This window comes from Mustela erminea, chromosome 8 (genome assembly GCF_009829155.1).
Source record: "Mustela erminea isolate mMusErm1 chromosome 8, mMusErm1.Pri, whole genome shotgun sequence".
Lineage (NCBI taxonomy): Eukaryota > Metazoa > Chordata > Mammalia > Carnivora > Mustelidae > Mustela > Mustela erminea.
The window spans coordinates 110,250,486-110,372,381 of record NC_045621.1 but is presented as its reverse complement, the minus strand read 5'-3'; the positions used below and the strand labels follow the sequence as shown (position 1 = coordinate 110,372,381).

The following is a 121,896-nucleotide window of genomic DNA, read 5'->3' as shown; positions in this document are numbered from 1 at the left end:
ATCATGGGGTAAGTGCAGGGAATAGAAGAGCTTGTCTTTATGGGGGGTCAGAGCCTAGGGTACTGGGAACCTCTATGCTCAGAGGCCTTTCCTCTTCCACGTATCTGCTCAGTGAGTGTTGTGGGGCAAGAGGTGCTGCAACAAGCAGGCAGGGGCTGTCATACACTTCATAGCAAGGGACATGTTTCCCTTGGTTTCCCTCTGTGTCCATGTCAAACATCTTCCTGGTCGCTTGAGTTGACCTCAGTTAGTTTCTGTTATTTGAATCCCAGACGAGTGGTTTTGGTTCCAGGGAGCAGTGATCTGCCCACATTCTTATAGACTGAGGAGGGGTTCACTGTGGATCCCCAGCAGCTCTGCTCTGGGGTTGGGCACCCCAGAGCTCTGCTTGTTTCCTGTGATGTCACTATAGCTCCTGCCTCTCCTGTGACTGCTGTAGGTCCAGCTCCAAATCCCTCCAACTGGGGCCAGTGGTCAGAGTTGGGGCCTGGGCATGCCGGGGTCCTTGGCACTGCTCCTGCTTCCCTTCTCCTCCCCTTTCCTTTCTTCCCTCTCCCCACCACCTCCCTCCTCCCTCCTCCTCTCAGCACCCTTCTATCCATCTACCCCGCACTGAAGGAGCTTCTCCAGGTTCCCAGTTCAAAGAAGAAGACATCTGGGGGGTGGAGGTCTGAGAAAGTTTCTGGTTGATTTGGCTCCTGTCTTTGGTTGCTGCCTGTTCTTGGACTGATTGCCCTATGTGGGTCAGGTGTCAGTTCTAAGTACTGGGTGATCTTGAGCAAATTCCTTCACCTCTCTGAGCTTCCATTTATCCAATCTGCCAAATGGGACAATGATATTTATCTTACAGGATTATGTGAAGAATGCAAATATAATCCAGGTGCTGGGAATTCCTTGAGACCAGGGGCAATGTCTTATTTATGTCTGAATCCTTAGATTCAGGTTCATGTAAGTGCTCAATACTTGGCTGTTGAATTAACTTGTTTCTAGGTGGTATATATGTATATATCAGTTAAGAATACTTTCTGGGGTTGGGGGAAGGGCAAAATAGGATAAGCGAATTAAAAGACACAAACTTCCTGTTATAACATAGATTAGATTTGGGAATACAAAGCACAGCATAGAGGATGTAGTTGATAATATGTAACAACTTCATATGGTGACAGATGGCAGCTAGATTTATCATGGTAATCACTTGACAATGTATATAAAATGTTGAATCACTATGTTGCACACCTGAAACTAGTATAATATTTTATTCAATACAATTCAAAATTAAAAAGTAAATAGATAAAAATAAGACATAAAAAGATATTCTGATCAAAATGATAATATTTAAATATATTTATCAATTGTGATTCATATAAGTAATCATTGTAACTTGTGCTTTCTGCGTAAAATATTCAAACACACACACACACACACACACACACACACACACGAATACTTTTTGCTACAAGAAATGGAAAATGCTCTCTGTAGAGCCCTAGTCACATAAAAAGATTCTTCAAATCATGCAACTGCTTGCATTGGTTCTGTAACTCACAGCATCAGTATAAGCTTATGTGCAAATCTCTTGCTTGTTGTCTTGTGATAACAAAATAACTGCTGGTGCTCCAGACATTTCATTGTGTTCAAAGGCAGCAGGAAGGAGGAAGAGCTGCAATTTCCTTTTATTTATTTCTTATTTTTTTAGAAGATTTTATTTATTTGTTTAACAGATAGAAATCACAGGTAGGCAGAGAGGCAGGCAGAGAGAGAGAGAGGAAGGGAAGCAGGCTCCCTGCTGAGCAGACAGCCCAATTCGGGGCTCCATCCCAGAACTCTGGGACCATGACCTGAGCTGAAGGCAGAGGCTTTAACCCACTGAGCTACCCAGACGCCCTGCAAATTCCTTTCAATCAAGAAAAGCAGAAAACTTTCCCAATCCCAGAGAATTTTCACTTAAGTCTCATTTCCCAGAGCTAATGTCAAATGTCCACTTGGTTTCAGGGGAGGCTGGAAAGTATTTAATTTTCCCAAGCACTTTAAGAGAGGTGGCAAGAGACAGGGGAGAAATCCTACTGGTTTAGACTACTGCAGTCTGCCCCAGTTTGTGGTGCTCCTGCCCTCTGCTTTCTGATGGAATTGTGGGATAGAGGCATTTTGTGAGCTTATCAGGTTAATGCCTAGAGTACATAAAACAGCAAGTCAAGTGTGGGATTCAGGATGGGTCCAGAGGTTTGTCTCACTAGAAGGTGTGGCCATCGTTTAGTTCATCTTTCTTTCTCGATTTTGACTTCGAGGCTCTTTAAAGAGCCTAACTGGACAAGATGGTGTCTGAGAGCCCCTGCAGCTTATTATGGTCTAGCTTCATGAAATCACTGTATGAGTCCAGAGAGGAAGGAAGACTAGGCTGGAAGGCAAAGAGTTAAAAACAATACTATATATAATTATGTGCACATAGGTATAGATGCATTTGTAGACAACAGGAACAGAAATGCTGGTTTGAAGCATTCCCCACGCTTGGTCAACTGAGGCAGAAGTGAGAAAGCTATGGGTTTCTACCTGTGACAGTATCAACCCGGCAGGCAGTCCTGGGCCTCAGAGAGGGCTCCAGCCACGCTGATCTAGCCTGGTGGGGAAGAGGGCCGCACGGGCCCTAATCATAAAAGAATGAGTCAGGGTATCTTGGACTCCTTTCTCCTCCTTCTTCCTTCCAGGAAAGCACTTCTTTAGTATTAGCTCCAAGAGCAATCTCTTTCTCGAGCTTGTCTGTGCTTTCCACCTTTTCTAAAAGCCAGGTCTGGGCTTATAGCAACGTTTGACATCTCTTAAAGGAAGAAATTCTCCCTTACCACAAGTGTGGGCTTAAATTACATTTTAAAAATAGCTTTGTTTCTTTAATTATTATTTTTTAGTTTGTGACAATGCTCTAGGCTAATTATAAAGAAATCATTCACTGTAGAAAAATACAAAAACTGAATTTGTAAGTTTTTGTTGTTTTTTCTTTTTTACTAACTTTTTATGTTTTCTTGTTGCTTAAGAAAGAAGAGCCTATAACAGGTTTTGTTGTGAGATCTTTACTTGAAACTATGACCTAAATGGTTTTGATTATAATGTTCTTACATATATAAAATATAAAATTAAGCATAAACTCCTTATGCTTATGGCTCTTATACTGCTATAAAACCAAAGCAAATTTAGAAACCATATATAAAGAGGGTACCTGGGTGGCTCAGTCAGTTCAGCATCTGCCTTCAGCTCAGGTCATGATCTCAGGGTCCTCGGATTGAGCCCCTCAGAGGACTCCCCTGTTCAGCGGAGAACCTGCTACTCCCCTTCCTCTTCTCTGCCCCTTCTCCCGTTCATGCTTGTTCTCTCTGTCTCTCATAAATAAATAAAGAGAAATCTTAAAAAAAAAAAGAAACCATACATAAACACAATGACAAAACCAGTAAGATTCAAAATAATATTAATTTAACATGAAGGGTGTTCATATTTTACTGAAAATGAGTAACTTATAATATGACTGGGAGACATAAAATGCTTTACTTTTGTTTTTTGTTTTGTTTTGTTTTGTTTTATTCTTTGTTCAACATGCCTACACTTCAAAAGAATTGAAAAAAAAATCTTAAACTTTTTACTTAAGAGTTTTAGTCCTCCAGGTAATATTAGTAATGTAATTTTGGACTTATTTGATGCATGGTATAGGAGAAAGTGAATAAGTAAATGAATAAGTAAATGCTAATTAAAACCAAGATTTTCAGCCTAAGGGGAAAAAAGATATAAATACAAAATCAAAGAAGTTGATAAGGATATGTAATATTTGCAATATTAAATTTGAATTTGAAATATTAGTAAGAAAGCATGATTTTCTTAAATGTGAATTTTCTAGCTCCATCCACAAAGAGGCCCAAAGAGCAATCATATCTCAATGGGCAATGGGCAAACTGACCATCCAGATTTTGTTTGTTTGTTTGTTTTTTAAGATTTTATTTGTTTATTTGACAGACAGAGATCACAAGTAGGCAGAGAGGCAGGCAGAGAGAGAGAGAGGGAAGCAGGCTCCCCGCTGAGCAGAGAGCCTGATGTGGGACTCAATCCCAGGACCCTGAGATCATGACTCGAGCCGAAGGCAGAGGCTTAACCCACTGAGCCACCCAGGCGCCCCCAGATTTTGTTTTTTACTGCCATTTTCCACTGCAACAAATTAGAACTTTTGGAGAATTGGCTCACTGTAGGAAAGGAGAGAGAAAATATAAGGTAAACTTTCAATACTTACACAAGAATGGTGAATTTTATGTATTAGCTTAGGCAAGGTTATGGTGCCCAGCTGTTGGATCAAACACTAATCTAGCGCTGTTGCGAAGGTGTTCTTTGGATGTAGTTAACATCTAGAATCAATTGACTGTGGGTAGGGGAGCTCACCCTTGATAATGTGAGTAAGCCTCATTCCGTCAGTTGAAAGCCTTATGAGCAAAAATGGAGGTTTCCTGGAGCAGGAGACATTCTGCCTGACTATAACATAAAAATCCTGCCTGTGTTTCTAGCCTACTGGCCTATCCCACAGATTTCAAGTTTGTTTGTCCAATTGTGTGAATTATATTACAATTATGTAACAAATAACAAAAAACTTAAATATTTGCATACATTTATATATAAATATATAATTACATATAAAATTAATATACAGTACTATATATTAACACATTAAATACATTTCTATATTTAAATAATATATAAATAATTATAACAGTATTATAAATTATTGGTTTGGTTTCTCTCAGAACCCTGACTGATACCCCTTTAAAGACTAGTAAGGAGATGGGCACCTGGATGGCTCAGTCCTTTAAGCATCTGCTTTCATTCACTTCATGGTCCCAAGGTCCTGGGATTGAGCTCCCACATCGCATTGAGCTCCCTGCTTGGCAGGAAGTCTGCTGCTCCCTCTCTCTCTCCCCTCCCCCTCTGCTCATGCTCTCTATCTCCCTTTCTCTCACTCTCAAATAAATGAATAAGATCTTAAAAAAAAAAAAAAGACTAATAGGAACATAACAAAAGAAAAAGGGGCCAGGTAGATGGGACAATTTGAGTATCAAATTTGGGACAATTCGAGTATCAAATAAAAGGACTGAAGTGACTGAAAACACTCAATAAGGAAAAACCCATGAGTCCATAGTAATGTTTAAAAAGAAAGAGAGGGGCATCTGGGCGGCTCAGTTGATTAAATGTCTGCCTTCAGCTCAGGTCATGATCCTGGAGTTCTGAGATCAAGCCCTATGACAGGCTCCCTGCTCAGAGAGAAGTCTCCGTCTCCCCCCGACCCTCCCCTATCTTATGCTCTCACTCTCTCTCTAAAATAAATAAACAGGGGTGCCTGGGTGGCTCAGTGGGTTAAGCCTCTGCCTTGGCTCGGGTCATGATCCCAGGGTCCTGGGATGGAGCCCCATGTCTGGCTCGCTGCTCAGCACGGAGCCATTTTCCCTTTCTCTCTCTGTCTGCCTCTGCCTACTTGTGATCTTTGTCTGTCAAATAAATGAATAAAATCTTAAATAAAATAAAATAAATTAAAATAAAATAAACAAAAAAACCTTAAAAAAAAGAAAAAAAAAGAAAGAGAGAGAAAGAAGAAGAGGAAAACTCCATTTCACTTATTACTTTAGATGGTTATTGTACCAATTCCTAACCTAGAAATAAAGAGAAAGAATTAAATATTCAAACTATCTTTTTAGCAGAAAGTATAGAAGGAATGTTAGAATGAAAAATTATTTTGCAATCCCCAGTGAAATAACTGACTTAGCTCATCAGTAGACATTAAAACCATTTAGTTGAAAGTGTGTTAGGATCAGGATACTTACATGACATTTCTCAGTTCATCTGCTGATTGTAAAGCAAAAGCAGAGCTCCACAATGGAAAGAGTAGGCTGTCACCACCTTAGCCACGTGACCAAATGAAGTATCACTAATAACGGCATGAGCCTACATCATGTACTTCCTGTTGTGATATGGTGTGAGGTACACAGCCTCAGGGGTCAAGTGAGCCTGCTGATGAGTGGTTAGACTGAACTTCCAGTTGCTAGTAAGTTCAAGGGAACAAGTCAAACAAACCTTGAGGAAATGTAGTTCAGAACATGGGACAGTCTATAGGACAACTGACCTGGTTTCTTCAAGCAGGTAATATCATACCCTAAACCCCCAAAGGAGGACGGTTTGAGATGGACTAAAATGTCCCAGGAATAAATGCAGTATGTGAAACTTAACTGACTCCTGTTTCCAAAAAAAAAAAAAAAGTGGGGGGGAGAAAAGGAAAAAAACCCAGTAAGAGTAAAATTAAATTGGTAAAACTGGTAGAATTAAATTAAATTTAATATGGATTATATGTAAGATGCTATAGACATATTACCGTTAAATTTCTTAGGCATGATAATGGTCATTAATTTATGAGGTGCACACAGAAGCCTCTATAAGTGAAATGTCATGATACTCGCAGCTACACTTCAAATAGGTCATATATATATTATATATTTATTTAAATTATATGTTATATATAAATTGTGTATACATTATATATAATATAGAAATTATGTATACTATATGTAAGTTATATATATTATACATGTTATATGAATATCATGTATATGTAATGTTTTACTACATATATAATGTGTCCAAGTGTTCACAGCTGTTGCACTGAGGAGATGGGTATATGAGTGTTGTGTTATTTTATTCAAAAGAAATTCTAGTATTTATTGGTAAATGAAAGACTGATGCTAATAAAACACATTTTTAAAAAAATTGAAGTCTAGTTAAGATACATTGTATTAGTTTTAGGTGTACAACATAGTGATTTGGCAACTGTATACATTATGCAGTGCTCACTGCACCATCTGGCGCCATACAAGTTATCACAATATTATTGATATATTCTCTATGCTGTATTTTTTATCCCTGTGATTTATTTATTTTATAACTGGAAGTTTGTACTACTTAATCCCCTTTGCCTATTTTACCCATTCCTCTGTTCCTCCCCTCTGGCAACCACCAGGTGTTCTCTGTATTTATGACAATGTGTGTGTGTGTATGTGTGTGTGTGTGTGTGTATTTGATTTATTTTTTTAGACTCCACCTGTAAGTGAAATCATATGATGCCTGGCTTTCTCTGTCTGACTTATTTCACTTATCATAATAACTTCAGGGTCCATCCATGTTGTCTTGAATGGTAAGATTCCATATTAGTTATGCCTGAGTAATATTCCCTTGTGTATATACCACACCTTTATCCATTCATCTATCATGGACACTTGGGTTCCTTCCATATCTTGGCTTTTAAGAATACTGCTGCAATAAACATAGGAGTCCATCTTTTCAAATTATGTTTTCATTTCCTTTGGGTAAGTACCTGGCAGTGGAATTAACTATTTTTAGTTTTTTGATGAACCTTCATACTGTTTTCCACAGCTGCACCAATTTACATTCCCACCAACACTACACAGGGGTTCCTTCTCCACATCCTCACCAACACTTGTTATTGCTTGTCTTTTTGATATTAGCCATTCTGACAGGTGTGAGGTTATATCCCAATGTGATTATGAGTTGTATTTCTCTGATGATGAATGATGTTGCACATTTTTGCATGTGTCTATTGGCTATCTGGATGTCTTCTTTGGAAAAATGTCCATTCAGATCCTTTCCTAATTTAAATAGGATTACTTGTGGATTTGTTTTATTATTTATTCATTTATTTTTTTGGTGTTGAGTTGTAGGATTTCTTTATATATTTTGGATATTAACTCCTTATTGGCTATATCACTTGCAAATATTTTTCCCTTTCAGTAGGCTGTCCTTTCATTCTGTTAATGGTTTCATTTTTCTGTGTAAAAGCTTTTATAAAAAAATATTTTATTTATTTATCTGTCAGAGAGAGAGAGAGCACAAGCAGGGGAAGCAACAGGCCATGGCAGGGGGAGAAGCAGGCTCCCTTGCTGAGCAGGGAGTCTGATGTGGGACTGGATTCCAGGACCCTGGGATCATGACCTGAGTCAAAGGCAGGCAGTTAACGGAGCCTGAGCCACCAGGCATCCCACTGTGCAAAAGCTTTTTAGTTTAACGTAATTCTAACAGCTTATTTTTGTTTTTGTTTCCCTTGCGTGCAGTAAGTGAGGAGACAGATCTGGAAAAAAGTTGCTGAGGTGATTGTCTAAGAGATTATTGCCTATGTTTTCTTTTAGGAATTCTATGGTTTCAGACCTCACATTTAGGTCTTTAATCCAATCTTATACTTTTGTGTGTGGTGTAAGGAAATGGTCCAGTTTCATTTTTTTACATGTAGCTGGCCAGTTTTCCTAGCACCATTCTTTTTTTTTTTTTTTAAAGATTTTATTTATTTATTGGACAGACAGAGATCACAAGTAGGCAGAGAGGCAAGCCCAGAGAGAGGGGGAAGCAGGCTCCCCACTGAGCAAAGAGCCAATGCGGGGCTTGATCCCAGGACCCTGGGATCATGACCTGAGCCGAAGGCAGAGGCTTTAACCCACTGCACCACCCAGGCGCCCCTTCTAACACCATTCTTTGAAGAGACTTTCTTTTTCCCCACTGTATATTCTGGCCTCCATATAAGCGAGGATTTATTTTCAGGCTCTCTATCTTGTTCTGTTGATCTATGTGCCTGTTTTGGGGCCAGTGCCGTAATTACTGGCACTACTATAGCTTTGTACTATAGCTTGAAATCTGGAGTGGTTGTGTTAGTCTTTCTATATTTCTTTATGCTTGAAATTTTCAATTAGGGAAATTTGGAAAAATCGAACATAATAAAGGACCTTGCCTTATAAAAAAGAAGTCATGCTCTCCAGAGTGGCTAGCTGGATGCTAGCTCTTGCTGCTGTTTTAATTCTCACGTGCAGCATGCCCATAGAAAGTAGTTCTGGGAGAAGACCCAATTCTCTAACAACTTTCTCCCTTCCAACTATTGTCAAACTTTTCATGGGGCAGTATGACAGTGTTTGGCCTTCTCTCAACTTAATGTCAACATTGACATGTTAAATCTGCTGGCTTTTTTTTCTTCCATTTATCATTAGACACAGTAATTTACTTGGTGCCAGCATGATTCTAAATGGAAACAGATTCCAGAGCTTCTAGCCTGGTGTGGCTGACAACACTCACTTATGAGATGGTCATGCAGATAATCCAGGTGCCGACACTGCTTTTTGCCTGCCTGGCTCCCTTTTAACAGCACATTGATGACAGCACAGTGCTAGCTTTTTAAAAGACAAATTATTTATTTATTCATTTATTTAGTAAAGGCAGAGGGAGAGGGAGAGAGAGAGAGAATCTCTAGCAGACTCCATAGTGAGCACGGAGCCTGAGGTGGGGCTTCAATTCATGACCCTGAGATCATTACCTGAGCTGAAATCAAGAGTAGGATGCTTAACTGACTGAGCACTCAGGTGCCCCTAGCACAGTGTCACCCCTTTTTATCCCCCCAAAGATCTTATTTGTTTGTTTGACAGAGAGAGAGAGAGAGTACAATAGGGGGAGCAGGAGAGGGAGAAATAGGCTCCCGCTGAGCAGAGAGCCTGACATGGGACTTGATTCCAGGACACTGGGATCGTGACCTGAGCTGAAGGCAGAGGCTTAACCAACTGAGCCGCCAGATGCCCCATGGTGCCAGCTTTAATGCTCATGTTTCCAAACTCTCTTGTTGCAAAGCATGACATGCGACCCAGTTCTAGCCAATGGATGAAGCAAGTCATTCATGGGGTGAGGCTGCTGAAGAATCTCTGTACCAGGGACACACTTGGAGGGCACGAGGCTTCAGTCTTTTACTCTTTGCTCCTCCATTTCTCCCTGGCTAAAATTGGAGGTGCAGTAGCCATATTGCTGCTATGAGCACAAATGTCCTATAAACTAACTAGAGTACCTTAGCCAGCAGATGGAAGAAAAAAAAAAGAAAAGAAAAGAAGATGGAAGGAATCCTATGTCCTTGATAACATCTTTGAATAGTTGCATCTGCCCTAGACTGCTTTTCTCCAGACTTCTTTCTACATAGAAAATATATGCTCATGTGTTTAAGCTGGTGTTTACTGGCTTAACTTGCAAATAAATATATTTCTGTATGATTCATTCTGAATATACTAATGTTAGATGTTTAGGTTACCATATATGACATGAATGTAGATGCAAAAATTCTTAACGAAATATTAGCAAATGGAATTTAGCAATATATAAAAGAAAATATACACCATGACAAAGTGGGATTTATTCCAGTGATGCAAGTTTGGCTCAATATTAAAAAAATCAGTCAATGTAATCTATTACATTAACAGTCTAAAGAAGAAAAATTATGTAATTTCCATTGATACAGAAAAATCATTTGAAAAATTCAATACTTATAATAAAAACTCAGATAACTAAGAATAGAGGGAACTTTCTCACTTTGATAAAGAACATTTTTAAAAAACCTACAAGCAACATCATACCTAATAATGAAAGACTGGATGCTTTCCCCACTCTCACTACTGCTGTTCACCATAGTACTGAAAGATCTAGCCAGGGCAATAAATCAAGAAAAGGAAGTTAAAAGCATACCGATGCGAAAGGTAGAAATAAAACTATCCCTATTTGCAATTGACATGATTTTCTACATAGACAATCCTGATGAAAGAAGTCAAAGATGATCTAAGTAAATGGAGAGACATTGCAGTGGTCATGGGTTGGAAAACACCGAAAAGATGTCAGCTCTCCCCAGATTGACATATAGTGCAATTCCTATCAAAATCAAAGCAAGAAATTTTGTAGATATAAGCAAGATTATCCTAAAATTTATGTGAAAAGACAAAGGAGCTAGAGTTGCTATTCCATTTCAATTCCATCTATTCTACACCAGTGGATGTTCAATGCAATTCTGATCCTAGCTATGCAGAGATGGACTCCACAAATTAAAGGTCATGGTCCCCAACAAGACTGTTCTCACTGCAGATGCTGGCCACAAGTGGGGTCCTAAACACTTGCATGTCTGATCAACTGGATGCAAACAGGGGGGTTCCCATAGCCTCCTTAGGTTCATTGATTCACTAGAATGACACAAAGAACTCAGGAAAGTATGATACTTAAGATTATAATTTTATTATACAAATTAGGGACAGTTAAATGAAAAGAAAAGTAGGACATGGTTTGGGAGGGAATGCAGAGCCTCTGTGCTATCTCCCTGTGGAATCAGGGGACATCGCTCTCTTGGCACATCGATGTGCTCACCATTCAGGAAACTCCATTGAGCTTCAGTATCCATTGTTTTTATTGGTGTATCATTATATATTGAATCACTGGCCATGTCAATGAGCTCAATCTCTGGTTCCCTTGCTTCCCCTGAGAGCAGAGTTTGGGCTGATATCATTTGGCCCAAAGCCCTAGGCCTGCAATCACATGATTAGTCTTTTCGGTGATCAGCCTTTATCCAAGAGTCATTTTATCTCTTAGCATAAACTCAGACAAGATCCAAAGGGTTCATGAATAACAGACATTCTTACTACTTTGGAAATTCCAAGGATCTACTTTCTTGTCTAGGAACAAGGGACAGATTCCAGTAAAATTCTTTAGTATATTATAGTATAAATATATATAGCATATATGTAATTTCCATTGATACAGAAAAATCATTTGAAAAATTCAATACTTATAATAAAAACTCAGATAACTGAGTTATCTGAGTTATATATATAATATATAATATATATTATATATATAATATAATATATATAAACTGAGTTTATATATATAAATATATATAGCATATATATTTATACTATAATATACTAAAGAATTTTACTGGAATCTGTCCCTTGTTCCTTGTATAAATTTCTCTGTATATGTTATTATATAATAGCTAATATAGTATAAATTTCTATATATATTATTTAGTAATAGCTAAAACAGTTTTGAAAAAGAAGAATAAAGGGGGAAGAACCACTTTACCTGTTTTCAAGGCTTATTATATAGCTACTGTTATTAAGACTATCTGGTATTGGTGAAGAGAGAGACACATAGATCAATGGAAAAAAATAGAGAAACCCAGAACAGACCGACACATGTGGCCATGGTGGTGGTTTATATTAATCTACACATGTGACAAAATGACAAAGAGCTTCACACATATGTTGTACCAATGTCAGGGTCTGGGTTTTGTTTTTTTTTAAAGATTTAATTTATTTATTTGACAGAGACATAGTGAGAGAGGGAACACACGCAGGGGGAGTGGGAGAGGGAGAAGCAGGCTTCCCTCTGAGCAGAGAGCCTGATATGTGGCTTGATCCCAGAACCCTGAGATCATGACCCGAGCCAAAGGCAGATGCTTAATGACTGAGCCACCCAGGTGCCCCAGGGTCTGGTTTTATATTGTATGTGAGATGTTAACTCTGGGGGAAACTTGGTGTTAGCTCTGGGGGGAAATGTGAGATGTGAGATGTTAGCTCTGGGGGAAACTGGGTGAAGGGTACACAGCCTTTCTTGCTACTATCTTGCAACTTCCTGTGAATTTGCCATTATTTCATGGTTGAAAGTAAAGAAAAAATGGGAGCAAAATCAAGACTTTTCCAGAAAGAAATTATAATAAAGGATATGGGCTGCCTTGTGCACTTCATTATACTTTGCTCCCCTCCAGAGCCCACAATCCCAGTCTGAGAATCAGAAAGGTGGAGAGGCTGGATTTGAGTCCTCCTATGTGCAGATGCTATCTGCTTGCCCTGGGGTTGGGGGCCCTGATGGTTGGCAGAGCTTGTCCCAGAGAAGGGCTTCACCTAGTCAAAAAAGGTACAAATAATAAAATAGCCCTTGCTCTCTCTTTCATTCTCATCTCAGCTTCTCCCATGCATTTGAGTGCATTCCACCTCAGATGCTGTGGGCACGGACCTCTCCTTGGAGAGACAAACAATAATGCAAAATAAATGCTATGGGATTGCAGAGCAAGGGCACTGGGCTGCCTGGTTGACCAGAGGAGGCTTCTGGGTGGTGGGATTCTTGAACTGGGTCTAGTGTTGAGCTAGAAACAGTGAGGCAAAGGGGAGGATGCGGGTCACACCCAGGGAACAGCTTGTGTCAAGGCCTCTAGGGGAGAGCTGGCAGGTAAGGGTTGGGGCTGTCTTTGAGTCTAGGTGTGTGGGAAGAGGAAGGTACAGAGGCAGGTGGGAGCTGGGGCACCAAGACCCTGCACATTAATATACAGTGTTTGGAATTTATTTTAGAATCTCTGGAGGCAGTGAAGGGCCGGAGAGTTGCACTGTCAGAATAACATTTGAGAAAAATCTCCCCAGGCAGAGGAGAGGGCAGATGGGAGGGGAAAGGTCAGGGTTCAGACAGGAGGGCAAGGCAGATGGAAGGTGGGAGGACTGAAGGAAGACAGGCTATGGGCACAGGGAAGAGGATTCAGAGGGAGACGGTTTGGAGGGGCAAAGTTAAAAAGGGCTGTGTAGACACAATGTGGCTATAATGGCTTTAGAGCCCAAGCCAGGTCCCTTTCAAGTATCTCTGGAACACAGCTTTCTCCTGGCTGCCAAACTGTCCCCGCCTGGACCCTGGGGCAGCGTGGGTCCAGCCCTGGGCTACCTCATAGCATTCTCAGAGATGCTGAGCCAAGAGCCTGGTCATGGCTTAGGAATGTCTTAATTTCTGTAGATGACTTGCACCAATGTCAGAATTTTAAAATGGGTATGTCAAGGTGCTCACTGCAGGGACCTCTCCCTCTCCAGGGGGGCTGCACCTGCACTGGTGAAGACCTCAAGCACAGGGCCCACACAAGGCAGTTGCTTTCCTCCTGAGGTGTCTACATTTGTGTATCTGTAAAAGTCAATCAATTCGAAATACCTACCTAGTTCACGTTTCCTTCCCCCTCCCACTTGCAGAATTTGGGGCAAAAGGCAACATTTTATTATGTTACAAGTTATCATTTACTATGGGTAGTTAGTAGAGTATTACCTGTACCCTTCCAGACTGAGGACTCCTTGCAGGCAGGGACCTGCTGTACTCTCTGCTGCGTGTGTCCCCAGTGTCTGGGGCCAGCCCGCCTAGTGCTTGATAATGGGTGATCTGGAGATTTCACTCCCCGGGGGGCAGACAGTTCTTCCAACAGCCTTTGTTTCTGTACTTATAGGCAGGCTGTTTTGGGGTCTAATTAGGCTGTAAAAAACACCTCCCTGTTTCATGTTTATGGTGGGGTTTACATAAACTGTATATATATTATATATACCTACACACATGTAATTTGCATAAACTATATATGTACATAAACTGTGTATGATATATACAGTATAGCATTGGGAATGCTAACCACTGCTTTGTCCCTTGGCATTTCTGTTGCTCCTGACCTTTCCTGATTCAGACAGATGAGCTTCAAGGGCCAAGTCAAATTTTTGGCTTCTGACACTTGAAAGCCAGGACCCGTTCGTAAGCCAGTATACGGGGGGCAGTGCCGTATGAGTTAGCCTAGTCTGTCTCCTATCAGACCAGAAAGTTACTCTTTGGTGGGACTGTGGAGAGTCAGAGGGAAAGTGAACACAAATTAGATGCTGTAGGTTCTGATGGAGACCAGTGCCCAGGCACAGGGAGGGTGACGGAAATCCCAGCCAGGTCTGGAAGAACGTGAGAGCATAGTACACTTTGCACAGAGTCCTCCCAGAAGTCATGCACTAGGCACGGGAAGCTCTGCTGTCTTGTCTGGGCAGTGGGCTAAGGAAGCCTCAGAAGGTTACCCATGGCCCCAACATGGAGGGGCAGGCAAAAAGTTTCCTATGTCTGCCTCACTGCCTGAGAGGTGTCCTAGGACCTAAATCATGAAGGATGTAAGATGTAAGATGTTCCTCTGTGGGTGACACAGAGAACCCAGGCTGGAAAGAGATGGAGAAGGCACACTATGGTGTGGAAGTGGCCAGAAGACAAATGTGAGGACCAGAGCTTTCTAAGTCTGGAGAAATGAGAAAGGGGGATGGAATGACTTCTCGGTGAAATAAGGCTTGAGAGGGAAAAGTAAACGAAGTCAGTTAGTTCTAGCATAGCCCAGACTGTGGCTGGAGCTCTGCCCCTACTACCTATGAATATGCATATATTAAGCCATTTTTTATTTAAGGAAGCATTGTGTTTTGGAAGCAGAAGCCATTGAATTGGACATTGTCAGATGTTTACTTAAAGTGAACAAAAACTATTATGTTCTGTGTCCCACTCCGTAAAATATAAAATACGAGAAACATGATTTCATGGCAAGAGTGCTGCAGGCCACCTGCACTCTGTGAATGTGGATCACTGTCTGTGCGGCCGCTGCCGCAGCCCACACGGCAAGCCTGCCAGTCAGAGCTCAGCTGGACCCTCGGTGCCTCTCCTGGCTCCCAGGGGCCAGGAACGAGGCTGGGTGGTAGAAACTGGCTTAAAAGCAATGCGGGTCAGCAGGAAATAAGTGAATGAAGAGGCATGGCCAGTGAGTTATAAAACCATAAGTAAATACAGCGTCCTAATGCAGCAAGTGTCAGCTAGAGAGAGAGGAAGTGACAGGGGTGGGACCTATGTGAAGACAGAAAGGCAGGTGACTTTGATTGAATACAGCCTGCCCACAAAAGAGACACCAGCTCTAGGTAGGTCTCCCCACCTTGCTGCTGAGTGCCTGGGCTGACCGTGGGTGGACCATGCCCAGAGCCAGGTGCAGTGGCAACATTCTAGCAGGATTTGCTGAGTGTCTGATCCGTGCTTCACGGAGAGGGAGAGCGTTGGGAGTCAGAGCTAACCAGACCCAGTCCCTGCTGCCCAGGAGTGTCAGCTGGGGCTGTGGTTCTCAAATGGAGCTTGGCCTCCACTCAAAGGCCACCACAGTTCTGTGTAGGAGGTTGTCATTTCTCAGCTCATCATCTGAGAAAGAAATGATTCTTCCCCATGAAGACGCATAACCTCTACTTCTGCTCTGGTCGCCACCAGGCTGGGAGGAACACATTGGATGTATCCCTGCTCACTGTCAAAATTAAGAATTGGGTCCTAAAGTGTTTTCCCCTCACAATCACGGATTGGCTTTTGGGAGATATCAGGTATGTGAGAAAGCAGGCACAGAGAAGTGCAGAGAAGGGTCACTTAACCCTGCCTGAGTTAGGTGGGTGGAAGAAGGATCGCAAGAGGAGACGACGTGTAAGCTGGGTCCGAAGGGTGGGGAGGTGTTGGTGGGTAGCCAGGTGAAGACACGAGGCTGGGGGCTGGGCGTGGCAGCAGATGCAAATGAGACTTTAGGAAGCGTACATTCAAAGGCCCAGCACACCTGGGGGCTGTCTGGACAAGGTGACACGCATCAGGGAGGCCTTGCTTGCAGACACAAGGATGCTCAGGAAGCAAAACACTCAGCTGGGCCACAATTATGTTTCAGGTATATATGGTGAACTTGAGTAGAATAAGTAGGAGAAAAAGATGAGAAGAGAAAAATTCATCATAAAGAAGGAAGGAGGAATCTGGTATAAGGGGAGAAGAATTTTCCTAAAAACGAATGAAATTTACTGTCTTCTCATGTGCATTTTGCAATCTTTGATGAAGGGTCTCTTAAGATCATTTGCTTGCCTTTTTGTTGTTGTCTCTTAAAACAGGTTGTTTACCTTCTTGTAACTGAGCTATAACAGTTGTTCATATGTTTTCATTGCGAGTCCTTTCTTCGTATGCATGATGAGTGGATTTTATGTGACTGAATGACCTCATAATGGTCTCTTTGAAAGAACAGACTTTTTAAATGCTGAGGAAGTCCCAATTATCACTTTTTAGTGGGAGCTTAATATTCAAAATTTAGATGTGCCAAAACTTAGAAATTTACTCATTTAGCCAGCCCATGCTTGGATATTGAGGCTGCTTCCCACTTTTTACTTTTTCACTTGTGAGGAGTGTCACACTTAAACCTGTGTTCTGTTCTTAGGACGCCAATGCTTGCAAGTCTTTTGTTACATGCTCTGAAATGTCTTTCCTGGGGGCTCCTGGTCACTTGTATATGAAGCTCAGTTTCAAGGGACCATCCAGTCCTCCCTCTTAAGAGACCAGTAGCTTGTTAGTTTGTTTATAAATAAATGAAACCCTAGAAATGTCTGAAAACGTGCATGTGGCATTTTGTCCCTGCTCTCTGTTTGGGAAACCATTTTTTTTCATAGATAATACAAAGGCAATGCTAGTAAATTTCCAGTGAGCCTTTCCAAAGTCTGGAATCTTATTTCCAAAGGAAGTCAGCAGTGATTTATTGAAGGAGCACCGGGCAAAGGGTTGTTTGCTTTTCTGCATCTCTATTTGTCCGTCAGTAAAGCTGGCAAAGGTCATCCTGCTATGTCTCACCACAAAGACGGCCACAGTCCAGGTTAACTGAGAGACACAATTGTTGGCCTTTAAGACAATGTGTCATGATAGTAACTACCATTTATTGAGGCCACTAAGCCCTATGTTACCTCTAATTCTCAGTCTTGCCCTGTGTGTATTGTTGCTTCTCTTAGAAGCTACAGGGAGTGACTGGCCCAAGGTCACATGACTAACAGTGACAGACTATGATGTTGTCATTTTCTTGCTGTACTACATTTTAGCTGCACTGCAAACCACACACATGACAGCAAAAGTTTAAAATATGGAGGAGAAGCACAAGTAAGTTGATTATCTTAAAAATTTTGCTTTGCTCTTGGAGACTTCATTTGTTGATGGCGAAAGGGAGTAACTGGTTCTTACTGGAAATCTTGTTTCCCAGAAGCCTTGGAAATATCTTGGAGGCATTTGGTAGCCCAGTGATGGTCCTACTCCCCAGACTCTTCCTGCAGCACCTAGTTAAATCCAATCAAGGCTGGAGCTAAACATCTGGGGTGGTAGGTTTGAAAACCAGGCGGCAAATCCCGGGACAAGTATCCTGTCAGAAGTTCCTCTGGAAGGTTGCCCTGCCTTTTCTGCAAGGATCTCCTAAATTATGGCTGCACAGGCTGGGGAAAGTGGACAGATGTCCACTCAGCACCAGCTTGAGCAGAAATTGTGAATTGCATGTCTTCAGCTTCCTTTTCCACCTTTAGTCTTGCCTCCTATCCCTTCACTAGGTACTCATACATCCTGGTTTGCCCAGAACACTCATGGTTTATGTCTACTCTCAGTTGTAATCCACCCCCCAAACCCTTTCAGTTTATATTAATAAAGATGGACCAGGGAGAGGCACTTCAGAGAAACTCCTACTTGATACATCAGGGAGTCAATAGGGTTATCTCTCAGAAGGGCATTATTATGAGAACACACATTAGCCATGACTCTTTTGATTGTAAGTGACTTCCAATTGGCCTCGGCAAGAAAAATTTGTATTGGTTCATGTAGCTAGACTGTTGGAGCTGAGGGGCATGCAGTTCCCAAACCTGATTGGAACCAAGTTCTCAAACAATGTTGTTAACATCTGTCTCTCTGTCTCTATTTCTCTCACTGTCCCCAACTCTCCAACTCTTTGTCAGTTTCATCTTCTAGGCAGGATTGTCCACACAGTGGGCAAAGTGGCCCCTGAGGACTCTAGACTCACATCCTCTCATCTTAGCAAGTTTTCTGAAAAGAGGAACTTTCCTTTCCTATAGACGTATATCCCTTCATGCCCAAGGAAGGCTCTGATTGGCTCTGCTTGGGTCATGTGGTCATCCTGAGCCAGTTGTTACTGCTTGGGTGAGTGGTTTGCCTGGGGTACCTACACATAATGGCAAAAGGACACGGCTGCGCCAAACCACACCAAATGAGGAAAGAGTCCCTAAAGAAAGTAGGTCAATCAGCTGAGCTGACCAAATTGCATCCACTATCCACTATATACAGCCCAGAACACATTGTATATTTACTTGGCTGTTCATTTATTCTTGCCTTAATATTTGAGGCTCCATTAGGAACCAGTTTCCCTTCCTGTTCTCCTATCAATGCCCATTTCAGGTCTTCAATATCCTTCCCTTGAAGAGCCCCCCTGCCCCTTCCCAGATCCCATCCTGTCCCAGATGTGGCGCACTCCTGGGAAAGGAGCCCTATGGAACCCACCACCGTTTCTGCCAAGCCCAGCTCAGGACCGGTACCTAGGAGGTGCTCAGAACTGTTTGGAGACTGAGGGACAGAGCAAACATGAATAATAACAGTAAACAATGTCAATAAATAGGGGAATAAATAGTTAACACTCATGTTTTCAGTTTTGCATGATCATAAATTAAGGTGACAGAAGTCTGTGTGATTAAACTTTACTGAATTTTTATTTATTTCCTAGACTTGAAATTCTAGGATTGAAGAATGAAAGCATTTGATGAATCTTAATACATACTGCAAGATCACTTTCCAGAAATTCCATTTTCTGTTATACTCTCAGAAGAGTGCCTGTGAGTGTCTGTGTTTCTGGTTTTAAGTAATGTAACTTAAAAAACTGTTCACTGATTTGATGAAAGTGGAGGGAGGAATGATATTTTCATTGATTTAATGAATACGTTTTAAATTTCCTGGTAAGACTGGACATCTAAAGTTTTGCTTTTTGTTTTTTTTTTTAAAGTAATCTCTATACCCAATGTGGGGCTTGAACTCATGACCCTGAGATCAAGAGTCACATGCTGCTCTCACTGAGCCAGGCAGGTGCCCCAAGACTGAACTTTTTTTTTTTTTTTTTAAGATTTATTTATTTATGAGAGAGAGAGAGAGAGAGTGAGAGTGCCGGCACAAGCAGGGGGAGTGGTAGAGGGAAAGGGAGAAGCAGGGAAGCTGATGCAGTCTCCATCTCAACCCAGGACCCCAGTATCACGACCTGAGCCACCCAGGCGACCTAAGACTGAACTTTTAAAACCTGTTTATTGATCATTTGAATCTCCAATTTTGTGACTTGTCCATTTGTGCTATTTGCCCAGTTATATTGGGATCTTAGTGTTTTTCTTGTGTATTGTGAGAGTGCTATTTTATTTTCAAAAATATTTCCTTAGGAGGCGCCTGGGTGGCTCAGTGGGTTAAAGCCTTTGCTTTTGGCTCAGGTCATGATCCTAGGGTCCTGGGATCAAGCCCCACATGGAATCGGCTCTCTGCTCAGCAGGGAGCCTGCTTCTCCCTCTCTCTCTGCCCGTCTCTCTGCCTACTTGTGATCTCTGCCTGTCAAATAAATAAATAATATCTTTAAGAAAAAAAAGGATTACCGTGTTTAAAGATAGAGCTGTGTGTGTGTTTAGTTATTAAGGCCAAATAGCATATTACGGAATATTTAGGGAATTAAGAGGAAAGAATCAGCCATAATGCTTTAACCTTAAACACATCTATTTCTTTTGTGCATGGTCCTTTTGAGTCTTGGATCATGAGCACTTGTATTTATTTTTAGTGCTTGCAAGGATAGTGCTCCCAGTTTTTGGTCTTCTCCTTTTCACTCACAATTATACTGTAAGCATTATTTTCATGTTGCTATAGCCCTGTAACAGTTGCTTAGAATGATCCCTCAACGGCCCCTTTGGTTGCTGTGCAAGTTAACTTATTCTATTCTGCCGATAACTGTTGCTTCTAATTTTTTTTTTTTTTTTTTTTTGGTTAAGTGATACTTTGAAACACCGAAGTCCAGCAAAGCAGAATCTCCCACTGTTCCCTGGGAGCCAGCTGGAATACAGTTTGACTTCTGCTCCTTTCCTCAGAGGAGTGTTGGGAGAAATCACTCTTAGGGAATGGTTAGAAAAATGGCAATCATAAAATTAGGAAAAGAGACCATGAGGTGAAAGCATGTTGAGATTTTAGAAGAAAGTTGCTTTAGCAACTCAGGCCGGGTCATTTAGGTTTTGTTTTTGTAACTTGTGAATCGATCATGAGTTTATAATAATAATTTTGACAGAATGCTTTCCATTCGTGCAGTGCTTGGTGTTTTTTCTGGGAAGCAGTTCAGTGTTTCAGCTGAGGGCTTTAGTGCCAGAAGACCTGGGTTTGGATATCTGCTTATCTCTTGTGACCTTCAGCAAGCCTCAGTCTATCTTTCTGCAAAAGAGGAGTAATAATAGGCCAGGAGGGAGGTTACGATCATCCTCTGTGGGTGCTGAGCAGTAATGGGGAGAACCAGGAGGAGCAGCCAGAGTTCGGGGGGGACTTCCAGGCAGAGGGAAGCCAGAACCTTTTATCTCCTGGGCCTCAGTTTCTCCACTTGTATGGGGAAGGGTCTTGGTGTATGATCTGCAAAGCCTTTCCTGCTCCTCCCAGGAGCCTCACAGGGGTCCCTTCCCTGGCTTCTGTCCATTGTCCTCGGCAGGGCCTCCAGGACTCCTTTCTCCACTCAGCTCCACCAAGTCTCTGAGAAATCCTCCAGGGCTGTCCTTGGCCTCCAGGACAGCAAAGGGCTGTGGCGTCCTTCAAAGTCTCTGACGTGACTTGGGGAAGGGGTGTGAGAGGAATCAGTAGATTGAATATATACTTATAAATTTCGAATGAGTGTCATTGATTTGTTGGCAAAGCTGGTTAGCAATAACTTTATCCTCTCTTTGAATAATGATCATCAATCATTTTTTTTTTTTTCTTGCCCCCAGCATAGAAGAGAAGCCAGCCCACAGTGTAGTGTTTGAGACCCTAAAGTGCAGAATCAAGAGATTTGGTTTCAGGCCAGTCTGTGCTTCATTTTTTTTTTTTTTTTTTAAGATTTTATTTATTTATTTGACAGACAGAGATTACAAGTAGGCAAGAGAGGCAGGCAGGGAGAGAGAGGAGGAAGCAGGGGCTCGATCCCAGGACGCGGGGCTTTAACCCACTGAACCACCCAGGCGCCCCTTTTTTTCCCTTTTTTTTTTTTTTAAAGATTTTATTTATCCACTTGACAGAGAGAGAGAGATCACAAGTAGGCAGAGAGGCAGGTAGAGAGAGAGGAGGAAGCAGGCTCCCCGCTGAGCAGAGAACCCGACGAGGCAGGGCTTGATCCCAGGAGAGAGAGGCTTAACCCACTGAGCCACTCAGGTGCCCCATATGCCTCATTTGTAAGAGGGGAATGATAATAGCACCCACCTCTTAGGGCTGTCCTGGAAGCACTTAGCTAAGTGTCAGGCACTCAGTAAGCGTTTAGTAATGTTAAATAGTAGTAATAGTAGTAGTACTAGTAGTAGTAATAATAACAATCAGCAAATGGTAAGATGGAGATCCTGGTTGGCATGGAACTAGGTAGGTGCCAGGGACCGAGATGTGAAGTTGTCCCAGAGGCCCCCAGAGAACCCAGGTGGAAACCGGTGAGTCTATAGGCCAGGAGGAGGCGGAACGTCCGGCGTGAGGCCAGAGACGAGCCCCAGGAAGGGGAGCGGCTTTTTGCCGCGCGCTCGCAGTTGGCGTTTCTCTGATTCCAGGGACACGCACCAATCGTAGCTCTTAAACCCTGGTCTTTGAACGCACCGGTCTCAAAGTGGCCTCCTCTCCGGGGAGGACAGGCATCTTAGTCTCCGCCCCGGGGCGGTGTCATAGGAGTGTCCCAGGAGTCCCACTCGCCGCAGCTCCCGGCATCCGCGCGCACCGCTCCCTCCTTCTTAGCCAAGCGTTCCCGGGCCCGCAATGGCCCTTTAAAAGGCAGAGTCTAGTCCAGAGGGGGCGGGCGGGGGGCGCTGACCGCCGTCCGAGGCCCGGCCCCTCCTCCCTGCCCCTCCCTCGGTCCGTCCCTCCCTGGGTCCCCGCGTCGCTCGCCCCCTCGTTCGCTCGCCGGGCGCACGCTCCGCCTCCGTCAGTCGGCTCGGCTGTCTAGCGCGCAGCGTGGAGCCGGAGCCGGGGCCGGACGCGCTGCTAGGGGCTGGGGGCTGGGAGATCGGCGCCCGCCACCGGGCCAGGCCTGAGCCGCGATGGCTGAGATGGGCAGCAAGGGGGTGACGGCAGGGAAGATCGCCAGCAACGTGCAGAAGAAGCTCACGCGCGCGCAGGAGAAGGTGAGCGAGCCCGATCCCCGGCCTCCGCGCGGTCCAAGCCACCTGTCCCCCACTTCCCGTCCCTCCCCCCGCAGGGGCTGGTCCTCACCCGGGATCGGGCGCTGTCACCTCCGGACGACCGCTGCCGAGGGCCTTCGGGGCTCTCCATAGACTGCGGCCCCCGACGTTCTATGCGCCTCTCCGGTCCGCGTCTTCTGTCTCCCCACCCCCAGCGGGGGCAGAAGAGGGCGCAGCTGTCCTCTCACCCCCTCCTTCTCCCCCCACCCCGCTCTCCCCACCGCCAGCTTTGTATATTCTCCGCCTGTCCACGGAGAAGAGGCGGCCCACGCTGCTCTCCGGGCGCGAGGTCCAGTAAATCCTGCCCTGGAGGCCGAGGGCCGGGGGGCTGGGAGGCGAGGTGGCGCCCCTAGCCCCGCAGCCCCGCGCGGGCCACGCGGGCTGGGCCCTTGCTAGGGGGAGGGAGCCTACCCCTTGTGTCCCAGGGCCGCTCCGCTCCGGGAATCCCGAGGCTGTCCCTTAGCCCTCGGGTGCCAGCGGTCTAGCTCCAGGCCTTTGGGCGCTTCCTGCGCCCGCCGTTCCCTCCTCCCCATCCGCCTCTCCACCTTCTGTCCCCGCGGGCTGAAGGAGGGATCGGGTTTCCTTTCCTGAGAGGTGCCGGAGGCCCGGACGCTCCCGCCCGGCCCCCGGGGAGCACAGCACTGCGCGCCCCTCCCGGAGGTGCCCTCCTCCGAGCCCCGGCTTTGCGTTTCCCGCGGCTGGGAAGGGGGTGGTGGCTTCGGCTCCGGGAGCCCACCACCTGGGTGGGGAGCTGGCCCGAAGGAGCTGGGGCCACACCGGGGGCGTGGGGGGCGCCGCAGGAAACCCGACCCCTCAGTGTCCACAGCAACTGGCAGCAGGCGAAGGGGATGGAGCCTGGGCTTCCCGTGGCACCCTGACAGTGCAGGAAATGCAGTATTGGGGGGCGGGGGTCCGCGCCTGTTCAGCTTTCTATCCCAAGCCACCTCTGGTTCATTGAATTGGATCACGCCAGCTGCTGACGCCACTTCCCCTGCCGACTGGGACTCTGAAATCTAGGATTGCAGATTCTGTGCTCCAGCCAGGGTGGTCCCTCAGTGCCCCCCAGCGGAGTCTCTCCCACCCGACACTCGGGCAGCAGTGGGAACCCGAGGACAGGCCGGCCTCCTTCAACCAGTCTGTGGCTGTTTATAAACAATGACTTTTGCAGCTGAGACCTTCGGGCTCCCTAAGGATGCAGTCACGTGATGGTGGGGGGGGCGGTTAGAGCTTCCTCAGCGCCTCCCTGCGAGTCCCGATGCTCATCCTTGTAGTCCCAGGCTAAGGAGATGCGTGGTTTGCATGGAGGTTAGGGCCATCAGCCAAGCTCGGGATCTGGCCTGCCTCAGCCCCTGTATAGCCTTCCCACCGACTCCCCTCCCCCGCCTCCTGCCCCAGGCGGGAGGAGGGATTAGAGCACCACAGATACTGGCTGGGGGCTGGGTGGACTTCAATAAGCTCTGGTTGTGGTTGAGGGGGGCAGATGCTGCTGCCTTTGCTTCCTCCCCCCATCCTCCTCCTGCCCAGGACCGGGTAATCCATCTAGGTGCCTGGAGCCGGCAGCTATGGGCTAAGCCGACTTCCTGCTCCTCAGGGGCTAAGGAAGATGAATGGGTAGCAGGTTAGGTGAGACAAGTTCCCCGCCCCCACTCCATTGATGTCCTACTCTTCTCTGGCTCCCCTTTGATCTTTCGGTGTCCCCTTTGCCCTGGTTGTCTTGTCTCTGCGGCAACATCTTTTGCTAATTTCAGGGGCAGTAGGCATGAGATTTGTCCCCTCCTTGTAAGTGGCAATATGTCATCACTGACTCCACTGAGCTGCCACCGCTCTCTCTTTAGCTCCTGGTCTGTGGCATGGACAGTTGGCTGACAGCTGGTCGGCCATGGATGCTGGCCTTGGCCAAAGGCTGGCCCTTTGCAAGCCTGAGCTGCAGGGGACTGGGGTTGTTTAGTGGTACTGCTGTTGTCTTCCCCTCTGGCCCGGCGCACTGGTTAGGAGACCCTCCCCTACTCTCAGAAGCCAGAGAGTAGCCTTCCTTCAGGCCCCTCCTTTGTTGGCCCTGCTGCAGTACCCCTTTCTGGGGAAGCCCGAGGCCTCAATGCACACCAGCCTCTCCCCTTTGCCCTCTTGTGGCTCAGAGTTTGTTGCAGCATGGGTCAACTCCCCAGCGTCTTTTGATGGTGTTCACGACCCCATCTAACTCACATTGCCAGTGGTCTCACAGGCACCCCTGCCCCTGCCTCGTCTCTGGCAAACCAATGAGTAATGGGGATAGTTCCAGTTGCGTTGCCATAGGAGGGCATTTCCTGACCAGGGACAAGTGGTAGCTTTGGTGTGGGGCCTGGATAATATCCTCTTAGGTAGGAGGGTCTCATCTCTCTTTTTCTTCTTTCCCAGTTTCCCCTCTCAGCCCAAATATCCACCAGGACTCAGAGGGTGACAATGGGGTCAAGGAAAGTTTGCCCTCTGGTGCCCATGGGGCCAGCTCTCCTGTGTCCCCCGCTGAGTATGTCTCTCCTTGGGTCTTGGCTTGGCATTACCATGTCATCCTACCTTGACCCTGCATCACTGGTCTGGGTGCACCCCCTGAGGGGAGGGCAGATCTGTGTGTGTGTCCAGGCATTTACCTGGCCCCAGCAGGTGCAGAGTGACTGTTTATGGACAAACAAAAGAGCATTTGGGGGCTTGGCTGTGGGTGGGCTGATTTGTGCTGTGTGCTCCTCTGCTTTCCCTCCTTCAGCAAATCCTGCCTTGGACATGTGGTGTGTGCCTGGTCCTGGGCAGAGCCCTGGGTGCAGTGCAGAGCGGGATGTGTGAGGCTCTGATTGCTGTGGAGCTTACTGTCAAAAGGTCCCACGGCCTCTGGCCCTGAGGAGACATAAGAGTGTATTGGAAGGGTAACCAGGGTCTGAGTATGCACCGCACTTCTCGCCTGCTAGCCCCTGGCTGCCCCCAGAGTGCTGGGGTGCAGAGCGTGGGCTTGGAGCTTGGGCGTCATGAGGTCATCTTCCTATTACGTTTGGCTTGTTGGACCCTCTGTGAATGACTTTGTCCATTTTTGGGCCTCAGTAGGGTGACTGGGCAGAGCCAATGTAGGGTGGAGCCTGGGTCAGATGACAGAGGATTAGAGGTTGGCTGCCTGGGCCCGTTGGGGGAGGGGCAGATCAGGGAGAAGGGACAGCTGTGGTGGGGGTGGATTCTGGCCTGCTGGGCCCTGCCCCTGAGGCCCACTGCTTAGGAGTCCTCACAGAGGGGGGCCAGAGCTGGGCTGAAGATGAGCAAAGAAGGCGGCTCTGGCAGGGGTGGGAGTATGCACTCTTTCTGTCCCTCATGGCAGGCCCCAAGCCTGGTGCGAGTGGGGAGGCCCAGCTGGGAGGGGGCAGGGCCCAGGGCTGGTGAGTTGGAGTAGATGCTCAGCAGAGGGAAGGCGCAATGGCAGTTATTTATAGGACCCTGACACATGGCCATGATGGATCCATGCTCGTCTGCTGGTCAAGGTCTCCTAACAAAGTAGCCCCATCGGCTTCAGCTGGAGCCAGGCCTGTACAACCAATCCTTACCCTCATGACAGCCGTAAGAGGAGCCATATGGCACAGAAGAGCAGGAGCCCTGGAAGGGGGCCCATCCGGGTCTGGGGGAGGGCCTGTGCTCCCCCCATATTCTGCATTTCTCTTTCCACATCTTTCCTCTCTCTGTCCCTGGGTATATGAGGATTCTTATTGCCCCTCTTTCTCTGCCCACATCCCACCCAGTGTCACCCTTTCCTCCTCCTCTCTCTACCTCCCTGCTCTGTGTCTCTTTCCTCTGACCTCTTCCCTCAGAGCAGCTTCTCCCTGAATCTGAGTTATTGGTTTAGGTCTTTCACCTTGCTCGCTGAGGAAAGGCTTCTGAGCTAGCCATCATCTCTGGTAGGGTGTCTTTGGGGACTCGGGAGACATTTGGCTGGGGAATGTGAGCATGGAGAGGGTGGAAACATGGCCTCTAGGCTTTCCCGAGCTCCAGTGTGCCCTGGCTGGGCTGGGGCCCAGGGGGGAGCTGAGTCCCCACCCAGGAGAGTCTGCTGGCTCATGCCTGGACTCAGAGGGAGGCCAAGGCTGCTTTGCCCAGGGGCGGGCAGAGAAGGGTGTGCTTCCTGGGCTGCATGGGACATGGAGAAGGTGTTTTGGAAGGGTCCATGTGGGCCAAGGTGCAGGATGAGAGTGAACACAGGAGACCATTAGTTCCTTTGAAGGAAAGGGGCACGGTTGGGAGTGGTGAGGGGTGTCTGGGTGGTAGATTTGGGCCACATTTGATCAAGTCTTGTGGGGAAATCTTTGTATCTCTTGGATTCTCAGAGAAGCCGAGGTTTGAGCTCTTCTCCTCTCTTCTTCGCAGATGACCCCATCGGGGCCCCCTTTCCATCTCTGATTTCTGGCAGCCAACCAGGTCCCTGCCTCTGGAGTAGGCCGTCTTGATCCAGCTTGTCCCTTACAAGCTGTGTGACTTGGACAATATAAAGAGAATGCTTCTTTCCCTCCCTGCTGCCTTAACCCAAGGCCAGGCTTTGCCTGGTTCTGTTTCCATCAGGTTCTAGGATCCCTGGGACCTACCCTCAGCATTGGGCCTCTTTCTCATCACAGGAGAAGAGAGTACAAGGGCACGTCGGAGAGACAACCATGCGTGGACTTGGCAGGCGGGCAGTCCTCAGTTCCCTGTCTGTGGGCAAGTGGCAGGACCTTCCTGTATAAACTGAGGCAGTAATGGTTCCTCTTCACATACTGGTTTTGGAGAGTAAAGCCTTGGACAGGGCCCAGCACATGGCAAGTGCTCCCTAGATGCCTGCTCTGTGGGGCAGGGCCGTACGATGAAGCCACCCAGGAGCTTGCCATCCCTGCCTAGTCCTGCTTCCCAACCCTGCCCCTGTGAGTGTCCATTTCAGGCCTCTATAGACAGCTAATCCCTGCTGAGCCCTAGCTGATCAGGGCTTATGATGCCCCAGTGCCAGGGTTGTGGTGGTGGTGTGTGTGTGTGTGTATGTACATGTGCGTGTGCATACATGTGTGCATAGAAGGGCAGCCTAGAGCAGGGGAGGGAGTCAGACAGTTCTGGAGTAAATCTTAACTCATCTTACACATAAACTCGGTGGTTCCAAGTAAGTCCCCCCTCCCCTCACTCTGGGCTTCTTCAGTTTGGCCCTCAGTAGAGTGATGGGGGTTGCTTATTCATTCTTCTACTCATGAAATGAACATTGAGCACCCCCCTCTAGGTGCTGGGCCTTCTTCTAGGCACAGAGGGTATAGGACTGAACAAAACCACACCATACCCTCAGGGAACGGACCCATCAGGGAGCCAGGGTGGGGGTGAGGGTGGGGTGGGGGGAAATGCTGGCAGCTAGTGAAGCAGGAGGTGGCCCTTCACTTTTTCTCGGGAGAGTCTAATTAATGGGTGCAGCTTTTCCTCAGCATCCCTAGTGTCCCTGCTGAGGGCTCAGGTGGGGTTGTGAGCGTGGGTGCTCACGCAGTACATAGGATCAGCCAGAGAGAGGCTAAGTGGAAGCTTCTGGTCTCCAGGTAAGAGGGCACCTGGGGGAGGAGGGCTTTCTGTTGGATGTCACCCTGGTATGTTGTGTTTTTCTAGAGCCTCTTTGGCAAGTCTCCTTTTGGGATTAAAGGTACAAAGAAAAGGATGCCAATGCTAAAACCACTCAGCAGGGCACTGACAGAGGACAGGCCTGGGCAGGGGCTCTGGATGTGGGATGTAGGATTGGAGGATGGAGATCATGGGGGCCCTGAAAGAGGAAGAGGGAGGCACTGAATATGGCCCAGACTTGGGGGCAGGCACTTGTAAGACTTTTTAGAAAACTGCGTTTGCATTGCTCCCCAGGCCTTCCTGCCTTTGGGCAAGTCTGGTTCACCTCTCTGAGCCTGCTGCTTCTCCTGCTGTAGGGGACAAATGCCATGCAGCATGCTGTGCAGATTTGGTGGTCAGAAGCAAAGGGCAGGGCTCATCGTTCCCCAGAGGGCTGCTCTTGTGCCATGGAAGGAGCCCTCTCATGGGAGCTGGGGTTTCTGGGGCCTCCCCAAAGAGGCTGCCATCTCCCAAGGAAGCCACCCATTTGTGGACTGAGCAGCAAAGCTGGCTCTGTGCTGAGGGCTGCTAGGGGTCAGGGTTGGGCAGTTAAAAAAGGAAAGGCATATTCTTCTTGCTCCAAGGGAAGCCTTTGTCAAATATTAACTTAGCAATAACAGCCATGGTTTATTCTATACCTACTGAGTGCCAGGTACTTGGTAAAAATTCTCATCCCAACTTCAACCAGGTGAGGTCATAATGATTTCCATTGAGCAGATGAAGAAACTGAGGCTGAGCCGTGGTGTGACTTGGCCATGGGCTCTTCTGGTCAACTATCTGGCTTACCAAGTCTCTGGTGGAACCATGCAAATGAGATGGGAATCTCTAATGACCTTTCTTGACCCCTCCTGACCAAGAACTCCTTGCCTATGAGGGGGATCATTTGACAGATTTGGGTCCCCAAATTAAAGGAGGGGTCTTCTTCCCCCATTAATGGATATTTGAGGGCCCTTGTCCCCCACTAGATTCTCACCTGTGTGTGACCTCTACCCTTTTGGGATGTTTGGTGGGCTCTGGGGTGAGGGGTTGGCCTGAGGTTTCCTGATGCAGTCTAATGCAAGAGTTTCTGCAAGAAAATGATGACAAAGGAGGCATTGTGGTGTGTATGTGAGTGTATGTGTTTTCCCAAATATAAAAGCTGCATCCAGTTCATTTAGTATAAACAAACCCTCTTTATTAAGAGAGTCTGTCTACTTTTGTTTATGTTGTTGCAACAGTGTCTCTTTTATGAAATAATGTTAGTACTAGTTATTTCTTAATGTTCTTGGGGAAGAAATAGTCATGCGATTGACCACACGTACACAGACACCAAACACACACACACACACACACACACACACACACTCTTTCTCTCTCTCTCTCTCTCTCTCTTTCTCTCTCTCTCTCTCTCAAGTCTTTTCATGGAGTGGTATCTAAAAGTCTGGGACCCACTGCTCCTGGGGAGCTTGCTGCCCACCCCTGCAGACTGGCTGTGTGGAGTGGGAAGGCAGCACTCCTGGGTTCACGCTTGAGTGTGGGCCATGCTAGCCTGGGACCAGCCCCCTAGAGTATCTGCTTCCTGAGGGTGGGTCCTGCCTCCTGCAGTGGCTGTGGCCTCTCCCAGCTCAGTGCACTGGGTGTGTGCTCGCAAGGATGCAAGGACTCTTCAGGCAGGGCTGGCAGAGGCCTGGGAGATCCCCTGGGTTTTTAGGGTGTGGGGTGGGTGGGGGAGGGCAGCTGGAGCTGTAGGACTTCAGGACTTTAGGGAGCAGAAGAGGCCACAGTTAGAGCTCAGGACTTGGAGTTGGATGGCTGGGGCACCTCCCCCTTGCCACAGTCACCTTCTGAAGGACTTAGGCATCACTGCAGAGTACCGTCTTCCACAGTAAAATGGCCTAGGACTCTGGTGGAGCTTCCTGGAGACAGGGGCTGCAGCACTTGGTCCCAGAAACTGAGGTCCTCAAGAGTGGGCTTGGGCCCTGCTGAGGAGCTCTGCCTGGCTCTAGGCCAGATGCCAGAAAGGGCTTGGCCTAACCCCTCTCTCTGCCAGAGCCTTCTTCCAACTGGGAACAACTTTTGGGTGACAGAAATGCCAGGGATCGCTGACCTGGGGGTCTGTGTGGTTTGCTGGACCCATGACTTCACTGTTAGGGCCAGTGAGCTGCTGCCCTCAGACCCATTTCCGCTGGACTGTCTGCAGGCCTTCTTCCCTCCGCTTTCTGGACCTCCCTTTCAGCCCTGCTGCCCAGCCGATGGGGTAGGATTAGAGCCCCAGCATGCGCCAAGACGGGGAGCTGGAGCCTGGCTGAAGACAGTGGCATCAGGGAACAGAGAGCCAGGGTGCCCTGGGGTTGGGCACTTGTGCTTCGCATGCAGTGCGCAAGCCTGGGGCCATGGGCCAGCCCCCCACCGCTGCCTCTGCAGAAGGGTGGAGAGATGCAGACGTGCCTGCCTCTGCAGTGCGAGGGCTGCAGTGGCTCTGGGCTGAGCCCCATGGGCTGGGGAGTGAGTGGGCGGTTGCCAGCATCCACCACCACATGGCTGCAGGGAGGGACTCGTACTGGCTGGTGCCAGGCCAGGGCTTCGGGGCCTTCTGGGCCCCTGCAGGCCTCCCTGTCTGGAGCTCCCAGGGCACCTTCGTAGGGACATCCCTGCTGGCTCCTTGTTTTAGATGCTTCAGCTTACATTGAATTAGTTCCCTCAGGTTGTGGTGACCTTATTTATTCTGTCATTCCCCTGTTTGTGGCTTGCCCACTGTGGGCCAGGATGCTGAGGTGCTTGGGGTACCAAGAGAGAACCTGCTCCTGACCTCAAGGAGCTCCCAGGGCCCATCACAGCAGTAGGGAGAGATCAAAGCAAGGGTGCTGGTGCCTGAAGTGCTTCTCATCCAGCCTAGCTATCAGGAAGTCTCCCTGGAGGAGGCACTTTCAAACCCTGAGCTGGATTTGAAAGGCAGAAAAGGTGGGTTGTGGGGTAGGCAGGGATGTTTCTGGTAGCCTGTCTGGGGTGGCTGGAATGTGTGTGAGTGAGAGCAGTCTGGTGAGGCCTGAGACTGAAAGGATAGGTTGGGGGAGAACAGGCCCCGGAGGGCCAGGAGGGACCCCAGACCCCTATGTGCCTCAGCCAGCTCACCTTCCTTCCTCACGTGCTGCCTGAGCCATTTGTCTATTGGTCTGTCTTCCAGCCTGGGCTTAGCTGAGAACCCGGTGTCTCACCGTCCAGGGCCGAGGAAACCCCAGGCTTTCTGAGGAATAGGAGGAGCCCCGGGGTGAGGGGGTGAGTCCTGAGTCCTGAGGGGATGTCCTCAGGCTTGGTTAGGTTAGGATCTGGCTGTGCCCAGGAAGGCACAAGGGGGTCTGGGGTTGGGCTACCATCCTGGAGTCTACCCTGTCAGGGCTGGGATCGCAGGTCTGGGTGATGTCTGTTCCCCAGGCTTGCTAGAAAGACATAACATCCTACACTCCCCACCCCACATGTGCACCTGCTTCTTTGTTTTGGGGTCCCAAGGTGGCACGGTGGGGGGGTGACACTGCTAAGTTTGGAGAGCCTAACAGCTGGGAGAGGCCCTCCGTGCATCAGTTCACCCCTCTTCCAGGCACCCTGTGTGCTCTGCCCTTCGTGGCCAGGCCACTTGTGCGATGGCCATGCACAAGGGGGTCTGGGGTTGGGCTACCATCCTGGAGTCTACCCTGTCAGGGCTGGGATCGCAGGTCTGGGTGATGTCTGTTCCCCAGGCTTGCTAGAAAGACATAACATCCTACACTCCCCACCTCACATGTGCACCTGCTTCTTTGTTTTGGGGTCCCAAGGTGGCACGGTGGGGGGGGTGACACTGCTAAGTTTGGAGAGCCTAACAGCTGGGAGAGGCCCTCCGTGCATCAGTTCACCCCTCTTCCAGGCACCCTGTGTGTTCTGCCCTTCGTGGCCAGGCCACTTGTGCGATGGCCATGTGGGGGTCCCCCAGCTTCTGGGTCAGAGCAGGGGAGGGTCATCAGAAGAGGAGCATCCTCAGGGAAGGAGGGGTCATGCCAGCAGGTGGTGGGCCTCTGGCTCTAGGTGCAGACTGCGGGGAGAGGAGCGGACAACAGGAGCAGTAATGTTGGTACGGAAGGAGGCTTGGGGGCAGCTCTGGCTCGTTGGGGTTTCCATTCAGGCCTGTGGCTGGAGGAGCCATCAGAGGCTGTGGGGCTGGATGAGGGTATCAGGTGACAGCAGAGCCTTTGTCAGACTGGCCCCTTTTCCAACAGCTGCTGCTACTTTCTTTGGACCCTTCGGTCAGCTCAGCATCTCCCCAGGACCGTCGCCAACATGCCTAAGGACTGGACGAGACTGGGCCCACCACTGGGCACCAGGGACAGACCTGGCACAGGAGACCTGGACTGGGAGAGGCCCCTCAAGGGGACCCCCACTTCCCACTTCCCATCTGCCATGGGGCCTGTTTCTCTGCTCTGGGATGACATCCACTCTGCCAGGACATGTTCACTATCTTCAGGGCAGATACAGGTGGTGGGTAGATGCAAATGCTAACCCGGGGCCCCGGCACACCGGCGGCTGGGCAGGGTCAGAGAACAGATTGATCCGTGGTTAAGAGGGGTGTATGGGAGGAAGACAGACCCTAATAGAGAGGGTGGAGTGTGGTCCCAGTGACAACTTGGCTCCTCTGGGGTCCAGAGCAAGTTGCGCCCCCATTTCCTCCTCTGTACCTGGAAACAAGAGGAAGTGATGTGACCAATGCCTGGTCCCTGGTGGGCACCGGCACATGGTTTTTTTTTCCTGGGGAGCGTTTGGGGAAGCCCCTATGAACCCACAGGTAGGGACCATTCTGGCTTTTGTGTTTTGAACTATTTGTTTTGCTTATGAGAGGATTCTTGAAGTTAAGCTGTGGTGTACATTTTTTTCCTCTTTTTTCCTGTGCTGGTTGAAAAAGCTGAACTGGGAGGTCGTGGTGTTGTCTTCTCGAGGAGGGAAGTCAGAGGCCTCTGAGCCAGAGCCCCACTGAATGAGGTCGGGGAAGGACACAGGGTTCCAGGTGGGCTGTGTTTCCAGGGACCAGATGAGGCATGTGGAGCACGTTTCCCATCATTCTACTCAGGGAGCCTAATGTGCAACAGAAGAGTACAGGCTTTAGAGACCTGGCTTGAACCCTAGTTCGGCCCCCAAACCTCAGTGTGCCCATCTGGGATTTGAGAAGCATGAGGTCCTCTTCTCAGCGAGATAAGGTGAATGCTGCTTGGGGTAGAGCTGTGTCCGTGCTGGGTCCAGCTGGCTCCAGAGGGTTGGGGGTGGGAGGGTGACAAAGTCTTTATCCTTGTGGCGTTGTGTAATTTATGCAGAACTCTCCCACCCACCTTTTTTTTTTTTTCATTTGAGTCATTGTCTTGCTGAACTGTGAGGTAGGCAGGACTGGATTATGGTTCCATTTAGAAGATGAGAGCACTGAGGCTCAGGGAAACCCTGGAATTTCCTCCCTTCCTGCCATCAGACTTGGCTCTAGGTTGGCCTTTCCCAGGTGCTGCCACCCTTATCCCTGAATCCAGGGGTAGGGAGAGACTTTTTTTTTTTTTTTTTAATGATCTCCACACCTAAGGGTCTTGAACTCATGACCCCTGAGGTCAAGAGCTCTAGCTACTGAGCCAGTCAGATCAGTCAGGCTCCCCCAGGGGGAGACTACTAAAGTGCAGATAAATGCTCAGGCCTGTGCCGTGTGTGTGTGTGTGTGTGTGTGTGTGTGTGTGTGTGTGTGTGTGTGTGGTGGGGAAGCCGACTCTTGGTTGCCGCAGGAGGCTGGCACATCAGAGGAGAAGTTGAAGTTCCCTGAGTCTGGGGTTCCCTCATAGCCAGGTGTCCACCAACCCACTCCATGAGGGAGGTGGGAACCCGGCTGACCCCAGGAATCAAGGTGACCCTAGAGGGTCAGATTTGGACAGAGCTGGCCTGATCAGGGAACCCAAAGGTAGCGAAAGAGCTGATCATAGGCCCTGTAGCTCACACCTCCCATGAAGAAAGAGTTGGGGGATCCTGGGACAGGGAACACTTAAGAATGAGCTAATGGCTAGGGTGTGAGCTGAGTCCTGATCCAAAATGAGAAACAAAATCCACAATTAGTTGGATACATTTACTGAACTTGGGACAGGACACAAATAACTGTTATTTTTCTGAAATAGAAACTAAGCTAGCGTGTTATTTATTTGCATCCCTTCCACACCTAACAGGACAGTTTAGCAGTCTGTTCGGGCAGTGGTCTTGGCTCAGCTAGAATGTCACCACCTTCCCCCAAGTTGACCGCTTAGCCCTCCTGGTTGAGTGGACTGTGGGTCTGGAGGAGGCCACGACTAAGGCCGGGCCCTGGGCCCTTCCTGAGGACGCTGGGGGAGACCCTGTCTGGATCTGGTGGACCGGGAGCGGTGGGTGGCGGGGGGGCGTCTGATCCTGGCACCTCTGGCCCAGAGCACTGCAGAAGCTACCTGGAGGGAGAGCTGAGTCAGCACTGTTGGAAACCCATGGTCCGCAGCAGGACAGAATCCAGTGCCTGCATCCCTGCTTTGTGTGGCTGCACTCACAGGTCACCCTGGACGTTGTGCACCCCAGGAGAGCTGGGGAGGCCGCCAACACATTCTGCAGCCAGTGCAGTGCTGCTCCTGAGCAATGCGGTAGAGAGAGAAGCCTCCAGGCAGTCAAGTGCTTTCAGCGCACCCTGAGTCCCGGGATTCTAGCTCCTGGTCTCCTTGTTTTATCTAGGACTTGGTCTAGCTACTTAATCCTTCCTGCTTTGGTTTGCTTCTCTGTAGAATGGGGTAACCATCCTCCCCGCTAGATCCAGAGTCTTTGAGGCTGGAGGCTGGTCCCATGGTGGGTCTGTGACCCGGGCACCTGTACATAGTAGACACCTAATGTTAAGTGTTAGGCACTGGAGTATGAGGCTCCAGTGCAGAAGCAAAGGTGAATGTTTTGCATAGTACCTCATATATTGTGGCAAGGTAAAAGGCTCGGGTTCATATCTCAGCTCTGCTCCTCTTAAGCCCTTGACCTTGGGCAAGTTACTTATTCCCTCTGAGCCTCGGTTTTCCTATTTGTGAGGATTAAATGGGAGAATGGTGTCTCCATTTCACACCAAGGACACTGAAAGTTGGGATGCCAGCTCGTGGACCCAGCTCTATTCTGGGGTGGGGGTGCTGAGGTTCCTTGGGTGGGTGTGGGTGTTCGACTGTGCCTTGGCATTTTGTGTATGTCTTGTTGGGCCATCCTGGCCCATTGGTGGTGCAGAAGACCAGCCCAGCATGGAATGGTGGGTCTGAGGCCTCCAAGAAGGAAGGAAGGAAGGAGGCATTGCCTGGAGAGGGCCTCATGAGGGCAGGTGTGGGACGCTGGGGGACAAGATGGACCCCCCCCCCTTTATTTCCCACTCTTTCAGTTCTCCCACTCTGATTTCCTCTCCCTGTAGGCAACAGAATCCTTTCCAGCTTTTAGATGATCCAGAAGTGTCCAGAACTGTAGCTGGGGGAAGGCCAGGGGCCGACCTTCAGAATCTGGGATCAGGTGTCCATCCCTAGGTCTTGCTCTACTCGGATCTTTCCTGTGTGCCTCCTTGGGCACATTCCCATGATTTAAAAACTTTTTTTTCTTTTTTTAAAAAGGATTCATAACTCTGTCTGGCTGTTCAACTTACCCTCCGTGTTGAATTGTGTTTCTTCTGGGAAGGAGAGCCCCAGGGGAGGAAGGGGAAGTGGGCATGAACCCCTCTCCAGCAGGCACAGAGGGTGTTCTGGTGTTGGCTGTGGTTTTGTTTGTGTGTGTGTGGGGGGGGTTCTGCCATACCTCCCTGTCCTCACTGTCTCAGCCCTTCTGGAACCTTGGTGGGAGCCTAGATGTGTTGAGTGGAGGGATGTGGGCCAGATCCTGGGGTCCCTCCTTAGTTGGTGAGATAGGGACTCCAGGGCTGGTGGTCTGCATGAGCCCTGGGAAGCCGAGATGGACAGGCCTTTCATGCTCACTTGGTCCTTACTTCCCTCCTTTGATTTCAGAGGTAGGACTCTGAGACCTGGAAAGTGATGACGTGCCCAGGCCTCTGGTGGGCCCCACATCATCCCCCCAGCTGTCCCTAGCAACAGGGAGGCCTCCAGGGCTCTGCTCCTGTGCACTGACCTCCTGTGTCTGCTGGGGCTTGGGGGGATGGTGCCTCCCCGTTCAGCCTGCCCATTGCCCACCCTATTTTTCTAACCTCCCCCCAGAAGCACAGAAAAACAGGATGCAGGATCAGCAGAAGGAAGCCTGCAAAAGCCCCTGAATATTCATTCCATTTCCCAGGGGCAGGGGCAGCCATGTGACGTCCCCCAGTCCGTTGGTGGTCCCTCTTGCTTCCCTGACCCCAGCCTTCACTCTCGACAGATTACTGGATTACCGGATTACCGGTTTACCAAGTGGTCAAACACCCCTTCCCCTCGGGTTCCTTCCCAAATTCCCCCCTGCCTCCTCTATTGAAATGCAGTGGAACTAGTCCTCGTCTGCTGGGGAGCACTGAACCAGCCAGTCCTCACCCACTGATTCCCATCTATGAAGCTGGGGGTCTCTGTGGTGCTCTCACAGGTACTGGGGATTTGTGGACAGTCCAGGGCTGAGGCAGGGAAGTCTCGAGCACAGCTTTTGGGCCGATGAAGGCCTGGGAGTGAGCACAGAGGCCGGGCTGAGTCTCCCCCTCCCCACTGACTCCTGGGCCAAGTGTGAGTTGTCTGCACTTTGGTGGGCCGGACTGGGTGCGAGTTATTTAAAAGTGATTGTGGGCATTGCACCTTTGAATAACAAAAATAACAACAAGAACCAAAATAGTAGGAATAATATATTTGGAAAAAATATCAAATATCTTATCTCCATTAAGTACTGTTTAACAGTTAAAATTTCACAGATGTGGACTTGGAGGATTCCAGTTGGTGAAATAAATGAATGACTTGTTTGCACATTTAGGTCGACTTTCTCTGATAGGAACAGAAATATGCGAAGGGCTCAGGCCATCCGGAGGGGCAAGTGAGTCCCAGTGGCTGGGGTGGAGTCAGGGAAGCCTGCCCGGAAGAGGTGATGTGAAAGGCCAACATGGACTGGTATCATGAGGAAGCAGGGTCTCCTTGTGGAGCTTGTGGGTGCCCAGGACTGAACTTTCTTGGCTCCAGTCCATGTGGGTACTTCACCCTCTCTTCCCCCGGCTCTGGGTTTGTATTCTGCTGGGCTGTGGGCTGGGCCCATGCTTGGTTGCTCTTGCATGCAGGCTGTTCCCCCACTGAGCTAAGGCAGCAGCTGATGAGGGATCTGTGGGAGGCGGTGCACTAGAGGGCCAGATTCCCCCCTCTGTCCATGGCCCAAGTCCTGGAGCCTGGGGCTGAGAATAGCACTCACACTTGCATGGTGGAGACAGATGGGGTGGGTGATGGCTCTGGGGGTGGTTGTGTTGACATCTCTCAACAGGTGGTATGGGGTGTTGGGCCAAGGGTGGGGTCGTTCCTGCCCCTGCAGGCCCCACCCAGCATGACAGGAGGCCCTGTGTCACTCAGATGGGCTGGCTGTGGGCCTCTCTGGACCTCTGGACAGTGGACTGTCTCCCAGCCTCCATACCAGGAATGTCAGGCGCATTAAGGCTGCTAGTGGGGGCTGCCACTGCTTGTAGCTGATGTTTAGTTTCCATGGGATCTACCATTTTGCCTTCTTATTGCCAAAGAGGGGCAGGGTAAGGGGGTGGCTTGCAGGACCTCTGCAGAGCTGTGGGGTGGAGGAGGCTGCTGCGGGGAGGTGGGGTGGATTAGTGTTTGCCGTCCACCAGGAGTGTCATGCTCAAGCCTGGGTGAGTCACGGGGAGCAGGTGCACTTGGTGGCAGGCACCATGGAAGGCATGTGTGGACCGGGGGTGAGAGGGTGGGGCAGGGTGGGGACTAGGTGGGAGAGGCTGCTTGAACTTTCTGGCTTGGGTATAAGGAATCCCAGGTCAAGTTACGGGCGAAGGAATAGAAAGGAAATCAGCTACCACTTTGGGCTGGGCCCTCTTATCTACTCAGCCAAACTTAATCCTCCCTTGTCTTGCTCCGTGTTTCCTGATGAGGCTCAGGGCTCAGAAAGGGGTACTCCCTGCCCAGCGTTGCAGAGCCTGGGCCTGCTCCCTGAATCTTCTGCTGTGGGGCTTCTCACACCAGAAGAAGTTCTGAGCGGGAGATGTTCTCGCCTTCCCCTGCAGCTGTCCAGACTAGACACTCTGAGCTGGACGTCCCAGAACAGGAGTGAATGAGGGGGAAGTGGACAGGGAATGGGGGTTCAGGAGCCCGATGGTGCGTTCTGCCCTGGCTGCCCTGGGGTCCTCGCTGTTGTGTCCCCACTGCCCTGCCCTCCCCGACATCTCTGGGCACCTCAGACTCACCATGTCCCTATCTTGGGTAATGACTCCTCCTTCCCTTTGTCGCTCAGACCCTGGAGTCTCCTTCATTTCTCTCTGTCATCCCATATTCAGCCACTGCTCACATTTCCTGCCTTTGCCAAACCTGGCATTTCCTGCCTGTGGCTCCATCTGGGTCATTGAGGACACCTTTTAAATGGGCTCCCTGCTTCACCCTGCTCTTGGGTCTGTCCCCAACAGCAGCCTTAGTGTTCTAGCACTGTGGGTCAGAGCAGAGCTCCCCAGGGCTTCCTATTTCCATGCAGAGCTTCAAAGCAGAGGCCTCCAGCTAAGGCCCTGTGGTCTGGCCCTGGCTGCTAGGGTAGTTTGTGCAGTGGTGAGAGCACATGGCCTCTGGGACCAGGCTTGGGGTTTGGATTCCCGCCACCCTGCTGACTGGCTCTGTGACCTTGGGGAGATTTTAAAGCCGTGCCTCAGTTTCTTCATCTGCAAAGTGGGGGATCCTACTACTATTCCCTTGTGAGGATTCCGGGAGATTGATAGGTAAATTGTGTGGAGTGCTCAGCTCAGCTCAGCTCAGCATAGCATTTTAGGACTTCTTCCTCCTTCACCCACCTTCTTACCTTCTCTTTGCACTGACCTTGCTCTTCCCACCTCAGGGCCTTTGCACTTGTTTGTACTCTGTTTGGCCTGCTCTGTCTCCTTCATCAGGTCTCAACTGTCACTTCCCTGAGCTGCTTCCTAAGAACAGCACCTCCCTTGCCTCACTCTTTCTGTGCACTGCTTTGTTTTTGTTTAGAGACTTGTATTATCACCAGTCATGCCTTCTCTCAAGTGTTGGCTTAGGGATCTTGCTTTGCTCCCTGCAGAACAGAGCCAGGGAGGCTGGGGGAGGGTGTCCAAGATGAGCCTCCGCTACAGCTCTCCCAGCCCAGGAGGCCACATCCCAGAGTCCAGGAGTAGGGACTGCTCACTGTGGGCTGTATGTGAGGGTCAAAATCCAGTGGGATCTCCTGAGAAGAGAGCAGCTTGAGCCCTCCTGGAAAGTTGGTAAAAAGTTCCTTTCTCCCCCTGGAGTGTGGATGGGAGGAGTGGAGGGCTCTTTGGGGAGGTCTGGACAGTTGGGTGGTTTCTGATTGTGGAAGGGGGTGGCCTGCCTCCATCTGGGTGGTTCTGGCCCTTCCAGAAGAACTATTCACTTGGAAGCCTGATTTTGCTATTGACTAGGGATGGACTCAATCTGGTGGGTGGTCCCCAACGGGAGGGGAGGGGAGGGGAGCCTGTCCCCAGCCAGGGCCCCTCCAGCACTCTCTTGGGGCTCCAGTGCTTCTTTTAGCCTAAACTTCCTTTCACCTGACATTGCCCTGAGATCCCAGGCTTTGAGCCCCAGTCTCCTCATCTGTGGAACACCTCCCTCTTCTCACAGATGTGGGGAACTCCTGTAAGCCTTTTAGACGCTTTTGGATGGGTGACTGCTGCTGTTTTATGTCTTCCACCTCAACTACCCTAGCTCAGCTGGGCCCTCTGGGCTCTCCTTAACCCCTTCCCCATCCTGACGTGGGCCTCTGCTGCCTCTGCTCCCCCATGCTCTGTTGTGGGCTGTTCCGGTCTCCCCCGCCCCATTGCACCGTAGCTTCCCCTGGGCTCTGGGTGGCCCTACCCTGGCCACTGGCCATAGGCTTATCTGCTGAACAGGCTGGAATTTCCCCTCCCAGGAGAGAGGGGAGGAGGGTGGTTTTCAGCTGCAGGCACCTGGAGAGGGAGCCTTCCCTTCCATCTGGAGAGGTGGGTATGGAGGAAGAGCAGACCCCAGTCCCTCACCTGTCTCCGGGGTTAGGCTTCCAGCCCTGGGACTGAAGGATTGATGGACAGACAACTGACATGGGCCACGGAGCTCTCTGCACTCTGGCTTTTGACCAACCAGTCACATTTCAAGGCATTGTGGTGGGACTGATATCCGTGAGGGCAAAGTGTTTATATATTCAGTTAGGGTTGTAAAAGAGAGAACCAAACATCACTCTTGACTCTCACCAGTATTTCGTAAAGGAAAGGGAAAATCAATAAAAGAGGAAGGAGGTAATTTTAGAGTGACCATCTCCCAAGCAAGGCTAGTCACTCTTTGTAGACTGGTGTCAGGGAACAATGACTTCAGAACACAAGGACTTCTTAAAAGAAACAGATTACCAAGCCGAGATGAGGGGAGGAGCTTCCTGGGTTGGGAGAGGGGCAGGGGTGTGGCCAGCCCAGCCCAGCCCAACCTCAGTGGGCTAGTGGGAACCTGGAAATGTTTTTCTAGTTTTGTATTTCATGGCAAAAATCTTTGCAAACTTTGCATTCTGCTACACAATCTGTCTATCTGTGTTGGTTATGTCACAAAAGTGCCTTTTTTTTTTTTTTTTTTAAATAAAGGGTGAGAGTTGGGGACAGAGGGAATAAGGAGAGAGAGGCTCAACGCCTGGCCCAGTGCAGAGCTTGATCTCACAGCGCTGAGGTCAGGATTTAAGCCAAAATCAAGAGTCAGATGCTTAACCAACTGAGCCACCCAGGTGCTCCTTCAAAAGTGCTTTCTTTGCCAGTTAAATTTTTGGAATGCAGCAAGATGGAATAGCAGCAAGATGAATCTTTTGTAGTAAACCCTAAGTGTGCTGCCTGTGACTGTTGGACATCTGTGCAGTCCTTACTGGAGAATTACAAGTTGAATTTGGGCTTTGGAGTCCATTGGGTCTGGGTCCTGGCTCTGCCACTTATTAGCTAAGTGACCTCTCTGAGCCTCAGTTCCTTCATCTGTAAAATGAGATGACAGTCCCCACCTCAGGATGTTCAGTAAGCCCAGTGAAAGCGGGTGTCAGAGGTGATGGGCCTCCCTCAAGGTGGGTCCTTGGACCCAGCTTGCTGGGGTCACGCCTTGTAGTGTGATCTTTGTGGAGCTCAGGAGGAGGGCTGTTGCAGTGCCCACAGCTGGAGCCTGCGGAGAGCCCCGCTGGGCTGGGATCTGATGGTGAGGGGACCCCTCCAGAGCGGGAGGTGGGCAGGCATCTCTTTTCCCCTGGGAGGAAGGCAGGATGCCAGATTCCAGTCCCTAGAGCCAGCCTCCCTTGCCACCACCTTGCAGCCAGCCTGGGGAAATGGAGGTCCTAGGATGGGGGTGCAGTGAGACCAAGAGAAGGGACTAGGGCCCCTTGGCCAGGCTTGTCTTTTGGGGGCAGAAATGTGTGCGTGTGCTTGAGTGTGTGTGTGTGTGTGTGTGTGTGTGTGTGTGTTTGGGGTAGGGAGAGGGAGCTGGAGTCTTTAGGGTCTCTCTCCTCCCTGAGACCCACCTGCCTGGAGCTGCTGGGTCCTTCCCTGGCCTAGACCCCAGCTCTTGTGCTCTCTGGGTTCCTGCTGGTTTCCCTTTCTCTGGTTTTCTCTCCATTTCCCCTTCCTCATTTTGGCTTCTTCTTACACAGCGTCTCCTGGTCTCTCCTCTGCTTTTTTCCTGCCTCTGTGGCCTCCTTGTGGTTCCCGCTGCCTTCCTGCTGTGCCTGGGGGCGACTGAAGGGCCCCATCAGGAAGTGTGTGTGAGCGTGTGTGCGCAGACAACGTGGACGAGCATCAGCACGTGAACACGAGGGTAGTAGGTGTGCCTGCTGCCTGTGCCTGGGAGCCTGCGAGTGTGCAGCCGGGTGCTGCGTGGGGGGCCTCGGTGCTGGGGAGCATTCTCCCGGGGATGGAATCCTGCTCCTGGCTCTTGCCCAAGGCTCGTGTTTCAACATTTACCTTTCTTCAAAAGTCTCTGAGCCTCTGGGAAGTTGTAAGGGAAAGCCTGATGTGTGGCCAGCCTGGGGCTGCCAGAGGGCTAAGGAGTTTTACTGGCCAGGGACACTCTGCCGTGTGTTGGATTTGCTTTCTGAGACCCTGGGCTCTGCTCCCAGGCAGGAGCCTCAGTGATTTCTCCCTACTGCTGGTCGAAGCAGAGCTGGAGTGGGGCCAGACTCCTCCCCAGAGAGGTCAGGCCCCTCATTCTCCCCTCCTCTCCTTGGCACACCCGAAAGGCACAGCAGGCCTGGGGCTGCTCAATGGCAAACTGGTCACTGGGAGACCCTCAGCCTTTGGGGGAAGCACAGCTGCTTGCCCTGAAGGCAAAGCTGACTGACTGCTTCGTGAGTGAGTTCATGGGGCTCTCTGGAAGGAGGGGGCAGACTTTGCTGGGGCTGGATGCTAGAAGGGAAGACGCAGCTACTTCCTTGTGCCCAGGAGAAAGGACCCAGGAGTCAGGAGCCCTGGCTCTAGCCTTGGCCAGGCACCAGGCTACTTCGGCACTCTTTGCCTCTATCTTCTTTCTCATTAAGTGAGAATGCCAGGCTCTCACTTTGGAAGAAGGGGCCAGGGAAGGAGGGCAGCATAGCAGGGTTCAGCGAGGCTGGTGGGGTATTCCCAGGCCAGATTCACCTGTTGGAGCCAATTGCCTCTGCCATCACACCCCCCTCCCTGACTCAGTCACTGGCCCATGGACTGTGTGGCCTCAGCGGGGACACAGTGATGGACCTAGAGGTCTAGGTCGTTTGCCACAGCAGATGAGATCTGAGCCACACTTGTTCACGGCCACTGAAAAGCCACAGAGTCCTGGCTTTGCTCCTTCTTAGCCATGTGGCCTTATTACTTAATGTCTCAGCCTTACTTTTCTTATCTCTAAGGTTGGGGAAAGAATGTGTAGCTTAGGAAATGGCCTGAAGATTAAATGAGATACTCAGGAGCAAGGATACCCGATAGCAATGAACACACCTGCTCCTGAAGGCAGCCAGGGCTCCTTGGAGAAATGGCTCATTCTGGAGTCATCTGCAGTGTGTCAGTGAGGCATATGCAAAGTGTTTGGCTTGGGGACCTACCTTCTTCCTCTCCTGTGCTCTCTTGTGGGTGCTGCTGGGGTCCTGCCCAGATCCTGGGTTGCCAGAGGGTCTCAGAGGAGCATGGCCACAGGCTCACACCACTAGTGTCAGAGTCCGTCACGTGGGTCAAGGGCCCCTGCAGCATAGAAGCAGGGGGAATGGGGCTGGCTCTGTGGGGCCACAGAGCTCCCCAGCCTTGCCTGGCCCACCCCTGCTGTGTGTGGCAGAGGTGGTGCAGAAGGAGGCAGCCAGAGCTGACCACAGAGAGAAAGCCCGGGGTGACAGGGAGTGAGCCAGAAACCCAGAGGCCCCTTGGGGAGAGGGGGCAGAGTATGCCAAACTGACATGTTTGCCTGGGGAGGGGGCAGCTGTGGCTTTTCCCCTCTTGGGGTGTCTTCCTCAGAATAGGGCCTGGCTGTGTGTGCTGAGTGCTCTGTGGGAAAATCTGGCCTTATACCTGCCTGCCCCCTGTGTGTCGGTCTGTGTGTCCTGCCTGTTTGGGACTTTGTGTGAGGTGTGAGGACGTGCATCCTGTTGCTGTGGTCCCCCCGGACCGCAAGCTCTCCTGGGAGGAAGCAGTGAGGTGGTGACGCCCAGCCCCCCGGGTACAGCTCACTTCTCCACCAACCCCGACAGAGGCAGCCACTGGGCAGGCGCCAGGAGGAGATGATGAGGAAGATGAAGGTCTGGCGGGGTCTCAGCAGCTGGGTGGTGGGTCCTTGGAGGGGAGCCAGATGAGGCCTCTCCCCACTGTGTATGTGTGAGGGTTGGGGTTCTGGGGACACTGGGGTAAGGTGTGGGTGGGTCCCCACCCTCTTTGGCTGTATGAGATGCCTCTGTAGCAGCCATGACAAGGTGTGCCGTAGATGCTGGAGGGGCCCCCAGCCTTTCTTTCTGGCCCAGAGCCTGGGGACCAGGGCTGATTGGGAACATGGGCCCTGCCTCCCTGGGGTTTCCCTCCTAGGCCCCTGGACTTGGTGCTTCTCTCTAGCCTTGGGTTAGAGAGCACTTATTCCTGCCCTATGCCATGCCATTCAGATGTGAATGTGTGTCCCCTCAGTGCAGGAGAACTCAGTCCCTCTCTGGAGGAAGGAGGGCTTAGAGCCCCCGGGAGGGGACTGTCCTGAGTTCAGGGCTCCAAGCAGGGCCACCCACCATCAGCCCAGGGGGTGAGGGCCTGCGGACATGCTCACCTATACTGTATCTGCTGGGCTGGAGTGGCTTGTGCCCGGTGAGGCCTATGGGGTGCCCCTCCTCAAGTTTTGGGGGCCAGGAGCAGCAGAGAAGCTCAGAGCTTACTCCCTTCTCTAAGACCTCAGGCTGTGTGTCCTGACTGATCTGTACTCCCCTGCCATCTGTCACATGGAGGTGAAGACACTCAACTATAGGAGGGGGTGCTTGGCGACTATAATGTGCTTTGCTCAGGGCTCGGTGAGAATTGAGTGATCAACTGCTCCTAGTTCAAACCAGCCTGGTCCCCAGGGGCTTTCCTGTTCTTCTGGGGTTGGTGGTCATGTAAGCATGGCTGTGCAGAGACACAGGTGTCTTGTCCCAGGGGCCATCTGCTGGCTGGGAGGAGGAGAGGTGAGGGTTTGGCAGGTCGCCCCATGCCGGCTGTGGGAGTGGGATGCTCTGGGCTGGGAGAAAGGTCAAAGCACAGAGGCTGGGAGGGAGGCACCTCCTTCCTCCGAATCTCCCCCTGAGCCCTGGTGTGCCTCCTCCACTGCTCAGAGAGGGGCTGCTGGTGCTGGGTCATGGCCCAGGCTCAGTGAGGTGGGAGTGTGGATGCTCTCAGAAGGAGGTTTGTTTCTGCCACCGGCTGCTCGTCTCTGCCCTGCCCTGCACGGTCCCTTTGGGGTCACCTGGGCTCCACTGCCTTCTGGCTGGGGTGAGGACGTGCTGAGAAGAGGTGGCCCTGATGAGGCTTTCTGGACTGCTGGCCGTTTGGGCTGCTGAACCGTCTCTACGCCCCCGCCCTGGGCTAACACCGAGGTGTGGCCGGGCCTGTGCACCTGTCCTCTGTCCCATAATCAGGCTCCTCTTTATTTTATTGCAAAGGCAGACATAGTGTGAAAGGGTGTGACATAGTGTGTGACAAGTGTGAAAGTGTGACGCCAGAGTGTCTGGGGCTCTCCCCCTACATAACCCTCGGCAGGCAGTGGAAATCCTGCCTCTCTGCCTCCAGACCTTCCTGCCCACCGACTCCTGCTCCAGGCCTTCCTGCCCACCGACTCCTGCTCCAGGCCTTCCTGCCCACCGACTCCTGCTCCAGGCCTTCCTGCCCACCGACTCCTGCTCATCCCTTGTAACCGCCTTGGTTGTCCTGCATTCCCTGAGTCCCTGGGAGCAGGCCCCTCTGGACACCCAGAGTCCCCCTGCTGCTCTCAGTGGTCTGCGTGTGAGCTTGGCACAAGAGCCAAGAGGCCCCACTAACTGCGTGCTGAATGGATAGAGCTCTGGTGCTGCTGAGGCCCACGGCCACGGTCGGGAGGGGACGGGCTGTGGTCATGGTCTGGGGCTTGACAGCAGCTGATCAGAAAGGCCTCTTACCCGGTGGCTGGGCCGTGGTAGGAGTTCCAGTTACAGCGGTTGGAAAAAATGGAAGCTGGTAGCGGGAGTTTGTGGGATTTTACTGGACCGAGTTTTGTCCTGGTCTCTCTTCCGAGGCAGGCATGTCCAGCTTGTTTTTAGCCAGTTCAGCAGCGCCTTGAGGTTGGGTACCCAGGCTGCGTCATCTGTTAAATGGGGGTGGGTGCAGTGAGGGTTAATGAGGCCAAGGCCAGCACGCACTCACCGGGCGTTTTCTCAAGCCTTGGCCACAGAGGTTAAGCTGTTAGCCTGAGGTCGTGCACAGTGGGGAGCCGGGCCACCTTCCTGTGCCGATCACTCCCCCGCACCCTGGCTCTTCAGGCCTGGGACTCCTTGGCGCTGGCCCATGTCACCCTAGACCAGACCTCAGACTGATGGAAGTGCCCCCTCTAACCCTAGTTCTAAGGGTGACCTTCAGCTTTCTGTCCGCGTGTCAGGCCGAGTACTTTACACGGCCTTCCCTTTTGCACGAGGATACTTCGCCTGAGAGATGGGATGTTTTGTTCAAGGTCTTGACTCTGTCCTCAAAGCTCACGGCTTAGATTAGCCAGCAGCCACCAAGAGCAAGTTCTGGGTCTGCCCTGTCCCCAGCCCTCTGCAGGAGCTGGGGACATGGAAAGGACTGGACACCGTCTCTGACCTCAGACTCTTCATGGGCCGGGACACAGCCAGAGGCAGACACTTGGGCACATGGCGCAGCAGTGAGGGGAGTAGGTCCTTGGCCCTAAGTGGTACCGGAAGTGTTGGGGAGAGAGGGGGCGGGGGCAGCTTCACGGAGGTGTCATCTGAGCCAAGTTTTGAAGGATGATAGGAGTTTGCTATCCATCCTGGAGGAAGGTTGGTGTCAGGCCTGCCCCCCCCCCCCACCCCGTTGTGTGAAAGCAGCTCTGAAGGCCCGGTGAGAGACTGGTTACTCGAGTGTGCCACACACAGAGATACACTTTACAGACATGAGCCTTAAGGTGGGTGCTCATGTTCTCTTTATTTCCCAGACAATGCCCTTGAGGCTCAGAGAAAGTCCCTTTTCTCAGTGGTCTTCTCACCGCCTGGCTTGCTTGCTGTGGCTGGCGAGAAGACCTGTCTGGTGCAAGACCTATATCCCGGCTGGGGAGCTGGGGCCAGGTGTGCATGTGTGTGTGAGGTTTTGAGGGCTTGGGGCCCTCAGGCGCTCTGGTGGCAGGACTGGGACTAGGGACCTTTGGCCGACTGAGTACATCTCCTCAGGGAGAAGAGAGATAGGGAGTGGACAGGGCCACCTTCCCAGTCCTCCTGTCTTGAGGGCCGACCTGGCCTTGACCAAGCTTCCTGGGAGCTTCGTGCTCATTTCAGTGACCTCTGTTGACTTCTAGAAGTTCTTTCCCACCTGGTGTTCCATTTCTGTCTTTGGAGGTGGTGGGGCCTAGGGTCTCGTGTCTGATGGGGGGTGAGTCACTCAAGCTCCGTGCAGAGAGGCCAGGCGCTTCCACAGCTCCACCCCATTTCCATGGGACCATCTGGGTATGGTTGCCAAGGGGGAGGTGGCGGGGGCCCGTGGCTGGCGGGAAGTGCTGATTTTCTTGCTCATGGTTGTTTTGTTTTGCTTTTTGCCTCTCACCTCAGTGTCAGCCTTTGGCCTACAGCTGCACTTGCCCAATAAACTGTGTTGTGACCATTACAGCACAAAGCTGTAGGCGGGCTGCTCTCCCGTGCCTATTCCTACTCCTCCTGCTGCCCATATTCTCCCTCACCGTCCTCTGTGGCTTCTGGTCACCTCAAGTTATTTGAAACTCCCTGGTAACATACCTTACATCTCTCTGGTCTCCCCGCCTTTGCTGCATGCTCTCTCCCTGCCATCTGAGCAGCTGCCACTTCCCCCAGGAAGCCTTCTCTGATTGTCCAGGCTATATGGGTATCCACCCAGGCTCCTGCAGTGCCACACGCTGCCCTCTCTCTGGCTGGATCCATGTCTGATTAGCATCTGCTCCCATAGCAGTGGTGCCCATGGCTGTGCACAGAGCAGGCGCTTGTATGTGCTAAATGTACACACCGAGAGAAGGTCTGAGAGCCGATGGGCCTGGCTGTGGCCCCCAAGCCTGCTGGAGATGGTGCAGCATGGCAGCCTGGGCCATCCTACAGCCAGCCAGGGCTGGGAAGGGTCCAGGCTCTGTTCTGGGACAGAGCATCCCTTGGTCCAGGCCGCAGTTTTCACCTCCGCCTGCCACCACCCCCCCCCCCCCCGCCACCCTTCCTTCTCTCCCTTTCTTTCTTCTTTCTTTTTAAAAAAGATTTTATTTATTTATTTGAGAAAGGGAGAGAATGAACAGCAGGGAGGGGTGGAGGGAGAGGGAGAAGCAGACGTCCTGCTGAGCAGGGAGCTGGGTGCCAGGCTGGACCCCAGGACCCTGAGATCAAGACCTGAGCTGAAGGCGGACACTTGACTGACTCAGCCGCCCAGGCTCTCTTCTCCTTCTTTTTGGGCTTTGGCCACTGCCTCTGCTGAGCATCTCAGTGTTGTCCTTCTGCTTCCTGTGGAGGTGCTGTGAGTGGGGGTCTCTGTCTCCATTGTGGTCTCTGCTGTCCTCTCTTCCTGCAAACCTGCCCCATCTCTGCCTCAGCTTCCCCTTTCTGCAGCCTTTCTGTCCTCTTTCTCTTTCCCTGCCCTCTCCTCCCCTGTTGCCCTTACCCCTTCTTCCCTCCACCCCTCTGTCTCTCTCATGATACTTCCTCTCAGGCTCCTGATCCAGCTCCTCCTTTTTCTAGGTCTTTCCCCCTTTTCTGGTCTTGGGTCTCTCTGCCTCTCCCCACCTCTCTCCCCACATCTGCCCTCCCCTCCTGCCCTCCCCACACAGCTGAGAAAGCACAGTTGTGACTCATCAGAAGAGTCTGCCTCTGAGATGTCTAGATGGGAGTAGAGCAGGTGGCTGTGAGCTATATGTGTGTGTGCATGTGTGTGTGAATGTAGGTGTGTTAGTGTGAGTGTGAGTACCACGAGTAGGCCCAGGGTGGCCTGCTGGCTTGTAGAGAAGGGAGCAGCGTGGCTAGAGCAGGTCACATCTGAAAATCTAGTCAGATTGCGAGCTGGCTCCTACTGATACAAACAGCCTGACCCCTGGCCACCCCTCGCTGCCCTCTGTGTCCTGGGGTGGCTACCTCCCAGCTCAGGGCTGCTCTGCTCCTCCCTCTGGTATTCAAGAGTCTTGGGACCAGGAAATGGAGTCATGTGGGGAGGTGTGGCTGCCCTTACCTGGCCCTTCTTTTGCTCAGCTCACTTTTTAGCCACCAGGATTGGGTGGAACCCACAGAGGTGCAGTGTGAGATAGCAAGGAGGGGTACCTGACCCCTCAAGCTGTCTTTAAGAGTGTCCCCTCCTCCTGGTTTCAGTCATTCCGGCAAGCCTGACCTAAGCTCCTCCTCTTGGCCGATAGAGGATGGGGAGGTCTCAAGACTTGATGGACTGAGTGGCTTTTGAGGATCACAGCAGCCACAAGACCTTCTGATGGTCCCAGTGCCCTGGGCTGTGTGATGCTGGCTGTGGGCCTCCAGGACGTTGGCTGGGTTGGGAAGTCATCTGTGGTGTTGGTGACTGGGCGCTTTTGGTTTGGCCGCCCGCTTTCCTATGGTAACTCTTTCTCCTGCTGCCTTGGCAGGTCCTCCAGAAACTGGGAAAGGCGGATGAGACAAAGGATGAGCAGTTTGAACAGTGTGTCCAGAATTTCAACAAGCAGCTGGTGAGTGTGGGTGACCTTTTGCCTTAAGGGGCAAGGTCTTTTGCCTTCGGGACCTTTTGCCTTAGTTTGTGCAAAGTAAAAGTGAGGCTGCCAGGTAAAAAATGTCAAGAGCTGAGTTTGTGGAGTGAGAGAGCTGGGAGAAGGGGCCAGTGTGGGCTGGCAAGGTCATGGAAGACTTCCTGGAAGAGGGAATACTGGCTTAGGGTGTGGACCAAGGGAAATAGGAGGGAGGGTTGGGGGGTATACTGTAGGGCTTTGATACGGCGTATGGGGTGGATTGGTGGGAGGGTGGGAGGGTTTGGGTTGAAGCGGGCAGTAGATTTTGGCCAAACTCTGGAAAACCTCGAATGTCAAGGCAAGTGGGAGCTAAAGAAGCTTCTTGTGAGGAAAGTGGCATTTGTGGGAGCAGAGCAGACAGGATCTGGTTGGAGCACTTGCTGAGCATGGCCTCTGGATGCCTCCCAGTAGCCCTGTAAGGTATCTAGTATCATCATTCCCCTTTTATAGATGAAGCAGTTGAGGCTCAGAGAAGGTGGGTAATTTGCCCAGGGTCATCCTGCTTTGGGAGTGGATTTAGAGCCATGTTTGTTTGGTTCCAAAGACTGCAATGGCCCCTTACCAGCTCCTTTAGATAGTTAAGAGACCAGTGACAGGAGGGGCTGAATCAGGTGGGCAGCCTGGAAGCAGTGGTTAGATATCAGGGAGGATTTCCTGACTGAAGGACCCTGAATACCTTAACAGGGATGCCCCTGAAAACTTTTCCCTCACATACATCTACTAAATCTAAAATTAGCCACTCCCCTTCCCGCTGGCCTCGCCATGACCCTGAGATCAAGACCTGAGCTGAGATCAAGAGTCAGATGCTTAACGAGCTGGGCCACTCAGGTGCCCCTAGAATTAGCCACTTCTGTGGCTGTATCTGAAGATATAGAAGAGGGGAATGAGATGACCCTGGTGATTCTGCCCTCTCTGGGAAGGACCTGGTGGTAGGAAGTGAGGGAGAGCTGGGCCATGGCCCTGTGGCTTCTGCAGGCCAGCCCTCAGTGAGTAACAGATGGGGATGGAGGCAAGCAGGGGCCACAAGGAATGGGCATGGGGGGTGGGGTCATCGTCTAAGCTGTGCTAGGAAAAGGGCCAAATAGGCCCAGATTTGGGGCTGGGAAGGACCAGGTTCTCCCTGCTCCTTGTTCATGCCTGAGGCCTCTGAAAGCACTGAAGGTGCCCACCGATGCCTCTGCAGCTGGAATGGAACCTGGGAGAGGGGGCCTTCTTTGGAGAACTTTGACAGTCCCCTCACTGGCCAGGAGCTGGGAGCTGGGGAGCATGCTGGGAGAGTGTGGGGCATGCTGGGAAAGGGCCAGAGGGCATGCTGGGAGAGGGCTGGGGAGCGTGCTGGGAGAGAGTGGGGCACGCTGGGAAAGGGCCAGAGGGCATGCTGGGAGAGGGCTGGGGAGCGTGCTGGGAGAGTGTGGGGCATGCTGGGAAAGGGCCAGAGGGCATGCTGGGAGAGGGCTGGGGAGCGTGCTGGGAGAGAGTGGGGGGCATGCTGGCAGAGGGCTAAGAGGGGTATGCTGGGAGACGGGGTGGGGGGTATGCTAGGAGAGGCCCCAGGGGGGTATGCTGGGAGAGAGTAGGGGGCAAGCTGGGTGAGAGTGAGGGGCATGCTGGGAGACAGTAAGGGGCAAGCTGGGAGAGTGCCGGGTCTGGGCAGATACCTGGTGGAAGAGAGGGGTTTGGAGAGCAGCTGGGACAATCTCCAGGGCCAAGCCCACCCTTGCCTGCCAGTGGAGCTCACTGAGGGTCTCTTTAGAGCAGGGGTGGGAGCCCTTAAGGCTGCTTGTCCCCCAGGCCACAAATGGGAGGAGTTTCAAGGCCCAGGTATGTGCCATGTCAGAGCCATCTATGGGCCCTGTGCCCTTGTGTGTCCTGTTCCTTGGGCTTCGGTTTTGTTACCTGCAAAATGGAGGCTTAGACAAGCAAGGCCTGATGTCTTTGCTTCTGGTTCTTTCTGCTGAAAGCCCCTGTGGTAGGTCCCCTGATCAGCTGGCTTCCTCAGGCTGTGTGGGATGCTCTGAAAGTCCTTTAGGGAATCACTGTTTCTAGATCCCTGTTGTGGATGAGGTACTGCTTGTGTGTCACAGACCCGAACCTTGTGTTCTTGAGGCGGGTGCTAATACTCTCTTCATAGAGTAGGCACTTGAAGCTCAGCAGGGTTAAGCGACTCTTCCAAGGACACACAACGCATGGTGTCCAGATCTGTCCACTCTCAGTTTCCCTCTCTGGCGCTGAGCCCCGGTCCTGAGGACTGGCTGGGCTGGGGAGAGAGATTGGGGCAGCTCCTGATCTGGGTGGGGGGTGATGGGGCTGCCTCATGAGCAGGACTGTTTGGCAGAAGGTGAGCAACGTACGCATCTGGGAGCTGAGGTTCCGCGGGGTCTGGCCCCAGTGCAGGGACCAGAGCGTTACTCCCTGCTTTCATCCCTCAGAGTCACCCCTGCTGGGCCCCAGCTCTGGACGAGGAGTCACTCTGATTCTGGGCAGAGCCACCAGGGAGTGAGGCCAGCACTAAAGACAGTTAGTGCTGGTGGCCCCCCGGAGGTGGACACGTAGTGGTCACTTGAGCTGGGGCTCTGTCTGCCTTTAGGTCAGGTGGGGTGGCTGGCTTTTCAGGGGCCAAGTAAGAGTGGGCAGATTTGAGGTCTCATTTGAGACTTGGGGTAACATTGTCTTGGGGGTTAAGACAACCACGTGATTCTGGATTTGATGGGTGTGTGGGCGAGGCTGGGTCCCCGGGCTTGGGAGACCCTGGGGAAGATGGGTTGGACGTTGAGCATGGGGAGTCTGCAAGCTGAGTGTTCTCCTGCTCTTTTATTTGTGAAGACCACATACAGTGTGCTAGCTGGGGACTGGGATGGCAGGGAATGTGGCCTTTAAGGAAGCAAATCTGTTACCCCTTCCTATAGGTGCCCTAGGTGAGGCCGTAGATCGCTGGCTCTCACGAGAGGCAGGTTTCATAGTCCTTCCTGGGTGTACTCAGTACCAGTCTTGGCACTTCTGCCCTCTGTCCCTGCACGGAGAAACAGAGCTTGGCCCACTCAGAGGGATGGCTCCTGGGAAGGCCTGAGTAGGACCTGAGCTGGGGGGCTGTGGAGCGAAGGGGAGTGGACCAGGCTCTTCCTCCTGGGACCACCTGTAGTTTGCACGCAGGGGCTCATTATTGCTGTTGGCTTATCTGTTGCCGAGGTGGGGCCAGGTCGGACTCCTTCTTGTTCTCAGGGCCCACTGTGGTTGAAGGGGGGATCCCGGGCTATTGTGTGAAGATCCTCTGGGATTGACCGCGAGGGCACAAGTCAGCTGGAGCCAGAGGGAGTCCTGCAGGAGGGATGTCCTTTCCCCCTAGACTCACTGGGAAGATGAGGGCTTGGGTCTTCAGACCACTGGTGGGGGCTGGTGTCAGGGGAGGCAGGGGAGCACCCTTTGAAGGGAGGTATAGCAGGGATGTGGGGTGTGGGCCAAGTCACCCCCGTGGAGCTACGCTAGGTGTTGGTACTGGGTTGTGGTGTCCTTCCAGACTCTGAGTCCAGAGGCAGGAGAGCAGGCTGAAGGGATCGTGCTCCAGAATTTTATTGCTCCCTCAGCTGCTCTGCAAGGAGTATGTTAAAGCCCCAGGGACCTCCAGAGAGCTGTTTCTCAGGTGCCCTATGTGGGGGGGCCAAGGGAGCCAGTTTGGAAGCAAACACACAGGTTCTGCATTGGCCTGCTGGGCACTGCCCTGCAGGAGGCAGCTGCCTGGGGGAGGGCTGGGCCTCATCCTGGGCACTGACTGGGCTGAGGGGCCCAGCTGCAGCTGGCACATGTGAGGCAGAGCTCTGGGGGTGGCTCCTTACACATCTGTGCCCAGTGTGCCCGATCACAGCATGCCCTTGTTTGGGAAGCACAAGGGGCCCTGGTACGGCCTGAGGCACTGGGCAAGCAGAGCAGCCCGCCCCTGGGGAGATCCCTTCCTTGGGGTGCAGAGGAGACAGGCTGTCGCAGGATGATGAGGAGGGGAGGGAGATGATGATAGCTTGTCAGGAAGAGAAACCGAGTCTGTAAGATTCTGTGGCATCAGATGAATGCAATAGCCTCGAGTCAGAAGCACGTTTGAATCCTCATTTCTGTCCCTGAAGCATCAAGAGTGGGACGGGCCCTTCCCCATTCCTGGTCCCATAGGGCCCACATCTGATCCCTGATGGAATTCCAGAGAGGTTTCAATGCTGTGGATTGGCCCTTGTTTCTTCCTTTATCTTTAATCAGCAGGCCACAAGCTTTGAAGTTCCTCAGAATTATGGGTGGCTAGGGTTCTAGCGGCTAGTCTGTGGTCTGTGGGGATTGATGGAATTTTGGAGAGGGTTTTTCTTTTCCTTTTCACCACCCCTTGTCCCCCCCACCCCCCGCCCCGGCCCCGTACCGCCCCCCTGCCGCCACATTGTACATCTTATGTGCCGCCCTGGAACCGTCCCTGCACGAAACCTCTCTGTCTTCTGGAAGCCTTCATCATAATAAGCAGGCCGCTGCCTTTGGGGCCTGAGTGCCCAGGCTGTGGGGTTACTCACTGGTTCTACCAGTCTGCGTAGCACTGGGCAGGTCACCGAACCTCTCAGCTCCCTCAGTGGTCAGGCAGGGACAATGATGCTATGGAGACGAGTACAGGGCAAGAGCCAGCCCCACTGGACCACTGCTGTGTGACACTCTGAGGACACCAAGAGAGGAAGAGCAGGACCTGCCTATGAGGAGGAAGAGCCTCTTCCCAGGGGGTGGGGAGGCAGGTGCAGGAGAGGTTTGAGGGTGCCTAGGGTGTGCCCAGGAGGCTGTTATGCCCCTGCTTGCCATGGAGACCACCTTTCACCTCCTGTAGAGGCACCACAGGCCAGGAGGGGGACTGTGGCATCTTGCCGGGTCTGTGTCTGCCTAGTGCTCTACCAGGGCAGGGGGTTTGCCGAGATGTGAGAGCCTCAGGCAGAGACACTCCAGGAGGGTGCTCTTCCCCTGCAGAAGCCAGCCTCTGGCACTGCTGTCCTTGGCCCTGCAGAAGCCCTCTCTCCTCCTGTCCCCCCACTGCCCCATATCACCATCCTCAGCATAAGGCCCATCTCCTGCAGCGGGCTTTCAAGGCTAGGGGCCTGGCCTGGCTCACTTGTGCTGTTCTTCCTGAGCATGCATCAGCCTGCGGTCTGCCAGGCAGGGGTCATTCATCCCAGCTAACAGAGGAAGAGACTGAGGCTCAGAGAGGTTTGGTCACTTGCTTAGGGCTATATGTCCAGTGACAGCCAGAGTTGGGTGGGTCTTCATAACCTCAAAACCAGTGTGCTCTTTCCCCCTTTGTACATGACTTCTGGAAGCTCCAGCATCTCACTCTTGGTGCTCCCATACCTCATCTGTTAGCTCAGCCTTTCCCCCCTCTCTCACCTGGGGCTCAGTTTTGCTGTTCCTGCCTTGTGTGGAATTGATAATCCAGAGGAACTAGAGGCTTTGCCTATGGGTGTGTCGTCTCTGCTTGTCCTGCTGTCTCAGCAAGTCCCTGGGGCTGCCTCCCCAGCTCAGGGCCTTCCCTGTCTGGCCCAGTCCCCTGGCCAATCTTTTCCTCTTACATCCCATATCCTCCCTTGGCTGGGCCAGTGTCCTGAGAGTCATGGGCATGACCCCCACCCCCCACTCTGTGCAGCCTGGCTAAGCCATTCCCTTCCACCTTCTAGAGTCTACCTCCAGGGCCATCCTCCGTCCCTGGCATGAGACAGTGGGAGCCTGCTGGCCTAAGCTTTTGGGGCAGGGTGTTGGGTGTTCCACTCCCCTGTTCTGTGCTCATTGGTCCCCTGGTCTGTGGTTGTCGAGGGCACGCCTGGGACATACGCCAGTCCCACTATACATGGGTGCTGTGTCATTTGTATCATTCAGCCTGTGCCTTATTTGGGGTGGCAGGGTCTCCACTTTCCTGCCTTCCTTACAGGACTGAGAAGATTGCCCGGTAGAGATAGGTGCTGCCAAACCAGGAGGAATATCCCATGGCACTCAGGGCTCCAAGGCAGGGGTGGGGGTGAGGAGCATGGGATGCTCCATACGCATTTGCATCCAGAGAGGAATGAGCTGCCGTGCTCGGAGGGGTGCTCTGGGCCAGGTTGTGCCCAGGAACTATGCACAGGTCTTGTCTTCTCCAGTCCTGCCAGTGACCCGATGAGGACAGCTGATCTGGGGCGGCCAACATCTGCAGCCTGCGTTTCTCTACATGGGAGTGTAGGAAGAACAGGGTCAGGCACAGCGTGTGCCCCAGGCCCTCACCCTGGCCTTATCTTTCTCTTTGCAGACTGAGGGCACTCGACTGCAGAAGGATCTCCGGACCTACCTGGCCTCAGTCAAGGGTAAGGGGCAGGAGAGGACCTGGTCTGAGTAGATGGGCTTCGTGGGATACTGAGGGGCCTTTGCCACATGAAGCTGATGGGGGCAGAGCTGGGACGGGGACCAGGGTTTGTGGTGGAGGGGTAAGTGCTGGCAGTGGGGACCCACATACTTCCTGGGCCTTCAGAATTAGGGGCAAGGGCGACCCTCTGTGTCCCGCCCCGGCCCCTGTCTTTGTCCCCCCATGGCCCTGGCTGCAGCATGGCCCTTCTGCCCCACAGCCATGCACGAGGCCTCCAAGAAACTGAATGAATGTCTGCAGGAGGTGTACGAGCCCGACTGGCCTGGCAGGGATGAAGCCAACAAGATAGCTGAGGTGAGCGTGAGGCACCTCCGTCCTTCCCAAAGGGCCCTCTGGTTTCAGCCCTAAACCCATCCCGCCCTGCCTGATGCTCGGGGCAAGCCCTTCTGGTCTTCGGGCATTCACATGCTGTGTGCCCTTGGGCAAATCACCTCCCCTCCCCGACCCTCCCAGCTCTGGGCTTATCTGTTCCTTACAGTGGCCCTGGAAGAGGCTGTTGGGCAGGAGTTACTACCCCCATTTTACCTGAGGTTCTGAGAAGCTTTTGGGCTGTGAACCCCAGGTCTCTGGGAGAGAGCGGGGGACTGGGCATGGCCCAGTTCCCCTGGCCATATTCTTATGAGCCCTCACCTCCTTCAGAACAATGACCTCCTCTGGCTGGATTACCACCAGAAGCTGGTGGACCAGGCGCTGCTGACCATGGACACATACCTGGGCCAGTTCCCTGACATCAAGGTGAGAGGCACCCTTTGTAGGTCTGTCCTGCTCTGGCCGGGTAGCCTGTGCAGGGGAGGCAGGCACTGAGGTGACCCTGCCCTGAAGGCGGGCACCTCTCTCACCAGGCAATTCATCCTTCCCTCTGAGGCCAGCCCACCGGCCCCCAGACCTGGGCGTTTCTGAGCTGAGGCCTTTGGGTCTCCAGACTATGGGAAGAGACCCTATGATGCACATATGTCTGTTTGACCATGTCATTGTGGAGCAACTATAAGGTTGTAGGAAGTATATAAGGGGAGGTGAGGCCTGAGCACGGGTGCCTAATAGGTACCCTCCACTGTGGCCGTTGGGCCCTGGGTGGAAGCAGAGGTGTTGAGGCCATTTGGTGGTGGTTGTGCTAGACCTGATCCCCTAGGGGTTGGGCTTCCTGTTGGCCCCCATGGCACCCAGTGCAGATGCCTTGGGCTCCTCAAGATGCCTTATGGGGAGGGCAGGAGGGAGGCAGTGCTGCTAGCCTGGGAGTAGAGAAGCCTGGGGTCCGGCGGAGAGGAGGCTTGTTGACACATGGCTGGCTGGTGGGTACTGGCAAAAGTATCTGGATATTGAAGGCAGTGGTTTGACCTCTGTATAAGGACGGTCATAGGCTGCCTTGAAGGGGTGAGCTCTTTGCCTCCAGAAATGTTGGAGCAAGCGAGTCAAGCATGCATTAGATGCACTTTTGAGCTTGGGATCGATTGCCCTGCACCTTTCGGCTCCATCCAGTTCCCAGTGCCCACAGCCCAGTTTCTCTGAGCCCAGCCTGGGTCAGCATCCCAGTGTGGGTGCCAGGCCCTGTTCAGCAACCCTCCCCCCACCCAACCGCTGTCTGTCCTCCAGTCACGTATTGCCAAGCGCGGGCGGAAGCTGGTGGACTATGACAGTGCCCGGCACCATTACGAGTCCCTCCAAACCGCCAAAAAGAAGGATGAAGCCAAAATTGCCAAGGTAAGGGCTGGAGGGCGGGGCTGGGGGGAGAATCTAGAGGGGGGTACCCAAGTACCCTGGAGGGGCCTTCTTCCTGGGCCGTATTCACCTCACCCCTTTGCACTTTTGGGTCTCACTGCTCCCCTGGGGCAGGAATCATCCCCCCACTCACAGATGGGTTCACAGCTGGTGACTAGTCCCAGGTAGTGAGTGTGGTGGGGGATGCTGCTGGGCCCACGGCAGGTGAGGGAAAAACACTTATGAGCACCTGGGAGAGGGCCCACCCTGCCCACCCTATGGTGCTTGCCCTGGACCCTGGGCCCTCCGCCCTGCTCTGAAGCCACTTTCCAGGATGAGAACAGGCCTGGCTTGGGTTTCACTGGAGCGGCCCCTCCCGACCTGGCGTGCTTTGAGTGGAATTCTGTCATGGGAGCCGACTGACCCTGTCTCCGCTGGAACAAGCCTGAGGGCACAGGGCTTGAGCTGGTCACACTGTCCACAAGTGAGGGGCTGAGGGTGGATCCCCCTCCCCAGTCCACCCTGGGGCAGGAACAAGCTTGCTGAGCCCCTGCTAACGATTCTCACATTTTGCTTTGCAGTTGGAGTTTACCCCTTTCTCTGCCCCTTCCCCAGGGCTCCCCTTAATTCTTTTAGCCTCAAGGGATCTTACCTGCTGGGGGGCTGGACCCCTGGAGGGGTGGCCGGCTTGTCTGTCACTGCATTTGGGACGTTTGGACTTGGTGTTTAATATCTGTGTCTTTGTTTCTCTCTCCCCATCTCCCTCCTGTTTCTCCACTCTCCTTTGCCTTGACCTCCCCTCCCCACCCCCAGCCTGTCTCGCTGCTTGAGAAAGCTGCCCCCCAGTGGTGCCAAGGCAAACTGCAGGCTCATCTCGTAGCTCAAACTAACCTGCTCCGAAATCAGGTGACACTGGCTTCTAACCTTGCACGTGCTGGCGCCTGTGTGGTCTGTTGTCCTGTCCTTGGCGCTGGGCGCCTGTCTTGCGCTGCCCAGGGCGGGGGAGGGCTCAGTCACTCTCCTGGGTTGGGGGTCAGGGCCGTTTTCAAATGCCTCTACAGAGAGAGCACCTGATTTAGATGAGACCTGAGGTCAAATGTGGCGGGGGTCGGGGGTTTGCTGAGAGAGGCTTGGGGCTCTGGTTAACCTGCGTTGGGCCCCAGTCTATTGCTTCGTGCCCATGTCTCTGGTAGTCCTGGGACTTTGTGAAATCCTAGCCTCTGGGAACACAGGAAAGCCTCTGAGCCATTTGTCCTCCCTGAGGTCTCCTGTCCTGACATGTATGATTTTTTGAGCCTCATAAAAGCTGGAAGGCTATCCAGAATTTACCAAAGAGACAGATCTGTCCGGAGAGGCAAAATCCCCAGCTCAAAGGGACCCTTGGGACCTGTGGATCCTCATGATGCTCCTGGATGGGGAGCCCTGGCAGGGCTCTTCAAGTGTGGCTGGGATGCTGAGACCTGGGGCCTAAATGGTCTGCCCGTTAGGAGTTCCATGAAGGGTAAACTATGCACCACAGTGGTTCTGGTGGGCTTCTTGGAGGAGGGTCTTTGTACAAAACTCCTGACTGGTCCTAATACTCTGACAGTACTTCACTTGGGATGGGCTGGGGTCTGGGTGAGCTCATTGTGTCCCAGGACCACTATATACACCCTAGGAGAGGTTGCCTCATGGTTTCCTCTCCAGTGAAACTGACAGGACTCCAATACCCCTTCATGGTCCTGAGGTGGGGATGGGCCATGGAGCCCTGACCCACAAGGTTGGGTTTCTCTTTGGGCAGCTGCCCCATGTTTTCTGGGCCATTTCCTGATTTCATCATCTTCAACCCACATGTGTTGAATGCCTGTGATGTGGAGAGCTCTGGGCTCAGCATGGGATCACGGCCCAATTTCTTACCTGACTTGCTGCCTGATTTCTTTTAGGCCAAAGTTATGGGCTGACTTTGGAGTTGGTGACAGTCCCACCCTGAGGCTGGGGTAACCTGGATCTCCACAGTCTGGGGGAGATGGTCCATGGGAAGTGGAGAAGAGTTGGGGCTGGAGCACCAGCCTGACCTGTAGAGTTCAGGACTTCTGGCTGGAGGGAGAAGGGGCCACTGACCCAGTGCCAGGGTGTCTGCATAATTTTCCCTGAAATGGCTTTCGTGGGACACCAGGTGAAAATTTTTGTTGCCCCTGAGAAACAGGGACAGAAGGGGCTTGGGGGTAGTGCCTATGGTTTGATTTGGGGCTCCTGAGATGGGTGTGGATGGGGGATCCTGCTGGGAGGGCCCCACACCCCTACCTCAGGGGAGCCACTAGGGAGGCTAACACACATGATCTCATTTTTGGATGTTGGACTGCAGATGTTTGGCCTTTCGGCCAAATTGGCTTTTCCATTTGGACCCAATTTTTATTTGAGCATATCCTCTTTCTGCCCCCACCCTGCCTTATGCCTGGCTGGAAGCAGGGGAGCCTTCCGAGTTCCCATGGGCAGCTGGCTGGCCGTGAGCTGGGGCACTGGGGTCCTGAGACTGTCCTGTTGGTTAACCTGACTTTGGGGAGGGAGTGTGACCTGATGAAGCTGTGCTCTCTCAAGCTGACCAGCACCATATACCCTGTGGGCTCATTCTGAGCTGCTCTCCACACTGGCCACAGTCCCCTCAAACCTGCCTGCAGGACCCCGGTGCCCTGCAGTCTGGTCAGTGGCCTGTTGTGGCTGCTCCGTGTGTCCATCTGCATCTAGTTGAGCCGTTGCGGCTGCAAAGCCTCCCCAACAATGGACAGCTCTCCCCCAACTTCCTGCCACCCCAAGTGCTTCTGAGACAGCCCAAATATGAGGAATGAGACCCAAAGGGAATAACAGACACAGGCCCTGAGTTCCAGGAACACTAAAATAGAGGCACCCTGTTCTTTGTAGCATCGCTGGGTGTGTGAATAGAGTTTGGGCTACCCACGTGGGCTGCTGTGCCACTGTCATCATCATTGTCATGGATGTTCATCTGAGGCGTTATGACCAGCATTTGGGGAGGTGGCTGAATCCTCATGTTGAGGTGGTCTCTGGGGGTACGGGAGCCAGACCAAGGCAGGTTCCTGGGGAACACGGGCCTTGAGCCAGACCCTCGGCAGCTGGGTCGGAGGGGTGTGTGATAGTGCCGGCACTGGTTACCCCTGTGGGAGTCATTCGTTCTAGGGGTTGTAGACTCATGTTAGTGGCCTCCAGTCAGGTACCAGGATGCCCGTGGGGTAAGGCAGGGAAGGCCCTCTGGATCTGATCTTCTGTGGGAGCTGCACCAGGCATGCATGTTCAAACAGTCATTTCTTTTCTTTCTTATTTTTTTCCCCCCTCCTCTACCTTTAATTTTTAAATTAGATTTTAAAAAGTTAGGTGTGGAGCTTATGTTCCTTCTAGCAAGTTCTGATAACCTGAAGGTAATTGTAGTCAGGAGGAAGGTGGCCTCTCTCTCCTCCTGCCCACACCCATGTCACTGAGGCTGGGCTGACTGGGGCTGGTGCCTGAAGCTGGATGGGACAGCTGGGTGGGCCGTGGAAATGGTGTGCTTTGTGGCAGTTTGGCGTTCTGGCCAGTTGGCTTGCCTTTGCCAGAGGGCCTGAGAATGTAAGGGAAGTGTTCTCCGGGGAGGGGCCTGCCACGTTCCTGGGTTGTGACTCAGACCCTGAATCCAAGTCACCGCCCTGAGTCACTGTTTCCAGCAGCCCCTTCCAAATGAGCTAGCAGAGCTTCTTCTCTGCCCAGGGTCTGTGACTCACCCCTACCCTTCCCTCAGCTTCAGCCTGCTGCCTTATTCCCTACAGTCTTTGGCTGTGGGATGGGGCCTTAGCGCCACCTGATGGTGGGCATGAGCAGGCCTGGAGGGCACTGGGCCTGCCCCTGGAAGGGTGAAGGCTTTGGGGGTGAACACAGGCATCCTGCCCAGCAGCCTAGCTCCCTCCTCCCCGGCCCTGCCCTCTCCCCCATCTTTCCCCCACCTTTCCTGGATGTGCCTGAGCTGCTGCCTCTGGCCTCCAGCTGGTGGGGACAGGTCACAGGAGAGAGGAGGAGAGATAGGAAATACTGCTGCCACATCCTACAGGGAGGTGGCTGAGGCAGAGTAGGACCTGCTTTGAGAAAGGGACACTCAGGCAGGGACAGCAAGGGCAAAGCCAAGGGAGCTGGGCAGCAGGTTGATGCTTGGCCTGAGAGGGGGTTACAGGTAAGTGGGCAGAATCCCTGCTGGGCTTGATCTGGGGTCTGCCTCTGCCTCCTTCCTGGGCCCCAGCCCCTGGGCCCCTTGTCTTGAGCTTTCTTGAGCTTTCTTGGAGTGCCCTGTTCACTTCTCATCTCTCTTCTGGCCCACGTGGGGCTAATGGGCTGCTCTCCTTTCCCCTTCCTGGAGCAGACCTGGAGGCAGGTGCCCCAAGAGGGGCCACATGGGGAAGTCCCCTTGAGTGTCCTCATCTGGTTTAACCCCATCTTGCCCAGAGCCCTGGTCCTAATGTGTTGGGTGGGAGGTTAGGGGGAGTAGGTCTTGGGGGTGGGCTTGGCCTGGCCTGGGCTGGCTGGGACTGAGGCCCAGCAGAGGGGAATGACCAGTCCCGCCCCTCAGGCAGAGGAGGAGCTCATCAAAGCCCAGAAAGTGTTTGAGGAGATGAATGTGGATCTGCAGGAAGAGCTGCCATCCCTGTGGAACAGGTAAGTCCCAGGAGGTCGTGGGGCTGAGCCTTGGCCTCCCTCCTGAGGCTTCAGGCAGTATCTTCCTGTGTTTGTCCACTGGGCCCCATGATTTCCCATGGTTTGGGTGTCTGGGGAGCGTGGAGGTGCCGTCTCCTGGGCTGTCTGCACTGATCTGTGTGTTCACTTCGCCCTTTTGCTTCCCTTCCTCCCTCCCGCAGCCGTGTAGGTTTCTATGTGAACACATTTCAGAGCATTGCGGGCCTGGAGGAGAACTTCCACAAGGAGATGAGTAAGGTAGGTCCTGGTGACCCCTGTGCACTTCAGGCCTTGGGCTGTGCTCTGGTGCCAGGACCAGGGGCAGAGGCGTACAAGGGGCCGGTCAAGTGCCCTCTTTCCGGCTGGGGCTTGCTGCACACTGGTGACCACAGCGCCACCTCTGGGCCCTGGTGAGGAACCACCTACCCCTGCCCTCCAGGAGCTCTCCATTCTTAGAGTGTCCAGGCCCAGCCGGAGTGCTTGAGAGGCTGTGAGCAGGACCCCTAGGCCTAGCCCCTGTCTCCTTCCAGTCCCCAGTCCAATCCTCCTGCCTGGACAGAGCCAGCCCCTCTCCAGCTGTCAATATTGACCCAGCGAGCTCAGAGACAGAGAATGGTGGCACCCTCTCCCAGTTGATAGGCAAATAATAAAGTACTGGAATTTTCTCAGTTTTTCTCTCATCTTTCTTAAGACATTGAAACATGTCTGTTTAATCTGCCAGAATCTGGTATAAGAAGGGGTCTGATTAGCTTAAATTCTTATGTTGTGCTATGTTCATTTTAACTTAATGGCAATTAAACTTGCAAAGCAGAGTTGGAGAAACTCAGTGTTGGCAGCCCTTCCCTCTATGCTGTCAGCAGGTCTGACTCTGTCTCTTGGCCCCAGAGGAACAAAGTGATGGTAGCGGATTCCAGGCCCAGGGTGGGAGGAGAAAAAGCATCTTGGGGCCTCTCCTGAGTCACCACCCTGACCATGGTTTCCTGCCTTTTAGGTCTTCCCTTTCTTTTCCTTCCTCCCTTTAAAGATTTGAGACAACTTATGAAAAATTCAAACAAACAAACAGAAAAAGGCATTTGAGGAAAGGAAACATTTATATAAAGTAGGAAGAAAATATAGTTCTGAGTTTCCTGGTGGCCAAAGCAAAAGAAGGAAATTTTCTCAGTAGTGAGAATGTTCTTTATACACAGGATAAACCTCTTATCTTGCCTATGCTTTTGGTGAAATCTCTGGCAGTCATAATGTGGCCTGGAAACATCTTGGCAAAATGACCTTAGCAGTTAGAATCTGAAGTTAGTTTGCAAAAACAATTAAAAACAGTACATGCTGTGTGAGGCATTTTAGGAAATTTCTGTGAGTCGAAAGAAAAGACAGTCCTTTGAAACAGTAATGATTTAGCCATGGAGCCCATTTCCTCCATTTTCCCCCTTTGGTTTTCTGGGTTTGGTGTGTGTTTCCCAGTTCCGACTGATATAGTAAGGAAAGCTTATTCCTGGTCAGGGACAGGGGTGCCAGGAAGGGGCCAGGGTGTGGGAGAAGCAGGGATGTGACTGGGGACAGTGGGGCTGTTTGGTGGCCCCAGAGGCACTGCCCACCTGCCTGCTGTTTCTCCTGCAGCTCAACGAGAGCCTCAACGATGTGCTGGTCAGCCTGGAGAAGCAGCACGGGAGCAACACCTTCACAGTCAAGGCCCAGCCCAGGTGTGTGACACGCACTGCGGTCCGGCTGCAGATGGCTGGGGGGAGGTGTGGTCCTGGGTGGCTCATTCCTGCCAGACCAGGGCGAGGCTTGCATGCCACGTCCTTCCTGCGTGTCCCATTGGGCAAGAGCACTCCTGGGCAGTCTGTGTATGCCCTGAGCCTGGGCCTGCCTCTCCCACTGGTGGAGTCGGAGTAGCCAGTGACGCTGTGTGGCTCTCGCTGTGTGGCTCCGGAGGGGAGGCCCAGGAACTAAATGATTCAGTGCTGGTGCAGAGCCACCTGGGAGGTGAGCCTTCCTCCTAGAGCTGGGAGGCAGTGCCACCTTTCCCCTCTCCTGCTCCTGGGAAAGGGCGAGTCCCTGGAGAGGGATTCTACATACCCACAAAAGCATCCTTGTTGCAGTCTTCAGCCCAGCCGGCCTCTCAGAGCCCCTCCAGCGGCCAGGAGATTCCTGCTTCCTGAGGGGAAGCCATGAGGGAGGGGGGAAGTGCCTTGCCCTCCTGCTGTGGCTCAGAGGAAACAGTAGCGAGTCTGGGGTTTTCCCTTCCTTTCTGGCTTGCACCTGTGGCAGCACAGTGTGGTGAGCATGGACGAACCTCACTGTCCTGTCCGTAAAACTGGTGAATACATCTGTGCCTGAGGTCGCTGGGAGATACCCCAGGACTGAGAAGGTAGTGGGTGTTGCTGCTCTCTTCTCCCCGAAAATAAGACCAGACGCGTGTGACTGAGGGGGGCTGAGGCAAAGGACTGCATCCGGGCCAGGAGGGGGTGGGGATAAAGGCCAGAAGGCCATTTCCCAGGTCCCTGCTCTGCTCCCGCCTGGCCTCTGGGTAACAGTGGGAGGGTCAGGATGGGTGAGGAGGGTGGAGAGCAGCAGCTGGCCTGGGTGGCCGGATCCGTGCTTCCTGTGGGAGAAGGCTGCTCTGAGCATGGGGAACTTTGCGAACCTCCTTGACCACGGTGGCCCATTTTGTGCCTGGTTGCCTCCTCTCACAGCCCCCACACCGGCCAGTGGCCCTCCCACCCCACCCGCTCCCTCCTGGCACTGTGGGCCCCTAGAGCCCCTGGGTGCTGAATTACAGGCCGAGTGGGTGTCTGGTAGTCTCCCCTAGCTCATCATGCTCTATTTTGGGGCTGCTCCTTTTGCTCATTTTTTCAGCGCTGTCCCAGGGCACCTGGAAGCAGGCCGAGGCCAGTAGGGTCCCCAGGACCGGGCCATGGGGTTCTGAGGGCAAGGTCAGGCCCTCTTCATGGTCTTTGAGTATTAGGGGAGGCTTGCCTCTGTGGCACTCCTCTGAGCACAGGGCTTGCTGATGAGGGAAGGGAACAGGCCAGCCAGCCTTGAATCAGGTATGATTCATGACCGAAATGAAGGCCTCCGCGTCCCGTCCGTTCCCACAGAAAGAAAACTAAACTGCTCTCCCGGCTGCTCAGAAAGAAGAACAGGTACCAGCACCGAGTGCTGTCTTGTGGGGGTGTCCGAGGCCAGCACCCTGGCCATCCGGCCCCGTGCATGCGCCTAGAGCCCTTCTCGGAGGGTACCACTAACCCCTAACCTGTCCTCCCGTGTGCGGTGCTATGGGAGGGGGCCGGCAGGGCGGCAGGCTGCGCTGTGTCCTCTGTGTGTTGTGGGGGCAGAGGGCTTGGGGGCTGTTGGGTGGGAGCAAGGGGGGCACATGGCCAGAGCTCAGCTGAGTCTATTCCTCTCTGTACCACAGTGTGTCCACCAGGCTGTGGCCCAGACCAGGAGGTTAATGGGGGAATGTAGCCAGAAAGGAGGCCTGGTGAGCCTCAGGGGAAGGGCTCTGGTAGCAGGTGGGGTTTTTAAAAAATTGTGCGCGCGTGTGAGTGTGTGTGTGTGTGTGTGTGCGTGTGTGCGCGCGCGCGCGTGTGTGTGTGTGTGTGTGTACTGTGTTACTATACATGCTTTAAGGAGGCAAATACATTCCCATGAAACACAAATTGACGAGAGATGAGGCGAGACGATGATGTCCCTCACACCTGTCCCCTGTCCCATCATCTAGCCCCCTGCTCCCCAGGTGATGTGGTCGCTAGCTTCTTTGTAGCCTTCCAGAGCTGCCCTGTACAATGCGCCTGGAGAGGCTGGTGAGCACTTGAAATGCGGCCAGGGCCACTGAGCGCTGAACTGTTAATTTCACTTAATTTGAATATGAATTCAAATAGCTGCCTGTGGCCAGTGGCTCTTCTGCATCAGGGCGGGTCTAGAGCTTCCCAATGCAAGGACAAATACACGTTTTTGTTTTCTGCCCCCTCGCACCCAAGTGGCTGGTGATGCACACCGTTTGCCCTTGTTCTCTGTTCTATCCTGAACATATGGCTGGGACACCTCCCCTTCTCATCCCCAGCAGCCACTCTGGCAGTGCCTCTGGTTGGCTTCTTCTGTTTTCCCCCAAAGGGCCTGGGGTGGGGGGGCAAAGGTGTGGAGATGGTGATGGCAGTGCGGGTGCAGAGTGGTGGGCAGTGTGGACCCTGGGAACGGGGCAGTGGTTGGTGTCCTGGTGTGAGTGGGTGGACAGGCAGGGAGGCCAGCCGAGGCCTTGGGGAGCTGGCTGAGGAGTGGGGCCCACGCTGGGCACTGGGGCTGCTGCGTGACGTGTGGGATGAGACTCATTTGCCTCTAGGATGTTTGGCTTTCTTGTGCTGTGGAGCAGGGCTCCCTCGTGGAGCCTGGCAGCGGCCTGTGGGGTGGTTTCCCTGGGGGCTGAAGACCTCCAGCTTGGAGTTCTGCCTGGGGCTGTCACTGTCTCCGAGGCAGGCGCTGTGCCCACGCCCCTTCACTTCCCCCACTCTGATACACGTGCACATGCATTTCTCCCATGTAAGCATGGGAACATACACTCACGCACACGTGGACATTACATTTTCACAGCAAATCTGTGTGGACAAACATACCCCCTCTTTTCACACATTGGTGGACACACATGCCCACATGGACACATGTTTTCACATAGGGATTCCTGGGGTACACATCCCAACCCATGCACACCTATGGATTCCTACATTGCCTCTTGTAAGCGGTGACCTCCCTTGTAAGCTTCCTCTCTGGTCTTACCTCCACAGTGACAACGCCCCTGCAAAAGGGAACAAGAGCCCTTCGCCTCCGCCCGATGGCTCCCCGGCTGCCACCCCAGAGATCAGAGTCAACCACGAGCCTGAGCCACCTAGCTCGGCCACAGCCGGGGCATCCCTCCCCAAGTCCCCATCTCAGGTAGGCACCCTGTCTCCTCCTCCCCTTCCTCGTCTTCCTTCTGCATTCCCGGTGTCCCCTCCTTCCCAGTCTTCCGTCCCCAACACTGGCCTGGGCTCCCCTCAGTGAGGGAGCCCTGCCTTCTCTCAGGAGCACCTGTGACTGTGTCTCTCCCTCAGCCCCCACAGCATCCTCTCCTTCCCTTTCTCCCTAACCCTCGGGACTGCTGACTTCCTCCTCCTCCTTTATTAAGGGCTCCCAGGGCCCTCAGCCCCAGGGCACCGAGATCTGTAGAGGTGGCTGCTTTCCCTCCTCCTCACCTTCCTTCTCTCTAGGAGTGGGGCCATGCAGGACCTTTACAGGGTCAGCAAGGGAATGGGCTCATGCTCAGTCAGGGGTGTGCGGTAGCCAAAGGGACTTGCCGTGAGCTTCCAGAAGGCCCCGCCCAGCCTAGCCTGGCCCCCACCCCTGCAGTTTCTCCAGGTTTTAGCCATGTCCCCGGGAGCTCGCCAGGAGCTCTGTTTGAGCTGTCAGCCTTCTCCTACCATCAGTTCCTGGCAGCAGCCCTCTTGGTGGTGGGTCATCGCCTGCCCCGCAGCTGATTAGGATAACCACGTTAAGAGGGTGACAAGAGCCCACACTTGAATAGCACTTGCTCTGGGCCTGACACTGTGCCAGTGCGTTCTGCATTTTCATCCATTCAATCCTCATAACCACTCTGTGAGGCCCAGCCCAGCTCAACATCTGAGGAAACCGAGGCTTGGGGGGTTTCCTTCCCTGCCTGAGGTCCCCCTCTGCCAGGCGCTGGCTCCCGCTCTGCCACAGGGGACAGGCGAGTCAAAGCTCCTTGGGCGGGAGGTGCAGGGAGGGTGCAGGGAGGGTGCAGAGCCCAGGCTGGGAGGGAGGCTGCCTTATCTACTCCTCTCTGCAGTGCCAGCCCAGCGGGGTGTCAGCCCAGGTTTTTCTAGTGGCGGCCAGGCGGCTCGCACGCTCTCCCTTCTCTCTCCTTTCCCTTCTGCCCTCTCCCTGTCTCTCTCTTTTCACTGCCTCCCCCGTCGTCCCCTCCTCTCTTCCGCTCACTCTATACATTGTTTCTGGACCTCTTGCCTCAATCTCCCTCTGGGGGGGGTCCTGTAATTCTGGTGTCTGTGCCTTGGGCGGCAGTGATTCCTCTGGCTTCTCGTCTCCTTCAGTTGCCTGGGTGGGGCCGCAGCCTGGGGTGTGACTAACTGTGGCTTTGTCTCTGTCTGTCTGCCCCGCCCTGCCCCCCACGCTCCGCGCGGCCTCCCCGTGCGGCCCCTCACCCGCGGACCCACAGCTCCGGAAAGGGCCACCAGTCCCTCCGCCTCCCAAACACACCCCGTCCAAGGAGGTCAAGCAGGAGCAGATCCTCAGCCTGTTTGATGACACGTTTGTCCCTGAGATCAGCGTGACCACCCCCTCCCAGGTCAGCCGCGGCCACCGCGGCCCAGCTCTCTCTTGCTCTCTCGGGGTGTGCATGGCCTTCTTCCTTCATCCCATGCCCTGCGCCTCTGCCTCAAGAGCCAGAATCTGGCCCTAGAGGTTGGCCCAGAGCCTCCCCCTTGCTCATTCATCCATCCCTCCATCCATGCTCCCTCATCCATCTCTGAGCATGTACTGTGGCCACATATGGGGACACAGGTGGGTGGTTCTTGTGGAGCTGGTCAGCTCAGTAGTGGCTTCCTTGTGGCTTCGTGTCAGCCTTCTGGCTGTTGCGATGGCCAAAGGGCTGAGTGGGAGGTGGGGGAGGACTCGGGCAATCAGGGAAGGCTTCCTGGAGCGGGTGACATTTGCCAGGTGGCTGTAAGCAGACTCATTGCTTTACCTAGAGAAAGCAGCATGTGTATAGGCCAGGAGGGGTAAGACATGGGCTCAGAAACTTCTGGAAGTTCAGTGTGTCTGCAGAGTGCTGCGGTATGGCAGTAAGAGGAGGCAGCGAGAACACAGTTGGGAAGACCCTGGTATATCTGGCCAAGGCACCTAGACTTTAGCTCCCAGAGCTGCTGACTGGCTTTGGAGGTGGGATGGTGCTTGGGCTGTAGAGCAGGGCTGCTGCTCATAAGTGCCCTGAGAAGGTATGTCATGCCCAGATGGACAGAAGGTCACTGTGGTGGCACGGGAGTGGGCTGCACATGTCAGATCAGTTTGCAGAGGCCACACTGGGCTCACCCCTCTGAGTCTTGTCTGTAGGCCTTACAGCCAAGGCCCTTCCCACTAGGGTCCTCACTTGTGGTGCAGGCTGGCTAATCCTAGGTTGTGGTCCCCTGCCCCGGAGCACTGCCATAGAGTTGCTCTGCCCAGGGCCTCTGTGCTCTGCCCCCAAAGGCTCCCTTGCCCAAGCTCAGATACCTGCAGGGCCAGAGAGTGTAAGTATGGAGGGAGATCCAGTTGACAATTGAGGACAGTGGTCTCTGCTCAGAGGAGCCTGGGGAGAGTGGGCCTTAAGCCCCAGCAGGAAGACTCCAAGTTAGGACTAGGAACTTTCAATACAGTGTGGCTACTGGGCAGGTGGGTGACACCCTGGCTCAGGGCCCTGGGAGGCAGGCGAGCTCCCCTCTAGATGGCCTGCGCTGGTCCAGGGGTGCTCCTGAGCCGTGAGGAAATCTGGTGGCACAGCGTCTCGGGCAATGTGCTGCTGGAACGCCGGAGTAGGTCTTCACCCTGGCGCTGTGCCGGAGACAGGAGGATGCAGAGTGCTAGTAAACACTCAGTGGGGAATGGCGCCAGCCCTTTATCTACGCGAGCTTGTTGGGTTTTCATCTACACTCCGGGAGGGGGTTGTTGTCCCCATTTAACAGGTGAGGAACCCACGGGCCCGCCCTGGAGCCAGACTGCCTGTACCGAGTGTGTCGGCCTCTCTGTTCTCACGCTCACTGCATGCCTGCCTTGCTACCCTATCTGCCCACTCCAGGGAGCCAGATCTTTGTTCTGGGGGAGGGGATGCATACACTGTGGGTGCTGTTGCCTGGGGCTGGGGTGGGCTGTTAGGCTGTGCTAACAGGGCTGCTCTGCGGGGCTCAGGTGAGTAGCCTGTGTCCCTACACCAAAGGACAGTTCTGATCCTCCATGAGGGGGAAGCTGGCCAGCTGGGAGGTAGGGCAGGGGGATGTGGTCTGCCTTTGGCCTGGCGCCTTGTCCCCTTGGAGCATGAGAGGGCAGCTGTCTGGGCTTAATGGATTTCTGACAAGGGGCTGGTGCTGGGGCTACCTGGAGGAGGGAAATGCTGCCGCCAGCAAGTGGGAGGACACCTAAAACCATGCACTCATGGAGTCTTGAGCACTCTCTCGCTTAGAGAGGGCAGGGTTTGGGGGTCAGAGCAGTGACACCCCCTCCCTCCACCCGCCCCAGCCCTGGCCCATTAGATATGGACTAACCTAAGGAGAATTAGTGGCTGGGGGTGAGCCTAAGGCAGAGGCTTGAAGATCGGGACCCATGTTGAGGAAGTGAGACCACTTGGCCTGGGCTCTCTGTCTGTGGCTTGGCCCAGAGTGGATGCCTTATCTTCCGAGCCGTGGGACAGCTGGTACTTTGGATTCTCAGAATTGAGAGTCTTGGATCTTTCCTGGTAGGCCACAACTCAGGTGTGAAGGTCTTTCTGGGGAGACCGTCTCCCTAGGACCAAAACCTTGGGTCCTTGTTGATGGAAGACTTCAGGTGGCCACAGGCAGGAAAGGTGCTTCTCTCGGCACTGGGCACCATCAAGACCGAGTAGACATGGGAAGCTGGGCTGGCCCTCCTGGCACGCATGAAGTAGGGCAGGAGGATCCAGGGCCAAGCCAGGGCCCTTTTCTCTCAGGCAATGTTCCTTGACCCCCAAAGGGCAACCCTGTGTGTGAACAGGAGGTGCCCTTGAGCAGGCCCCTCCTGACCCAGCCTAATCTCCTCAAGGGCAGCTCTCCCTCCGTTGTCTGGCCCAGCTTCTCAGTGTGAACACCGTATCCTATTACAAGCATATTCCTAGGCTGCACTCAGGCCCCCTGAATGGGAGTCTCTGGGGGTGGCTGGAGGTAGGACCTGTAGTTTGAGCACAGGTGCTGCCAGTGTTGGGGAACCCACACTTAAGATTGGGCTCCTAGTCAGTGTGCTCTGGCTCAGCCCTGTCTTCACTCTGAGGAGCCGATGGGCAGGTGGGTGTCCCTGCAGATGACCTGTCTGTCTAGGGGTAGTGACAGTTGGCCAGGGTCTGTCCTAGGGGCCCCCTCTCTTAGAGGGAGTGTGTGTGGTCTTGTCCAGCCCAGGGTGGTGGACTGTGTTGCTTCTGGGGTGGGGGTGGGGAGGCTGGGAGAGCCCGAGGATGTGGGGAGCAGAGAGGAGGAGCAGGGGCTGGGAGACCGTCTGGGCCTGCAGGACAGAGTTGGGGCTGGTGCTGGTGGATGGTTGCCCTGGTGGGTCTGTTGCTGGTGTCCGAGGTGGGTGGTGGGTGCTGTTTTTGTGTGCGAGGAGCTCATGCCAGGGTTGTGCACAGGCTGTGCTCCTTTGTGTGTGAGGCGGAGGTGTCTGTGAGTGTGTGCACCTGCCATGTGTACCCCATGGAATGCTCCCAGCCGGTCACTAACTGCCTTTCTCCTCTGCCACTGCTGCCAAGTTTGAGGCCCCGGGGCCTTTCTCGGAGCAGGCCAGTCTGCTGGACCTGGACTTTGACCCCCTCCCACCTGTGGCGAGCCCTGTGAAGGCACCCACACCCTCTGGTCAGGTTGGTCTGAGTCTACCAGCACCTGTGGGCCCATGGATCTATGGGGCGCTGGGTGATGGGCTCAGGTCTGGCCATGTGTGCCCATCTGAGCCAGGCCTTTGGGGTTGTGGGGTCAACAGGCTCTCTTCACACTCACTGCCCTTCCCCTGGCCCCCAGCTCTTGTCATCTCCTTCAGCCTTGAGCAGGAGGAGGGTAGGAGCACACACAGGTCAGGGAGAAGGCCCTCAAGAGGAGGGTCAACTGAACACTCACTCGGTAACTTCGGGCCCCTGTCCGCGTCCTTCCCCTCTCCTTGCAGCAGACCCACGTCTGGGTGCGCGCTGGCCTGGGGTCTCCGCCCCCTGGCTGGCATCCAGGACTCGACGCTCTGGAGACCCGGGAGCCTGGTTCCATGCTGCCCTGTCCCTGCTGAGCTGTAGGGATCTGGGTTGGGGGCCACTGGGGACAGCTTCCCCCCTCTCCCCGACTAACCTCTGTACTAACTCTCTCCTTCTCCCTCTGCTGCGTGTAGTCAATTCCATGGGACCTCTGGGAGGTAAGCGTGTTGGCTCTGTGCCCACCCCGGGGGGAGGGGCTGCTGCTCTCTATGTGTGTCTGGTCCTGCCCTGGCCTTATCACAGGTGCCTGCACATGCCCGCACAGGCCAGTGCTTGTGCGCACAGGGAGCGGGCAGCCATTGCTTGTCTCCAGCTGTCCCACGGCTTCCCGTCTGTGGAGAAGCTTCTCTCAGCCAAGCCCTGCTGGCTGGGGAAGGGGCTCCTCAGCTTAGCTGGAGAAGAGGGTCTGTGGTTCAGCTCCGTAGTCAGGGTCTGTGAGCAGTTGCCTGGGAGGGATGTGCTGTCCTCCTGCTGGGCTGGGGCCTGTGAGGGGGGCCTTGGGGTGGAGGGTCTTTGTCCTTAAGGAGTTGTCTATCTGTGGGGGCCCTACAGGGCAGTAGCATCAGGGAGCTGCTGGGACAGAGGGGAGAGGGAGGGTGGCTTGAGATACAGGATGAACAGGGTGAGGCCAGGGGTCCTCGTGTGAGCAGGTCTGTTGGGTGGGCGTCATCATCACTGGGTGGCTCGGGCATGCGGCTCAGGGAGGGCATGGGACATCATCAGCAAACACAGTGTGGCTTCTGTAGGATCAGGGGCAGCGGGTGTGGAAATGCTGGTAGCACAGTCTCTCGCCAGCTCCAAGGCACCACATAACCTGACTCTGGGGGAGGCCAGAGAAAGCCTGGTGTGGGCAGCCACCTTGATAAGTGGGTTTTGGCGGGTGCTGAACTGTGTGCGGCTCGTTTGCACCTGCTCATCCCCTTGGCAGTGCTGGGAGCAAGGAAGTGGGTGTGGTTTTCTCTTTACGGGTTCCATGTCTGTTCCCTGCTGGGCCAGGCTGCCTGCCACAGGTACCCAGTCTCCCTTCTGCCAACACTGGGCTGCTCACGACTCTCTTCTCTTGTCTCGTGCCCTTGCCCAAAACCTCTCCTCCCTGGTGTCCCCCCTCCCCCCACCACCCTATTCTCCCTGGTGGCCCATCACTAGCCCACAGAGAGTCCAGCTGGCAGCCTGCCTTCCAGGGAGCCCAGCGCTGCCGAGGGCACCTTTGCTGTGGCCTGGCCCAGCCAGACAGCCGAGCCGGGGCCTGCCCAAGTAAGTGTCCACCTGCCAACCTCCACCTGTCCCCAGTCTCTGGGGGTGTAGCAGTGAGGAAGAGCCCCAAGGAGGGGGCACAGGATGGACAAGGCCTCTGGGCCTGAGGGTGAGGCCACGGCCATGGGCCAGGAGGCCCCAGGACGGGGATTGTCACTCCTGGTTGCAGTGAATCAGGCCAGATGGGCCCTTCTTCTCCTTGCCAACCCTAGCCTCCCAACTTAGTCCTCCCGCAGATGGAGGGAGGTGTAGTCAGAGCATCTACTGACCTATGGCAGGCACTTTCCAGAATTTTCTCATTTAATTTTCTCCCTAACCTAGATATTTCCTCCTTTTACAGACGAGGAAGGGGCTAGGAAGCTTGAGTGATTGTTCCCAGAGCTGGGAACTGGCTGAGTGTGAGTGTTGACCCAGGTCAGCCTGACTGAGGCTGGGCAGTGTCCACTCTGTCTTGGCTGGGCCCCCACCATGGTGCCCAGCTCTGTGCTGCCCCCTTCTTGGGGTTTGCTTGGCCTGCCCTGGGTTGTTGGGGCTGGGACAGGTGCTTACTGTTGTCCCCGAGGGGTCTACTGGCTCAACCACCAGGCCAGGCAGGTGGGAAGAAGCTGAGAGTTGGCCAGGTCTTGGGCATAGAGAGCAGGGCCTGTGAGGGAGGGTCTTGGTGGCACCCAAGGGCTTGTGTGGCAGGTCAGTTGGCATCTCTGTGCTGCCAGCACCTTCTCTAGCTGCTTCTCCAGCTGTTTCCCGGGGCAGGAAGCTGGCCTTTCCTCCAGGGGCTCCCTGTACCACACAGCAGCACTGGCGAGCTCTAGATACCACTTGGGGTACTGCCCTCCATGCCCCCCTTCCTTGTCCTGGTTACAGTGTCTGTCCTGTGTCTGACCCCATGCCGGCATTTATATTGCAGCCAGCGGAGGCCTCGGAGGTGGCGGGTGGGACCCAACCTGCGGCTGGAGCCCAGGAGCCCGGGGAGACAGCAGCAAGTGAAGCGGCCTCCGTAAGACGACAGGGGCCAAGGCCCTGTCTTTTCTTTCCTGCTGTCCACCTGCCCTCCCGTTCGTGGCTCCCCAGCCCTGTGTCTTGCCTATGCTCCTTGCTCTGTGCTGGTCCAGGTTACAGTTCCTATCGAGGAACCCGGAGGCAGACCAGTCTGGCATCGGTCACAGGGACCCTCCCCTTCCCTTGCCCCTGTGGCCCCTGCCCTCTTGGGACCAGCTTCCTGCCCATGCTGACTGTGCTTCTTCTCCCCAGAGCTCTCTCCCTGCGGTGGTGGTAGAGACCTTCTCAGCAACTGTGAACGGCACCGTGGAGGGTGGCAGCGGGGCGGGACGCTTGGACCTGCCCCCGGGGTTCATGTTCAAGGTAAGCCTTGGCCAGCTGACCCCACAGCCTCTGCCATCATCTGACCCAACAGTGCCCTTTTACAGACGAGGGCGCTGAGCTAGGACTCTACGTGGGTTTGCCCAAAGTTCCCCTGCCCCCACTACCCCTGCTACCCAGTCTGCAAGGTGGCATCTTGAGCCCTGGTCCTTTTGCTTTCCCGTGCTTCCAGTCACCATGTTTCCAGGGCACACTGAAGCTAGGTTGCAGGTGGGACCAGAGGCCTCGGAGGATGGGGTGTTGAGCTCTCCCCCAACCTCTGCAGGTGCAGGCCCAGCATGACTATGTGGCCACCGACACGGATGAGCTGCAGCTCAAGGCTGGTGACGTGGTGCTGGTGATCCCCTTCCAGAACCCTGAGGAGCAGGTAAGGGGCAGGAGTGGCCAGCAGGGGGCAGCAGAGACCCATCAGTGCGCAGCTGCTCACCACCCCCCCTCTTTCTTTTTCTCTTCTCCCCTCGCTCATTTCCCCTCCCTTCACCTCTCTCCCTTGTCTCTCCCTTCCCTTTGGTGTCTCCTCCCGTGCTGTCACATTTCCCTGGGTCTTCATGTCCCCTCTGTCCATTTCCTCGGGCTGTCAGCTTTCCTTCTGGCTTCCTCCCTTGGCTCTGCCTTTCTCTCAGGTTTTTGCATCTAGGTGTCTTTCTCCCCTCCTCCTCCCCTACCCTTCAAAGTCTCCTTCCCCTCCTAGGACAGGATCCCTGGCCACCTCTCCGTGAAACCTTTGGCCCAGCAGCGAGCCGGTGAGGTGTCCTCTCGTCAGCCTCATGCTGGGCTGCCTCTTCCAGGCTGGCCTTGCTGCCTGCCCACAGGGACAGTGTGTGGTTTCCCGCAGAACCCCCAAACACCCCCAGCTGTGCCCCCAGCTGCTTCCCAGGCCAGATACCTTTCCCTGCGGTGGCTTCTCCTCGTTAGTTGATCTCAGAGTGAGCTTCTAGTGGAGGCTGGGGCTGGCACAGAGTAGGGACTGCCCTCCTAAATTCCCACAGGCTGCTTGCTTTGGGTAACTGGGGGTTCTTAGGAGGAGCTCACTGTGGGTGCTGAGACTCGAGTGTAATAGGTATCGACTGAGGCCACAAGGGCTAGGAGGTTTAAGTAACAAGGATTTCCTGTGCCCAGTGCTAAACCTGCCAATTCCCCTCAACTCCCGGCTCTCCCGTCATGTCCTCCCAGGGCTAGCCCTGGACTGGGTGGGATTTTAAGAAGCAGAATCCTGGCCCCCAGCCTGCAGTGGGAGTCATGTGGGTGGGTGGACATGGGTCAGAGAACATACATAGGCTCTGTGACAGGTAGGCCATGACATAACGAAGACCGAGGGAGATCCCAGGCTTAGTGGGGTCAGTCATGGCCTCCACCTTGGGCAGGATGTATGGCTCCTGTGGGCCCAGGGGTCAGGGTCTGGGGCTAGGGACCTTGTCAGGGCTTGGGTAGGTGGTCCCTGTGAGGGGTCAGTTTGAAAGCAAAGGCCAGGTGTGTGGTAAAGGGCTTGAGGGGGTGGCCTTGAGTCACTTGAGCAACTTTAACTGGTCAATGCCCACCAGAAATTTCTGGGTCTGTAGAAGTCTGGAAGAGCAGCTGATGTGCTCTGTTGGCACCAGACAGTGGGAAGCTCCTGGCCTGGGATTGAGGGTGTTCAGATACATTCAGACCAGTGCAGCAGTTAGGCTGCCTTTCTAGAGAGAGGAGGACTCGCCCAAATGCCAGAGTTAAATCCACCTGCTAAATGAAAGGCAGATGGCTCCTAGCCTGAGCTGGTTTGAGTCTGGGGTAGCAGGGAATGCTGCCTGGAGGAGGCATTCTTTCAGGTGGGTGTGATAGGCTGGAGGAAATGATCAGCAAGAATGAGGGGATATTCTCCCAGCAGGTGTCCAGTGTGACCCATGCCCTGCAGGGTTTGAGTGCCCTCTGTCCCCTTCCCTGTGTGACCTGGGTGCTCCGCTTCACTCTCAGGATGAAGGCTGGCTCATGGGCGTGAAGGAGAGTGACTGGAACCAGCACAAGGAGCTGGAGAAATGCCGGGGCGTCTTTCCGGAGAACTTCACCGAGCGGGTTCAGTGAGGGCAGCAGCTGGTGCAGCTCTCTGGGCGTGTGAACACCTTTTCCCGAAAAATGTGTGGGCTTTTTTTTTTTTTTTTTTCCTGATTTTGTTTTTAAACTTTTGAAAAGAAAAGGGAAATTGAGAGGAGAGACCTAAGTCAAGAGGTGTTCTCCCAAAGATTAGGTTGTTTTCCAAAGAGCCTGTTTTCGGCAAGTCCAGTGGAATCACCAGTGTTCCTGAAGCTGCTGTGTTCCCCTAGTTAGGTTCCCGGCCACCCTGGTCTCTCCCGCCCCCACACTGTGCCCGCATGTGTGCCTGGCCGCAGGGCGGGGCCTGGGGGCTGCTGAGCCACCACGCTTGCCTGAAGCTTCGGCTGAGCAGCCCGGGCAAGGGTCCTCTTTTTCCTGGCAGCTGCTGTGGGTGGGGTTGGGTCTCTCCAGAGACCTCAGGGCCCAGACATCGGCCTGGCCTGGCCCTGCCCTGCAGACCGTCTGTGTGCTGTTTGAAAATAAATCTTAGTGTTCCAAACAAAATGAAACCAACTGACAAAGACATGCAGAAAACTTGTGTTCATTTATTTGTCCTCACTCCCTTCCTGTCTGCAGTGCGGCCACACCGTGATTATCAGTGGGTTTTCTGCCGAGGCAGTCCGCCCCACTGACCCTTTACCCAGGCGGGTGCTGCTGGTCAAGAGCCTCCGTTCTCCCAGCTGCCCCACCAGCTGCGGTGTGCTCGCCATCGCCTGTGGAGTTGCTCTGGGCCCCACTGAATGCTTCAGCCCCTGCCCCCTGGCCGTTAGCCTGGTGGTCCGTTAGGGTGTAGGTGTTGGGGGCCAAGAGACAGGCAGGGAAGGAGCTTGAAGAGCCAGCTAGGTGCCGCCGTAAGTGACATTATTTAATATGTGTGAGAACTGTGGGCTCAGGTGCCAGGACTCCATTTCCCAGTCGTGGAAGTGGAGGCCCAAGGAGGGTGGGCGGCCGGCTGGTGAGTAGTGGGACAGGATTGTGAGTCTGCACAGTTGGCCTCAGGGGCATGGGAAAGGCCCGAGCCTGGTGCCAGGAAGGACTAGCACAGCTGGGACAGCTTCTCCCTCTTTATACCACTGCCTCGCTTTCCAGCACGAAGGTCCCCACCGCCCGCGGCCCAGCTCTTCAGCTGCTCAAAGACACGCTGTGAACAAGCCTGTGACACACACCGTGGTGGCCTGGGTCCAGAGCTGTGCTCCCGGGCCCGGGGACCTGCCGGACTAACAGGTGGAAGGGACGTCTCCCTACCTAGCTCTGGAGAGCGGAGCACAGCCGGTGAAGAGATGAACGTCAGAGTCCTATATAAACCCCTGAGCTTTGCTTCCGGCGATAATCGCTGCTGTGGCCTCTCCTTGTCTGTGGCTGACCCTGTTGGCTCTGCCCGCCATGGTTTCCGTGAGCACGGGGGCGCCGGGGGCGCGGGGGCGGGCACTGAGCTCATTTCCAGTTACCCCTGCTTCAGAAGCTTTAGCTCTTCATTCATTTGTCCATTCCTCCCACGATGACCACTCATGCTGGCAGAGGTGGGCTTGAAGTTCAGGCTTGGTCCCCTCCACTGTGCTTCAGAACTTGGGGTGGGGGGTGTGCCATGAGAATCTTCCCTTTTATTTCGTGGTGAGAAATTTAAACACATCGTGCAGGACAAAACATTTGCCTTAGGTTTGTCTCAGTATGAGATTCATGGATGTATCAAATGGTGGCTTTGAGCTTCATCCCTTGACCCTCAAGTAGGTCCTGCCCCTTGCGGTGGGGCTGTGTTCAGCAGGAAAAGCCCTGCTCCGTCTCCCAGGGGTGGCGCCTGCAGGGAGCTCTGTATAGGCGGTGGAGGAAGCTGACCCTGCACAGATTGCTCCCAGAGAGAGGGAGCCTGGGTGCGGTACCCCTGCCCAAATGGTAGGCAGTTGGCCTGCAGCCGAGTGTCTGGGAGCTGGGACACTACCAGGTTTGTGTCTGTCTGAGAGACATTCAAAATTTAGAGGCGAACAGCACATACCTTGTCATGGCTAATGGTCCCTCTCCTTGCCCAAGGCCACAGACTCAGCATAAACAGTGACCATCCCTGGGAAGTCCCCCTGGTCTCCCCTCCCTCCTGCCAGCTCCCAAGCTCTTCCACAGCGACTCAGACACTGGTCGGCTCTGGCGGGCCTCTTGTTCCTCATCCTTGGTTGTATTTGGAGACCACACTGGCATTGCTTCTCTTGGTCCCACCAGCCCTGACATCACCTGATTTTTTTGCCTCTGGGAATTTAAGTATTCACACCCCTAGTGTCACCCATTCCCAAAGACCAGCTCTGAACGGAGACACTGTGACCAAACTTTGGGTTCATTTGCTCAGCAAGCCTTGGCTGGGCATTCTGGGCATCTGAAGTAAGTGGGCACTCAGGCTATAGCTTAGGCTTTCTGTGATGCTCTTGGGTCCCCTGTTGCCTGGGGTTGGCTTCATCTTTGGACGGGGTTCTCAAAGTTTCAGGTTTGCAAGTTTCACTTGCACTGTGCAGAAGAGACCTCCACAGAGGTACACGAGTCTTCCTTTCCAGAAGCCCCTCAGCAAAGTTTTGTCTCATTGGCCTGAGTCCCCAGTGCTGAGTCTGTTTCTGTGGCTGGTGGTGGGGCCTCTGATCAGCCCCCGAAGTTACAAGGCCTTGAGCCAGAGGTGGGGCTGAGCTGAGTGAAAGAGGGTGGACACCTGAACACAAATTTGGGCATGGCTTCCAAGGAGATAGAGGATGGGTTCTAGGAGCTCAAACCAGTGAGTGTGCACTACATGGTGTCTTTCAGAAGGGGCTACGAGACTAGGGAATGCGACTGGATGGAGGCTACCAGTAGGGGTGTGTGTGTGTGTGTGTGTGTTTGGGAGTGCAAGCATGTGTGTGATACTGGGTAGACCCTTGCATTACTCACCTCAAGAGGGTCAGTATGTGATCAGGAAATATAACTCATGTGGGGGTGTTCCTCCATGTTCCAGCAGGCCTCACTCCAGAATTTGTCCCACTACGGGAGATGGTGTAGACAGTGTGTTGTCTTCCTCAGCCTGTGTGGTTGAGGATACACCTGAGTCTGTATAGATCCAGTCTCCTGAGCATTCATTCACTTGCTCATTCATTCATTCATTCATTCACTCACTCACCAGCCATCTCCCACACAGTCCCTGAGATTACAGAGATTACAGAGAAGTGTGGTTCCTACCCCTGATGCACTCACAGCCGAGCAGGCAAGAAAGGACCATAGGAGGGCCTATTGTGATTGTGTCTTCAAGGCTCTGGAGACAAAAGGAGCTAGCACCCTGGCTTCCCATGGGAGGAGGAGTCTCTGCTGAGCCTGTCAAGGTGATAGGTGTCTCTGGGAGCGGAAACAGGCAGGTGCCAGCCCACACAGGGAGAAACAAGTGGAAGAGGAGGAAGCCTGGGCAAGAGGAGGGGGTCGGCTGGAGAGGCCTGTGGGGGTTCAGGGCCTCGCTGGGGAGCCTGGAGCTCAGGGGAGAGGTTGAGGCTGAGGGGCACTGAAGGAAGCGATGAGGGCACGTGGGGGAGTTTGTAGAGGAGGCAGGAGGAGGGCCTCTGGGCGGCCTGACCACCAATGTCGGGAGCGAAGGAAGAGGTTTTGAGGCAGGACTGCTGAGGAATTGAGAAACATCTCCCTATAAGAAAAGCCCCATTCAGAAGCCATTTATGGTCCACGAGGCCAGAGAGGGGCAAGGCAGTCAAGACAGCCTTCCTGGCCTGCTCTCAGGCTGGGGCTCCTAAGAGGGGCCCCTGTGAGCCTGTTGGCAGACAGGGCAGGCTGCTGCCAGCAGCATCCCAGGCCCAGCTCTGGCTGCGGAAGAGCAAATCACTGAGGAAGGGCCCTTCTCAGCATAATTAGAAAGGATAATTAACAAGCAAGGAAGCAGCCTTTCTAACAACCCTGATTATAGATGAGGACCCTGGCTGCGGCGGGAGGGCTGGGGGAGATTCCCTGTCCCAGCCAGCCAAGGTCAACACACAGTGACAAAGAGGGACATTGAGTCTTGCTCAAGGAAACACTTTGTTCAAGTCTCAGGGTGGCAGAGGTCCTGGCCACCAGCCTGTCAGCCTCCAGCGTTTATCTCCTATCCTCGATGTGCCCTGCTCTGGGGGCCCCTGGGGGCTCAGTGGGTTAAAGCCTCCACTTTCAGCTCGGGTCATGATCCCAGGGTCCTGGGATCAAGCCCCGCATCGGGTTCTCTGCTCAGCAGGGAGCCTGCTTCCTCCTCTCTCTCTGCCTGCCTCTCTGCCTACTTGTGATCTCTGCCTGTCAAATAAACAGATAAAATCTAAAAAAAAAAAAAAAAGAAAAAGAAAAAAAAAAAGAAAAAAAATAAAAGAACTGCGATGTGTCCTGCTCTGTATGAATGTCTGGAGGCGACCAGGAAGGAGGTACAGCTCTTCCCCCAAGGAGATGATAAGTGCACGGTGGGCCAAGGTTCTTACACAGAAACCACCCTAGAGGCAAGGCCATGGGGTTCCTTCCTCTAGAAGCCTGATGTGACACTGTCATTCTTACTTTGGTTGTCTTGGAGGATTCGTGGTTTCTATGGAGCAGAGTTGCGGAAGGGGCTGGGAGGATCCTCCTTCATTATGAGCTGGTGACTTCAAGTTTATGGCTTTAGGTCAGGGTCCTCACTGAAGCTTCAGGTGGGTGTATCTAGTTGCCCATCTTCTCTGGAGGTCAGTGGTCACCTCAAACTGTTTATGCCTCTAGGCTAGGCTTGTCAAACCCGTGGTATCCCCTAGACATCTGCCACCTCCCCCAGGGGCAGACACTGCTAGGCACCCAGACAATACTCCTCTGTTTCTCCTCCCTAACCAAACTCAGGGTACCAACGAGCTCCACTAAAGTCACTCAGCCTTCCTTGCAGTTATGGGTGGCTGTATGATGCTGTCCTGGCCAATGGCATGAAGGACGGCATCCCTTCCCAATAAAAAGTCGAAGCTTTTTCAATGGAAAGCTCCTTGCCTCCTTCCCTGTCCAGAAGGAAGGCTGGAGCTACAGCAGCTGTCTTAAGAGCCTGAGGCCACATGAGTAAGAACAGAGGACGACTCACTGAAGATGGCGGGATGGAAAGGTGGAGGGATAGCCTCCTAGAACTGTGTTCATTCCAACCCGCCTGTCTTCCTGACTTGGCATGTGAAACAAATAAGCCCGTCACATCTGTGGGGGTTTCCATTACCTGAAGCATTCTTGATTACTTCAAGCTCCCAGGTCTGCCACCGAGTCCTCTGGCCTCCTAAAATGTTCATAATTGGTTTCTTCCTGCCCATCTTCCCTTCCTCCTGCAGGTCCTGTCACCTCCTCCTGCACTTCAGCTGCAGTGTTCTGGTGGGTCTCACTGCCCTCTGGCATCTCCCCCCAGTCCATCTCTGGAGCGGACCATGGCTGCCAAGGCAATTTTCTGACTCATTCCTATGTTTTCCCACAGAAGCCCAAGTCCCTCAGCCAGACCCTTAAAGAGTTGGCCCCCAACCATCTCTCTACCCCATCTTCCTCTACTCCCTGCCTCAAATCTACTGTCTCGGTGACATAGGTGAGCCACCTGGCCTCTTCTCGCTGTCCCACTTTTCTTTGCTGTGCTGTGGCCAAGTGCCCTCAGTGACAGGTCCTCTCCTCTCCTAGTGACACCCACTCCCCTTTAGAGCAGAGTGCCCCGCCCCGGAAGTCAGCCACCTCCTCTGAGCTCGCCCCCATCAGTCCCTCTGTCTGTCCTGGCATTTGTCATGCTGCATGTAGTGGGCTGAGCTTAGCTGTTCCCTCCCCTGAGCTCCCCCTGCAGCAGGAACTCTCTGTGTTCCCTGGCTCCATCCAGGTCAGCATCCTGCCTCGGGTGCTCCACCATGCTCTTCTTGGACCCTGCCCTCTGGCCACCACAGCTAATTGCAGAAGCCAGGGAGCCTTGTTTGCTAGAAATTGGAGCAAAGGAGCACCAGTCCCATCACCCCAACCCAGCAAGCTGTTTTGTTTTTGCCTGTCTGGGAGTGTGGTTTTTAAATACTCAAAGGCAGATCGGGGCTTCACCTGGCTGCGTTTTGCCTGTTCTTTTTTTTTTTTCTTTTAAAGATTTTATTTATTTGACAGACAGAGATCACAAGTAGGCAGAGAGAGAGAGAGAGGAGGAAGCAGGCTCCCCGCCGAGCAGAGAGCCCGATGCAGGACCCTGAGATCATGACCCGAGCTGGAGGCAGGGGCTTAACCCACTGAGCCACCCAGGCCCCCTGCATTTTGCCTGTTTAATTTGACCTGAAGACTGAACCTTGTCAGCAGTCTGTGTGGGCTCTGCGTCTGTCACAGCCGACTTCCGTCTCAGCCTGGGTCCAGTCTTGGCTGAAGCCCAGCACCCAGGGTGGTGGCCTGATGGTGGACAGGAGAACAATGCTATGATGAGTTGTAAGACAGTCACTGAGATTTGGTGAGCCCCAAGGCACACCACCATAGACTCACACTTGCTCATAGTCTCTTTTGAAATGTTGGTTTCCCCAGTGTGACATCCACCCCCCGCTCCACCGTTCTGTGAGCTGCAAACCTTTCTCTATTTTGTTCACATGAATTTTTTTGAAAGACCATAGGCAAGATCTACATTTAAGATCTTTCAAAATAGTGTGCTGTGTGTATGTGTCCTTATTCGAACAAGACTGAAGTTGCTCAGCACATTCTAGAATTTCCTCTCCAAGTGTCTGCAGGCCGGTGGCAACATTGTTTGGGTGCATTCCATGCTGACAGATTATCACCTTCTGTCGGGGAATTCGATTTTTGTGTAATAGGAAGAAAGCAATTTCTATTAGAAAAGTTGCCCACAGTTTAAAGTTGGAAAGGATCGGGCCAGCAGGAAACAAAAAACTCCTCTAACAGAGTCAAAAGGTCATTTGTTGGGCTGAAAAAACCAACAACCCCAAGATCATGTTTACTTCTGAAACATGATTCTTTCTCTCTTTCCCACATGGCCTGGATAGCAGAAGCCAAAGAAGAGGGTTGTTCTTCATGATAAAGTAGTTTTGCCTCTGCCTGTGGGAGGTGACGGAGGTTGGTGTGAGGATGTTACCAGGGGCAGGGTGGGGAGACATGGAGTCTGGAAGAAGACAGGAACCCGAGGAGGGAGCAGTGAGCCAGGCAAGGAGCAAAGCTGAGTTGTATGTCTGGTAGCAAACACCTGGTGTTTGTAAGACACTAAAGACTAATATTCAATTTAAGTTGTTTCTAATTCTGTTCTGGGCTGAAAATCCCACCTTTAATCCTATACCTTTAGTTGTGTCATTGTTGCTTTGAGGAAACCAAGGAGCAGGGCTGAGTTGCAGGCAGGAACTGATGCAGGGCTGAGAGCGGGGCCACCGGGGACAGAAGTCTCCCTGGGAGCAGAGGACCCACAGAGCTGTGCATGGAAGAAAGGCCACTCCCCCACCCCCCCAACAAGTCCTCTGCCCAAAGGAAGCCCTAGGAGATAGCTGGAAGGAAATAAGATTTTCAAAATATGTAGGGAAGGGACAGTGAGCTGCTTGACTCAGGAGCAGAGGAAAGGTTGATTCCTGCGGAACAAAGGCGCAGCGCACTGACAAGATGGATGTTCAGACTGTATGCAGGCACCCGCAAGCAGGCCTGGGGGTGCTTAAGAACTGGGGTCTCACACTGGACGCGTCTAGCCTTAATGGTGTGACCCAGCCTTGGGTCTCAGTTTGTGGTGATAACACTTCATTCACAGAGTGGTTGTAGGAATTAAGAAGTACTGCAGAATAATTTATTTATTTATTTTATCTTTTAAAAAAGTTTATTTATTTGAGAAAGTGAGCATGATCAGGCGGAGGGGGAGGGGCTGAGGGGGAGGGAGAAGCAGACACCCCACTGAGCATGGAGTGGGATTTAATCCCAGGACCCTGAGATCATGGTCTGAGCCAAAGTTAGCTGCTTAACTCACTGAGCCACCCAGGCACCCCGAAGTATTATAGAAAATTTTAAAAAAGTAAAACCAGGCATACATATCTACATATGTCTCATAGAAATAAAAATGCAACATATTTATTTAACTAATTAATGAGGAGCTGGTGAGCTGCTACAGGCATTCTACATGAGAACAGGATTTACGGAGATTTATAGTTTCTCCTGGACAATACTTATTTGCATCTCTGTCAGCCCGCATTAGCTCACTCTGTCTTTACAAAACAGCCCGACCCCAGAACTCAAAGGCATGCATCCCACAGAATCAGACAACCGCAGGGTCCACTAGGTCATGTTCAGATTTCTAGTGAAGAGATACACAGTAATTCTTTCTCTTATTTAAAGTCTTTCACATTTTTTTAAAAGACAGTCTCCACCCCACCCAGGGCCATAATAATCTCCAAAAATTATTCTTGATCCCCAACCAATGGGTCTGATCAGGCTTGGCCTGATTATTATCATAGGTGCAGTAAGTAAATTAATGTTCATTAATTTACAGGCTCCTTGAGTTTGCTTTCAAATCTAGGGAGCCATGCAGCATCATCGAGCGATTGCAAAGGCCCTGGAATTAGCTTTTGTCGGGAAGTTTTCATAAGGGCCCTCAGCCTGGATTTTTAAAAGTTTCTGTTTTTCGTTAGGAAACGGAGCCTACAAACTGTCCACACCAGGTGACTGGATGATTTCCTCTCTTACCAAAGTTCCTAAGCCAGGGGAATGGTCCTGCCCTGCAGGAAGCCACCTTATTTCCCACCTGTGAGGCCAGCACCCGGTACACTCTCTGGGGAGGACTTGGCAGCACTGATTCTGTACATAAAGTGACTCATCACACCTGGTTAAATGAGAATTATCCCCAGGTATGGCATCCCAAATGCACAATCCAATTATATTTCAGTAAAAAGGAGGACAGTTTCTCCTGTCATTGAATCTATGACGATAACTACACTTCCACGAAAAGCTGAAAGAATGAAGTAATTCTGAATTCTGGCCGGTCAGTGGGAATCAGATGAAAATGTTTCTTCTCGTGCTCAGCTATGAGCTGTTTAACAGCTAAAACCAGTGCCGGTTTTCCACTGCAGGTTCTAATACTCAGTAAGCAGGTCATTGGACCTGTACAAGATGTTTAGTGCAGTGCCACTTGTAAACAAACAACGGCAAAGACCGAAATGTCCACCAACAGGAGACGGATGGACTCTCGTCACTCGAAGGGAAAGTGAAAGGCAAGAACTACACGTGTCAATCTGGACGAATTTCAGAAACAATGTTCACCACCTTCTTCCCAGAAGAGAAAACTGCAGGGGGAGAGTTACAACATGCTTCCAATTTCATGAAGATTAAAAGCTTGAAAACTATGCCATCTATTACTAAGGGATATCTATCTATAACAAAGTATTAAAAAATGCATGGGGATAATAAATATTAAATTCAGAAGAATAGCTACTTCTGTGGAAGGAGGTATATGGGAGAAAAGGCACCCAGAGACTTTAGTAATTGCTGGGGAAAAAAAATCTTTCTTTTCAATATACTAAAGCAAAGTGTATAAAATTGCAGGCTAAGAAGGAAGAGAAAGGGCATCCTCACGGATCTGTAAATGAAAGATAACTAAAGCAATATCAAAAACGTTTCAAAAAACAATCACAGTAAAATGATCTCATTCAATCTGAATTAATTCTCATTTGTCGTTGGCTTTCAGAAAGCTTCTGCTCTTTAGGCCTTTAGGCCACACCAACAGACGAATCAGGATCTGTGGGACACAGTTTAATCTGAACTGTGTCCCACAGATCCTGATTCGTCTGTTGGTGTGGCCTAAAGGCCTAAAGGTCCAGGTGAGGTCAGCTAAGGAGGCTGTCCCCAGAGGTGACTCACTCAAGTGCTGGTGTTTGGAGCCACTGGTAGAGTTTCTTCCTGAGGCGCTCAGGCTGCCCTTCTGTGGGCACATACACCGTGCCTGGCCTGCAGTTGATGGCAGAGCTTCCAGACAAACAGAGTTAAATAAGAACAACCTGTGACAGAACTGTGGCTATTTTTTTTTTTTTTTTTTTTACAGCAGCCAGTAATACAAAGACAGAAGAGAGTAAAATACTCTACTCTGCTGGGAGAGCACTGACAAGCCTTTGAGGCCTTCATGTAAAGCATACAGTATCTGTAATAGTCACACTGATGACATTCACGGAGACAAACTTAACCTAGGGAAGGCTGAGGGTCTCTTCTGATGTGACAACGCTTCCAATGCAGTGCTGATAAAGGAAGATGGAACCCAGTAAACAAACATAATGACTTAGCACCTCTTGTCCTCATTTTATAAGGTGAAGGAACAAATCTTTGTGAGTTTCCACAGGCTTTTTGGGAAGTTTCAAAGAAAGTTTTAGCTGAAGATATCTGAAAGTTTTGTTTTTAAACTGTTTCTGTATTCAGGATCTGTTCCTAAGGAGAAATCAAAAGAGTTGTCAGAGAATATTTGGGTGCTTGATTAAGAAGGTATCATGGGTCCCCAGAAGTAATCCTTGGTCACCTACTTAGTACTAAAGGAAATTGTAGGTTGCAAGATTGGATCAGTATTTGTAAATCAATCGATGTGATACATCACATGAATAAAGAAAAGGATAAGAACCAAATGATCCTCTCAATAGATGCAGAAAGAGCATCTGACAAAGTACTGCACTCATTCATGATAAAAGCCCTCAATAAAGTAAGTCTGGAGGGAACATACCTCAACACGACAAACACCATATATGAGAAACCCACAGGAGACCTCATCCTCAATGGGGAAAAACTGAGAGCTTTTCCCCTAAGATCAGGAACAAAGGAGGATGTCCACTCTCACCACTTCATTCAGCACAGTACTGGAAGTCCCAACCACAGCAATCAGATGACAAAAAGAAATAGAAGGCATTCCAATCAGCAAGGAAGAAGTCAAATTTTCATTATTTGCAAATGACATGGTACTATCTGTAGAAAACCTGAAAAAGACACTACCAAAAAATGGCTAGAACTGATACATGAAATCAGTAAAGTTGCAGGATACAAAATCAATGTGCAGGAATATGTTGCATTTATATACACCAATAATGAAGCAGCAGAAAGAGAAATTAAGAAAATAATTCCATTTACAGTCACACCAAAAAAATAAGATACTAAGGAATAAATCTAACCAAAGAGGTGAAAGATTTGTACTCTGAAAACTATAAAATGTTGATGAAAGAAATCGAAAATGACACAAAGAAATAGGAAGACATTCTGTGCTCATGGATTGGAAGACAAGTATCATTACAATGTCTATACTACCCAAAGCAATCTTTGTAAACATATAATGTATTTTTAGCCCCCAAAGCAAACTTTGTTGGCAAAAAAATGGTCAATAGCATTTTTCACGAATCTAGAACAATCCTAAAATTTTGTGTAGAACCACAAAAGACTCTGAGTAGCCAAAGCAATCTTGAAAAAGAAAAGCAAAGCTAGAGGCATCACGATTCCAGACTTCAAACCACATACATCACGATTCCAGACTTCAAAGCTGTAATCATCAAAACAATGTGGTACTGGCACAAAAACAGACACAGAGATCAATAGAACAAAATGGAAAACCCAGAAATGGATGCACAATTATACGGTCAAATAATCTTCAACAAAGCAGGAAAGACTATCCAATAGAAAAAAGTACAGTCTCTTAAATAAACGGTGCTGGGAAAATTGGACAGCCACATGCAGAGGAATGAAACTGGATCATTCTCTTACATCATACACAAAGATAAACTCAAAATGGATGAAAGACCTAAGTGTGAGGCAGGACTCCATCAAAATCCTAGAGGAGAACACAGGCAGCAACCTCTTTGATCTCAAATGCAGCAACTTCTTGTTAAGACATGTCTTTAAATGCAAGGGAAACAAAAGCAAAAATGAACTATTAGGACTTCACCAAGATAAAAAGCTTCTGCACAGTGAAGGAAACCGTCAAGAGAACTAAAAGGTAGTCTATGGGATAGGAGAAGATATTTGCAAATGACGTATCCGACAAAGAGTTAAGATCCAAAATATATAAAGAACTTATCAAACTCCACACCCCAAAAACAAATAATCCACTTAAAAATGGACAGAAGACATGAATAGACATTTATCTAAAGAAGACCTAGAGATGGCCAACAGACACATGAAAAGATGCTCATCATCTTATCATCAGAGAAATACAAATCGAAACTACCATGAGATATCACCTCACACTTGTCAGAATGGCTAAAATAAAAAACACAAGAAACAATAAGTACTGGTGAGGTTGTGGAATAAAAGGAACATTTGTGCACTGTTGGTGGGAATGCAAACTGGTACAGCTACTCTGAAAAACGGTATGGAGTTTCTGCAAAAAGTTAAAAATAGACCTACCTTATGACCTGGCAATCATACTACTGAGTATTTACCCAAATAGAAGAGCTTAATTCAAAGGCATACATGCACCCCGTGTTTATAGCAGCATTATTTACAATAGCCACAATATGGAAGCAGCCCAAGTGTCCATCAGCTGAAGAATGGATAAAGAAGTGGTACATATGTGCAATAGAATACACTCAGCCATAAAAATAAGAATGAGATCATTGCCATTTGCAAGGACATGGATGAAGCCAGAGAGTGTATCACTAGGCAAAATAAATCAGTCAGATGAAGACAAATACAATATGATTTCACTCATATGTGGAATTTAAGAAACAAAACAAGCAGACAGAAAAAATAAGAGAGAGACCACCAAGAAACAGACTCTTAACTATAGAAAACACACTGTTGGGGGCACCTGGGTGGCTCAGTCAGTTAAGCATCTTCCTTCAACTCAGGTCATGGTCCTGGGGTCCTGGGATAGAGCCCCGTGTTGGGCTCCCTGAGTAACAGGGTACCTGCTTTTCCCTCTCCTTCTGCCCTTCCCCTCCACTTGGGCTCTTGCTTTCTAATAAATAAATAAAATCTTAAAAAAAAAAGAAAGAAAACACACTGATGATTACTAGAGAGGAGGTGGGTGGGTGGGGGATGGGTGAAATAGGTGATGGGGATTAAGGGGGCACTTGCTGTGATGTCCACTGGGTGCAAGTGTTGAGTCACTATATTGAGTCACTATATTGAGTCACACCTGAAACTCCTATAACACTGTATGTTCACTAACTGGAATTAAAATAAAAACTTAAATAATAAAAAGAGAAAAAGGAAAATTGTAAAGTGAACATAGAAGGCGATATAATTTTGAAGATCAGCATCTCTTTTACAAGTGAGGTTTTGTGTGTATTTTGTTTTTTTAATAATCAGGGATGTAATAAAGTCAACAGAAAGCACAGCAATTTTTATGGTAGGACACAAACTATCTACTATGGGGGCAAATTACATGAAAGTGAAGAATAGCTTCTGCATAGTAGACAAAGGCACTTATCCATGAACCAAGGCAACAAACCCATCAACAATGAATGAGTTTTGCCAAATCTTTAACATACTTCATGGATTCATTTCAGACGACGCAGGTATTATAAACCCAGACAAATAAAACGTACTTTTTTAGTTTGTCCTTCGCTGTTCTCTCTTACATTTTGGGAAGGAAACTGCCCTTTACTCCCTCACAGATCAAAAGCACATACACAGTTGTATTTCTTTGATACTATTGCTTTGTGTATAGCATCAACTACCCTTGTTAAAGACAACTGTTATCTGAAGTAACCAACTTCTGTTATACAGAAAAAATCTGGGAGGTGGGTGGAAAATTGAGGTCCATCTCCGGCCAGCCTGTGTGCAGGTGAGCAGTGTGCGTGAGTACACACACACATATTTTGGCAGTCACGTGCATCCATTTTACCTCCTCTTAAAGTGGCAAACATGAATACGTTTATCAACATGAGCTAAATACATGGTATTTCAGTAGCATATAAAAATAAGAGTAAACTAACATAAAGTTGTGCTTAGTAATTATATTGTAGTGTCATATCTTAGAAATTACCTAGGTAGCCAATGATTATCCACCAATTAGGTCCATTCAACCTCAGCTTAGGGTTTTAAGTTATCTGGAGTTATTGGCAATTTACTCAGTTGCATACACTACAAAACAGATGATAAGTTTGTCTGAATAACCATTCAATTTAGAAGAACATTAATTTATGGTTTTCATTTTACCATGTAAGAGTAAGGCTGCTTTTTGATCTTTTATCAGTAACTATCTGGGAAGTTCAAATGGACTATTTTCTTCATGATAAAGCAAACCAAAAAAAATGTGTACTTGCATTATACTTGACAATGACAATGACAATGAGAAAGAGATAGAGAGATAGAGAGAGAGAGGGCACAAGCAAGTGGTGCGGCAGGCTGGCTGAGGGAGAGGGAGAAATGGACAACCCACTGAGCAAGGAGCCCAATGCATGACTCGATCCCAGGACCCCAGGATTATGACCTGAACTGAAGACAGTCCCTTAACCAACTGAGCCACCCAGGTTCCTCTGTATATGGATTTAGAAAACATTTTTTAAGTTAGCAGATTTTTATGATGGATATTTTTTCAAAGCCTAACACTTGAAAGTATTATAGGTTAGGAATATTAGATTTAATAAGTGCTTATTTTTTTCTATAAATGAATCAGAATAGAGCTCCTTTGATTTAAGAGACATAGTAATCTAATGTATTATACACTCATACACCAAGAGGTCAAGGCCTTTCTCACAGTAGGCTCATAGACACAGGGATGGACAGATACGTTGAGAGATTTTGATTTCAGTTCCACAGTTTTAGCCACAGGCCAAAAATAAACAAAGACTTTGACCAATCCTAGATCTCAAAGAGATATTCTTCCCAGGGGGCACTAAATTCTTAATGGACTGACCCTCAAATAGACAAACAAAGACCAACAAGCTGTATTTTCTGTTGTTTCTCATGCAAAAGGAGATAGATCTCTATCATCTGTCTACAGAGATCACCAAATGGTCAAACTGTAAAAACAAATTTTCAACCACCATAGCCAAGAATGGAGAATAACTTAGCAGTCATGCAAGAACCAGAACTAAAAACACAAACATAAATTCAGTTAAGATTAAAACAGAACCAGAGAGGGACGCCTGGGTGGCTCAGTGGGTTAAAGCCTCTGCCTTCGGCTCAGGTCATGATCCCAGGGTCCTGGGATTGAGCCCCACATCGGGCTCTCTGCTCAGCAGGAGCCTGCTTCCTCCTCTCTCTGACTGCCTTTCTGCCTACTTGTAAACTTTGTCAGTCAAATAAATAAATAAAATCTTAAACAAAAAACAAAAAACAAAAACAACAGAACCAAAGAAGCAGAGGATGAATGAGCAAAGCCAAAGTTCTGTTGCTGATTGGGACTCACTCTGGGGGTCTTGAAGGGCTATGTTAGAGCTCAGTAGCCCAGGAAATGTCCTCTCCAGCATGTTGTTTACCTGGCCTGTCCAGTGAGTCCACTGGGTATCTCATAGCACCTGTGAAACTACTATAGGATAATATTCAAAGAGGTGAAATTATGACTCTCATACATATATAAATACATGGAAGATTTTATTTAACTACTAGTGAACAAGGGAGCCAGTTCAAATGACAATTGGGTTTATAGAGATTATATTCTCCACTGGATTCAATTCATTTGCATTGCTATGGACAAAAAAGTCTTCATAACCATCAACCCTCGAAAAGTTAATTTCTCTATAGGCTTGCTAAACAGCCCAACTACAAACAACCAAAGGCACACATCCTCATAGAATCAGACAGTTCCTGGAGGGTTTGCTAGCCAGCATTCCATTGAAAGGATACCTGTAATCGTTTTCCCTTCCAGTATGTTTCCTGGTAGAAGGATGCAGAAGTGTACCTGTCACAGAGGGGAGGCCAGGTAAATGGCAACTGCTGGTCAAGTCCAGTGGCTGTGAGTCATTGGGTGTTCCACAATGTTTTCAGGCAGGAAGGAGGTATACTCCTGGGTATTGTCCAGACTTGGCTCATGCCCTGGCTTCTCTGAGTTACCCTCCTTTCTTCCTGGGAAAGAGAAGTAAGTGTTGGGAGGGTGGGGTTAAGAAGGGGGCTGAGTTGGGAGGGGGTCACCAGCTAAGGACATGGGCTTGCTGGGTTCCTTCAGGAAGGTAGAGTGGCCCCCTATTCCCTCCATTTTTCTGGAAAGTTGAACAGACTGTTCACAAATAAAAATTTATTTTGAATGTATTAAAGTTGATACAGAATTGAACATTACACTAATTCAAAAGTAAATATACTATTTTTCTTCCAGAAGTAACTTAAAACCTTTTTAATGACCAAATGGCACAGACAGTGACAATTAAGTCCCTGTGCTGACAGATGAGAATGGATGTAGGTTAGGGACCCATTAGATCCTTTTGGCCAACCCAGCTCTTTCATGGAAATTTCAACTTGCTGATAGAAGAATCAGAAAATGTTCCAAAGGAATATAGCTTCAATTAATATTTTGTGCATATACTCTGAGGTTTTTCTATTTATCTGTATTTCACTACATCTCTACTTTCAAATATGGATTAATACTATCTGTTATTTTGCAATTAAAATGAAATATGGAGAATATCAACTACATGTGTATCTGTAACACCCTTCATATGTCTAGTAACTGTCTATAGGTAGTGTTAGGTTTCTCCACCAAAAAATTACTCTTTTCCCCTTTTTTTTTGTGGTCTCTGGAAGGAAGTTACTATGAACATCCTTCCACTTAAGAGGTGGGGAATTATGGGGTGCCTGGGTGGCTAGTTAGTTAAGTGACAGTCTCTTGTTCAGCTCACATGATGATCTCAGGGTCATGGGATTGCACCATGTGAAGGATTTTGGACTCAGCTTGGAGTCTACTTGAGATACTTTCCTCTGTTTTTCCCCCCTGCTCCTCCCCTCATTTCTCTCCTTCCATCTTGCATGCTCCCTCTCTCTCTCTCAAATAAATAAATAAATAAATAAATAAATAAATAAATAAATCTTAAGAAAAAAAGAGTTGGGGAATTATGCTCTGCCTCCTTGAGTGGGGAGTACTACACAGGAATTAGAATTTGGGATGCATGGGAGATTTTCCTGTTCTCCCCATTAATTTAATTACTTATGCACTCATTTATATCAGAATGGACTCATGGATATTGATTTTATACTTTGGGTTACTACCCAATGCTACTTTATTTTGTTGGATGGGGTTTTTTGTTTTTCCTTCTTCACTTTGCTCCAGACTCATCTTGAATATTTCTTGCCCCAGTTAAAGAAACAGCCATTTCTCTGTGCCTGGGGCACACATTTTTGAGGGTCTTTAATACATGTTGCCCAATTATCTGCTAGAAGGTTTACGCAATTTATAATCTACCCAGGAACATGTTTGTTTCTCATCACACGGCGATGACTTAAAACAATATTGAAAAATAGTATTTCATCACTTTTAATTTATTTCCTTTGATAATTAGTGACTTTCTCTAATTTTTGTAAGTTTACTAGCCACTTGTAATTAGGTAAATTGCTTTTTCATTATCCTTAACTATCTTTTTATTAGAGAGCTCACTTTTAACATGTTATAACAACTGTTTGTCTAGAACGTATATTGACTTTTTGACTATCATATAAATTGCAAATATTTGTCCCAGTTTCTTACTTGGTTTTTGAATTTATTGAATGTCTTTAACTTACACAGATAATAGACATTTGCTTAGAAATTTTAGACATACACAAAAGTAAGAAGGACAATATAATGAAGAATTCTTATGTCCCCCGTACATCAATTTCAATAATTGTCACTATTTTGCCATCTATATTTGAGCTACCACTTCTCTCACATCATTTTTAAAAATTGGAATTGTTTAAAACAAATTCCAGACAGCATGTAATTTTACCTCTCAATACTACAGTATGCATCTCTGACTAACAAGAACATTTAAAAAACCCATTTGATAGGTATTATCACACCTATCAAATTAAATAAACCATAGTTCCTTGATATCATGTAGTACATAGCTAAGGGTCATATTCTCCAAAATTATCTTGTAGAGTTGATTTGTCTGAATCAGGATCCAAAGAAGACCCACATATCACTTTGGGATATATCTTAAATATTCTTTGTTCTTTTCACTTAATTTGTTATTATTATCATTACTGAAAATGTTATTGATTTGTCAGAAAAACTAGCTCATTGGATTTCTAGACTCTCTTGTACCCTAGATTTGGCTGATTGTTGCATAGAGGGCCTCTTTAACTTCTGTCTCCTGTATTTCTTATAAAGAGGTGGTTGCATCCAGAGACTTTATTAAGTTAGGGCTCCTTTTTAAGGCAAAAACCCTTTATACAGATGGTGCTGTGGCTTTTTATTGCATCTCACTGTGGTGGTGTGCTGGGAGGCTCATCATATCTGTTGTCCTTTTTGTAATGATAAGATTGGTCATAGGTTCAAGTGGGGTCAACCTGTTCCTTCTGTTATAAAGTTCTCCATCAAAGTTTCACTTAATAAATTCATTGGTTCCTCTGGAATATAGTTCATAAGAGAAAAGTGGATGTTTGATTTTGCCCCTTTATCAATTTATCAATTTTCAGAGTAATTATTGATGTCCTAACAATTTGCTATGATGATTGAAGAGTTTTTATTTTTATTTTTAAAAAAGATCTTATTTATTTATTTGAGAGAGAGACTGAGTGAGAGAGAGTGCACACGCTGGGGGCAGTGGTGGACAGGCAGAGGGAGAAGCAGACTCTCCGCTGAGCAGGGAACCCAATGTAGGACTCCATCTCAGGACTCTGCGATCATGACCTGAGCCAAAGGCAGATGCTTAATGGACTGAGACACCCAGTCTCCCTGACTGAAGAGTTTTTAAAAATGTTTTATAGACTCATGAACTTTTATATATTTGTTGTGTTTCATTTCATGACAATCACTTTACTTGTGCTCAAATGGTCCCATCTTAAGCCAGTGTAGCATTTTAAAATTGACTACTGTATCTCTTCTTTCTTTTCAGATTATAACACTTGGCTCTGTTGGTTAAGTGTCTGACTTTTGATCTCAGCTCAGGTCTTGCTTTCCCTCGGGTTGTGTGAGTTCAAGTTCCACCTTTGGCTCCATGCTGATTGTGGAGGCTACTTAAAAAAAAAAAGACCTAAATGAATGAAGAGATAAACTATGGATTGGAAGACTCAGTAGTGTTAAATGTGTCATTTTCTTCAAATATATTTATAGATTTAATGAAATTTTAATTAAAATTCCGATAAACTTCTTGGGAGAACTGGTTGGGTTCACTTAAAAATTTATATGGGAATGCAAAGGCCAAACAAAGATACTATTTAAAAAGAACAGTGTAGGAAGACTTCAGCTTCCAGATACCAAGACCCATTTTAAAGCTGTTGTAATTGAGGCAACATGTTATTGGTGCAAGAACAGACATATAGACCATTGACCCAAATATACAGACCCATACATTCATAGACCTTTGATTTATGATAATATGAATTATTAATGTCTCAATAAAGTGACAAGTAGAAATCAATGAGAAAAAAAATAAAATGGAATCTCTACCTTGCACAATACATAATCTTTTCTAGATGTCTTAAATACCTAAATATGGAGAGTAAACCTATACAAAAATTCTTACAAACTAAAATAGAATATCTTCATGACCTTGAGATAGTGAAAGATTATGTTTTTTAGTTTTAAAGATTTTATTTATTTATTTGACAGAGAGAGAGAGATCACAAGTAGGCAGAGAAGCAGGCAGACAGAGAGAGAGGTAGGGAAGCAGGCTCCCCGCTGAGCAGAGAGCCCAATGCGGGACTCTATCCCAGGACCTTGAGATCATGACCTGAGCTGAAGGCAGAGGCTCAACCCACTGAGCCACCCAGGTGCCCCTTCTTTTTCTTTTCTTTTCTTTTTTTTTTTTGAGATTTTATTTATTTATTTGTAAGAGGGAGGGAGAGAGAGAGAGAGAGAAAGAGAGTGAGCAGAGTAATAGGGAGGGGCAGAGGAAGGAGAAGGAGGTTGAGCGGGGAGCCCCATGAGGGGCTGGATCCCAGGACTCTGGGATCATGGCCTGAGCTGAAGGTAGACACTTAACCAATTGAGCCGCCCAAGCACCCCTGAAAGATTTCTTAAACAAGAAAGAAGCATTAATGCTAGAGGGGAAACATAAGATAAACTGTGCTATTTTCAACATAGTAGGTGGAAAACCTCAGGCTGCTGGCATCTGTAAATTCTAGTTTCAGTTTGTGATTGGACAAGTAGACATACTGGAAGTCAGCTTTCAGAAACATTAATGTCATTTTGACAGTATACTTTATATCTGCTACATCTGTAATTAAAAATTTATTTCTATTTTCTCTTTAATAAAAATCTTTTCCTGTCATCATATTTTTGATGATTCTATTTTGTCTCATTTTGTTGACTTAGAATCCCACTTTGTCTACCTATCTATCTTAGATTGTGAATGCCATTTTAAAATTTGTATTAACTATTTTATTTTATTTTTTATTGGTCTGCCACTGTTGGAAATGAAAAAAAAAAAAAGAAAAAGAAAAAGTAACTGATCTGTCACCACAGATAATTTGAAAACACTGAAATAAATAACATAAAAATCAAGAAATCAAGAAATTCCACTAATGAAAAGAACCTCATAAATGGAAAACTTTTTTACAATACATTAGGTGCCTAGACGCTGTAACAATCAATTCAAAAAATCAAGAAAGTTGGGCAGAAAACCGTGAACACACGCGGCATGAGGATTTCTAATGCCGGATCAAAAAGTGAGAACTGGCCAGCCTTTCTGTCTTCCCGAACATGAACGCTAAAACCACCAGGAAGGCAGTCAGCAAATAGCAAAAGTTGAAAAGTCCCCCAAAGGTGTCAGGGAGGAGGCAGAGCATCCCGTGTGCTCCGAAAACCCGGCGGATGGGACAGTGAGTCTGTCAAGCTTTCCTGAGAGCTCTGCAGCTTCCCCTCCATATAAATATCCACACCCCAGAAGCGGCAGCTGAATGCAAGCCCTGGCTGCCAACACAAATGCTCTCATAGGACCCAAAAGACCCCAGATGATGAGGCGGGTCACGCCTAGCAGCATCACTTATGGCTGCGTAGTAAAAACAAGCAATGCTCACCTTCCTCAGGTTGGATGGATAAAGGTAGGTGCTCTTACGCTGTGGAAGAGTAAAGAACGGGGAAGACCACCAACCACAGCCTCAGGCACTTCTGGGCATAGGTCGCAGGGGGAGGGCACCTGGTTGCCTGGGGCTCCCCGGGCACACGCAGGGTGGTACAAGGAGACTCCCCAAGAAATTCAGTAAACGTCCTGAATGGGGGAGTCCTTCCAGCCACTAGGCCAACTTCCCCATAGTATCCAGACATCCTGGGGGACAAGGAGGATTTCCCCAAGGGGTTTTGGGTGGGAGGAGCCCTGCCAGGTCAAGGAATGACACTGACTCTGGTATGTATCCCAAGCAGAAGGCTCCTGAACCCAGGCTAGGGCTGGAGAGAGTGGGTTTTGCTACTGGGGAGCTGGCCCTGGGGTGGAAGGAGGGGTAGGACAGGGGTGCTGCAGACACCTGGGGCCCTGGGGAACAAAGGTCGGCAGAGACAGGGACTCAGACAATGTGTGTGCACACACAGGCTCTGGGTCACTGGCCTGGCTGCCATGATGGCCCCTGCTTTTAAGAGCATTTGGTCCTGAGGTTCTTTTTTAAAAAAGATTTTATTTATTTATTTGAGAGAGAGAGAGTGATTGAGCATGGGGTGGGAGGGGCAAAGGGAGAGGGAGAAGTAAACTCCCCACTGAGTGGAGCTGCATGCAGGCTCTATCTGAGGACCCTGGGATCATGACCGGAAGAGAAGGCAGCTGCTTAACCAACTGAGCCACCCAGGCCCGCCCTCTACCCCTGCCCGCCAGGTCTTCCGCTTCTTGTACCAAACCTGCTCTTGGTGTTCCTGCAGGTTAAGTCTAGTGCCCAGGATACCTTCACCCCTTACTACAGCTCCTCCTGGGTATCAGGAGCTCTTTTTTTAATGGTTTCTCCGGTCCCTGCCACTATTCCTTGCCCAGAGTCTGGGGTTGGTGGGGTCCCCTGAGATACTAAAGTTCTTGCATCCTCATTCTTGTTCTGTTCCTTGCTCGGAGCCAGTGCCTGTTAGGGCTGAGTTTCCATTCCACTCTCCCTGCTGTGCCTACCCAGGCCCACCCTAGTGGTGCTGGGATTCCTCCTTGTCTCACTCCCAGCCTGCAGTCCTCACACCTGTCTCAGATGAGTCTTGCAGCCATGGATTCATCAGTCCCTCCATTACTGAGCAGCTGCTACAAGCTGCAGGTGCTGTCCTGTATCACTTCTGTATGACCTCATCAGTCTTTGATAGCTCCCTGGCTCTCTGGTACAAGATGACTCATTCTCATTTTGTACATTTTTCGCCCTAGACCTGGAATTAGCCCATTTCCCCGGTAAATGGTATCTAGAGAGCACAGCCTGGCTCTAAGAGTTACTCGTTGTTATTAGGTGATCATTGCTTCTAGCCTTTGAGTGAACAGAGCTAGGACACATGTATTTTTAAAGAGAAAAATACAACATGAGTTCATAATGCTATTTCTGATTGATTTTTAAGATTGTAGAATTTTTACTTAACTTTCTTGATTTTATACTGTATCATTTTTATGCTGAAAATTATGGTAACTAATGATGGCAACATAGTCATTTTATAGCAAATATCAATACTAATCACATGACTAGTGAATGTAGTTTATCATTTGTTTCCTTTTTTTATTATCTATACAATATCTCCTACTTGAGATGCAGAGTCAAAACACTGTGTTTTAAAACTACTTTAAGTAATTGTTTTCTTTATGTGGCTCTGCCACATATTTATATGCAGTTAGTCTCCTTCATTTAGGTGTACTTTCAGATTTTAAGGGATTGTTTTTCTTTTGTCTAAACTTTAAAAAAATTATTTAAGACTTTTACAGTCCAAAATAAAAAGCATCTAACAATTACACCCATAGAAGTCTTGTCTTTATAGCTATCCTCTTCATTCTTTTTTTTTCCCCTCAAAAACCATTTAAAAATATTGGTTTTTGGTTTATCATTCCATTGTTTCTTATGATACTACAAGTAAATGATCTATCTATGTTTCTATCTAGTTTCCCCCCTCTCTTCCATAAAAGGTATCATATTATAACCACTGCTCTGCTTGCTTACTTCTTTTGCCTTCTTTATTATCCTTATCAGTGTACAGAGATATTTCCCATTTCTAGTTATAGCTGCTTAGTACTCCCTTGTGTGGCTGAAGCATAGTTTATTCAGTCACTTCCCTGCACTGGTTTAAGCTCTATAGAGACTTTTCTCTTATAATTTCTACCTTTCACGTCATTTTAATAAATTTTTAAGGTGAGGAATTAAAATAAAAAAAATCTCCCTCATGGTTTATCTTAAAAATTCTTAAAGTTCTCCCTTTAATACCAATTAGTTAATATACAGTGTAATATTAGTTTCAGGTATAGAAACACCTGGTGCTCATCACAAGTGCCATCCTTAATCTCTATCACCTATTTCACCTACCCCCCCCACTTGCCTCCCCTCTGGTAAACATGTTTATTCTTTACAGTTAAGAGTCTTTTTCTTGGTTTGTCTCTCTCTCTTTTTCTCTATGCTCATTTGTTTTGTTTGTTTGCTATCCTATGATCCAGCAATTTCCCTGCTAGGTATTTACCCAAAGAATACAAAAATACTAATTCAAAGGGATATACGCACCTTGATGTTTATAACAACATTATCTACAATAGCAAAATTATGGACAGAGTCCAAATATCCACGACTGATGAATGGTTAAAGATGTGGTATATATACACAATGGAATATACCCAGCCATAAAAAAGAATGAAATCTTGCCATTTGCAATAACATGGATGGAACTAGAAAGTATAATGCTAAGTGAAATAAGTCTGAGAAAGACAAATATCATATGATTTCACTCATATGTGGAATTTAAGAAACAAAAAAGTGAGTGTCTTAAAATTTTTGATTTTTGTCGGAGTTCCTTAAATGAGGCATTTAAAAAAATCTGAGGGTGCACAGGATGCTTCAAGTTGCCATCACATGAGAATGCTCACTGCTGGGCTTGTTACATATGACCCTAGCCCTCATGCAAGTGTCTCTCACTGCTGTGGGGAGCCTGTCTCCTGGCTTTGGCTCTCTTACTGTCCAGCCTTCCCCTGATGGATGGATATAGTAGAAGCATACTGCTGAGCCAAATTAGGATTTTGTAGAAGGTGCTAAATTTTATGAAGCTGTCAAAATGCTATGTGCAACAGAATAAACAACTTGAACCCTAAAACCATAAAGCCAGGATAGTATATGCCTTTACTGGCAAGTTCAGTGTGAAGGTGAGAGCTCTTGACTATCTCACAAATCTGCTAGCACACATTTTAAGGAGAAACCACCTCTCCCCCCCAAACAACAGTTGCTGCTTTCTCTTGATCTAATAATTAAATTTAATAAAGACTTTAGCTCTAACTTAGAGTTTATAAGTAATACAGGGGGTAAAGAAATGAATTAAATGACAGCACAAAGAAACAGTCAGATGAGTCCAGAAGGTGGGCATTCCAAGTAACAACTGGCCATATCTTTTCAACAGATCAATGTTAAATATAAAAAAGAAGAGAGTGAGTGTGCTCAGAGCAAGGGGAATGTTCTAGATTAGCACTGTGGAGTAGAACTTTCTGTTATGATGGAAATATTCTATCGTATAGGTGTGATTGTTAAGCACTAGATGTGTGGTTAGTGAGATGAGGAGCTGTATTTTTAATATCATGTTATTTTTTAAATTAAAATTCATTAGCCAACATATAAGAACATCATTAGTTTCAGATGTAGAGTCCAATGATTCATCAGTTGTGTATCACACCTAGTGCTCATCCCATCACATTCCCTCCATGACGTCCATCATCCAGTTACCCCATTTCCCCCCACCTCCTCTCCAGCAACCCTGTCTGTTTCCTGTAGTTAAGACTCTCTCATGGGTTGTCTCCCGCTTTGATGACTTCCCATTCCATTTTTCTTCCCTTCCCTTATGAACCTCTGCTCTATTTCTTATATTTCACATATGACTGAGACCATATGATAATTGTCTTATTCTGATTGACTTATTTCACTTAACATAATACTCTCCAGTTCCATCCACATCAGTGTAAATGGTAAATATTCATCCTTCCTGATGGCTGTGTAATACTGTAGTGTATATATAAACCACATCTTTATCCATTCATTTGCCGATGGATATTTTGGCTCTTTCCATAATTTGGCCGTTGTGGACATTGCTGCTATGAACATTGGGGTGCAGGTGCCTCTTCTTTTCACAACATTGGTATCTCTGTGGCAAATACCCAATAGTGCAATTGCTGGTCATAGGGTAGCTCAACTTTTAACTTCTTGAGGAACTGCCATATTGTTTCCCAGAATGGCTGTACCAGCTCGCATTCCCCCCAACAGTGTAAAAGAGTTCCCCTTTCTCCACATCCTCATCAACATTTGTTTTTTCCTGATATTAATTTTAGCCATTCTGACTGGTGTGAGGTTGTCTATCATAGTTTTGATCAGTATTTCCCTGATGTCAAGTGATATGGAGCATTTTTTCATAGGTCTGTTGGCCTTTTGTACATCTTCTTTGGAGAAATATCTGCTCATGTCTTCTGTCCATTTTTAAGTGGATTATTTGTTTTTGGGGTGTTGAGTTTGATAAGTTCTTTATAGATCTTGGTTACTAGCCCTTTATCTCATATGTCATTTGCAAATATCTTCTCCCATTCTGTAGGTTGTCTTTTAGTTCTCTTGACTGTTTCCTTTGCTGGGCAGAAGATTTAATCTTGATGAAGTCCCAATAGTTCATTTTTGGTTTTGTTTCTCTTGCTTTTAGAGACGTGTCTTGCAAGAAGTTGCTGTGGTTGAGGTCAAAGAAGTTGCTGCTATTTTCTCTTTCAGGATTTGGTGGGTTCCTGCTTCACATTTAGGTCTTTCATCCATTTTGAATTTATCTTTGGGTATGGTGTAAGGAAGTGGTCCAGTTTTGTTCTGCATGTATCTGTCCGATTTTTCCAGTACCTTTTATTGAAGAGACTGTCATTTTTTTTTTCTATTGGATATTTTTTCCTGCTTTGTTGCAAATTAGTTGACCATAGAGTTGAGGGTCCATTTCTGGGTTTTCTATTGTACTCCATTGATCTATGTGTCTGTTGATACCATACTGTCTAGATGATCATAGTTTTGTAATATAGCTTAAAGTCAGACACTGTGATGCCCCCAGCTTTGGTTTTCTCTTTCAACATTCCTCTTGTTATTTGGGAGTCTTTTCTGGTTCCATACAAATTTTAGGCTTGTTTGTCCCAGCTCTGTGAAAAATGTTGATGGTATTTTGATAGGGATTGCTTTGAATGTGTAGATTGTTCGGGGTAGCATAGACATTTTAACAATATTTATTCTTCCAATCCATTAGCATGGAGTGTTTTCCTATCTCTTTGTGTCTTCCTCAATTTCTTTCATAAGTGTTCTGTAGTTTTTAGAGTATAGATCCTTTGCTTCACTGGTTAGGTTTATTCCCAGGTGTCTTGTGGTTTTTGGTGCAATTGTAAATGGGATTGATTTCTTAATTTCCCTTTCTTCAGTCACATTGCTAGTATATAGAAATGCAACTATTTCTGTGCACTGGACTTGTATCTTACTATGTTGTTGAATTCCTGTATGAGTTCTAGTAATTTTAGGTTGGAATCTTTTGGGTTTTCCACATAAAGTATCATGTCATCTGCAAAGAGTCAGAGTTTGACTTCTTCTTTGCCAGTTTGAATCTCTTTTATTTCTTTTTGTTGTCTTATTGCTGAGGCTAGGACTTCTAGTACTTTGTTGAACAACAGTGTTGAAAGTGGGCATCCCTGTCCCTTCCTGACCTTAGGGGAAAAGCTCTCAGTTTTTCCCTATTGAGAATGATATTTGCTGTGGGATTTTCATAGATGGCTTTGTGATATTGAGGTATGTTCCCTCTATTCCTACACTTCCAAGAGTTTTAATCGAGGAAGGATGCTGCATTTTGTCAAGTGCTTTTTTTTAATGCATCAGTTGAGAGTATCATATGGTTCTTGTATTTTCCTTTTTTAATGTAATTTATCACACTGATTGATCTGTGACTGTTGAACCACCCTTGCATCCCAGTAATAAATCCCACTTGGTCATGGTGAATAATCCTTTGAATGTAATGTTGGATCTTATTGGCTAGTATCTTGGTGAGTGTTTTGGCATCCATGATCATCAGGGATATTGGTCTGTAATTCTCCTTTTTGGTGGGGTCTTTGTCTGGTTTTGGGATCAGGGTGATGCTGGCCTCATAGAACGAGTTTGGAATTTTCTTTCCATTTCTATTTTTTGAAAGCGCTTCAGTAGATTAGGTATTAATTCTTCTTTAAATGTTTGGTAGAATTCCCCTAGAAGGCCATCTGGCCCTGTACTCTTGTTTTTTGGGAGGCTTTTGATTACTGCTTCAATATCCTTGCTGGTTATTGGTCTGTTTAGATTTTCTATTTCTTCCTCTTTCAGTTTTGGTAGTTTATAAGCTTCCAGGATGCATTCATTTCTTCCAGATTACCAAATTTTTGGCATATAGTTGCTCATAATATGTTCTGAAAATTGTCTGTATTTCTTTGGTGCTGGTCATGACCTCTCCTCTTTCATTCATGATTTTATTAATTTGAGTCCTTCCTCTTTTCTTTTGGACAAGTCTGACTAGAGGTTTATCAATCTTATTAATTCTTTCAAAGAACCAGCTTCTAGTTTTATCTGTTCTACTGTTCTATTTCTGTTCTGTTTCTATACTATTCTGTTTCTACAGTTCTATTTCTATTTCATTGATTTCTGCTTTAATCTTTATTATTTCTCTTCTTCTGCTGGGTTTAGGCTTTATTTGCTGTTCTTTCTTCAGCTTTACGTGTAAGGTTAGCTTGTGTATTTGAGATTTTTCCAGTATTTTGAGAGAGATTTGTATTGCAATTGATTTCTCTCTTAGGACTGCCTTTGCTATATCCCAAAAGTTTTGAACAGTTGTGTATTCATTCTCTTTAGTTTCCATGAGTTTTTTAAATTCTTCTTTAATTTCCTAATTGATCCTTTCATTCTTTAGTAGTATTTTTTTTATCTTCCAAGTGTTTGAGTTCTTTCTAAATTTCTTTTTTTGATTGAGTTCCAGTTTTAAAGCATTGTGGCCTTAAAATATGCAGGGAATAATCCTAATCCTTTGGTATCAATTGAGATCTGATTTGTGACCCAGTATGTGATCTATTTTGGAGAAAGTTCCTTGTGCACTTGAGAAGAATGAGTATTCTGTTGTTTTAGATGGAATGCTCTGCATATATCTGTGAAGTCCATTTGGTCCAGTGTGTCATTCAAAGCCCTTATTTTTTTTTGTTGATATGCACAACTTCTCAAATGAAATCAGCAAACACATGAATTATTGCTCTTTGTGGCCTAGGGCCTCATCTCCTTGTTGAAAAAGAAACCTGTTATTTATAATTTCTCATATGAAACCAGCAAGCACTCTTTGTTGATATTCTGCTTAGATGATCTGTCCATTGCCGTGAGTGGGATCATGAAGTCCCATTCTACTAATGTATTATTATCAATGTCTTTCTTTACTTTGGTTATTAATTGGTTTATATGATTGGCTGCTCCCATGTTGAGGGCATAAATATTTACAATTATTAGATCTTCTTGTTGGGTAGATCCTTTAACTATGATATAGCGTCCATCTCTTACTACAGTCTTTGGTTTAAAAATCTAATTTGTTTGATATTAGGATTGCTACTCCTCTTTTCTTTTGATGTCCATCAATGTGGTAAATGGTTCTCCATCCCCTCACTTTCAATGTGGAGATGTCTTTAGGTCTAAAATAAATATCTTGTAGATAGCATATGGATGGGTCTTGCTTTTTTACCCAATCTGATACCTTGTGTCTTTTGATTGAAGCATTCAGCCCTTTCACATTCAGAGTAACTATTGAAATATTCAAATTTAGTGCCATTGTATTGCATGTAAAGTCTCTGTTGCTATAGATTGTCTTTGTTACTTTCTGATATATGTGACTCTTGGGGGCTCCCTTCACTTACAGGATCCCCCTTAATATTTCTTTCAGGGCTGGGTTGATGGTCACAAGTTCTTTCAGTTTCTGTCTGCCCTAGAAACATTTTATCTCTCCTTCCATTCTCAATGACAGCCTTGCTGGATAAAATATTCTTGGATGCATGCTTTTTCCATTTAGTACCCTGAATATGTCAAGCCAGCATTTTCTGGCCTGCCAGGTTTCTCTGAGTATGTCTGATGTTAGTCTGATGTTCCTCCCTCTGTAGGTAAGGAGCCTTTTATCTCAAGCTGCTCTCAGAATTCTTTTTCTCTAAAATGTCAAAGCTTCGCTATTATATGTCATGGTGTTGATCTATTTTTATTGATTTTGGAAGGGGTCCTCTCTGCCTCTAGAACATGAATACTTCTTTCCTTCCCCAGAAATTCTCAGCTATGATTTACTCAAACATACTTGTGGACTCCTTCTCTCTTTACCTTCAGGCTCTGCAATTATTCTGACACTGTTATGTTTCATTGCATCATAAATTTTTGAAGCCTTTCTTCATGGGCTATTGGTTGTTTTTCTCTCTTTTTCTCAACTTCCTTCCTTTCCATCCACCTGCCTTATAGATCATTTAGTCTCTCTTCTGCCTCCTTCATCCTAGCTGTTAGAGCATCCAATTTAGACTGCATCTCAGTTATAGCATTTTTAAGTTTGGCCTGATTACATCTCATTTCTGCCGTAAGAAATTCTCTAGAGTCTTTTATGCTTTTTTTAAGCCCAGCTATTAACTTTATAATTGTTATCCTGAATTCCATCTCTGACCTCTTACTTGTATCCATATCAATTGGATCTGTAGCAGAGAACATTACCTTTGGTTCTTTCTTTTGTTGTGAATTCCTCCTTCTAGTCATTTTTCCCAGAGAAGAATGGGTGAGTGAGTAAGAAGAATCAAAAATATAAACCACAACCCAAACAAAATACACACTAGACAAATACAAAGCAGTCAGAACTGGAAACAGAAAAGCAAACAAATACAAAATACAAATACAAAAATAAAATAAAATACAAAATACAAATACAGATACAAAACAAAACAAAACAAAACAAAAAGGCAGGGGAGAGAATATAATCTCATAGGGTGGACAAAGCAGGGTGAGTAAATTTTGGTCTATGTGTTAGAAGACACTAAGTCCCAAAATTGCAAAGAAAGCAAAACTGACTGTGTGTGTGTGTATATATATATATATATAATTTGAATAGCATGAAAAAAATGAAGGATATATCTATAAAATGTAGATGTAAAAAATAAAAGTTAAAAAGCAACTTAAAAACAAAGAGTTAATAAAATAAGAAACTAGTTTAAAGAGGAAAAAAGACAAAAAAGAAATGGAGAGTTTTAGACTGAAAGATAAATGAACCATGAGAAAAATTCCTTGATTTCTTTATACTATTTCTCCCTTGGACTAGAGTTTTACAGTGTTGTGAGATCTGTAAACTAGTTGTTCACCTGTTCTTCCAGTTGGTCTTTTGGGGGAAGGGCCTGCTATGCTACTTGTCCTTGCCTGGGTGGAGTTGCACTGCTCCTTGCCAGGGGGCTGGTTTCAGTGTAAGCTGGTCCTCTGTGTGACTTTTGTTTCTTGAAGGCTTTCTGTGCCTTTTAAAACACCACAATAAAAATGGCTGTGTCCTGATGTCCAACCCCAGGACTGAAAGATTGCAGTCACTCCTCTGCAATAAACCCTCTGAGACAAAACAGTCTTCATGTTTGTGTGTGCTAAACTCCACAGACTCGTGCAGTGGGTGCCCACAGCAACCCTTCTGGGAGGAATCCAAGGGTCTGATGTTACTACTGTTTGGAGTGCCCTGGGGCTGATAGCATTCACTGGCTCATGTGTGTACCTGCTGTGCTACTCCTGGGGGACTGCTGAGTGTTGCCCTACTATTCTTTCTGGGGTTTCTGCCCTGAGAGCTGTTGCTGGTCATGAATACACCTGTTTCTCCCCTCCAGGGGGGATGGCCAAAGGTTCTCTTATTCCAGTCCTTTTCAGGCTGCTCAGGCAGAAAGTGGTCACCCCATCTGCCGGCCTCATGGTTTATGGCATCTGGAGCTGAGAGTCCCCTGCTGGGCTCGCTGATGGTAACCAGTTTCCCCACTCCACTGCTTGAGTACTCTCTGGCCCAGGCATCCCTGTTAGTTCTGTGACTCCTGGGATCCTCAGTCCACACTGACCCACCTAGAATTATGCTCTTTTTATTCCCTGAGCCCCTTTCAGACAGGGATGTTTCTCACTGAAGCAGATTTCTGAGGGTTCTGATTTTGCCCTCTGGGGCTGTATAGCTTATGGAGACTCCCTTTCCCTCCACTCATCTTCTGATATCTCCCCGCAGAGTTATGTCTTCACACCTCCTATCTTGGAAAAAACAGTTGCTTTTCTATTTGTAGAGTTCCAGATATTTTTCCTTACATTTCAGGCAAAAGTCATGTGTATTCAGAATGGTTTGATAGTTATCCAGCTAAATTCAAGGGACTAGATGAAACAAGATCCCCTATTCTTCCACCATCTTGCTTCCTCTCCCCATATCACTTCATTTTTATTATTTGTTTATTTTCAATTAACTTAGGTAGCTACATGTGGCCAGTGTCCACTATTTTGGACAGGGCAATATTCAGAGTAAAAGATACCTAGAAATCATAGTAGCTGAATGCAATGAGTGTTTCTTGATTTGATTTTTCTTTTTATTATTGAGTTTTATTGTTATTTTATTACTGAATATTATTATTAATTATTTATTAATATTATTTATTATTTTATTATTGAATAGTATAACATTGATATACAATGATATACAATGTATATCATTACTAGTATAACATTGTATATCAATGTTATACTAGTTTAAGTTACAACATATTGGTATTGATATACACTATATTGTTATATAGTATAACTATATTATACTATATTGTTATATAGTATAACATTGATATACAATGTTATACTAGTTTAAGTTACAACATAGTGATTTTACACTATATTGTTATATAGTATAACATTGATATACAATGTTATACTAGTTTAAGTTACAACATAGTGATTCAACCATTCTGTGCATTTCGCAGTGCTCACCACTATAAGTGTACTCACCTTCTGTCACCATACAATGTTATTACAATGTTATTGGCTATATTCCCCATGATATACTTTTCATCTCTTTGACTTATTTATTTTAGAACTAAAATTTTGTGCCTCTTAATCTCCTTCACCTCTTTCACCCATCACTGTCCCTCTTGGCCACAGGTTGGCAACCACCACTTTGTTCTCTGTATTTGTGATTCATTCTTGTTTTTGCTTGTTTATTTGTTTTGATTCCACATAAGTGAAATTATATGGTATTTCTTTTTTATTCAAACTTATTTCACTTAGGATAATTCTCCCTAGATCCACCCATGTTGTCACAAATGACCAAAAAAAAAAAAAAAAAAAAAACCAAAACCCCGCAAAATCTCATTCTTTTTTATGGCTGTTTAATATTCCATTGTATATATGACTGGATATTTGTGTATGTGTGTGTGTGTTTATTAACATATAATGTGTTATTTGCTTCAGGGGTACAGGTCTGTGAATCATCAGTCTTACACAATTCACAGCACTCACCATAGCATATATCCTCCCCAATGTCCATAACCCAGCCACCCTATTGTTTCCCCCCCCACTCCCAGCAACCCTCAGTTTTTTTCGTGAGTTTAAGAGTCTCTTATGGTTTTTTCCCCTCCTGATCCCTTATACCCATTACATAGATTTAATATTTAATTGTGTGTGTATATACACACACACACACACGCACTATATATAATATATATTAAATAAATAATAAACAAATATATATAATATATACAATATTATATATATATATATATATATATATATATACTATATACAATTAAATATTAAATCTAGGTAGTGGATATATGGTGTTCTGTCACCATTCTCTTTCCTTTTTTGCTTGAAGCTTTTTATAATATAAAATAAAAAAATCCACAGAAGTAAGGAGTCATTGTACTTATAAATCAGGTTTTATTTAAGATATGGTGAAATAGTATTATTTTTATAATTTTTAGTTTTATTTTTCAAATAAATTCTAAATATAAGGTTTTTTCCCCTATTTTTTCTAATGAATTTTAGTTTCTGCTTTAAGCAGATAAATTTTGATCAGACTTTTTTTTTTTTTTTCGGTGCCAGTATCTTTGGTAACATGAATGAAGTGCTCACAACCTTCACAAGTAAGAATACTAAAAAAAATTCCCTTTGAAAATGAAAGTGGAAAAATTTCTTTTGAAATCAAAGCCAAAGCTGAATGAAGGTCTACATTTGGACATTGCTTAGTCACTGCCGACTGTTTTTGCTGGGCCACTTCCTCTAGGCCTCACATGTGCCATCTCTTCTGAGGTGCTGGGTTCCAGGGTGGGCTCTGCTCCCACTGGCTGTGCAAGGGCAGGGTTCCTTGACTTTCTCTCTGTTATCTGGTGGTAACCTTGGCCTCTCAGGAGGTAGTGAGGAGTAAGTCAGCTGCCTGAAGTGACTCTAAAGCTTCCTGCACCTCCCAGGAGAACTTTGGAAATGAAGCCCACTGAAGGAATTTACAAAAGGAGATTAACTAGGGCTGGAAGATTCTGGATGGTTTGGGGAGTGGACAAGGTGATGGTCAGCATAGCTCAGAAAGACTAAATGGTCTAAGCAAAGACAAGGGAATGGAGGGTTTAAAGAGGTTGTTTTGGTGAGTAAATATTTTGACTTCCAAGCAATTTATTGGCTGCAATACCTAGGCCAGCTATATTTTGGGGATAGGAATGAACTGATTATAACCTGATTCCAACCTCCACTGGAGATCCTGGCCTCAACTAAACCCACTGCCTGGGAGCTGCTATTTGGTGCAATTACCATGTTTATATGCAGATGGCTCTCCATTTCTTTGAATCTATAGTTTAACCCGGTCCTCTGAGCTTTACATGGCAATACCCAGCTACTCACCTAGTGGCTACCACAGATTTCTCAAAGGCATCTTGGATATGGCCTACAACATAAGACAAAATGCCTGGCTTGAGGTGTCCCCAAACCTGCTTCTCCTTTAATGAGAAATGACTCCCAGAATCTGGGAGTCATTTGGATACTCCTCCTCTTCTCTCCCAGAGTCAGTCCTGACCAGGTCTGATTAGTCTCACCTCTATTGCCAGATTGCATACACTCTTGCCCCATTTTGTAATGAAACCAATGTGAGCTCACTTCTTGGTGAGTCATAGAAACTAGACTAGGTGAGTTGTACAAAGAAAACTATTTGTAGCAAATAAGGAGCTCATGATGGATAACTTCCAAAGCTATGACTCCCTGGGCAAGGGTGGATAGGTTCCTTTTATTTAGGGTCAGGAAAATATTTAAAAAGGGGGTTTCTGTCATGGTCTGTGGAGAGGGGCACAAGATGTGCATGTCCCTTAAGGAAACATGTCTGTATACATGTAGCATGTTATGTAAATGAGGCTTGTTCTCCCCCTTGGGCTGAGATTTTAGTAGTATAATGATGTAAAGGTAGTTTTGGGGCATTCTAGAGGTCACACTGTAAGGGCCTATTTAGCCAGTGTGATTCCATCAGGTTAAACAATGATTTTGTTGTTTATGCAGTAAAACGTAAACTGACCCTGTATTCCCCCCCACTCCTCACCCCAGGGGACTTACTTAAAAGCAAGTCCGGGAAACTAGTCCCAGGTAACAAAGCCCAAATACAAGGGCGGGTCAGGCCAGGTGGAGAAAGCCAATCAGTGGGACATGCATACTGTCTCCCTTGCTACCAAGGAGTGAAGGTCCTGCCTTTTGGGCACGTTTTGGGTGCCAATTCTGACCAAGGTGATAGGCTAGTTCAAATATCTACTATAGGATAAATTGTAATTCAATTGGTCACTTCTGTGTGACCTAGCATGACTATGCAACTTTCCCTGTGTGTTACAATCTCATTGGCCACCTGTGTGTGGCCAGGATCAACCACATGGCCTTTGCACTTTAAAAGTCAGTAGGCAAGGCAGGGAGGGGTCGCCCTCTCTGTAAGAGGTGACTCTGACATGTCGGTTTGATTCTCGATGCTTGGCATGAAATAAAGCTTTGCTTGACCTTCGCTTTTTATCAGTCTCGCTCCTTTGATTACGGACCCAACAACACCATAGTGCATCTGCACAGGCATGAGTTGGGAGTTAGACTCAAACAGTCTGGGTGGTTTGAGCTGGAGAGAGGTCTCAGCAGTGACTATAGCTCAGAGCCAGTTTTGCTTTCCATTTACCTGGGTCAGGAGATAAGGTGGAAAGAAGAGCTTAAGGGAAAATGTGGGACGAATGTGAGTACAAGCAGGTGGGCAGTAAATGTCAGGTCTTGGTGATGAGGCAACAGAAAGCTACAGAAGGCTAGCTGAGGACAAAGCAGAAGCTGACACACTGCAATTCCCCCCATCCTCCACCCCTGGGTGCGACATGTGTGACATTCTTCCAGGAATCTCCCACTTATCTTAATGTCAATACCTTGCTAAGAAGGGAAAAACAACGCTAATTTGACAATGGCAAGTCCTCTAGTATGTATCTTGTAGGTCTTCTTTAGCATATGAAAAGTTCTTTTGAAACCTCCCTTTTTCCTTACCTCCCCCAATCCCATAGTATATAATCAGTCACCTCTCACAACCCCAGGGCAGCAACTCTTTCTGGCCAGGGGTCCTGTCCCTGTGCTTTAATAAACCACCAATTTGTACCAAAGATGTCTCAAGAATTCTTTCTTGGTTTTTGGCTCCAGACTCTACCCCAATGAACCTCACTTATATTCTAAAACTTCATCATTGGGGTCTTGCTGGTGACAATTTCAGTTCCCTGCAATCTTCTAAGGACATGGATATCCTGATATCACCCTTCTGCTTATAATTTTTCAGTAGCTATCCATTGTTCTTGGGATTAAAAATCACATTCAGTAATATAGGGACATCAGGGCTCACTATGTCTGACCCTTGCTCTCCTCTTCTGCCTTCTCTTGTCCCAATATCTGCTCTGACTCTAGTTCCACTGAGGAAAATGGGCTTGGCCAAGAAAGAGGCTATTTGGTAATAGTCTTGTGGAGCATAGACTTGGGAAGAGTCTGTCCCGTCAGTTATCACAAACCTACTACTTGGAAACAGGGTGCCTGCCATTAGTGAAAAGACTGGGTTTTAAGAAATGAAACTGGCTCCTTTTAGCTGCCCATTTGCCTCCTTTTGGGTGCTATTCATAATTACAGAAGGACAATAGGTGCAACGTGGGATGTCTGGCACTCTGGGTGTGGAGGACCATCTTTCTCTATACTGTGGCTTTTGTTCTTACAGATAACCCAGCAGTGAAAGGTTAAGGGGCTGCCATGTTAAGGGCGGAGTGGAAAATGCATCTGTAAATTGACATGTGTTTTAGGTCTCTGTGGAAATTATGTCAACTTCTTAGAGAATTCAAGATAAAAGTAGATTTGTTTTTGGAAGCCATTAAATTACACAATTTAGTCCTGCTATTGTGTCTGCCAATTACAAATACTAGCTCTTTGAAGAGAAAGCCTTCAAACCCCAAAGGAAGCCAGCATCGGCTGGTGGGTGTCATTTGCATAAATCCTATAGTCAGTGGCTTGGAACTGGTCCTTTCTCTTCTCTTTAATCTTTTGTGTTTTCTACTTCTCTCTTTCTGCTTTTGTGTCTTTGTTTCTCTTCTCCCTGGTCCTGTCTGTTCTCCCGTGGCTGACTTAATTACTTTGGGTTCTGCTTGATTTGCACAATACCACTCAGCAGGAAACACTTATCTGGAGCCACTTTCCATTAGAAGAAAAAACTTGCTTTGGGGCAGGGGTGGCACTAGGGTGAGGGGAATGAGGGCATTGCCATGGCACCAAACCCCCCAGTAATCAAGATATATACTATTTTAATGTGAGATTTAAGAAAAGAAAACAAATATAAAATTTCCATCATGAACAAAATGTCAAAATTTTAAAGACAGGGTTGGTACTGAATCAAATTGGACTCTAAGGCAAAGAAAATCTGTAATATTGATCATGTTTCTAATGAAAAATTTGATAATTTTTTGTATTATGATTTTTTTTTTTTTTGCATTAAATCTGCCACAGGGAGGATCTAGAGCTGAAATTCCATGAGGACTCCCATCTCATTACTATTGGATGTATTTCTGTAAAAGGGCTGGATCCAAGAATAAATCATCTATTTCATGCTGCAAGGGCAGAGGGAGAACAAGGTCAAGGTATAAATGCTGCTTAGGTGGTGGAGGTGAGAGAAGCCTGGCCTTTAAGGATGGGCAGTGATAAGGGGAGGTCAAGGTGGGTATCTTCCTGGAGGGTGTATTTGTGGGGTAGGGTAGGCTGGGTGGTATGTGGCACTAGCTCAGGGCTAAGACAAGAGATGCAGACCATGTGTGAAGAAACTTGGATTTCACTTTGTGAACATGGAAAGTGAGCATCTCAAGGAGTTTGGCTGTCATTGTTTTGGGAGGACTTGCTCTGTGCCAAGCCCCTGGAAGGCCCTGCAATCAGAAGGCCGACACACTCATCTATCAGGAGCCCACAGGGTAGCTGGGGAGACAGGGTCTGAGGAGCCATCCATTTCATAGCCTTCTTTTGGGTGGCTAGAGAGCTGTCCTCTCACACACTCTCTCTTAACCACTAGAATCTCTGCTGGCATTTCCTTCAGGTCTGAAGCTGGTAGTGAATCCTGGAGAGGACCCCAAGAATACAGCTGATGGTGGTGGGCTTCCTTCTGCTGCCTTCTTTGTGCTGGGAGGGACTGAGACAGCTCCCATTGTGTTTGTGACCTACTCAAAGACCCACAGATCCCCAGAATTCTTTTGTTGTCCCTGAGAAGGCCACCCCACCATTGTCATTCCATCCAGACTCTCATAGCCTGAGAGGCTGGCAGAGGACTCCAGCAGAGTACTCTGGACCTCTCCAACCATACTACAGAGCACAGCTCTGCAGAGCCTAGCCTTCCGCTGTAGTTTGTGTTCTTCTGGAAACAGATTCTGAAGAAGTACATGGGTATGGGAAGTTTATTTGGGAACTGGTCCCAAAAGGAAGAAGAACATAGAGGATGGGGCAGAATGAGACAGGGAAGGAGACAAGACCAGTTTCAGGTAGGATTTTGAGACTGTCACTGCATGTAATTGGGTCACTTCCAAGGGTTATCCATTGGAAGATCAGGACTGGAAATTTGCTGCTTCTGTCTCCCACTGGTTGGGATGGTCCCCAGAGGCATTCATATGGACTTTGACAAAGGTGGATAGACACACAGCTCCTGCTCACTCTTTTGTCTTTCTTTTTTTGAAAATTGAAGTAAAATCGGTATAAAATATTTTATATATGCTTCAAGTGTATAACATTATAATTTGACATCTGTATACACTACAAAATGATCACCACCAAAAGTCTAGTTACCATCCATCACTGATACAGTTGGCCACCTTCACTTATTTTGCTCACCGCCAATACTTTTCTCTTCTGGTAACTGTTTATCTGTGACTTTGTTTTCATATTATTTCACTTGTTTCATTAGATTCCACATATGAGTGAAATCATACAGTTTTTGTCTTTCCTTTTTGACTTATTTTACTTAGCACAACACCCTCGAGGTCATGATATCATGTGGCTCAAAGCCCCATCTCTGAAAAGTCCCAACCAGAAAAACCGGTTGGTTTTTCTGGGGTGGCTGGCCCCCATCCTGAAATTATCTTGGGGCTGCCAGGAGTTGTCTAGTCAGCATAAACTATCAGGGACCACCATGAATAGCCAAGATGCTCCCAGTACTCAAGAAATCTCAAGGATTTAGAGGTGACCTCCCAGAGGACAAAGACCAGTCAAATTCTTTACTGGTCAACATATGCCACTTTTGATTTGTTAGAGGTGCTTTGAGAACTGTGCTAAGAAAGATTCTGAGGAAAGACTCAGGCTCAGTAGAGGAGAATGTCGTGGTGGATGGAGGTGGTGGGAGCACTCATGTCTCTTCTTTGACATCCCTGCACTAGTTAGAATTCTCAGAAAGAGAGGCAGCTTTGTAGACACTGGAATACTTTATAACTTATCTAATGAATAGATTAGTAAAGCCCAGGGAAAAACACTTGGAATGTAGATTTTTGCAACAGAGAGGAAAGAAGCCCTTTTCAAGGTGATGGCAATATTAGTTTCCCAGAAACTAATATTAGTAACCAGAAACTAATATTAGTATCCCAGAAACTGCGATAAGCGCCTTATATATGTTTCCTCTTTTAATGTTCATGGTGTCCTCATAAACACACCCTTTTTTTTTTTTTTAAATTGAAATATAGTTAACACACAATGTTATATCAGTTTCAGGTGCACAGCATAGTGATTGGACAAGTCTATATGTTATGCAATGCTCACTACAAGTGTAACTACCCTGTCACCACACAAGGCTATTATATTATCATTGACTATTTTCCTTATGCTGTGCCTTTATTCTGTATGACTTATTCATTTCATAACTAGAAGCCTGTGTCTCCCACACCCCCTCACCTGTTCTCTGCATCCCCCCACCTCCCTTTCCTCTGGCAACAATCAGTTTGTTCCCTATATTTATGGGCCTATTTCTGCTTTTTATTTTTTGTTTGTTTTATAGATTCCACATATAAGTGAAATCATATGGTATTTATCTTTGTCTAACTTATTTCCTTTAAGCATAATATCCTCCAGTTTCATCCATGTTTTTGCAAATGTCATGATCTCATTCTTTTTTATGGTGGAGTAATATTCCATTGTACATAAGCATATTTTAAAAAAATTCTCATTTCTCTGGACAACCAACCTGAGACTCTGAGATGTTGAGTAGCTTACCCAAGGCCATACAATTATGTAGTCTATATTTTGATTATATCACTAATCTGCCTTACTGGCAACTTCAGGCATGTGACTGGTCAACAGTCTGAACTGTAAGTGGAGATGTTACTTTGTCATACACAGTGTTCTAAATATGAAAAGATAGACCTAATCTGTGCAGGAGCCAAGAGAAAGGAGAGCTTAGGCTGAGCTGGTCTCAGAGGGCTTCCTGGAGGAAACCAGGCCTGGGGGAGGAAGGGGAGATGGAAGAAGAGGATATATGGTTGGTATTTGGGTAGGGAGGGAGTGGGGGGTAAACATTCTGGGAGGGGTCCAGCCTGGGTTAAGTAGAGGGACATGTGGGTGGCAGGAAGGGCCAAGTCAGGCCTGGCCCAAAGTTGATGGAGGCATTTAGACTGGAATCAGGAGCAGTAGAAAGCCAGAAAGCTACAGATCAGGGAAGGATAGCAGAACAGTTCAATAGGTCAAGAAGATTGCCCTGCTCAGACGAAGGGCTTACAGACTGTAGACAAAATCTTGGTTCATGCTCCTTTCTCAGTGGAGAAACCAAGGCTCAGAGAAGTGCTGGTGTTCATCTCAGGTCACCCAGGAGGAGAAGAAGAAGCCAGAACTGGGGGTCAGATCTCTGAGCACAGAATTGTGTTTTAACTGCTATGTGAGATGCATCCCAACAACCAGTCAACATGTGACTGTGGGAAGACCAACCTTGTGGCAAGACCATGGTTGGGAGAGAGCCGGGGGACCAGAGGAAGCCCAGGACCCTCTGTCAAGGTGAAGGAGAGTCACTGTAGAGGCTGAGGATGGACAGTCATCTGAAGAGAGCACTGCTGGGAACATGGGATGAAGAGGAGACAGGTCTCAATGAGGCTTTTGTGAAGACTCTAATGTTTTCATAATGACCTCACACACTTGCTCTTATCCCCAAGTGCTTGCCCGCCTGTGCCCTGGCTCAAGAGGGAGCTGTGTCCTCCAATGACTGGTACTCCAGGATTAATACTATGTTTCTTTGCTGATGGGATTAATCATAAGAGAAGGACATTTCTGGTGTAAGAGAGAAAGAATTACAGTGACTCTTTCTTAAGGGTAAGAAAACTAGCCCAGAAGGTGCTAGCAGCAATTCTCCCATTATGGACCATGGGTTTATGCCTTGTGGTGTGGAGGCTGTTTGGCTAGAATCAACCATATTCCTAAGCCAGTTGCTAAAGAGGGTGGTGGTTGGATTACCTATACACTCTATCTCTGGAACTAGGGAGTAGGTCAGCTTCCCTTGAACCACAGGGGACTGGATGGTGGATATCTGAATGAGTCCTAATCAGAAAGGGTAAGATGAATATAGTGAAGGTAGCTACCAGTGTCCACTGGGGTCTGTTTCCCTGGCTACCAATACCCCCTAAACCTATGCCTTCAAAAACACTCATGTACCCACGGGAAAATTCCCCAAAAAGAGTCAAGGCTGAGATATCACCTCCTGCACTCTGTGCCAGGACTTCAGGATCAGGACATGAATCCAATTAGTTTTAAATGCCATGTCTTTTTGTGCAGTCACCTATGGCTGAAATACTTGCAATTCAGCCCCAGAACATCAGATGTGCAATGGTAGAGTAAGAACAGGATGGTTATTAAGAACAAAAACTACCTGTTGGTGAAGGGGAGTATTGGAATGTGTTCACAGCTGTCATGGACCTGCAGTGCACACAAGACTAGAGAAGCACGGTAAGGCTCCTGTTCCAGGGCTAGCTACTGAGCAGCCCCTGCAGTGCCCCCTGTGCACCTCTATGGCCATTAACTTCTGTGAAGTCCAGGATCCAGGCTCTGGGGGCTCCATCAGCATGCTGCAGTGCTGTCTACTCCCTACTGGTTTGGATATTGCATAGGGCAGAAGTGGTCACAAGCTGTGGTTAACCAGCTCAGTCTTTCATTTATTTGCTTTGGGCTATTCTCACAGTCAGAGGTCTTACTGGTTTTAATCTTTGAATGTGGGAGTGTCCACCTCTTCCTGACAAGCCATTGTCCTTGTGTCAGTACTTCTCAAACTTGAGCTTGTATCACAATTGTCTGGAGGGTTTACTAGAACACAGAGTACCGCGTCCTCAACCCCAGGATTTGAATCTAGTAGGTCTGGAGTAGGAGCCTGAGACTTTGTATTTCTAATACATTTCCTGGAGCTGCTGATGATGTTGGTCTAGGGACACACTTTGAGAACCAAGTTGGATCTACTTTAAAGGCTTCTACCTTCATCTTGGCTTCCATGTTGTGTGTGTGTGTGTGTGTGTGTCCTCTACCCTGCTGTTGCATCTCAGAGAACACTTTCTAGTGAAAGTTCCTGTAGTCAATCTGGAAATGCTCACTGGGGGTGTATGGACGGGCAAGGCACAGGGTGGCCTTTGCCCCAGCTTTGTTTCCAGCTCATAAGCCTTCCTCCATTTCCACTTGAGCCCCCCAAAATCAGCTTTCCTAGTCCTGCAGGCTTCAAATTAGAGAACTCTGGTCCTATGCCACCCCTGGGACATCTGGTTTCCTTAGGGATGTCAGACAGAGGTGATGACCAACCTTAGGTGAATCCCCCACTCAGAGACTGCTGCAAGGAAGAGCTTGGCCTCTCCCTGCCATCTCCTGTCTAGGAGAGAGAGGAAACAGTTTCCCATTCCTGAGGGGAGAAAGGAAGCCTTTCCACGTGGTTCATAAAGAGGCTAGTATCTCTTCTGCAGAATTTATCTCACTTAGTCTCCTCAAGGATCGGTATAAGGGTGGTAGAATTTGGCTCCTGCTTTACAGAGAGGCAAACTGAAGTTCCAAGCAGCCATAAAACTTGTCCAGGGACATTCAGCTAGGCAGTGGGAAGCTGGGATTTGAGAGCAGCCAGGTTTATTTTTAAACTGCTCTTAATTACCATTCCTTTCCAACTCTTAGTCTTGTTCAATTGGGACTATTTGGTTTTCAAAACCACAAACCAAGTCCAACCAGCTTCCCAACAAATGTAAGGGTTGAGGGGTGCTCCACAGAGCCATGGGGCATGAATGTGCCCAAGCCTGGGTAATGCCTGGAACTAAGTCTTTATGTGGTCAGGCTTTAGGGATACCCCGGCCCTGAGGCTCATGGTCCTTCTCCTTCTGTCTCTCTCCCCCACATAAATTGGCCTTCTCTTCTCCTATAGACATAGAAAAACATGGATGCTGAGCCCAAATTTGATCCTTCTACTAGGAATACCCCTTGTGGAAACCAAGTAGAAGGGCCAAGCTGGGTAGACTAAATATATTTATGTGAGAGAATTCTGGAACCACTCTGCCTGGATTTCAAGCTCAGGCTACAATTTACCAGTTGTACCACTTTGGCATGTTACCTCACTTCTCCAACAAAATGATGAGAACAGTAACATTCACTCACATGGTCAGTGTGAGAAGTAAGTAAGTTACTACATGCAGAATGCTTAGAACAGAACCTGGCATATGGCAAGTATTCAGATAGTATTAATGAATCTTCTTCCACTTCTTGCCATTGTGGTTGCTCTCTCTGAATTCCAATGAGAGTTTCTGGGAACCAGACTTTGACTGGTCCAGTTTATGTTGGCCTGTATATTTGGTATAGTTGGTTCAATTAGCTGTGTGAAAGCCTGTGTTCCAGTGCCACTCATGAGGATGGGAAGGGGTGAGGGAAACAGGTAGACCCCTGGAAGGGCAGGGGTGTGTTGATGGGCAATCCCGAGGGTGTCTGTCAGATCTAGGGTGACTAATCATCCCTATTTGCCTGGAACTGAGTGGTTTCCTGGGAAATGAGACTTTTAGTGCTAAAATTAAGAAGATCCGAGTCAATTCCGGAAGGTTGGTCATCCTATAAAATCAGAACTGACTTAGTGATTCCCAGGAACGGACAACGTACCCACATAGCATGTGTTGAGACTTTTCTTAAAGCCTTGGAGAGAGAATGAATAGATAGATGAAGCGGTTTTGGAAATATTTTGTGATTTGTCTTGGGCTGCTCCAAAAATTCTCTTCTATAATCCCTCTCCACTTTCACTTTTCAGCCCTAACGCTTGCTGTCTACTGATGTCCCTAAGATTCTACAGTGCTTCCAGTTTCTTAGGTGTTGTTTAATATCATAGCCATTACTAAGAAGGTATTTCCCACATCCCAAGCCTCTCCTTCCTCTGACCTGCCATGGCACATGAAACTAAATTATTTCCTCCTTTGGCTTAATGCACTCAGACTGAATTAAAATTCAAGTGTTTTTATAGAAGACAGAGTCCATTAAACTGTTATGGCTCATTAGAGTCTTAGCTTGGATAACTTCATTGCATTAGTCAGTCCCTGAAGCAGTGTCCAGTCTGGGACACAGTAACTTGTGCTCAGAGGAGAGAAAGGAAGATGGAGTGTGAGGATGCACCAGGGTAGGAGAAGAGGAGAAGAAGAAGACGACTTTGGCCATACAGAGGCAAGAGTGAGCCCTGTGGAGGCAAGCTACTTTCTT

The 121,896-nt window shown here is 49.2% G+C and overlaps 1 protein-coding gene across 23 annotated transcripts; it reads left to right on the top strand.

The window, feature by feature from the left end:
• Positions 1-22,415: 22,415 nt before the first annotated feature.
• On the top strand, positions 22,416-77,593 carry BIN1 (bridging integrator 1). 23 transcript variants are annotated; one of them, XM_032353936.1, is made up of 20 exons: positions 22,416-22,850; positions 49,940-50,020; positions 56,361-56,415; positions 56,674-56,768; positions 57,114-57,209; positions 58,065-58,172; positions 58,983-59,075; positions 62,755-62,840; positions 63,041-63,116; positions 64,473-64,555; positions 65,957-66,001; positions 67,637-67,784; positions 69,082-69,210; positions 72,370-72,477; positions 72,990-73,013; positions 74,002-74,109; positions 75,017-75,106; positions 75,361-75,471; positions 75,755-75,856; positions 77,440-77,593. In XM_032353936.1, exons 1-20 carry the CDS (start codon positions 22,767-22,769, stop codon positions 77,545-77,547), a joined length of 1,830 nt encoding a protein of 609 aa, XP_032209827.1. In that variant the 5' UTR covers positions 22,416-22,766; the 3' UTR covers positions 77,548-77,593. The 23 variants fall into 23 exon arrangements, with proteins under 23 accessions (XP_032209827.1, XP_032209830.1, XP_032209829.1 ...); XM_032353939.1 differs by lacking the exon at positions 74,002-74,109 and having other exon boundaries at positions 22,417-22,850; XM_032353938.1 differs by lacking the exon at positions 58,983-59,075 and having other exon boundaries at positions 22,418-22,850.
• The last annotated feature ends 44,303 nt before the right edge of the window (positions 77,594-121,896 follow it).

Bases quoted from the DNA above. Each gene is read 5' to 3' on its own strand.
- BIN1 (XM_032353936.1), top strand. From the start codon at position 22,767: ATGGCTGAGATGGGCAGCAAGGGGGTGACGGCAGGGAAGATCGCCAGC. The intron at 73,014-74,001 runs GTAAGCGTGTTG...GCCCATCACTAG, and splicing joins TTCCATGGGACCTCTGGGAG to CCCACAGAGAGTCCAGCTGG. The intron at 75,107-75,360 runs GTAAGACGACAG...TCTTCTCCCCAG, and splicing joins CAGCAAGTGAAGCGGCCTCC to AGCTCTCTCCCTGCGGTGGT.